General features: G+C 37.4%; 9 protein-coding genes, 4 long non-coding RNA genes and 1 pseudogene across 18 annotated transcripts in view; 8 read left to right on the top strand and 6 right to left on the bottom strand.

Moving 5' to 3' along the window:
- The window catches only part of LOC127951156 (actin-related protein 2/3 complex subunit 1A-like), a 4,305-nt gene extending 1,071 nt beyond the window's left edge, over window positions 1–3,234 (bottom strand). The window contains exons 1-7 of one of the 2 annotated variants that reach the window (XM_052548843.1): window positions 3,120–3,234; window positions 2,613–2,693; window positions 2,126–2,230; window positions 1,402–1,624; window positions 1,150–1,257; window positions 860–1,066; window positions 560–635 (exon numbers count right to left, since the gene is read on the bottom strand). In XM_052548843.1, the coding sequence (XP_052404803.1) occupies window positions 560–635; window positions 860–1,066; window positions 1,150–1,257; window positions 1,402–1,624; window positions 2,126–2,230; window positions 2,613–2,676 (783 nt within the window). In that variant the 5' untranslated portion in view covers window positions 2,677–2,693; window positions 3,120–3,234. Of the gene's footprint in view, window positions 1–559; window positions 636–859; window positions 1,067–1,149; window positions 1,258–1,401; window positions 1,625–2,125; window positions 2,231–2,612; window positions 2,704–3,119 lie in introns of both variants that reach the window. The other variant, XM_052548835.1, reaches the window with a different exon arrangement.
- A 1,110-nt stretch (window positions 3,235–4,344) lies between these two features.
- LOC127951148 (cAMP-dependent protein kinase type I-alpha regulatory subunit) lies at window positions 4,345–11,300 on the top strand. The gene is made up of 11 exons (XM_052548824.1): window positions 4,345–4,496; window positions 6,130–6,318; window positions 6,430–6,597; window positions 6,747–6,838; window positions 6,932–6,993; window positions 7,078–7,124; window positions 7,221–7,379; window positions 7,534–7,594; window positions 7,729–7,850; window positions 8,044–8,125; window positions 8,298–11,300. Exons 2-11 carry the CDS (start codon window positions 6,145–6,147, stop codon window positions 8,468–8,470), a joined length of 1,140 nt encoding a protein of 379 aa, XP_052404784.1. The 5' UTR covers window positions 4,345–4,496; window positions 6,130–6,144; the 3' UTR covers window positions 8,471–11,300.
- Window positions 11,301–11,885: 585 nt separating this feature from the next.
- On the top strand, window positions 11,886–16,575 carry LOC127951139 (ras-related C3 botulinum toxin substrate 3-like). The gene is made up of 6 exons (XM_052548816.1): window positions 11,886–12,111; window positions 13,668–13,739; window positions 13,830–13,947; window positions 14,781–14,843; window positions 14,951–15,110; window positions 15,389–16,575. The coding sequence occupies exons 1-6, from the start codon at window positions 12,077–12,079 to the stop codon at window positions 15,517–15,519; spliced, it is 579 nt and encodes a 192-aa protein (XP_052404776.1). The 5' UTR covers window positions 11,886–12,076; the 3' UTR covers window positions 15,520–16,575.
- Window positions 16,576–17,110: 535 nt separating this feature from the next.
- On the top strand, window positions 17,111–24,534 carry LOC127951125 (COP9 signalosome complex subunit 1). 2 transcript variants are annotated; one of them, XM_052548796.1, is made up of 15 exons: window positions 17,530–17,592; window positions 18,287–18,490; window positions 18,709–18,801; window positions 19,598–19,779; window positions 19,916–20,080; window positions 20,171–20,306; window positions 20,546–20,623; window positions 20,717–20,777; window positions 21,050–21,135; window positions 21,258–21,352; window positions 21,468–21,573; window positions 21,706–21,786; window positions 22,207–22,344; window positions 22,622–22,756; window positions 24,107–24,534. In XM_052548796.1, the coding sequence occupies exons 1-15, from the start codon at window positions 17,545–17,547 to the stop codon at window positions 24,179–24,181; spliced, it is 1,683 nt and encodes a 560-aa protein (XP_052404756.1). In that variant the 5' UTR covers window positions 17,530–17,544; the 3' UTR covers window positions 24,182–24,534. The 2 variants fall into 2 exon arrangements, with proteins under 2 accessions (XP_052404763.1, XP_052404756.1); XM_052548803.1 differs by lacking the exons at window positions 17,530–17,592; window positions 18,287–18,490 and adding an exon at window positions 17,111–17,294.
- A 602-nt stretch (window positions 24,535–25,136) lies between these two features.
- On the bottom strand, window positions 25,137–28,458 carry LOC127942994 (tRNA-dihydrouridine(16/17) synthase [NAD(P)(+)]-like; annotated as a pseudogene).
- A 3,912-nt stretch (window positions 28,459–32,370) lies between these two features.
- LOC127951118 (casein kinase I) lies at window positions 32,371–61,045 on the top strand. Its single transcript, XM_052548788.1, has 9 exons — window positions 32,371–32,867; window positions 46,699–46,809; window positions 51,159–51,307; window positions 51,642–51,870; window positions 52,061–52,231; window positions 52,681–52,829; window positions 53,181–53,352; window positions 54,041–54,153; window positions 59,024–61,045. Exons 1-9 carry the CDS (start codon window positions 32,792–32,794, stop codon window positions 59,072–59,074), a joined length of 1,221 nt encoding a protein of 406 aa, XP_052404748.1. The 5' UTR covers window positions 32,371–32,791; the 3' UTR covers window positions 59,075–61,045.
- A 719-nt stretch (window positions 61,046–61,764) lies between these two features.
- Window positions 61,765–67,601, bottom strand: slc16a3a (solute carrier family 16 member 3a). 3 transcript variants are annotated; one of them, XM_052548777.1, is made up of 6 exons: window positions 67,322–67,601; window positions 66,679–66,781; window positions 65,484–65,720; window positions 65,056–65,199; window positions 64,184–64,972; window positions 61,765–64,018 (listed from the first exon to the last, which is right to left on the bottom strand). In XM_052548777.1, exons 3-6 carry the CDS (start codon window positions 65,704–65,706, stop codon window positions 63,666–63,668), a joined length of 1,509 nt encoding a protein of 502 aa, XP_052404737.1. In that variant the 5' UTR covers window positions 65,707–65,720; window positions 66,679–66,781; window positions 67,322–67,601; the 3' UTR covers window positions 61,765–63,665. The 3 variants fall into 3 exon arrangements, with proteins under 3 accessions (XP_052404737.1, XP_052404720.1, XP_052404729.1); XM_052548760.1 differs by having other exon boundaries at window positions 66,679–67,601; XM_052548769.1 differs by lacking the exon at window positions 66,679–66,781 and having other exon boundaries at window positions 67,322–67,600.
- A 1,277-nt stretch (window positions 67,602–68,878) lies between these two features.
- LOC127951096 (uncharacterized) lies at window positions 68,879–70,945 on the top strand. Its single transcript, XR_008152587.1, has 4 exons — window positions 68,879–69,100; window positions 69,819–70,018; window positions 70,108–70,206; window positions 70,500–70,945. It is a non-coding gene; the product is annotated as an uncharacterized LOC127951096 (long non-coding RNA).
- A 2,351-nt stretch (window positions 70,946–73,296) lies between these two features.
- Window positions 73,297–78,371, bottom strand: scpep1 (serine carboxypeptidase 1). The gene is made up of 13 exons (XM_052548740.1): window positions 78,193–78,371; window positions 76,949–77,088; window positions 76,675–76,764; window positions 76,295–76,450; window positions 76,140–76,214; window positions 75,859–75,931; window positions 75,628–75,665; window positions 75,191–75,319; window positions 74,971–75,061; window positions 74,772–74,885; window positions 74,553–74,690; window positions 73,943–74,106; window positions 73,297–73,731 (listed from the first exon to the last, which is right to left on the bottom strand). The coding sequence occupies exons 1-13, from the start codon at window positions 78,251–78,253 to the stop codon at window positions 73,669–73,671; spliced, it is 1,332 nt and encodes a 443-aa protein (XP_052404700.1). The 5' UTR covers window positions 78,254–78,371; the 3' UTR covers window positions 73,297–73,668.
- Window positions 78,372–78,439: 68 nt separating this feature from the next.
- On the top strand, window positions 78,440–82,886 carry coil (coilin p80). The gene is made up of 7 exons (XM_052548727.1): window positions 78,440–78,760; window positions 78,852–79,887; window positions 80,390–80,479; window positions 80,585–80,632; window positions 80,712–80,781; window positions 80,932–81,020; window positions 82,676–82,886. The coding sequence occupies exons 1-7, from the start codon at window positions 78,510–78,512 to the stop codon at window positions 82,733–82,735; spliced, it is 1,644 nt and encodes a 547-aa protein (XP_052404687.1). The 5' UTR covers window positions 78,440–78,509; the 3' UTR covers window positions 82,736–82,886.
- A 974-nt stretch (window positions 82,887–83,860) lies between these two features.
- Window positions 83,861–136,414, top strand: LOC127951056 (rab11 family-interacting protein 4A-like). Of its 2 annotated transcripts, XM_052548681.1 has the most exons (15): window positions 83,861–84,159; window positions 89,031–89,118; window positions 91,293–91,378; window positions 121,153–121,367; window positions 121,490–121,657; window positions 123,269–123,403; window positions 126,997–127,032; window positions 127,482–127,581; window positions 127,731–127,834; window positions 128,333–128,473; window positions 128,578–128,659; window positions 130,298–130,435; window positions 130,525–130,680; window positions 131,319–131,462; window positions 133,524–136,414. In XM_052548681.1, exons 1-15 carry the CDS (start codon window positions 84,007–84,009, stop codon window positions 133,638–133,640), a joined length of 1,863 nt encoding a protein of 620 aa, XP_052404641.1. In that variant the 5' UTR covers window positions 83,861–84,006; the 3' UTR covers window positions 133,641–136,414. The 2 variants fall into 2 exon arrangements, with proteins under 2 accessions (XP_052404641.1, XP_052404651.1); XM_052548691.1 differs by lacking the exons at window positions 83,861–84,159; window positions 89,031–89,118; window positions 91,293–91,378 and adding an exon at window positions 105,293–105,671.
- LOC127951066 (uncharacterized) lies at window positions 105,695–114,425 on the top strand. The gene is made up of 4 exons (XR_008152582.1): window positions 105,695–111,932; window positions 112,020–112,107; window positions 112,779–112,880; window positions 113,806–114,425. It is a non-coding gene; the product is annotated as an uncharacterized LOC127951066 (long non-coding RNA).
- LOC127951079 (uncharacterized) lies at window positions 116,386–116,993 on the bottom strand. The gene is made up of 2 exons (XR_008152585.1): window positions 116,886–116,993; window positions 116,386–116,765 (listed from the first exon to the last, which is right to left on the bottom strand). It is a non-coding gene; the product is annotated as an uncharacterized LOC127951079 (long non-coding RNA).
- On the bottom strand, window positions 117,573–120,073 carry LOC127951073 (uncharacterized). Its single transcript, XR_008152583.1, has 4 exons — window positions 119,744–120,073; window positions 119,570–119,657; window positions 118,796–118,898; window positions 117,573–117,912 (listed from the first exon to the last, which is right to left on the bottom strand). It is a non-coding gene; the product is annotated as an uncharacterized LOC127951073 (long non-coding RNA).
- Window positions 136,415–142,901: the final 6,487 nt, after the last annotated feature.

Below are 142,901 nucleotides of genomic sequence, written 5' to 3'. Positions count from 1 at the left end.
CCTTCATGTATTTAGGCTTGCAAAGGGACAGGAAAATTCCAGTAAAACTTTCAAAAGTTTCCAAAACAATCTCAGAAAATTTCCAAAACTTCTCTGAAAAGGTTTGTAAAGTTTCCTCCTTTTTGCAACCCGACATGTATTATATGTGTGTTTGATTCTGTGACAGTTGGAATAAAAAATAAATATGCCATCTGAAAAGTTGTGGGTGGTGGTCAGTTTGTGTGTAAATCTTGTTTTTGACCAGCGTTTTCCATTTTTTGTCATTCCTAGTGAAAAATCAGTAATATTCACTCAGTTCTCACCAAAGCTCTCAATATTATTTGGTAGATCATTAAATTGTTACGCTGCTAGGACAGCAAAGCACCAAGTGTATATATTTTGCATTTGTTAATAATAATCTAAAGTTTGAACTCGATGACAACATTTGAAAGCATATCTCACAGCAATGCTTCTTCTTACCCCCTTGAAGGTGTATTTGCATGTATAAATAGGCTGATAAACCATGAAGACAGAATTTTATATATCAGCATGGAGCTATAGGAGATGGGAAATTCCTTACTGCAGCTACAATCTCAGTCTCACTGACATACAGCACGCTCAGCAATGGAAGATGTCCTGTTGTCAGCTGAGTAACCCTGCAATGCACAAAATTCCATAATGTAGGCAGTCTAAAAGTGACTGGTAAAGGTCATACTCTGCATATTATTAATTTCACACAGCAAACTCCAGTGGTTTTTATGGATGCATGGAAATCAAGGATAAATTAAATGATTTGCAAATCATTCTCTTTGACTTTTGGTGTTATAAACAGAAATGCATAACTACAAAGCTCATTGTAATTTGTAAATGCTGGTATTACTCTTTTCCCTGTGTGGCATTTGCTACACTGATGGCGCTGTTGTGGCTAACCCAGGCCAGAGCATCACCAGATGGAGAAAAACAGACACTGTGCACCCAGCCACCGCACTCTTTATACTCCAGAAGCACCTCTCCAAAGGGCATTTTGGATCCCCAGGGTGTTGGCCCAGGCTTGTCCTCAATGTCCTTGATATATGCAGAAAAAATTCTATAGCAGTAAAAAAGATACCATGTTACTAATAATATGGTTTGAAAAGCAACATGGTGCAGAAATAGTCCGAATATTCAAACCTGCAGTGGAGGTCAGCAGAGCCGGCTGCCAGCAGTATGTTGTTGGGATGCCAGTCTAGACTCAGAACGGTGGAGTTAATGGGCTTCTTGATATGCTTACTCAGCCACCTATAGAGCCATTCATTAAGAGAGATTGCACAAGAGATGTAGCTATGTAAGAGATAATACATATGGTTGGTAATGTAAAATGTCTCTCAGTCAGTAGAGATATCAAAAAGTCAGGTTACAAGTTCAGATAAAAGCAAGTCTCACCAGTCATTTTCTTTTTCGAAATAGCACACTGAAATAAGTTTGGCCCCACTTCCAAGAGCAAACTTGTTCTCAAGAGGTGACCACTTGACACATGTGGCAGCTCGATTAATGCGAACCAGAACCAGTGTTGGCTTCCAAACCCCGTCCTTAAGCGTCCATACATAGGCATTCCTATCTGAGGCACATGTCACGATACGGTTGGACTCTGGGGCCCAATCAATCCCTACAAATTATAATCAACTGTTAGAGATGTTCATTTATTATTGGGAACTATATGTATTTTAAATATTATAATCCAGTGCTATAGAATGAGGTACATGTCGAACATCACGTGACCAAACCAGAAACCAGCCTTCAATGCATCATTTTTTCAGAGAAAGTGTTAACAGCAGTCAGAACTGATGCCAATATCTATGGATTCTTTGTGTAATCAGCTAACCTAGCAAGTTGTTGTTGTTGTTGTTTTTTTTATTACAAGCTTGCATTCAGATCCACCTCCGTTCAATCATTGATGGGGGATTGAACCTGTTTCGTTCAGATGTATGTCAAAATACTGTCACTACTTCTTTCACTGTGATTAAATTCCAGTTAGTATAACTCACATGCAAACTTGCTCTGTTTAGTTAATGACTTTCACTGGTTCACTGAGATAATATTTGTTTTATGGGTCAGTCTCACAGTATCAGTGGATTAATGACTAATGTGGCAGCTATCCTCATCTTACCTGTGATTCTGCCGCTGTGTTCTGTCAGTTCATGAATCTTAGTCCATTCCTTTCCTTGCTTTTGGTAAATGTGCACAACATTGCTGTTGGGGCTTATTGCGATTTCTAATTAAATAAAATAATAAAACAACTTAGGACTATATATATATATATATATATATATATATATATATATATATATATATATATCAAGTTAAAAATTTAAATAATATTATTACTTTAATGTTTTATGCACATAAAATAAACCTGAAAAACTGTTCAATAGGAATCTCTGGTAAACAAAAAGCCATGTATGAAGCAGCAACATTACAGTAATTTCATAGCAAACTGAGGATTCATATGAAGAAGTGCAGCTTTTCTCCCAGTGACGATCTGATATTCCTCTGAGTAGATTATAATGGATGAAAATGGAACTGCAGGCAGCAACATTAGGAGCCTGAAGGGATGTAATTTATATTGAAATGCAGCTCAACTAGTTTGCTCTTACGTGTCCGGTCTTTGTTCCAGGCATGACAGGACAGAGGCTCCAATCCAAAGCTATAGAGGGACATGTTTCAGCAGAGAGACCCTGGAATGCACTGCAGAAGTTAGGAAGTGTATGCAATCATGAAAATGAATGTGAGTACAAAAGGAAGACAGAGTGTTGTTAGCTTGGAGTTCTCCACCCAAATCTTCTTGATTGTCAATTTTCTAATTGTTATAATTTCCCCTGGGTGAGCCTAGTAAGTTTCATTTTTATTCACATGATACATTATTACTACAGTCACAATTTCCAAGATATGGAATCATTACTGAAACACAACATCTCTAGAATTACAAATGAATTAAATACATTTTTACAAACATGTTTAAAGTGTTACAAAAGAGCAATTTTATTTGATCCAATTCTTACTAGTTAAGTTACAGTACACTGGAATGATTGAGCAGTGATTCAACATTTGTACAGTAAACAACAAACCTACTTGATTATAGGGAAAATTAACTATGCCCTCACCTTTATCTCTTCCTCTCTTTTGTTAGATTGTAATATGTCCTATATCCTTGTGCTGGAGAGCTTTTGGAAGGTTATGTTCGTGGACTCTGTGCAGTCGACACGAATGAGGTTGAGCAATTAGTAGTGCTTGTAGGAAAGGCTGCAGAGGCAGCAGGGAGGAGATGAGAGGGGTGTGTCTTTGTATTCTGATATAGGCACCTGGCCTGTACAGTCTTGTGATAATGGGTTATATTAAAAAAATATAGAAATGATTTAATATAGAGATTAAATATAGAAATTATTTATTTATTTTTGTATCCCAAACAATAGAAGTTAATTAGAAGTCCCAAACAAAACGAGGTAACCAATATTTTTTGTGTTTCACAGAAGAAAGAAAGTCATGCAGGTTTGGAACGATTCCATTATCGGAGATATGTTGGTGTTCCTGATGAAGTATTAGATTTGTTGAAGTAAAGAATGCAATTTCAGTGTTGGTAATGACCACCTGATTGTATAAGGATAACACTAGCCTTGGATTTAACCATTAACATTTTCAGCTGTCATTAGATCCAAAGTAAACAATACTAGTATTTTGTATTTCAGTGTCATGGCAGGAGGACTGTAAAATATGATTAAAATACAGGGCTGGAACAATCAATAGATGCATCGGGATTCGTGGATCTAATCTCAGAATTTCCGAATGCATCACAATTCTCTCTCATATCGATTCTGAGCTCAGATTTTAACAGCAGATGACGCTCTATGTTAGTTATTAACTTTCACAGCAGATGGCGCTCTAGGTTAGTTTTTAACCCCATAACTCGAAGAAGAACACTGACAATATACTAAGTTGCACCTCAGAATGCTTTTGTGATGCAAGATTAATGTAAACAGCCCACTGCAAACACCCTTGAAGTACGCTTCAACCTTTTTGAACTTTATGAATCATTATTTTATAGAAGGTTCAAGTGGTGTGTGTATAGAATTGGAAGCAAGCAGACTGTGTGTGTCTGTTTCTAAAGCTCGCAGTGCCATCTGCTGTTAAAAACTAGGCTCAGGCTCGATTCGAGAGAGAAACTCGGAAAATCTCAGAATCGTTCCAGAATCATTTCTTGATTTGATGCATCGATTTATTGTCCCAGTCCTAAGCGCATGTGACGCAGAATTAAATAAACTAGCTTTTCTGATAACCTCGATCTCCTCTAAATAGAAAAACAAGCCCTTGCCCTTTAAGGTTGTCAGGAGTAACGGGCTTCCCAGATCGAGGCGCATTGACGTCAATCGTTGTTTGTGATTGGTCATAACCTTTTCCGGTGAGCCATCCATCCGTCCGAGGACTGTGAGAAAGACAGTGTAAACGGAGTAAAACTCGTACACAAACTCATCTAAGCGACTCGGGTATGAATACTTAATAGTAGAAGTCTTCGCTGTAACGTTTGTTGATGTCGTTGATTGAGCTGACCTTGTTTTAGAGATGTTAGTGTAATGCCGTCGACTTCCGTTGTTGTGATAATGTAGTTTGCAAGATGGCGTATTTTGCTGCTTGACAGAATTGGTTACAGAAAACACAGAGCAGGAAAAGGCTGAAGGATTACGCTGCTTAACGTTTAAACGCGTGTGTTTACAATCTCTTGCGTTTTCTGCTCTAAAATAATGTTAGGTTCAAATGATTAGCGTTGAAGTGAGAAATGCCTGTGGTGATGCGTCCTGCCAATATTATCAGCTCAGGGGCCCCGTCAGGGGCCACAGTATGCTTGTCAAAATGCAACTCTGTTTAAAATAATATTTCTTGAGAGAATTTTCTATGCTCATTAGCTTAGTCACCGACTGATTTAGTAGATATGTAACTTGCTCGCAATATAAGAGCCACGTTAGCTGTTGAACTTGTTGCAATTTGGCAACACGTTGTTTTGCAAGCACTATATACATTTCTTGGTGCTTTGTTTTTTGTACGATATTTACGAGGTCACGCGAAGATTCTCACAGTCATGGAAGACCTGGGAATATAATGTTTCATCGAATTTACTTAAAAAAAATTTTTAGGCCAGGACAAGTATTGGAAATGAAGAACACCTTAAAAAAAATTATATTTGTATAATATAAACATTTGTATGTGCTTAGTAAAGTTGGAATTTTATCAGTTTTAAAACCTCTTTCTTATATATTTTTAGTCAATATCCTGTAATGGTAGATGGACTGTTCAATTGTATTCATTTGTAAAAAAAAAATGTGGTACTGATTTAATTTCAGACATTTATATATTGTCATTGTAAGATTCAAAGAAATGTAGGAAGTGATTTTAATTTTAACCATAAGAACATACATGTGATCATAAGTGGTTTGTTTATTTTTTTTTTTTTTTTAGAAATAGTTTTTAAAAAACCACTGAAGTGCTAATATAATAATCTCAAAGCTGAAAGAAATGCATTACTTAATTTAATGATTTCCATAAGATGGGTCTGAAAGTTTCAACACATTTTTGTGGTATTGTGGTATAATTTTTTTATTTAAAGTCCACATGTAATCAAAGTTGACCCTATTTACTCAGTGCATTAGTCTTGTGCTGAAGTTAATTTGAGTGCAAGCTAATCCCCAGAAAATGGTATGTCTTCATAGACTTTAGTCAACATATGAGAACCAGCTTCTCCTCTGGAATGATGTTTCTTCTCAGCTGACGTCTGTTTGACGCATAAGCAAAACATCTGCTCTCTTTCAACGGTCAGTCGACTGCCAGCTAGAGATGGCCCCCTGCCTCAATAGTCCATTTCACGTTGAATGTCACATTTCTGTGCAAATAGTCAGTAAAACATTTTTTTTTTAAGTTGTGACATTTGCCAAGTATGGTAACACATACTCGGAATTGGTGCTCTGCATTTAATCCGTCCAAGTGCACACACACACAGCAGTGAGAAGTGAACACAAACCAAAAAGATGTTGTTTAAAGATGTTTCGGTCTCATTTTTGATGAAGGACGACTGTATTTGCTCCAGATCCGTTGGGTTTCATGAGCTGATGTGAATTGCATGTGCAGGGTCAACAGGTCACCATGGCGTCCAGCAGTACGAGCAGTGAAGAAGAGAGGAGTTTGCGGGAATGTGAGCGCTACGTGCAGAAGCACAACATCCAGCAGCTGCTGAAGGACTGCATTGTGCATCTGTGCACTAACAGGCCTGAAAGACCCATGGCTTTCCTCCGAGAGTACTTCGAGAGGCTTGAGAAGGTCAGTCGTTTTTCAAGGGAAACTGCATGCTCTTCGACTCGGTTTCCTTTAGAAATATTCTTTACTCTTGAAAAGTACATTTCAGTGCCATAATTTGTTTGTGTGTATCAGGAGGAAGCTAAACAATTCGTCAGCCAGCAGAAGTCCAGCTCTCGCTCAGACTCCCGTGAAGATGAGGTTTCTCCTCCCATGAACCCTGTGGTTAAGGGCCGACGGCGCCGCGGTGCCATCAGTGCAGAGGTCTACACCGAGGAAGATGCAGCGTCTTATGTCAGAAAGGTAACTTTTTTTAATTTAATTTTTTCACCAGAAATCTGTATTTGCCTTCGTATCTCATTCTTTAAGAATTTCCATGTCAATAATATTATTCTACTTTCAGTACATTTGCTGTTTACCTTAGAAAAGAGAGCTTTTGCTGTTTTCCACAGGTTATTCCTAAAGACTATAAAACCATGGCTGCTCTTGCCAAAGCCATTGAAAAGAATGTGCTTTTTGCTCACCTTGATGACAATGAAAGAAGGTGACACATTTTGAGGTTTTGATAACTAGATTGAAATATTCAGTGTAACTTATATCGTCTTTCATTTATTTGAAACGATTTTAATCTCCACAGTGACATATTTGACGCCATGTTCTCAGTCACCTACATCGCAGGAGAGACCGTCATTCAACAAGGTAAGGCTTTCTTTTTAGGAGAAGCTGAATGTGTAAAAATAGGGAAAAAATAATTTGACTAATGCATCTTATTTTTCCTTTCAGGGGATGAGGGGGACAATTTTTATGTTATTGACCAAGGTGAAATGGATGTAAGTGCAATGCTTTCAAATGAGCGATGAATCAGGATGTAATATAATAATGCATACATGTGAATGGTAATGACCAATCTGTTGTTTTGTTTACAGGTGTACGTCAACAATGAGTGGGTGACCAGTATTGGAGAGGGGGGCAGTTTTGGGGAGCTGGCTTTGATCTATGGGACTCCCAGAGCAGCCACTGTCCGAGCAAAGACCAACGTCAAGCTGTGGGGAATCGACCGGGACAGCTACAGGAGAATACTCATGGTTAGGAAACTACTTCACTGATTCTTTTAAACTGCCATTATCATACAACAATCTTTTATCTATTATACATTTTTGTGTATGTATATATTTTTCTTTTTTGGGGTAGTGTTTTTTTCCCCTCTCCTGCTTAATCTTGTTTTCCATCCATGCTTAGGGAAGTACTCTGAGAAAGAGAAAAATGTATGAGGAATTCCTTAGCAAGGTCTCCATTTTGGGTGAGTTTGATGGATTTCCTTTTACGTGTGTATATGTATGTATGTATATATATATATATATATATAAACAAAAAAAAGTCAGCAGTCATTTATTATATATGTGTAATGATAACATTCTAACCTTCTGTGAGCAGAGTCTTTGGATAAATGGGAACGGTTGACAGTTGCCGATGCCCTCGAGACGGTCCAGTTTGAAGATGGCCAGAAGATTGTTGTGCAGGGTCAACCAGGAGATGAATTTTTCATTATCCTTGAGGTAAATCTCCTTGTTAAATCTATCCATTTTTTTTCTACACTGTGACAACTTTTTGTGTTCATTAGAGCCATGTGGTTTTGTAAACTTCCAACTTCACCAGAAATGTAAACAAGGGTGAAATTGTTGTCGAAAGTGTAGCCTCGGAGAGGCGTCATGGAAGAACAGATGTATTGATTCTGCCTTGTGTCCTCAGGGTTCGGCAGCAGTCCTGCAGCGGCGGTCGGAGAATGAAGAATTTGTAGAGGTTGGAAGACTAGCACCATCTGACTACTTCGGTAAATACGATTTTCTATACTACTTTTCTCTGGAAAATTGCCAATGCCGCATATGTTTAAACATATTCCAGAAATCCCATTGCTAATGTAATTACATATTGATTCCATGGACATGTTTGTTTTGTTTCTCTTATGGCTCTTTTCTGATTTTCCTCCGTATGTGTTTCAACAGGTGAGATCGCGCTCCTCATGAACCGGCCTCGTGCTGCCACTGTGGTTGCTCGTGGCCCACTGAAGTGTGTAAAACTTGACCGTCCACGGTTCGAACGCGTGCTCGGTCCCTGCTCAGATATCCTGAAGCGAAACATTCAGCAGTACAACAGCTTCGTGTCTCTGTCGGTCTGAGGCGCACTTGGCTCTTTCCTCTATTGCAGGGTCCATTAATACAAATCTGCTTTATTTTCTTACTTTTCTTTATGCATTTTCCAACACCCAGGTGCCCATTCACTTCAGTGTTCTCTCTCTCTCTCTCTCTGTTTTTTTGATTCGTGCCGTACCCTGTCACGTCCGTATCCATCGTAGATTTACAATAAGGCCGGTTGTTATTTTTGCCTGAGAAACGAGCCAATCATTGTGCCACAGATGCCTGTTATGTGAACAGATGTTGAACTAACACAGTCTGTCGGGATTGTCTCTTTCCTCCAAAATTGCTTGCCGTTTCTGTATAACAGTGTTTTGAATGGAAGGAAATCATGTAGTCTATCTATTCAGTATATGATGATTAATCTTATTTGAGGCATCGAGTTTAAGATTCTGTTTTCCCTCGTTCATTTCAAGCATTTGAGTATAGGGAAGCCAAAGGCATAAATCCATGTGTGTTATGTTGTTTCATTGGGGGTACTGAAGTCAAAATGTCACTATGTTTATCATGGTGATCAGCTTTGTTCTTTTATTGTTATAGCTGCACATAATATAGTGTATGTAAATGATTATATATTATAAGTAAATGACCATAACCATATTTTTTGCACAGTTTGATATCTATATATACACGTATATATATAAAAACACTTTGTATGCACCTGCTGTTATTCATTGTGGCATTTGATCCCATTTCATTAGGCTTTTTCATTCTCTGTTGGACGTTTTGTTCAATCTTCATCCTTCATGCTACACACAGGCTTGCACTGGACTCTTATGTAGAGCACACCAGGATTAGTCAAATCTCCTTTTAAACTTAATTTTTCATTTTCTCCTTTTTGAAATGCCACCTGCTGCAAATGCTTTTATTTGTTTGTTTCACAAAAAGGTGATGTTATCTTTTATTCAACATTGTGCTTCTTGCAGATACAAGTACAGAAAAAGTTACATTTGTTTGCTTTGTTTAATTGTTAAGAAGAGTTACTGAAATGTAATGGTTAATGAAATCTGACAGAGTATGTGAGGATCCTCCTTGACAGGAAGTGACTACTTGGTGACCTCTTTGGCCGGCTGAGATCCCATTAGGTTTTCTTTCTCCATGAGAGTGTATGTGAACTGCTTTAAAATCCCAAATGTCTTTTTGCCCACTTTTTAAATTTAAATGTAAATTTTAAACTGAAATAATTTGGTAAATTAACAGGGCAGGGCTAAGAAAAATAGTTTCCCAATGATCAGTGTCCTTTTTTGATTGAGATTTAGATTATTGTCCTTCGTTAAATCAAAGTCTTATAATAGGGACAGTATTTACCGCGTGTGTTGAGTTAGTGGTGACTGTATGCCATGAGGGTTGGGATCCATCAGATGTTTGGAATAGATTTGCGATCCAACACTGCCACCACCTTGTGCTTTTACCAGATATTGTTCTTAGGGTTATCTGAGCTGTGTTGTATGATTTTACTGGGTGGTACAATAGTGTTAACAGTTGCTGAAGGTAGATTTGATTTAATTGTCACACAGAGATAATCTTGTATTATTTGAAAACAGTCGATGTGAATTTTAAATCAGTGTATTTTGTTGTTTTCCACACATCTCGTGTTTTGTGGTTCTACAGATATCCAGCTCCTTTATACTGCAGACTCATGTTATTGAAAGCAAATTTAGGTTTTAAAAAAGTGCCTGATTTGTTTACTATCATACTGGATAGCCAACAGAGTTTTCATTTTTTTCCTTCCGACTCTATTCAAAAAATATTGTCAGCATGTTATCTGTATTAATTGTCAACTACAGTTTGTTTCATAGGTATATCCGGATACCCTTAGCAGTGTAATTAAGAGTTTATTTAACTGAACTGTCCCAAAATTGCAATTTTAATTAAAGAAAGATGCAATATTTGACTTTGTCCTACTGACCACATGAAAGAATTGCTTTCTTTTTACCCTCTGTATTGATTTAAGAGCAGAAGATGCTCATTCACTGAACTGGATTAAAGTTTCCGAATCAGTCAAGTCTTGGTGCTTTAGCTTTAAAAACACAGTTTGCACCATTAATGAGATGTGAAGTTTCAAATAGCCTTTTGATGAACTGTTCCACTGTCCTTCCACTGAGTGGGTAATGCCTTATGATGGTATTGAATAAATAAACATGTTGAAATTATTTACATAGTCCTTAATGTAAACTGACATCCTTTGATAGGCATACAATTGCTGAATTGTGTACTTATTGCTCATACATGCATTGCTTTATTCATTAACTTTATTTGGCAGTGCAGAATGGACACAGTGAAAGATAAATCTTTTCACAAATTTTCTGTCAAATTCATAATTTAACCGTTCTTGTAATTCTCTCCCTTTTAGGAATCGATTTAGTGATTGGTTCCACCCCAGTTAAATTTTTTGCTTACTTTTATTATAATTTAACAACTTCAGGCCCTGTTTCTTTGAAGAGCATTCATTGATGCACTGGAAACGTGTTTGTATTACCACCCTCAACCTTATTTATTTCATTTTTTTCTGTAGCTTGCTTTTCATTCCCTGTTTGTGACTGCCAATGGTGTTTTCTTCTGATGTTTTCAGTAAATTGTGTTCTAGTATGGACAGAGGAGTTGATATATTTGCTCAAAGCTTTGCTGTTCTACCATACTTTAGTTGGCTAAGCCCTCAGCACAGAGAGATATAAAATGTCATAGGAACATTTTTCTATTATTCTTTTTCTATAACTGTGTACGGTTTGATTTCATTGGATGTGCTCAAGTTGTAAACCTTTGGTATAGGTTGTCCCAATGGCAGGTCAAGCAATAAAATGATTAATTCTTGAATATGTGAGCGTCTTGTGTTTCCTGTACTGTTTTCATACATCAAAAGTATTTCTATCAAGCACTATGGATTCAAATTTTAACACTACTTACTACCCCGAATGAATGATTTGTGTATTATGTATTTTGACATAAAATACTTTTAATTTATCAAACATAAATCCTGCTGAAATCTGTGTGCTGGCCCCATGGATCATTCCCACTTTTAAATATAAAATAATTTTATAAGAGGCTAATAATATATATATATATATATAATATATAAAGGATTATTCATTTTATCCAGTTCCAGGGAGTTGACCTTTCCCAAAACATTTTTGGTCATGTTAATTAATGGCATTTTTCCAGAGATTTATTTATCATTTTGCCCCACCCAATACAACAACTGTCATTTCAACTGGCAGCGGAATGACATCTGTTCTTTTAACACTATAGTTCCGGCCACTACTTGTGGTTTCTTGAAATAGGCCCATGTCAACCTTTTTTACACGTATTTTTGATTACAACGTTCAGTGTTGACCTCTTTATCTATTAAATTAATACTATTTTCACAGGCGCCTCCTTCTATGAAATGGCATGTAGACTCACGAGACCTCCGAAAGCGTCCGAACCTCGTGCTCGTCTTTTTCCGGCAGAATCGTGAAATAGCCCGACTGCCACCGACAGCTGCTGCTGCTGCAGCTGAATAGCAATTGTACCAGCCCACAGACACCTTAACATCACATTTCAGGACATTTCTTCAGATTCCTCTCTCGTCTGATACTACCCGTGCTCTGCAAATGCAAGCCATTAAGTGTGTTGTTGTCGGCGACGGGTAAGATGTTGAGGAATAAATGCTAAAATTGCTTATTTTTGTGCGGGGGTTTCTTTTAGGGAAAGGCAATTGTTGCGAGAAAGGGGCTGTGGGAGTGGGGATTGTGGTTCGGCTCGGCGGATGAGTGAGATCTGCTGAGACAGAATTGAGGTTTTTATAATTATTAAACATACGACTGTGTTATTCTCCGAGACAGCTCAGTTGTTTTCATTATGGTTTTAAATTATATTGTAATGAGCATAGGCTCGTGGCGATGGCGGTTTTGTTACATTTTGCTTAGGCGTACGATTTGCATTTGTTCATTTTTAGATGAATCTGTTTCGCTTTAAAGTATTGTGGCAGTGATAAGATGTAAAGCATGCAAATATTAAACGGATCTCGTGCAGTGTTAGTGCACGGAGGAATGGCTATGTGATGATGTCATGTTTTCACACCTACACAGAGCTCTGCTGGAAATGATCGTAAAGCTTCTGAGCACGAACTTTATCCTTAACCTTTTCATAATCCATTCTTTTGATATCAGAGAGCAGCAGAAAATAAAACAGGCCTAATTCCATCTAAAATTCTTAATATGGTATTTTCCCCAACGATGATGGACATGGACACAAATAGTTGCATTGTGATTGGTATGAATTTGGCAGATGTCAACTTTCATTTGTTTTCATTCAATATTAACATTCAAACTGGTTATTTTTAACATTTAAATGTCACACAAACACCATTTAACATCAGTTTGTTATTTTTATTTTTCTGTAAATAATCACTAGATAGGCTAATTATTAGACTAAAATAAGTAGAATGTAATATGTACTATGCCATTTTAACAGTAATAATACTAATAGGCCTATTATTTTAGCTTACAATACATGTCAAACATTTCTGTAAATTCTGAAATTTTTTGAAGTATATATATATATATATATATATATATATATATATATATATATATATATATATAAAATTAAAAAATATTAAATTAATATAGTTTGTTTTAGACCTTGGAGAATTAATATTAGCTGTTTTGTTGATGCAATTAATCAAGTAACCATTGAAGGTTTATCCCCTGTCTCATGATACACGCGTTCTGTCATTTGACATGTGAAACTGCATTTCACAGCCTACTGATCTAATGTCAGGGATACAAACTCAGGCTTCTAAGCCCTCGAACATACTTGCTATTTTTACTTTTCTTGTTCTGTTTTTACCCATTTTATTATCAGACTTCCTCACACTTAAAGTCCTTTTCCTAGTTGTTTTTCTTGATTTCACCCCACCACTGCATTTCCTGTCTACGCTCTTTACTCCTCTTTCTATGTAAGTGAATGCAGTGTGTGTTTTTCGTGACAAGAAGCTGTCACCCTGTATTCAGTCGTTATCCAGTGGGGCAGTTCTTTTGAGAACAGAACTGTGAATTAGTGGCTGCCAGTGTGCCATCGAGCCTAAGAGTGAATGTAATGCCTGGATGACTAACTACAGGCCTTTCTGCCTTCTTTCCACAATTGTTTCCTTGCTGTGCCATGTATGTGCAGTCACAATTAGCATCTTTTGTATTTCAGTGCCGTGGGTAAGACATGCCTGCTCATCAGCTACACCACTAATGCCTTCCCAGGAGAGTATATTCCCACAGTGTGAGTACAGTTTGATACTTTGAAAAGGGAATTATTATGTGTGTATGTGCGGCCAATGTGTTTCCTGAAAAATCTGTGTGTGACCCTCAGATTTGACAACTACTCTGCCAATGTTATGGTGGATGGCAAACCTGTTAACTTAGGTCTCTGGGATACAGCAGGACAGGAGGACTACGATCGCCTTAGACCACTCTCCTATCCCCAAACAGTACGTAAATATCTCTGTTTTAGGCTCTGTAATGCAGAGTTATCATAAATAATCATCTACTTAAGCTAAGAGTAGTCAACGTTCTTTGTTTTTGGTAAAAAAAATTGTTTTACAGTTTTCTTTTAACAGTGTTTTTTTGTTTAGTCAAGATGCTGAATATTTCTTTTGCTCATTACTAAGACTCCATTAATAATCATTTGTGCATTCATGCACAGGCTGTTCTTTGCTTTGTAAATTATAACCAATAATTAATTTAGGTTTGGAGTTGGATCTTTAATTACTTGAATTATACTACCTTTCCTCTGTCCCTCATTATGAAAATATACATTACCCTTCAAAGGTTTGGGGTCAGTAAGATTTGTTTAAATACTTTGATTCAGCAATGACACATTAAACTGATCAAAAGTCAATAATGTCATTTGTAATGTTACAAAGCATTTCTATTTCAAATAAATGCTGTTCTTTACTTATTATTCATTAAAGAATTCCGAAAAAATGTATCACTCAACAAATTCAGCTTTGCGGTCACAGGAATAAATTACATTTAAAAATATATTGAAATTGAAACCGTTATTTTACACTGTAATAATATATCTCAATATGCCTGTTTTTACTGTATTTTTGATCAAATAAATGCAGCCTTGGTATGCATAAAGAGCTTCCTTCAATAAATCATACAGATTCATTTCTTCAAATGATAAATTATTTAAAACTGTTAAAAGTAAAAGAAATGATGTGTCAGTTTTCTGATAACCTCAGCATTATAGGATGCATCATATGATCAGAAATTGATAATGGATGACATAGATTTTTTTTGCCTTTGCTTTCTACAGGATGTGTTTTTAATTTGCTTCTCTCTTGTGAGCCCTGCTTCCTTTGAGAATTTAAGAGCAAAGGTTAGTATCCACCAAAAGAAAAAAAAGGAATCTTTTAACATTTGGATCCCTTAAAAAGATCCACAGTGTATTAGGGTGCCTTGTGTTAACCAGATTTCTCTTTGTAGTGGTACCCTGAGGTTCGCCATCACTGTCCAAACACCCCCATCATACTTGTGGGCACTAAACTTGATCTGCGAGATGACAAAGACACGATTGAACGCCTGCGGGATAAGAAACTAGCTCCCATCACTTATCCGCAGGGTCTTGCTATGGCTAGAGAGATTGGTAAGAACTTTTTCCTGGTTATATGGTATTTTTCCTTTTTTTTAAAAGCCACCTATGTTGGATCAAAATTGCTAGTAAGGTACTAAGTACTAAGAAATGGCAAGTAATAGAGTGAATTAAACATTTTGAAGAACAAAACTTACTTAAATATACTTTATTTACATTTAAAAATCATTTTCATTTTTTTAAAATGTTTTCAGTTTGCTGTGATAGTGTTTCTGTATTGCAGTGGGGCATTGTATCATGTTTAGTTCTCATTGAAATCTTTGGCTTTGTAGGTGCTGTGAAATATCTGGAGTGCTCTGCTCTTACACAGCGGGGTTTAAAAACCGTGTTTGATGAGGCCATCCGTGCTGTTTTATGTCCTCCACCTGTAAAGAAAAGGGGCAAGAAGTGTACTGTATTTTGAGGAACACCGCAACTCATTTCTTCATTGATATGCCATGTAAAGAGCAGGCTCTTGCTCTTCAGCTCTGCTGTTAGCAACAGATAAAATTCAACTTGTGAGGTGCAGAGACATGCATTTCCATAGTGTGTCTGATGTAACAGATTTATCAACATAAATATGCCAGATTTGCTTTGTTTTTAGTCAACTTTGCCTTAAATTGTTGGTTTATTGTGAAAAGTTATTGGAAGAGAATGACATAAGGCCATGGCATCAGGATGAATAATTAGTTACTGAAGAACAAGCATAGCCAACTGTAAGGTACTTTGCTCTGTTTCAGCAAGTGTTACATTTTTCAGAGCTTATTGTGTGAAAATTGTGGTTATTCATATTTTATCTGCACACTATTTTCTCTTTTGGGATCTGTGAATGTGTGTGAAGATTCTGTAAATAGATAAATAAATAGAATAGCGTTTGCGACTTAAATGTGTGGCATAGCCAAATCTCTCACTTGAGGGGTTTTAAGTATTTTACTTTCAGATTTACTGCCTGTTCAACATTTCATACTGTACCTGTGTTTTAATGTGACTACTGTATGTGATGATTTGTTAAACAATAACAGAAATATTTGTTTGCCTATAAAATACTATTAGATACTATAAACAAAAATAATACTGTATAAAATATGCTGTAATCACAATTGGCTGTAATGTTTAATGGACTACATACTGCAACTTAAAATGGAGTAGATTGTACTTCTTGTTTTTTTTTAATGCTATACATATGTTTGAAACATGATGAAATGTGCCATTACTGATTTTTGTGCAGGGCTAACAAATTGTAAGTGTTCAGATGATTCTTTGAAATTTTCTTTTACCTTTTAGTGACCAGTATTTAAATTTTAAAGAGGTAAAAATGTGTGTAATTGTGCCAATTGAGCATTATGTTTTATTAGTATGCATTAGCGTCAGGCATTTTTGTTTTTATTGAACTATTGAATGAATATGAAACCAATGGCACATACATGCATCGCAGTTTCAGTTCTTGCTCAAAAATAAAGCCGTATTAGTGTGACATTGATGTGAAGGTATGGTTTTGGCTTTTATGTGGTCTTTTATTCATTTGATAAGTAACGGCAGGATAATGTACAGCCATTATTTATTACATACAGGGATAGTACATTTTTTAGATAATTTTTAAAAATATATATATTGTTGGTTCCAGCAACTTAACTATTATTACGTTTGCATTTCATACTCACCAAAATTGGTTTAAATACAATTCACTAAAAATCAAAGAAAAAAAAATCTAATTAGTACCAAAGATAGCACATCATATTTTAAACATTTTAAATAGCAGTCATAACAGTATTATTGTATGGCCAAAACACATCGCAAAAATAAAATGAATACGAAAAGATACGATAAATAGAACCATTTAACACATATTTTCAAGTCAGAAACCCAAACAATAAAGAGGGTGGACAGAATTCATACAATGTTAAAGAAATTAAGGAACAAACATGGATATAAAATCAGCCGCTCATTTTGAATAGGACTTTTAAATGTGTTTTCTTTTGTAATAATGCTTCAAGCCAGGGCCCATCTTATGGCCTCCAACCTGCAAATGTAGTACCCGCATGATGACAGTGCTCGCGAGTGGCGAAGTGTCAAGGTAGTGACGTCTCCGCGCTGCAAGACGTCGACCACGCGCACTCTCATGCCCCGGATGTGTTTGTGTGCTCTGTTTCTGCAGAGGAGGAGGAGATGCCACTACCCGTGCAGGTCTTCAACTTTCAGGTAAATTAGAGGCTTTCAATGCCTTTTCACCATCTTACACGAATCGAGAGTAGGTAGAAGAATCACACCGAGCTGAAGTGCCTCTGTTTTCAGTGTTAATTCCTCCCCTGTCGCAGCCGTTGAGGGCTGTTAGCTTGTCTAGCATGAGCTCGTGAGTCACAGCGGCCCTCGGGACGCGACAGGCACCTCTCAAGTTTAGCTGCAGCGTGCCTCTATCCGTCCGAAGAGCGAACCCGATGTGTTTTTGACAATGAATACATCCGACAGAGCTGTTTTGGTTTACACCGAAAGCGGTCCAGTAGGTTTTCTCACGGTTGTTTGTGAAACACTCGGGTAGAAACTTTCTTTAACCGGCTAAGTGTATTTAGCAAGCTATCTCGTTAGCAAGCTGTGTGTTTTGTATCAGCCAGTGTGCTTGAAATTCAGGTTGTTTCTCAAAACGTAGAAGATTGCCTGGCTAGAGCGTATTTGATTCATCATTCAGGTGCTCCACAACTTTATATGATGCTTTAAAATACTGTCTAGGTAGGCAGTTCACTAGGTTTTGAGACACAGCCTCCATCATTTGCTTACAGAGATTAATAAAGAGCACTGAATATTTGAATTTAAGCCTGATCTAGTTCACTTGACCAAAATGATTCATCACTGTGGAGCTGCTCCTATTTTATTGAGCAGTATTTAAATTGTATAAACCCTAGACACATTCAGTTATATTAGACTGTCATTTATGAAACAATGTGGTTAATCAAGAATCTGTTATTAGTAAGATCCCTCTCAATGTCTTTTGTGGTTACGAACCTGCATCACAATTACTTGTCTCTGGCACTTTTTCCATCGAATGAATATCTTTAAATCCTTGCTTTTAAAATAGAAACATTCTTCCCCATTTGTTTGGTTTGTACTTATGTGTTCAGTTCAACAAATTTGACCTGTTGTTGTCTCGGAGCTGCTGCCGCCCCAATGTGATTTTATAAGCATTCGCCTTCTTGCAGGAGCGTTTTCAGTCAGGTCAGCAGGATGCTGAAAGGCAGGTTCAGGGCAGGATCAGGGAAAGCTTGATTTTGCCAGTGAGATCAACCTCGTCCTCTAGGCTAGAGCTGAACTTCAACGGTCAAAGAAGCGTGTCTGATCTGTTCATGGATTTTACTGCTGGATTCAATGTGTTCAGCTCAAGCTCCTCATCATACTCACTGGAGGTAACCACACAATGAAGGCAAATGTGAGGATGTGAGGCCATCTGAAAGCCTCAGAGCCGATACTCAGTGTTGTGATATGTTTTTCTTTCTACACAAGATTGGTTTTGGTGGTAAGGATATTGGTTTCTTAAAAATGTCCAAATGTTTTGTTGGTCGTGTACACTTCAATACTGTCCTCTAGTGTCGAGTGTTAAACGTGTTGTTTCCTGTGTTGACAGGGGTCTGTAGAGCCCATGCAGATAGATGCTGACCCTCAGGAAGACCAGCAGAATGCGCCTGACACCAACTATGTTGTGGAAAACCCCACATTGGTATGTATCATTGTATACAATCTTGTACTTGCTTTAAGTTGTTGGCTTTTATAAATCATTAACTCCTTATTTGAAAATTATGCCGCATCTAATTACATATATATATATATATATATGAAAATTATGCCGCATCTAATTACATATATATATATATATATATATATATATATATATATATATATATATATATATATAATTTATTTATTTATTTTTGGATTGTTTGAAAAAAAAAAAGTACTTTTTGGTAGAGATTCTGGCCAATAACCAGTAAATGGCAGATATTATATTATTAAAATAATTAAGTAATAAAAATAAAAACATACATAGTTTTAAATTCTTTAAATGAGATTCACGCTTTAAATTATTAGTGTCATTAAATATTTACCTCATCATTATTTTAATATATTATTGTAGTATATATTAATATTTAAAATATCTTTTGTGTATTTTCACATTTAATGTGAATGTTGGTTTAAGTTTTTATAATTTTGTTATGTGCTTTTGTATTTTTTATTCCTTTAATTTTTTTATATTTCCATATCTATCCATTAAACATTTTATTTTATTTCCTTTTTTTTTTCTTTTTTTTCCATTTAATACTATTTTATCAGAGCTTTATTTAAATTAACATAAGTTTTAGTTTCAGGAATAACACTGCTTTACCTTTGCCTTTATCTAATGCTCATTTAATCGAAGTATAAAAAATGTCATTATCATATTGTTTGCTGATCAATATTGTGCTGTTATGACGTCACTACTTTTTGTTGGACTCTTGATTTATTTATTTTTGCTACAGGATCTAGAGCAGTATGCCTCCAGTTACAGTGGGCTGATGAGGATCGAGAGGCTGCAGTTTATCGCAGACCACTGCCCCCAGCTACGAGTGGAAGCACTGAAGATGGCCCTGTCCTTTGTCCAAAGAACCTTTAATGTTGACGTCTACGAAGAAATCCATCGCAAACTCACTGAAGCTACAAGGCAATTCACTTTAATTTCTTTTTTTTACAACCTAACATGGTTTCCTCATGGAACCTAACAATGTTTCCTCATGGAAACATTACATGTATGACTTTGATTAAAGGTTGTACTAAAAGCTTAATAATTGTCAACACAGGGATGTGCAAGGTGTCCCAGATGCGGTACCGGAGGGGGCAGTTGAACCCCCTCCTCTCGACACAGCCTGGGCAGAATCCACCAGGAAAAAAGCCCTGCTCAAACTGGAGAAGCTGGACACTGACCTCAAGAACTACAAGGGAAACTCCATCAAAGAAAGCATAAGGTGAGGCCGCACTGAATTTCTCTGTTTTTATTGTCTGTGATTCTGTGCCTTGGGTTTTATTTGTTTTGTTTTACATCTGCATGGGTTCAGGAGGGGTCATGATGACCTTGGAGATCACTACCTTGACTGTGGTGACCTCAGCAATGCCCTGAAATGCTACTCCCGAGCCAGAGACTACTGCACTAGCGCCAAACATGTCATCAACATGTGTCTTAATGTAATCAAGGTAACCAAGGCTTGTTGTTTTCCCTGACCATCAACCGATGTCTAATGATGATACCATATTCATGAAAGAGTATATTGTATTTTTTTTCCCCTTAAAGCTTAATTTCATGCTTAAAATCTCAAAATCCAGCCTGCATATAGCAGAATTTTCTTTTATTGTTATAAATATTTTTGTTGCCATTGCTTAAAAATTCAGGCAGTCTCTAATAACTCATTCAAAACAACCTGAATATTTTATAGGTTAGCGTTTACCTCCAAAACTGGTCCCATGTACTTAGTTATGTCAGCAAGGCGGAATCCACTCCAGAGATAGCAGAGGTAGGATCAACCTTTCTTTCTGCTTACATAGCCGAGAGATTTCAAAAGAGAGTGAATCTACAATTAAGATTTTTGTATATCTCTGCAATCTAGCAACGAGGAGAGAGAGATAGTCAAAACCAAGCTGTTCTAACCAAACTGAAATGTGCTGCAGGCAAGTACACTATTTGTATTTCATGTATGTTAAGTGTATTTGTCTTTAAAATGTAGATGCATACAGTCATTATTTTAGTATGTTTTTACCATGTGTTTACAATCATATTGATATATATATGTGTGTGTGTGTGTGTGAGAGAGATTTGCTTTACTGTATCTTTATAGTAGTGACAATTTTTAGTCAATTCCTGTGATTTGGACAATGTGTCATGTAAAAATGGTTTTGACCTTTCTTGTGATTTTGATATGATCTCTCTCTCATGACAATAGGATTAGCAGAGCTTGCTTCAAGAAAGTACAAACCGGCTGCCAAGTGCTTCCTGCAAGCCTCCTTTGACCACTGCGACTTCCCTGAGGTAGGTATCATTTTCAGCCTTGTTCTAATGCCACACCAGATATTTCTAATAATATTGTTAACGATAAATAAGATGCAGTGTTTTCCTACATGGTGCAATGAGATGCTCTATTTGCTCTTTAGCTACTTTCCCCCAGTAATGTAGCAGTGTACGGGGGGCTGTGTGCCCTGGCTACATTTGACAGACAGGAACTGCAGCGAAATGTCATCTCAAGCAGGTGAACTTTTTCACTTTCAAACTAGGTGTCTTAACACGAGGTAGATCATTAATGTGGTTACATGTGGATAAAATCGAATGGATTTAATTTTACTCGCCCTTTGTTTGTTTTTTAGCTCCTTTAAATTATTTTTAGAGTTGGAACCACAAGTCCGTGATATTATCTTCAAGTTTTACGAGTCAAAGTATGCATCTTGTCTGAAAATGCTGGATGAAATAAAGGTAAGTTTACTGATGTGTGTTCAGTTGCTAGGTCTTGATTTAGCAATTTCAGACACTGATTCTTTCTGTTGTCATTTTGGTTGAAACTGTGATTCAAGTGTTTCATTCATAGTGTTTATTTTTTTATTATAGGATAATCTCCTCCTAGACATGTATCTGGCTCCTCATGTAAGAACACTGTACACACAAATCAGGAACAGAGCCCTCATACAGGTACGTAAAGGGATATTTGGGTTTGGTCTATGAACTTTATTTAGTTGCCAAACCATGACTTCAATTTACCGGTAATCTGATTTTAAATGAATAGGTCATCCAAAAATGACAATTGTATGTGTAAATGGTGACAGATTTGTAATTTTTGGATGAACTATCCCTTTAAATATGTAGAATTCACAAAAGCTATGTTCAATATCTGCTCAAAACTGGAAGTATATATCTGCGAAACATATTGACACATGCACATGATCAATGAACATGGTCACCTGTTTTTGAGCCTTGCTTGACATAGTTGTATTGAAATGGAATGTTGAAAGTGTAATGACCATGAGATAATATTGGCTCCTAATGTTTTAGCGTAGTTGCATTTACATGACCAATTGATTAACTTTTGTCTTTTTTGTTCCCCACGGGCAGTACTTTAGCCCCTATGTGTCAGCAGACATGAACAAAATGGCCGTGGCCTTCAATACCACGGTGGCAGCTCTGGAGGATGAACTGACCCAGCTGATCCTGGAGGGCCTGATCAATGGCCGTATCGACTCCCACAGCAAGGCAGGGCTGCGCTCGCTCTCATTTGTCACCCTCAAACTTCTTTTCCTGGAACAATGTTCCATTTTCTTGTTGCTAAGCTAAAATACTTTAGCTGATTTTTGTAACAATGCCTTGAATTATATTTATAATCCACGTGAGCTCCTTACCTTGAATAACCCACACCATGTTGCCTTTTTGGCTAAAACCAGGAACTCTAGAAACAGCATTTGGTCAAGATTATGCTTTAAAATGCATGAAAACCTGCGTTTCACCAGTGAAATGAAAACTGTGTTTGTAGATCCTGTATGCCAGGGATGTGGATCAGAGAAGCACAACCTTTGAGAAGTCTTTACAGATGGGCAAAGAGTTCCAGAGACGAGCAAAAGCCATGATCTTGCGGGCAGCTGTGCTTCGTAATCAGATACACGTCAAGGTAACAGGGTCCCCAGGGTAACGTGTCCTCGCTCTGCTTTGCTCTTCACTTCACCATCACCTGACCATCTCCTTCCCTTCAGCATGAGTGTCTCAGAGCTTAAGTCCATGTCAAAGTACTGCATTTATTAACAGTTACACGTCCGAGGATGCGTCATTAACATTGTGATGCTGTGAGATGAAGCGGAATCTTGTTATTGAAATGACTCTTATAAATGAGTATTACTGCACTTATAAGCAAACTGCATGTGAGTTTTGTTGTACTAAGTGAATGTTAAATGAATATTCTGGGTTCGTTTTAGGTTAATCTCAATTATCAGCAAAAAATCTGGGTCACGGTGAGGCACTTACAATAGAAATGAACAGGGCCTGTCCAAAAATGTTAAAGTACTTGCTGTTTTAGCAGTATAACCAAAAGAAGTAGATAATGTATCTGTGTGAAATTAGATTTCAGTTCAAAAGTTTGGGGTCAGTAAGAAGATAATGCTGTTCTATTGAACTTTCTATTCACCAAAGAATCCTGAAAAAAATTTATCACTAAAATATAAAGCGTCACAACTGTATTCAACATTAATAATAGGAAATGTTTCTTGAGCATCAAATCAGCTTATCTGATTGCTGATTTGCAGCATATATGATTTCTGAAATATCAAGTTACACTGAAGACTGCAGTAATGATGCTGAAAATTCAGCTTTAACCATCACAGGAATAAATTATTAAATAAAAGTTGTAAGTTGTAATAATATTTGACAGTATTACTATTTTTACTGTAGTTTTGATCAAATAAATGCAGCCTTAATGATCATTAGAGACTTCTTTTAAAAACATTTAATCATGCTTAACCAACCCAAACTTTTGAATTGTAGCATTTATAACAATTTTGTTGCCAGTACAGCATAACATAAACACTAAAATGATGAGATCAACTTTATAGCTGAAATAATAAACTTTTTTTTTAATTGGAAGAGTCAATGTCAGAGCTTTTATGCTTTGGATTTCTGCTATTTAAATTGGTCCTATTTCCGTCCATTGTAAGTGCCTCACCAGTTTTTTTTTTTTTTAGCAACATTATGACACAAATGCTGTTGATCTTGTAAATATTTTCAAATCAGTCCAATAGATTATTGCAGTTAGGCAATCAACTAGATGCAAGTTCCTTTATATATGGAAAACCTGTAAGGTCTCTGAGATCTTGTGAAGTTCTGTTCTCAAAAAAAGAGCTGTTAGAATTGAAAAATGGAAATGCTTGTTATACCTCTAGCATCCATCAGTCATTCAAGTACACCAGCATAAGTCTGTTTTTCCTGCTCTATAAGTGATGCTTCTTACCGATTCCTCATTTTTTTGCAGTCCCCTCCAAGAGAAGGCAGTCAAGGGGAGCTCACACCTGCAAACAGCCAAACACGAATGAGCACCAACATGTGAAGACTCGACCAGATGCGTCTCCTAGGAAAGTACACGGGGCTACTGCCGCATCTTAGGCCCCTGTTTAGAAATCAGTTATTTCCCTGCTGAAGAGAAAAAAAATCACAATCTAAAGACTTTATTTAAGTTGGCAAGAAGATATATGTTGTCTGTATTAAAGACAAGCACACCCTGTTGCTCAAATGAAAAGGAAAAAAAAAAGATAAAAAGCGAAATGCGGCAATTAAGGTGTACTGGCCTGTTGTTCTTTGTAAAGGATGCACTTTCCTCTGTATCTTGTGACAAACCTTGATTACACATTGAGAAACCTCATCACAAAACATGCTTTTAAAATAAACATACATTCAAAAAGAGGCTTCAATCCAGAAAGTTTTTTTTCTGTTTCTAGTGTTGCAGCTGGAAATGCTACACTGATTCGAACACTCTTCAGAGCGATTTAATAACACTTACTTATTTCTCTGTTGTGTTGTGTTCTACAGTTAAGTAAGAATGTTACACCAGTGAATTATCATAAGCTGGTCAGTGACATTAAACAATGGTAGACTACTTGAATAAACTATACCTAGTAACAAATGCTATTTTTAACACTTCAAAATTTATGCAAAATTTCCTAAATGTAAGGTGTGGAAAATAAACATGTTGGTTTATAATAATAAGAAAATGTCACTATATTGAACCAAAGTTGTATTGGAGTTGGCTCAAAGAATGGCAATGACAAAGGCAATAGTCATTGAAATAAGGGTAAGGTACACTGAACTATATATGACTTATAGATCAGAAGTACGGTATCTGAATCAGACATGTCAGTATGAGTGTGTGAAGTAGTCACAATGATCATACAGGAAGAGTAAAAGTAAATTTTTGTACATGTTCAATATATATATATATATATATATATATATATATATATATATATATATATATATATATATATATATATATATATAAAAAATGCATTTAAAGTCAAAGGGGTTTGATTATGGTTGCAACATACAAATCTGCCATATCTTTAATTTTGGAAGACAATAAATATAGTAAAAATGCAGTTCACATGTTTGAGTGAAGATGTCCATCAGTGCATTTCCACAGAGTGTCCCGAGATAAAAGTCCAGCTCCTCTATCTCAAGTGAGCAGGTAGCAGTACAGGTTTGTGCAATAAGAGCGGCTGATTAATATCCCACATTCCCAGTATTTATCAAAATATAGACAAAGTAAAAGAAACACTGGACTTTTCTATGTCTGTTTCTTTGCATGTTCAGTTCATTTGGTGTGATATGGATCCAAATCGCATATCAACAGTGAAAAAACTATTTTGGCCACAAATGCAGTCTTGTACTTCCAATTCAGTGCAGCAAAGGTAAAGTGACAAATCATTTCATTGTGTCTTCAGATGTCACGGCTGCCCATATCCAGCGCACATCTGCTTTACAATGGATCATGGAGTGCAGTGGAGACTGTCTGACTGTTGGGCTTCCCATTGCACTGATTCAAAGCCTTGGTTTTGAATCTCAATCCATGGCCTATAACCCAACAATGCATGGAGAGCAAACGGTTAGTCTTGTAGAAGTTGCAGTAGGACATTACTAGATACATGCTGATAAGGAGGGGGAAATATTTCTTTTATCACCTGCTGATTTGGTACATTTGCCCACTTACAAAGAAATAAAGGGGCTGTCATTTTTATGGTAAATTTATTTTAATGGCTAGAGACAGAATTACCAACCAAAAAAGCTAGACAAGCACATTATATAAAGTTTAGAGATTGATTTGTATTTCAGTGAGTGAAATAAGTATTCGATTCCTAAGCAAAATATGACTTATTACTTGGTGCAGAAAAATCAGCAGGGGATCAAATAAACATTTTCCCCACTGCAATTTTAACAATTTTTACAAGTTAATGTAACTTTCACTCAGGCTCTTTAACTAAATATTAGGCTCGATAAAACTTTTTAGCAAATTAAATCCTAATGCCCCATTCTTTACAATATTAAATCACTAAACATCTCCAAACTAACTTTGCAGCTTGTGAAGCTCAAGTCGCTTTGCGGTTCATACAGCTGAAACAGCTGGTTGACACACTAACCAGGACAATCAGCCACTTGAACACACACTTGTTTCCCAAAACTTTTGAACGGTAGTGTATTTAATGAACTCTCTTAATTCATTAAGAGTTTAAAATCTCATGCAACATTGAAATATCAGTGTCAAGCATCAAATGTGAATGAACATACGCGTGGTGCCACAGTTTGGAGATGTGAGCGCGGACAGACTACAGGGTGGGTGTTTCTCCAGGTACTCCTCAGCCATCTCCCACACAGGTGCACTACAGCCTTCAAACAGGGCAGGTTTGTGGAGATTCCCTACTGTGAAAGTAATGTGTTCATATATTTATATCATGATGTTACCTGCACTCATGACACCTTGTACTCCAGTCTCCTCCATGCAGCGCTGAACATCCCCTCAGGTGCTGGATGTTTCCATTGGCGAAAACGGGAATGTTTACAGCCTCCCTACACAAGTACAATAAAGGTACACCATCAGGACAAAACACTAAGAAAAGTGGAAGCCAGTTGCAAGAGTTGTATCTCTTACCGTACAGCTTTGATGTGCTTCCAACTTGCAATGTCCGTCAAAGCCCCCTTTTGATCTTCAGTTCTCCCATGAACTGTGAGGAGCTGTAGAAAGTGTTAAAGATACCAAAGCATCAGTAACTGGTTCAAGAATATATGAATCCCATTAGACTGAGATTTGAAGTAATGTAGTGGTTACAGCTTTTATAACAAACATTTACAGATCAGTTCCAGGATGAAGAGACCCAAGCCTCACTCCTGAAAAAGCTGCTTAGTCCCAGGACACTCCATGTGCACTTTAGATAAAAGTATCTGCTTTAATGGGAAGCAATGGGAACGCTTTACCTGGCATCCAGCCTTTTCCAGCACGGGCACGGCAAGTTTTTCATCAGCCAGTTTAACTGTAAACGACAGCACCTGAATAAGACACATTATCTACATGGTTCACATCTGCACTGAGCTATTAAAATAAGACAACTTACTCATTTTCTCAAGAAGGTCCCACTCATCTTGAAGAAACACCATAATGGCCTAGGAGAAAATTTAGTATATAAACTCATGATCCGTACTTCTTTTCAAATTTTATTTTACATTAACCACCAGTAGGACAGAACACAAATGTTTCGGCTGAAAGCCTTCTTCAGTGTGTTCAAGGAGAGAATTTAAAAACGAGCCGTGCCATAGAAACTGGGGCGCATTTTGCTACACTTTTAGATTTCATTGAACAATTGAAGCAAATATTTATAGTTCCAAATGTCAGACGTTAAAAAACTGCTGCTTAAAGGTTTGGTGTCAATAAGACTTTTTCAATGTTTTTCTAAGAAGTCTCTTATGCTCTATGAGGGTGTATTTATTAAATAAAAAATACAATTAAAACAGCAATACTGTGAAATATTATTACAATTTAAAATAAATATATTATTTTATTTCTCTGATGGCAAAGCTGAATTTTCAGCATCATTACTCCAATCTTCAGTGTCACATGATTCTTCAGAAATCATTTTAAAATGCTTATTTGATGCTCCAGAAACATTTCTTACAATTATCAATGTTGCCAACAGTTGTGCGGTTTATGTTCATTGGAATAGTGTTACATTTAATGTTACATTTCGTTCAGGATTCTTTAAGGAATGGAGTTCAGCTGACCAAAGATCATTTGAAATAGAAATCAGCAATCTTGCTGGAAAACAAAACAAAACGATTCTTTTGAATGGTGGTTTATTTCTCACATACAACAGAAAAGACGTGTCAGCTGGGTTTTGGTACCTGGTTTTGCAATCATCTGTGGGCAGCCCAAGTTCAGGATGGCATCGCAATAATCCTGGGCAAGTAGAGCAGCCTGGATAAACACCTCAGGATCATTGGCACAGAACTGTATGGAGATAGTAAATAACTCACTGTCTCTGGGGAATGGTGAGTGTGCGTGCTTGTGTTGACTGATGCCAAAGAGGACGGAGAGACCCACCTGTGCGATGAGGGGTCGGTCCTCCTGGTTGACCTCGTTATACAGGTTCTCCCGACGGTAGTTGGCATCCCTGACGACGAACACATGAGCGTGCAGCATCGGTGTGTAGCAGAGCTCTGCGCATGTCTTCGGCTCAGCAGCCTCCACGCGAGCTCGCTCTGGTCCAACCATGGGCGCGACCACGTAGCGCGCACCCTTCAGAGAGTGCTCCTCCAGAACTCGAACCCACTGGGTTTCGTCATGCTGCCTACATAGGATGAAATCACAATGACTACATTAAATCATAAATTCACAGTTATGGATACTATTTGCTTGTTAACTTAAATTAGCACAGCACCTAGATGAACTGTACACCCTTAAATTCACTTTAAACGTTAGTTTGATTTGCAGTTCTCGTGTATCTGTCAAAGGCTAAACATTTTGGAAACGTGTTTCAGCAAAAGAAACACATTGACATAACTTATATGTTAACTAGGAGATGCCATTAGCTGTCATTCTTTTAAATCAGTTTGAACCGAGACGAGACCAAGCACTTGCAGTAGCTCAAGATCCAGCCACAGACAGCAGGTCTGGATGCGGCATAGACAGTAAAAGAATGCGGCACATGAACTGTTGTGTGTGTCGCGGTGAAACACATCCGCGAGGAAACAATAAACCTATTGATTTATTCCGGGGAGTTATGACAACATGTTACACCGTATGGAATAAGTAGCTGAATGGGTTGTAAATTATGTTTGTATTAAAATGTAAAAATCAGTAATGTCGTCTTTATAATGTGTATATTCTTTGTATACGATCGTGTTCCTATACGCAAACACCCACGTTTGGGCCAGGCCAGTCGAAAGAAATTCATTAAGGCAATCTGGAATATAGAATCTTAAAAACCCTTTCTCTTTCAAATATTTACAGATTAGGTGAAATAATATTTTAACGTCCGTACTATAATTGACCACTAGATGTCAGTGTCCACCTAATCATTTTGTAGGGATGCGCTCCGTTATGTTCAGATATTTCTTTAACTTTTAGATATTATTATCTTTACCATTCACGATTAGTTATTCAAAATATACAGGATGTTTAGAAGACTTAAGAAGATAAATAAGACAACGTTTCAATAAAGGTAAAAAAAAACATTTTTTTTTTTTGTAAGGCAAATAAATACACAGACACAGGCACGCGCGTGGTTTCACGATTACGCTCCATAGACATAATGGTTATACTGTTCAAAATCTATTTTCTATCATCTCCTTGCTGACCCCCCCCCCCCCCCCCCCCCAAAAAAAAAATGCTAAAACCAGCCTAAACTGGTCGGTTGGCCTTAACTGGTTTAAGCTGGAAGTAGCTGGATTTAGCTGGTTTCCCAGTCTAACCAGCAAAGGAAGTGGCCAAAGCCCCTCTAAAACCAGCCTGCTGACCAGCTAAGACCTGCTTAGGCTTAATCCAGCTACTTCCAGCTTAAACCAGTTAAGGCCAACCGACCAGTTTAGGCTGGTTTTAGCGGGTTTTTTTTGTTTGTTTGTTATTTATCATCGGGTAACCCTGAACCTACCCCTCACACAAAGCAGCTGATATTTTTAGATTTTCAAAAAGCTTTATTCTGTTTGATTTAAAAGCTTGTTTCCTCCTGGGGACCAAAAATGTCCCCGTAAGGACGAAGATTTTGGAAATTGCCATCTTTGTGACCGTGAGGACATTTGTCTACATAATGTAGGTTATAACTGAACCACACAAGCAAAAGCACACACCCACACACACACACACACACACACACACTTATTTGCTAGTTTTACTCTTCATTTAACAAAAATATTGTACCTTTGCTACTTTTTGGCCCACTAAACATGCTATGATGTACATGCTATGTATAGTGTAGGATAAAAGGCCACTTGGATGTAATATTAATAAAAATATTATTGAATGGCAAAATATTCAGAAGTAGCCATGAAAAACATTTCTTTGTACTCATCAGTGTTCAATTGATTTTTATTTTTCTAATATACTTCATTTTTATGATATATGGTCTTTCGATCAGTTGTATTGTAATCAATCTATATGTATTGCTGAATAAATCATATTGAGTTGAATACATCATTACATTAGGAAGCATTTAGAGATGTGTTGTTTTTATGGTTATTATATATTAATATAATGCCTGTGATATGTTATCTTGACACTTCACTTTATTAATAATAGAATCAACAGGCATGCAATTGTTTCCTCATGTTTCAGGACATTTGTATTGACACAGCACTGGTGAAAACTATTTTGTCAACTCTTTGTTGTGAATGCATCTGTTTTCCTCTGTTTAGATCTTATAAAGTGTTATTTATCACTGCACTAATGCAGTGTGTTGAAGCTAGAGCTCTTTTAGAAATCTGGTAGGGCTGTTAAAGTGGGCGTTCACAGTGTTTCCTGGCGCATTGCTCTCAACGTGACTGAGCACATGCAAGGGAAAGCTGAGTAATTAAGTCACGTGACTCTCACCTATACAGCCTCAGGCATTGGCTCTGCTCTGACCAATCATGGTCCACTGAATACAACATCAGCTCCTGTGGGCGTTATAATTTAAATAAAATGTATTTGCGATTCTTATCAGCAGCCAATTAGTCATTATCTACACAAGTTCCTGTAACTATTGCCTCTTTCCACTTCCTTATAGGCTTCATATTGATATGAGTAAATCATCTGCTTTATGTTATTGTTTACCTTTTAAGCTGCTATTTTCAATTTGAAGAATCAAGTAAAGTTGTGAATATGATCAATCTGCAAGACTGTATGTTTTTCTTTGATGTTTTAGTCTATGGCCTTTTACAACTACTTGTTTCTCTGCATAACTTTCAGAATAATTTTTCCATAATGCTTTGCTTGTGAATATTAGAACATTTGGAATTGAGGTAATATTTATGATGATTAGAAATTGTTTTTTTTTAATATTAACAATGCAGGTGCTCATATTCAGAGCTGCTGTATGAAGTAAGTCTACTGTAATAAACAAATAAATGATATAAACCACTTTAATCCCAATCAATATTAATTTTACAATTGTTTCCAGTAGGGCAAGTTGCATAAACAAAGTCACCATGTTAAGACTGTGTCTTAAGATTTAGTTTGAATAACTAGAAGTTAACGAAGTGGTTATCAGTCTTACTTTTCAGATTCAAATTAAATAAGTTTATGTTTTTATGTAACTGACTTTAAAAAACGATGAGTAATCTTGCAAAAAAAAAAAAAAAAAAAAAAAATTAGGTGACTAACTTTTAAGACTAGTCTAAGACCAATGCAACCGGTCACTGGAACTACTGTACACCTATTACCTCTATCCTAAGTCTATTTTAATTGATTACATGAAGAGAGATAAGCTGTCAGTTGTGTGTTTAACATAAGTTTCAACTTCACAAACTGGTTTCGCTAGTTATCTACCTGAAACATTATGATGAACACACCCAATAAACACCCGCAGATGTAAACTTGGTAATTTTCAGTATCGAAAGTAGGCTACAATAGAGAAACACATTTATAAATCTAGTCCAGCAATGACATATCACCTGACTTACATAAATACATACACTGCCGTTCAAAAGTTTGGGTCAGTAATGTTTTATATATTTATTCTTTGAAAGAAATGAATGAATCACCATAGAATGGTTTCTGAAGGATCATGTGACACTGAAGACTGAAGTAATGATGCTGAAAATTCAGCTTTGACTCACACAACATAAATTATATTAAAAGTATATTCAAATAGAAAACCATTATTTTAGATGGTAATAATATTTTACAATATTACGTTTTTCTGTATTTTTTGTCAAATAAATACAGCCACGATGAACATAAGAGAGTTCTTTAAAACACATAAAAACGTAACGTTACTTTATTGATCTCAAACGTTTGAACAGCAGTACAATGTTTATTTATACACATTGATTTAACGTACATCCCTGTACATTGTCCAGACTTATTAATGGGAATATCGCTAATAAAACACTTATCAAAGTTTAATAAAAAAATCATATATTCATATATATATTCATATATCAGTGGAACTACGGTTATGCATTTATCACTAAATAATCCCAGCAGACGGTTTGTTGTCTCAACCGAAGATTTTCCATTGGGCCGTTGTTGCTAGAGGAAGTGACGTCACTACAGCCCGCTGATGGAGTGTCTGTTGAAGCAGATACACACAGAGAGTAAACGGCAGTTTCAGGGCCAGTGGAGCTAGAAGGGAGTCCTTTGCAAAATCCGCCTTCATCCTTTTTTAAACAGACTTTTTTCAGAGTAAAAATTACTAGAGCATAAAGTTCGCACTTTCATCTTTTTAATAAGCCTAATATTTTGATATTTCCCGATTCGGAATGTTAGAAAACGACTGGTGAAAATTGGGTAAAGCTACTGTGAAGGGGATTAGCAAGCTAGCAGGCTGTCTAAAGGGATTCTGCCTGGGACAGAAGGAAGAATAGACGGACAACAAAGAACGGATTTTCGTTTTGTTTTTAAACACTCCGAACATATACAATTTAAATCACTCCCGTTGAAGCTAGCTTTATCGCTAGCTTTGTTATTTAGCCATTTATCATGGAATTGAGAGTAGGAAACCGATACAGACTGGGAAGGAAAATCGGCTCTGGATCCTTTGGTGACATTTACTTGGGTAAGCAATTGTTCACTGTGCTTTTTGTATTTTTTGAGAGAGTCGGTATTATCTGTCAGTTTAATAAAAGTGCACATAATATGTTGTTTTGAAACGTCCAATGGGTTCCTGGTGTCCCAAAGTCAGCTGCTATTGAAAGTCCTCTTCAGTATTGCTCGAAAACCAGAAGAAAAAAAAACACTAACCAGCGCTATTTTGATAACTAACCAGTTGGTTTAATACGTGGAGATTACTTTCAACAGACATTAAGCCGGTGTTTCTATATAAATCAATATTGTTATCAATGTTACGTGATATCAAGCCTTTTCTTGAGTGGAACTAAATAATCAGGCAGTCCAGTCTAACCAGTTATGCTTTATGTACTATATATTATTAGAAATGTTGTTCTCTACAAAACTGCTGTGTATTAGCATAATACTAGGACTATGAAACAAACACTGAAGAGAAAAAGTCCTAGATTAGTTAAAACGTAATTCAGCTTTGCCATTCCTAAATGCACTGGTTCTGTATTGTTTGCTGCTCTGTCATCTACATTTGAATGTGTCATTATGTTCATAATTTGTTTCAAGTATGTGTAGGAGTCTCAAATTTGAAACTATTATTTGTAGTTAGTTTCTATGTCCTGGCATGTCCTGTCCAAGACTTACGAGTTTAGTCTGTATTTTGTGGGTTAAACATCTAATATTTTCAGTCAGTTTGTTCTTTTTTGACTTCGCAACACTCTTGTGTGTACAATTTTTTTGTTATATCACTGATTTGGCAGGTCTGACAATAAAATGACTAACGGAAGAGGAAATGAAATAGTTTGTCACAAGTAAACACGCACATACAGCCTTAGTATTGCAAACTGTCTGTAGCGTGTGTGATCAGATACTTGCAACTTCTGAGTTGTTTCTGCATGTTATTAGAGGTCTTTAATTATAAGACCTTTTTAGAAAAGGGCTGTTATGCTCAACTTGAAGAACTTGGCAAGTCCCCTTCGCGTGCAAGTTTCAGCTTAACTTCTACAGGGTCTTGTGAAAAGAAATGATGTAATATTTGCTTTCGTCATTGGTTTTTGGAAGCCTGAGGCAACTGGTATTGTTGTTGGCAGCTGCCTTTAATGTACCTTTCTCATAAGTTCTTACCACAATAAAGTTAAGAACTGCCAGTTATTATGTATATGGTCCTAGGCTTAGTACCAGTTGCTTTTGAAGCAATTGGGATGCATATGGTTCCTTGTGGTTTTATGAGCTTTGTGCTCTTGCTCAACTCCTTCGTTTTAGTTTTGCAGTTGGGGTTGTATGCAGTGATCTCATTGCTGGCCAAAGTTGTTTATTGTGATCTGTTGTCTGCAGTACTCTGGTGGAGAAATACTCCACGCCTCCTCTCTGTACTTCTCTCCAGAAACAGCTTAAAAAACAACCACTGGTTCCAAGGCAAGATCCTAAATTTGAATAAGTAGCCCAGTATGATCTTGCAAAATTACCCAAACCTTTTTTTTTTAGTGCAGAAGTCCATTAAAATTTGCAGACAAAGTAGGAAGTAGAAGATCAGCTGTTTTTTGTGTGGCTGTTAACATAAAAACTTTGTTTTTGTTAGGATTCATGCCTCGACTGTGCACTATAAGTTAAGGTTACACATCTTATACATGTCTCTGTAGCATTAATGGTCAACAGTACAATCCGAATGTATGAATTACCAAGTGCCTAAAAGTTATGCAACAGTGGTGATTCAACTTGTGTAGTGGAAACAACCGTGTTCATCTACTCACTAAGGGGCTTATGTAAAGACTCCCAATATCCCCATACCTGGGGAGGCAGAGCCTGACAAACTCCAGCTGGGGCTGAAGGAGGCCAGACTGACCTGATCAACAACACATGCTCTCTCTACCAAGCCTCTTAAAAAGTACAGCACTGGCCTGCCTACGTGAACCAGAGAAGAGGAAATGCTCTCAGAGCTCTCATGAAAACATGGGGCTGTCTTGTGGTTTGTTAAATCATGTAGCCAAGAGTTTTTTAAGTGGCACAGTGGTACATTGTGTTTCCATTGTCTTCAGTAAATAACAACTTATGGGTTATTGGGACTGTATCAGAATTTTTCTATCAAGATTTTATTTTTTTTAAACAATGGTCAATGTTGCATATTGTATAATATGGAAATTGAGCATGTACACTTATCATTCAAAGTTTAGCAGGTTTCAAGAAACGTGTATTCAGCAATGATACATTCAATTGATATATATGACTGACATTTATAATGTTACAAAAATAAATAAATGTATTTTTTTATCTCTCTATTTCTCAAAGAAGCTTAAAAAGTTTCCACAAAATATTAAGCATCATGACTGTTTACAAAATTGATAATAAGAAACTTGTTGAGCAGCAAATCAGCATATTTGAATGATTTCTGGAGGATCACGTGACACTGGAGACTGGTGTAAAGATGCTGAAAATTCAGATGTGCCATCAGTTTTTACTGTAATTTTTTTTTATCAAATAAAATTCAGCTATGAAGAGCATAAGAGACTTTGAGAGAGAGAAAATTTAGTTTTGCTGTCATTTAACATCTTAAAGGCACAATTTGTAAGATATAGTGTTATATATTTTGTCCAGCTGATTACTAACAATATCTCTGTTTTCAACTACTTATAAATTGAGAAATCTCCCATTCTAAACAGTGACACGGGGCAGTGAAGGCACCTGTCAATGACGATAGTTACCCTTTGTTACCGCCTTTACTGACGTAGAAACCACATGACAACAGTATCGTGGACAAATGCAGAAGTAGTGTCTAGTGTCCAGCAAACCACTTGCTTGCTTCAAGCAGTTCCTTATTTACTTCTTGCACATTTTATGGTGGATTGTGTTACTTATTTATGGAACATAAGTACTGTTTACCATCTGCCACTAGTTCTGTCAACAAGGACAGTTCCCGTAAACTTGTTTTACTCAACAGGTGAGTTGTTTTGATCGTATGTTTACGGAAAATGTATGCTATTATAAAGATCAACAAGATTAGTATTATGGGGCGACAAACGCGGGGCATCGTGTCTCTAGACCCGAGCGAGGACGCGGCTGATCCATAGTCTGATCGTGTCTTTGCATTAAATTTGTATATAATCTACTCACGCAAATCATTGAACTCTCGTTTGAAAATTATGACATCTAGCACATTTATTTTAACCTCATCCGTTAAATCCATGATTTATATTTCCGTCTGATTGAGTAGAACACAACAAATCCCATCATCCCACGCTCCTCCTTAGCATCATCAAACCATGCGATTGTTATTGTTTTGGTAGTGCGCCCTCTCGTGGCAGGTCCTACAACCTGTACCTTTAAGTGATTTATTGTAATTTTGGTATTTTATTTTTAGTTTATTTAGACAATAGTATAGAATGAAATAATTAACTTATCGGAATTGGTCCAAATTTGTTTACTAGGTTTTCAACCCTGTAGAACTCCACATGCTGTTTGATAGATCTGATTGTTGTTTAACACTCTTTGCTGATTAATCTGTTGATTGCTGAAAAGGGTCTGCTATAAATATATAGTACAAGATGGAAATCACTGACACTTCATGTTTGTTTTGACACAAGACCCTTCAGATGCGGATGTAAAACTTTAAAACATCGACAACTAAACCTGTATACAGTATACAACAGTGGATGTTTACAAATTGATATAGTAATTCATTTGTTGACTAGATGCTGCATTAATGGAGAAAGAACAGCAGTAAATTTTCCATCAAGTATGAGAGGACATGAACATTAGTTTTATCTCAAGCGATTAAAGCAATGTTACAAGCGTTTGTCTTTCTGTGGCTCTAATAAAGTCCATACAAAGAGCATAGTATACATCATGGTTTCTCTTTCCTTTTCCTCGTTGGGTTTTCTTTTCTTTTTTCCTTTTTTTTTTAAACCCTGAACTTCAAACTCATCCTTGCCACTTTGTTAATTTTTGAAGTAACCTTTTGCCTGGTTTGTGATTTAATTAGTTTTGGACCGCCACTTGAACTGAATGAAACATGTCTGGTGTGTGTGTGTGTGTGCGCAGTACTTGAGATTGTCCTAGACGTGGTGCTGTGCTTTTACCCAGTGTGTGACTAACATATTGTTATTTTGATTGACTAATCGTCACGTTCAAGTATAAAGCAAATAAAGTGAGATAAAATATCCATATGTATCTAATTTCAATGCTATGGATGTTGTGTAGATATTAAAGATGACCGTATTCAATCTAGACTGTTGAAATGGTATAGACCTGTTCACACCAAGAGCTGTAACTATAAAGATAATGATATTAGCGTCCACACCAGCGAACGATATCGTCTGTTTATTCTAAGCGCCTGCGCGTCTGCCTCTTTAAATTCTCTGGCTCGTTACAGCAGAATGGATTATGATTGGATGCCATTAATGGTTTTATCGTTCGTCAGCTGGAAAAAATCATTCTGAAAGTGATTCCAATGATATAATTTCTCTGTGCCTTTATTATTATAGCTGTGGTGTGGACTGCTATTCTTTAATATTGAGAACGATTTTTAGAACAAAATCTTTATCGTTATCTTTATAGTAATCGTGCTTGGTGAGAAGGGGCCTTATTTATCACATGAAGATTAATGAAAGCTTTATTATTTTCTTGTTAGAGTGTGTTAATTTCAACATTTACTAAAATATTTTTACATTTTAAAGTTGCTTCAGTTAATATTAATGATCTATCAAGGATCAACACATAATATTAATATTTGTATTCATTTACAAAGTATGGTTCAAGTAGTTTTTTTTCTTTTTTCTTTTTTTAACAAAGAGTAAAGCACTATTCTAGCTTTCATTAATTATCCATTTAAAAAAAAACTCAGTTTATTAATTTGTATCGGTCTGATGGGTCCAACCTAGCTATCGGTATCAGTAAATCCACTATCATTCGACCTCTAGTTGTCATAAATCTCTTCTTTACCAGAGATGCTTATTTTGCAGATCTCTCTCACTAATGAATTAAATCTCAACAGTGTACTGCAAGTATCCATCTGTCTCTACAATGCACAAACCAACAAGCTTGCGGTCATGCAAAATGAATTTGAGCATATGCACATGAATACGATGAGTGCAACCAATTTGTTCTGCAGACAGGCTCAAGTTGAAGCCTCAATCCCTCTGGAGGGCCCTGGGCCTGGTGTGCGGGATGGGGGTTAAGAAATATGCCAGCTGCCTTGACTTTTATTGATCTCCAAGATTACATCATGGAAGGCTTCCCTGGGAAATTATTGCACTTTTATCTTCTAGGGAAAAAAGGAGGATGAAATGAAAGGGAAAAGGGAAGGCACAAGTGCTCAAAACTATGATTGATAGTCATTGACTGGATAGTCACTAAGGGCGTTAAAGGCATCCGCGTCATTCGCTGTTGAACCATGTGCATGTAGACAGCTGTGTTAAGGATGGGCTTCTGTAGTGTTAACTGATGTATTGTGTGGATGTGTCTGAACATGTTCCCTGTGCTGTCAGTATAGGGGAAGAAGAACATTCTCTCTGCTGAATGTGCCCAGGCAAATCAAATTCCACTGTACATATCTTCGCAGTCTTTGATATTCACCAGTAGTGGTGCAACATGTTCATAGCGGCATAAAAAGGTTATCAAAGGGATATTTTGAAGTGAAATGCTTAATATAAAGCATACCATTCACCCTAGGCTTGATTGTGTCAAATAAAACAAGCATTTTTTTTAATAGTAATTATGTACTAGGTTTGCATGGGCCTAGCTTGGGTTTTGCTTGTTTTGATTAGCCTGATCAGGTGTCGAAGCAGTACGTTTTTAATTTAAACATGAGATGCAGTGGGATGGGGAGAAACTCAACATAAAGTCTCAAGATATGTTTTTGAAAAAAATTGAACCCACCTTAATTTTACATGGCTTTTTCTAAACATGCGGGTCTGTTGTGCGAGACGCTAGAGCAACGGTGACAGAATATATCCCTCTCTAGAAAATGTGTGAAATATGCATTCTGTGTGAATGGCTTGGTTTCAGTTTTGACGTAAACAAGATCCTCTCCACATTCTCTTTCTGCAATATTTTGAATGAACATCGCAGCTGTGCTGCCTAGTGTTGGGCGATATGGTTATTTTTCAAATCGTCATATTGTCAGCCCGTGAGATCGACGATACACAATATTATCGTGCCTGGGTGGAGCAAGAGAGAGACTCTTTGTTCCTGTCATAGCATAACTATTTGGTGTTTTAAACTGCGCAGGTGCATGTAGAGATGGGTACCGAAACCCGGTATTAAAATGGCCCCGGGGCTAAATTATGAAAGACCGTAGTATCAGTAAGATCTGATGGTATCGGTTCTGCTTTCGGTACTGGAGGGGGGAAAAAAATATGTACTATGTATTTTTGCTTAATGTTATCGTGCACATTTTATCTCACCAAACATTTCTAATGTGCGATCATATAAAGACGTTTGTCTGTGAGATCTGCGAGATCTCTCATGCGCGCCGCGCTCGTTGTGGTGTGTGTGACTGACAGACAGTCTCACACACACACCACAACGAGCGCGGCGCACGCACATAACAGTATGAAAACTCATGCTTAATAATAAAGAGTGATGATGCCGAAGAGATTTGATTAATACTGTTATCGTGCACATTTTATCTTACCAAATATTTCTAATGTGCGATCATATTAAGACGTTTGTCTGTGAAATCTGTGAGAGCTCTCATGTGCGCCTCGGAGGCTGTCTGTCAGTCTCACACACACACACAACACGAGCGCGGTGCACACATGCGCGCTCAAGTTCGTCATTTCAAATGGAAGCAACGCGCACACGGTGCGACGAGCTCGTTCTCTCCAGGTGCGTTTACACCGCATCGAGTTAAAAACATCTCAACTTTTCAGAATGCTTCAAGCGCACCGCGAGTCATGTAACTTCCTCACCTTTTCCATAACAACGTTGAAAGCTTAGTCAAGATGAAGGAACAGCTGATCATAGCTGTATGTGGATTTTTAAAGTAATTTAGTAGTAGAGCTACTGTAAGCAGTTTTTAGTGCTGCAAATCCATTTATCCATTGCTGAAATTTCCGCGTTTTCATGAAGAGAGCAGGTCATGGTTGCTTAGCAATGGCAGACTCCTCAGGAACGCAGGTGCCCGAAGGCTTTGGGGGAAAAATCAAAAAGCGGCGTGCCTAGCGTTTTCCACGCATTTTTAGATGCGATATGTGAACGGCCACTTACAGTACAAAAATTCCTGCTTAATACAAAGAGTGACGATGGCAGAGACAGTAAAACGTTTCCAAAGTGTGGTTATACTTCAGACAACGCTGGTTGTCATAAGTGCAACAACATTTTTGCATGTAAGGGCAGAAACACAAGCAATCTGTCAAAGCATCTTTCAAAAGTGCATTATGTGCAGACAGAGAAATGCAAAGTTTTCGACTGCCTAAACACAACACAAAGTTACACAGTAACACAAAACAAAGTACCGATAAGAATACCGTTAAAGTACCGGACCGTTAAGCAGTATCGGTAAGAGTAGTAATACCATTTAAACCTTAACGATACCCATCCCTAGGTGCAGGAGAGAGAGCCTATGGAATCACCAATAATCGAACAAATATATCAATCAATCAATCACCTTTATTTATATAGCACTTTAAACAAAACACAACATTCATTTGGATAAATGTCTCAATAATGCAAAATGATAGTTAATGATAGTTCATCATTGAATTCAGTGATGTCATCTCTGTTCAGTTAAATAGTGTCTGTGCATTTATTTGCAATCAAGTCAATGATATCGCTGTAGATGAAGTCACCCCAACTAAGCAAGCCAGAGGCGACAGCGGCAAGGAACCGAAACTCCATCGGTGACCGAATGGAGAAAAAAACCTTGGGAGAAACCAGGCTCAGTTGGGTGGCCAGTTCTCCTCTGACCAGACGAAACCAGTAGTTCATACTAGTATACTTTCAAACATACTGATAAACTTATGTTAAATATAAAAATACTGTATTTAAAACAGCTAGTTCATATATAGTTGGACGCAACTGTCATATCACGTGTCCTGTGACAATAAGTCCTGCTGGAATTATCAGTCTAAATGTTTTGTAAAGTCCGTAAAAGGTGAAAATTAATAGTAGATTTCATTTAAAGTCCAGCAGTTAAACACTAATATTGGGCATAAATGAACACATTAAATATAAATTATTTTAAAACGGGTAAGTTCATATGTTTGGAGTAAGTTTAATTGAACTGATGCATCAGTCATACAGCGCTCTGTACCGCGCGCTTTATGACGAGACTGACGCACTGCCACAAAAACAAGAGATGCATTCTAATGTAACTGTGGCAATAAACTCAGTTAATGAGGGCTTGTTTAAGATATTGCACATATATAGGCCGTTCAGATTACTTGTTAAAGTGCAATGAAATACCTTATGTCTGCAGACGATGTACGTCTGTTTGTGGATGAAGACTTTGTAACGGCCAAAACTATATATTTTGCATGCGTCACATTATAGTGCGGTGTGCATGAAAATAATAACAAGGCGGCAGAGCGAACTTTCATCCATAGTGGTTCTCACATAGTCCTTCTATGTCATCACCACATAGTGTGTGTTATAAGTTAAGTGATCAGTCTTTAAGAGGAGGACTACGTGAGAACCACTATGGATAAGTTCGCTCTGCCGACTTGTTATTTTGTCTTTAATTTGTAACGCCAAGAAAGAGTTAATCTCTCATGTTTGAGTAGAGCGCGATGCCGTGTAGCAGCCATTAAATGTGTGGGACACCAACTCCATTTCTTTTTCATTTCATGGATTTCATGAGTTATCTGAGTCAAAGCGGACCACTTCAACGACTACAGGCTCTAATCCTCCTCCGCTCGCTCGCGCGTGCGGTGTGTGCATGCACGCGTGTGTGACTGTGTGTGTGTGTGTGTGTGTGTGTGTGTGTGTGAAATGCGGTGATGAAGTGAAATAGCTGGGCAGTTTGATAGCCGAATAATAATAAGCAGCCTAATAAAAAATAATAGTTGTTATTATCGACAGAGAAATCTGCTTATGTCGATATCTCTGACTATCTTCGATACACGATACAATCGTCTATGGGCACAACCCTAGTGCTGCCATCTAGTTGCTTCAACTGTATAGGTTAACAAAAACATAATTTAATGACACTTATATTGATCATATCGTTAGATATATCGCCCAGCCCTAATTGTCAACGCATCTTGTGCACCACTGATAAAGGCCAAAGTATAATTTGACCATTCGCATCCCCATTGACTCTCTCTGCCAATGTATTGGTGAAATTAATAGTTGGATGTGCCAGAACTTTCTTCAGTTAAACAAGGAAAAAATTAAATGATAAAAATGTTATTGCATTTGGAAACAAAGATGAAGTTTTCAAGGTTAATGCATACCTTGACTCTAGGGGTCTAACAACTAAAAATCAAGTCAGGAATCTTGGTGTGATTCTGGAGACAGACCTTAGCTTCAGTAGTCATGTCAAAGCAGTAACTAATTCGGCATACTATCATCTAAAAAACATGAGAATTAGATGTTTTGTTTCCAGTCAAGACTTGGAGAAACTAGTTCATGCCTTTTATCATCAGCAGGGTGGACCATTGTAGTGGGCTCCTCACCAGCCTTCCCCAAAAGACAATTAGACAGCTGCAGCTCATCCAGAACGCTGCTGCCAGGATTCTGACTAGAACCAGAAAATCTGAGCTTATCACACCAGTACTCAGGTCCTTACACTGGCTTCCAGTTACATTTAGGATTGGTTTTAAAGTACTTTTACTCGTCTATAAATCACTCAATGACCTAGGACCGAAATATATTACAGATATGATCACTGAATATAAACCTAACAGACCACTCAGATCATTAGGATCGAGTCACCAAGGGTTCACACAAAACAAGGGGAGTCCTCCTCTAGTTACTATAGCCCCTTTCACACTGCACGTCGGACCCGCAATATTCCCGTAACATTGCCTGGTCGCCTTCTGTGTGAAAGCAACCACGTCCGGAATTGATTACCGAATCGAACCCAGGTCGGGGACATAGTAACATTGCGGTAATCGATCCGGAACGAGCGCTGTGTGAACAAAAGCCAGATCTAATTCCGTATCGAAGTGATGACGCGCGTTATCACGCGACTCTTTTATCGACTGTTTTGAAGGAAGATCAACATTCGCAAAGAAAACATATGTGCAAACTGTAATGAAGCAGAGATCAGTTAGTTCCTCACTTTCCGCGCTGACGCAGAGATCGTTTGCTTGCTTCAGTTAAAGTATAATGTGCCAAGCGTTGTCGACGCATACATTACACGTCACGCGCTGATGTCACGTGTCGTTACGGGATCTTCAAGGGTTGTGTGTGAAAGCACGCACATATACCGGGTCATCACTGGCAGTGTGAAAGTGCCAAATATAGCGACCAGGGAACAATTACTGGAACACTTTACCCCTGTATTTGCCGGAATGGCAGTGTGAAAGGGGCTTTAGCCGCCCGCAGCTGGAATCAGCTTCCAGAAGAGATCAGATGTGCTAAAACACTAGTCACATTTAAATCTAGACTCAAAACCCATCTGTTTAGCTGTGCATTTATTGAATGAGCACTGTGCGATGCCCAAACTGATTGCACCGTATTTTACGTATTCACTGTGTTTTATGTAAAATAATTGTTTTAAATTCATTTTAAATAAGTAAATTTTTAAATAATTTCCAAAGTTTTAAAAATGCTTGTTTTTATTTTTGTATTATTTTTCTTCATGACTATTTAACTTTATTTTATTAAGCACTTTGAATTACTATTGTGTATGAAATGTGCTATATAAACAAACTTTCCTTATAATTTATTAAATCATCATAAAATGAAAACTTTGAAAAACCTTATATTTTCTTAATGCAGGTTTCAAAAATGTAATAAAAATGTTATGATTCGATCTTCCAGTGAAGCAACAGACGTCTGTCTGATGTATGCTAGACATCTCCAATCATTTAGCTCCACCAGTCCACCCCTACAAAAAAGTGTAACTCCCAAAATCCAATCATCAGCCAATGCATCAACTTACTGCTTTACATTTTTTCATTTTAATACTCCAATACACTCGGATGCCACATTATGAAAGAAAAGGTCTGTTGCTATTCCACTTTCACCACAACTTCCCAAATGTTTTAAATGTTATGGTATATCATGCATGAGTGTGCATAAACAGACTTACAATGTAAATGTAAATAGTTTTTTGTTTTCATTATGATCTTGTCTTTTGTTATCATCTTTTCCCAATTCTTGCCATGTTAATGACTTAATGTATTTTGTGCCAGTTCCATTTTACTCTGTGTGCTCTTCTTGAATGTAAGGATGCATACGAAGAAGCCCTTACATGTCTGAGTGGTTTTGCATATAGATCCTTGCTTTTGTTTTGCAAGGTGAATAGATATGCTTTTATTCTCTCTTAGGTGAGAATATAGCATGTCTAGTAGGTTCATTTTCACTGATTCCATGATTATGATCATGTTTCATAATTGTGGAACAAAACACTTCTGATTTCATAAGAGGTGGTCAGGTTGCCTATAATATGCATTGTAAAGCCCATATTAGAAGCATTGAAATTGACACCTGTTTTGTCTCTATATTCTGCTTTATTCAGAAGAATTTTCTCAACATACTGTACATTCTGCAAAAAGAGGAAATCTGTTCATCTACAGATTTGTATTAAAATGACCTAATTATCAAAGTATTGGACTTGCAGAGCATTTGGCACATTACTATTTTTTGATAGTGTCTCTATGTAGATTTTGGCTGTGAGAGCTATTGTTCTTTCATGCATTTTATTGACCTACCATGTATATTTGATCATCTGTAATGTGTAACTTCATTAAGCTGATTGTGTTGTGCAGCTCATGCATTAGCAGCTTTGGCCAGTACATTTTATTTTCAGGAGCAGTGTTGAAGAGCACTATAGTATTGACTCTTACTCTTTTACGTGGCAGTACACACAGGGTTGGTTTAAGGTTTCAGGGACTGTGGGGAAACCACTATAGCTGTGATTGAAAAGGGTCACGATCACCAGAGTCGTATTGTGTGGCCCCATCTAAGCAGTTTGCTTGGTTAGCTTGCTTGTCTTTTTCCACGAGCCATGACAGGTAATGGCTTTGTTGAGTGTGTCCTGTGAAGCTGGTATTACTTTTGGCTCTTGGAGTGTCTTTTCAAATTGGAAATAGATCATGGTAATTCAGGAAGAGCAGTGGCTGGAAATATATATACATGATATGTGTATGGATGAGTTTCAACTGGAGAGTACGGGATCCAGCTCCAATGTGGCATGGTCCTGCCATGAAACTTTAACATTGTAAAAAATTAAAAGTTGCACATCCAAAATTGAAACCGTATTTAATGAGTTCTCGAGAAATGTCCTAGCGCAGGCACTGACAGGATCTGATGTGTGCAGTATTTGCACTACTTGCATTGTGTTTTCGCACTTGAAAAGTTGTTAGTTGTAGTTTCTGCCTGTACTCTTGATTCTTTTTGTATCATGTGATATGCTTGCTGTAAAATAATTTCTTGGTATCAATGTATTAAAGGTTAGCTATTGTGACATTGCAGTTGTTCCTACCATTCTGATAAATGTCACTCTGCTGCCAAAAATGATCTATTAGGTTGTATGATTTATGTGATCATTGTTACCTTATTAACTTTATGATTCATGTCACATGTCACTGCATGTCTTCGTAGATGAGCGTTACATGTCATTGTCACTTTGTCTATTTTGGAGGAGTATAGTCTAGGTATAGGTTGCTTAGTCATGCAGTTGGATAATTATTATTTTTTCTCTCTTAACGTTTTTTTTTTTGGGATATTTTGGGATACTATTACTTGATAAAGTCATAAGCATTTCATTCGAATGTGTGTAAATGTTGCAGCTCATATTCAATTACACTGCAGCCTGTGCAATTTGATAATTGCCCCATATTGTGATTATCAATTGTATTTAAATTTGTTTTCATCTGTTTTATTATACAACATAGTACAATTCATGTGAGTCAGTTTACCCAGATGATATTTGTTGCTTTAGTGTAGACCACCTGTATCTGCATTTCCCGTGGAAAAGGGGCATATGACAGTTTATTACAGAGTAAGAATGGTCCACAGTCTAGAGGCCTGAAGAGCAGTACTGGGTTCAGGTAGCACATTAGTTTCTGGCCTCTGAGTAAGGGAGGGAGGCAAGTTCACTGTGTGTGTGTGTGTGTGTGTTTAATTTTTTATACCAACTCGTTCATCCTGCCTTTCATGTCACATCCCTCAGGCATAACATTCACACAGCCTAGTTCTTGGGAATGCCACAGTGTAGTTTCATTGGGTGTCTGTTACAGCAGATGACTGTGTATGATTTTCAGCATCCTCTGCTCAGGATGTGGAGTTGAGGCAGATGGTGGGCCGGAAAAGAGGTGGTATAGCAGTGCGCGTAGATAATTGTGCCCACTCCCTCATGCTGGAAAACTGCCTGTGTGAGTCAACCTTAGATATGTAGAATTTTTTATCAAAGTGGGCCTGCAAATTTCATTATTTATTTTTTGGTTATATTTAATTGTGTCCCAATGACTCATAATGCACTGGAAGCTAAAGCGTATTTGGACACTGCAAAGCCTCTCTAGCTGAGTGGATTTAATGTTCTCATGCTCATGTATGCGTATATTATACGTCACAGGTACATGAGCAGATATTTATTAAAGCTCCTTGCTTTAGATATATCAGGTCATTTGGTTGTTGCTTCATCCACTATCAATCTTTCGCTTTTCTCTTTGGTTATGTATTGTGTAATTGACTTCTATCTCCCTTCTTTTCTGGTTTTTCAGGCACAGACATCTCAGTGGGGGAAGAAGTAGCCATCAAGCTAGAATGTGTGAAAACAAAGCACCCACAGCTGCACATCGAGAGCAAGATCTACAAGATGATGCAAGGAGGCGGTACGTGTTTCCACGCTCCTCGTGGTCTCCATCCGGCTTCTCCATTAATACAGAACTATGAGTCACACATACACACCTCACACTGCTGCCACATGCATAAGAGCATGTACACTTGATCTTTTGTAGAAACTTCAAACTAAATATGTTAATATTAACAGTTAGGTTTTGTTATTTACCTTATTTTTTTTTTTTTTTTTTTTTTTTTATGTAAACAGAATTTTACTTTGTATTGAAAGGCCGTTTGATGGAGTACATTTTTAATCATATTATGAAATGGTAGAAGCAGAGCTCAACATTAGAGAAATCTTTTGGTGAATAAGTATAAATTTTGTTTAAAAAAAAATACAATCTTACTCACCCCAAATTTTTGAATCTTCATAAAGGAAATTTATGAAATTTATAATTTTTTGCTGGGGCCAGTGCAAATTTTTTAAACGCAAACTACTAGATATTATTCTTGCTGATACCTGGTTAGTAATATTAGCCTGTAAAAGCCTCTATGAATGATGACCATTTTATGTTGGCTTAGTGTAGTTCTTTTGTTTAGTAAGCGCGTTCTCTGAAGGTAAGGCGTGGTCCACAGGATCTCTGTTTCTTAGATGATGTTACAGAATACTGTAGCAACAGTGGGCGGCAAACCAATCGTGACCAGTTCCCCCTCGCGTCATCAGTCAGTGAGTCAACACATCCTTCTCCAATGAGAGTGGCATTATCAGATCTCAAACTCTACTCACAGCGTTCTGTCAGCACCATGAATTGTCTTCTAATTGGCCTTGCATGGATGTTAAGGAAGCAGGCAATTTGTGTCTTCAGCATTGTTTGCATCATATTGTCCTGTAAAATCAGGTTTTTGTTGAAATTTTGGTTCTGTTGTAATGTATGGTGATGGTTTATGAATATACATGAGGTGCCTGAAGGATGCGTCGCCCCACTGGCCCCAGCTGCTTTTTTTCTAGATAGATGTATGATAGTCCTGTCGGAGGTATTTCATGTGGCCAGCAGCGAAAGTGTCTTCTAAGGCGTTCGCTTTCAAACATGCTCTTTAGTCTATCTGCTCGCTCCCAGCATGACTGAGCATGCATGACGTTTGCTCTGATGCGGCCAAACTTTGCTTTGGTATCCATGCCATGACAGACTGACATTCTGAGTGAGCCTCCCTCTCAGCACTTGTGTTCTCTATGATCACATGGACCCTGGGCCAGATGGTGCATGCGGAGAGGACTGGGTTTGGGGGGGGGAGGGGCCGGTCCTGTACATTAGAGGTTTACACACGAGGGGATTTTCAAACCTCTCCCATCCAACTCCCACAAAAAAAGAAAATAAATCATGTGCCGTCCCAATCCCACAAAAAAAAAAAAATAGGGGAATATCCAGTCCCGTCCCAAACCCAGAAGAATGACTCCCATTCCTGTGTTGTTGTTTTTTTACCCTGAATCTGTCAGTTACAGTAAAAATAGAGTAAAGATCACAACATGCCCACTTTAGTTTAATAAATCCCAAATGTAAGTTTTTGTTTTTATTGAACTGATAGACAGCTCAAAAAATGCAGTGTAAATTGCACACATTAAACTTCACGTAAATCATCCATGCTAACACACACACTAAATATATTTATCATACATGGAGTTTCACATGACTGAGACAGCAGAAAGCGCATCCTGTTTGCTTTATTTTACAGAACTGCATTGTTATTCTAGGTGCACGCAAATAAACATCAAATCTTTACGTGTTCGAAAGATTTATTACTTTTATCTCCATGACCAAAAATCATGGAGTATTTTAAGAGTGAGCGCACCGGCGCTACCATCTGCCCTACTGTGATTGCACTGCTGTTCAGCTTCCAAACAGACACTTGAACAGAGCACATTTCTGTAGGTTAACATTAGATTGTGCAGTCATGTAAAGTTGTTACTACATACATCTTTCAGATGAAAAGCCATATTTGAGGTTGATGAATGATAGGTGTTCTGTATTACCACACAGACCAGCCGTTAACAATCTGTCTGTCATGGACTGTGTACGTCATTCACTTAACCAGCCACACCAAAGCAAACAGGAGGAGAGAATAAAGAGACAGGGCAACTAGAATTGAGTTCAAAATTATAATACACAGTTTATGGTTTATTTATATAAAAGGTATATTTGTGTATAAAGTTTGGTAAAGTGTTACAATTTCTGGTTCGCCCACTCCTGTTGAAATATTTTCCTGTCCCGTCACTATCACATGATTAATTGTGATTTTGTTTCCAATCCCACGGGATTCCCAAAAAAAGTACTCTACTGTACATTCCATCTCCTAACTGCGTGTCTTGCACCACTTGCAGCCTTATTTAGCACAGCATGAACAAGCATGCACACTGATGACTTTACATAAAGAAAGGTGAGGGTATATACATTCATTTTGGAGGTATAAAGTAAACCTTTAATATATTTTTTTTTATGTTATTTCTGCATGTTTTACCATATATGGAGAAGCACAAGGCTTGGGATTCTTCTATTTTAATTTTCTATTAGTATAGACTGTCAGAGCTGTCCTGATTTGAGAATGGAAAGGCGTGCTGGACGGCTCAGGCCAGGAGATATATTTAACCTCCTGAGTTTGCACGGGAATAGCTGACCTGGAGGATGTTTTCTGGAAAGTGCTGAACAGCAAAAGCTGGTTGCAGTTGAAGGCAGTGACCAGGCTCAGGGTGCACACAACCGTAGACATGATGACAGAAGCTGCCGAGAGATCTCTAACCTGCCAGAACGCTTCCTCTCCTCAGTAATCCTGGAAAAAAACCATAAGACCTTAGTTTTGCCTAGAATTTGTGTCTAGGAGAGTGGCATTAAAAAAAAGTAAACAAAAAATGTCATTTATACTGTTAAATATTGTATTTGAATATTCTTGACTTTTTTTATTTCAAGGTTTCCACAGACATTCCATAGACACAATTATAACGGTGTACTAAGCAATGGTTTTTGGCTTTCTGTTCTTTAAGCACTCTCCCTCGAGGAATTTTAAAGGAAGCATATGTTTCAAGATCATTTGGCTATTAGATAAGCTCTCTTCTCGGCTCATTCGGTACAGCTGCGCTTACCTGCGGTCGTGAAAGCAGTGATGGACAGCTGGTTTCCTCAGTTGACTGCTGTTTGTACTTCATGTGATTTCTCATTGTGGTGGTGATATTGTGATAACTCAGTTTTATTGAGCCATTTGATCAAAGTATTTCCAAACTTGGCAGAGCAGACAATATTCTACTATCAATGTTGTTAACACGATCTAAAGTGCCACCCAGTGCATTAAGTTATAACTGATTTTTAGTTTGCATACTTAGGATTTATTATGGATTCCCTGCATTTACGGCCAGCAAAAAAGCCACGATTAGTTCATCGCAGGTGGCCTGTCTATAAAACATGGCCAGCACTTGTATTCAAACACACAAAGACCGAACACAAAGACCAATCAGGGTAGCACACCACACACTAAAAAAATGCAATCAACATTAACAGAAAAATGTAAACACCCTAATATACATTACTCAAAAATAAGGAGAACCAAAACTTTTATAATAACTTCTGACTAATAACGTTTACCTGCAGAAACCATAAAGTATTGATTAACAGATTTTACTGTAGCTTTTTACAGCATTTATTTTTAAGTTACTTTAAACATTTTACATTTGTAACATGCATTTTTACAGTTACTTATGTAAATTACCCAAATTGATAAGGGTTCATTCTAACCTCATGCACTGATCATTTGAATTTGATGTCACTTCTGAAAATTATCTGGTAGCTATAATTGAATCACATGAAAGAGGCTTCTTTGCTTAACTGGAGGATTATGTGTATTCAACGTCAGTTGTATCAGTACAAATTCAAATTATATTATAATATTGTGACAGTTGCCTTTTTGGTTCACGTGTGGCTGAATGGTGAGAGTGGGCAGGAAAGTGATCTAATTGGGTTATCAACTGTCTTTCCCTGACAGCCTATATCTTTTCGCGTATCATTTCAAGGTCATTCTAGAGATGCTTTATGGCTGATGAATTAGAAGCCTTTCAGAGGGCGACCAACCAGGGCTGCTGGTTTACTTAAGCTGAAGCTCTGCTTGGGTTTTATTACATTACTGTCCTACTGAAAAAAAAAAACGGCTCCCAACCCCCCACCTATTATGTTGTAGGTCACCTTCAGTTTCTGTCTGTCAGACCTTCAAAGATACAAATGCGTTTTCACAAAACTTTCCCCTCTAATCAGTATTTTTAACTTTCAGTATCCTTTTGGTTGGCAAACATTTCTTTCAGAAACTGCATTCCCTTCTAGAAAAAAAAAATCTTCTCTACTAATGGTAATTGTTTCTTTTACAGTGGGTATCCCCACAATCAAATGGTGTGGAGCAGAGGGAGATTACAATGTGATGGTAATGGAGCTGCTGGGACCCAGTTTGGAAGATCTCTTCAACTTCTGTTCTCGCAAGTTCAGTCTAAAGACTGTTCTCCTGCTGGCTGACCAGATGGTAAGGCTTGTAGACATGATCCCTGTAACCTTTGTCCACTCCACCCTACCCTTCTCTTGTTATAGGACATCCAAAACGGGATAATAACTCCAGGAAGTGGTGTTCTGGGGACATGACCAGCTTTACTGTCATCCTTTCAGCTGTTTTACTTACTCAGCCATTGTTCTTTTTCACTTTGTTTGACTGGGTATTAAGTGCCAAGATGTGCATGTGAAAGGACTGCTTGTTCAGCAGTTGACATACCCTGGTTGCTTTATTTGAATTGGTGTGTTAGGATTGCATGGAGTGTCTCTGTCAAACGACAGGCTGAACCTGTCCTCTGTTCTGTCCTCAGATCAGCCGCATTGAATACATACACTCCAAGAACTTCATCCACAGAGATGTCAAGCCTGACAACTTCCTTATGGGCCTGGGGAAGAAGGGCAACCTTGTTTACATCATTGACTTTGGCCTGGCCAAGAAGTACAGAGATGCTCGCACCCACCAGCACATCCCTTATCGCGAGAACAAAAACTTGACTGGCACTGCTCGCTACGCTTCCATCAACACCCACTTGGGAATAGGTACCCTGACTTATAATAATAATAATAATAATAATAATAATAATATTAATAATATTACAATAATAAAACCTCCTGTATTTTCAGACCTGACCTGTCATCACCCTTACATTTATGTTTAAGCTACTACACCTGTTATAGTCTGGACACCGTAATGGCATGCAGTGTTTATCGTCTGTGTTTTCTTTCACAGAGCAATCCAGACGAGATGACTTGGAGTCTCTTGGCTATGTGCTCATGTACTTCAACCTGGGCTCACTGCCATGGCAGGGTCTGAAGGCTGCCACAAAGAGACAGAAGTATGAGCGAATCAGCGAGAAGAAAATGTCCACTCCTATTGAAGTCCTGTGTAAAGGATACCCATGTAAGCTTCTGTTTATACATAGAAGTTTTTTTTTTAAGGAGCCAATAGGCTTAAACTACATTATAATCACACGGACGGTCATGCTTACTAGTTGGAGGCCGACATTGGACAGTTTAATCATAATAAAGGTTTTATTTTTTTACTTTCTATTCATCAAAGAATCCTGAAAGCATAATAGTGATTTCTGAAGGATCATGCGACACTGAAGACTGGAGTAATGATGCTGAAAATTCAGCTTTGTAATAATATTTAAATATTAGTTTTATTTTTTTATGTTTTTGACCAAATAAATGCAGTCTTAGTGAGCATAAAACTTATTTTAAAGCCATGAAAAAAATCTTATCAACTCTAAACTTTTGAACAGTTGTGTAGAAGACTTCAAATATGACCAAACTGACTGAAAGCCTCAAAACATACATTGAATTTAATTTGCCTTTTGTTTGTTTCAGCGGAGTTTGCCACATACCTCAACTTTTGCCGCTCCCTTCGCTTTGACGACAAGCCAGACTATTCTTACCTGAGACAGCTCTTCAGGAACCTTTTCCACAGACAAGGCTTTTCATACGACTACGTGTTTGACTGGAATATGCTCAAATTTGTGAGTGTCATATGAGGTGTCTTTGCATGCATGCTGTTTCTTACATTTTTGTTGCTTTTTAAGGTGGTCTTTTGAAGGCTTAAAGGATTAGTTGACTTCCAGAATAAAAATGTCCTGATAATTTACTCGCCCCTATGTCATCCAAGATGTTCATGTCATTCTTTCTTCAGTCGAAAAGAAATTAAGTTTTTTTTAGGAAAACATTCCAGGATTTTTCTCAAAAACCTTAATTTCATTTCAACCAAAGAAAGAAAGACATGAACATCTTGGATGAAATGGGGGGTAAAATTCTTTATTCTGGAAATGAACTTATCTTTTAATTCTTCAATTATAATGTGGTGTTCTTTTCAGGGTGCAAACAGAGCAGCAGAAGATCCGGAGAGAGAGCGGAGGGATCGAGAGGAAAGATTGCGACATGGACGAAATCCTGCGGCCCGTGGCATGATGCCTTCCAGCTCAGGTAGACCCAGAGGAACACAAGAAGTAGCACCTCCCGCACCCCTCACGCCAACCTCACACACAGGTAAGACGTCCACTGCTGCCTGTTAGTGCTCGTTTTTAACTCAAGTAAAATCAGACAACACGTTTATGTTGCAAACATCTGAAGATTTTTTTTTGTTTTTACATAAGGATTATTTATATTTGCAAGATACACAAGGGTTTTCTTTTCAGTGCTTCGGATCAAGGCTGATTTGTATTCATCAGCTATTTTTTTTTTTTCTGCCATCTGTTGACGTCTTAGCTGACAGGAAGTGGTTAAATGGTTGCAAACTACTATGCTCAGCAGGATGCTTGCTAGACATGACTTAAATTTACTAGCATTTGCTAGTTTTAAGTGTGTTTTCACACACATTTCTACAAAAAAAGACACTTAAACCGTGACCCTGTACTGTTCTTGTTAGCAGCCTAGAAGAGTATGGCCTCAAGGAGTTGAGCACAAAGACTCATAAACCCATCATGTGTCACCTCTACCGGAGTCATAGTAAACTTCAGTTTCTTTAATTCAAATAACGTTTGTTCTCTCTAGAGCTCAAAGTTAAATGTAGTGTTTGCAGTTCGGTGTAATTACTTGGTGGTTCAGACGTTGGAAAACAGAAGGATTTTTGTTTAGGTGGACATGGCCCAATTTGTGGTGTCAGTGTCCGGTTTTTCCATTTTCCATGCTTTAGATGACACGTGTCTTCCTTCCTTCCTTTCTTTCTTTTTGCCAGGAATGGAGCGAGAGAGGAAGGTCAGTATGAGATTGCACCGCGGAGCCCCTGTCAACATTTCCTCCTCTGATCTGACTGGCCGACAGGACACCTCACGCATGTCCACATCCCAGGTACTAAATTCATAAGATGAAATACATTTTTGCTCATTGGTGCCTGTGTTTTTGGCAGCATTGACTGTCTCAGCCCCAGCTCCACTGCTCCTATATGACCCTTTTTTATTTCCAGTCCACAAAATGGATTACTTTGGTTAGAAAACCTTTATAAACAAACTCCTCCACAATTGCTTTCCAGCAGAGAGACAAAGGAAAAAATGATCGAGAGTGACAGCCATGAAAGAGTGCTCAGATGGAGCTTGTGTCTGCTGTGGCCTGGCATGATATGGAGCCGCTGTCATGGTTTACAGGGCTGTTAGCATGCCATTATAAAAGCACTCTGCTCTGAGAGGTGTTCTTGGCCTATACATGCTGCATAGCTTATCTATAAATTGGTGTTCAGCGGTGAAATGTGCTGTATGTGAGCAGATGTAGAAGACGAACAATAAAAGTAAATAACCTAGGCTGCATTTCTCAAAAACATTGTAAAAAATGCAACTCAGGTCATTTTACTTTGGTTAATAACTTAGTGGGATTTGAAGAATAAAAAACTAAGAAAGGTTTCTTCATTCCATTTGTACTCGATTTTATTATCATAGTTTTTTTGGGCTCAAGAATAAGGATTTAATTTTTTTTCTTAATCGTTTATTATTATTATTATTATATATTTATTTTTTTAATAAATACTTAATTATTTCTGAGTTTTTGTTTTCAGTTATACATGTAACATTTTTAATGACAAAAAGTATAAAACAAACTAAGTATTTTTGCTATAAATGCAGCACAAAACAATGTTTTTTAGACCGATTTAAATAGCTCCTTTAAGATTAGCACTAATCACTCTGTTTATATCGCTTGTCAGCCAGCTAAGTCACATTGCATTGCTGATATTTACATTAGTTGAATTTGCAAGCGACATTGTTGATCACAGAACTCAACATCATTTATCCAAGGATCCTTGAAACGCTAGCTAGGGCTGTGAAAAAAATCAAATGCGATTTTCATGCACATCTCCTCAGTAAAGGCGCTCCTGTAATTAGAAGTATTATATCCAGCACGTGCGTTCAGATCAGGGTTGCCAGGTTTTCACAACAAATCCTGGCCAGTTGCTTCTCAAAACGAGACCAAAACTTCTAATTAAAGGAGCGTCTTTACTGATGAGATGTGCATGAAAATCGCATTCAATTTTTTGCACAGCCCTAACGCTAGCATTGGTCCTTCCTTATTGTTGGACTCTGTATTGTGTAAACACTATCACATATTTTGGATCTTATTTGTGTAGAGTTCTTTTCAGAACATGTCACATTCTTGAAATGCTGCCTAGAGTCATAATTCTTTCTAGAGAGTCTGGTGATTTGAAGATTTGCTGTTAATGCTTCTGTTCAGTTCTGCATTTTTTGAGGTGTTTAGAATATTGTAGTATTTTTTTTTTATCACAATTGAATGTTTCCCCCTCCACCCACCCACCCACCCACTTCAGAATAGCATTCCATATGATCACCACAGCAAGTAGATGTTCGCCATGTTCTGGTATGAGAGACAGCATTGGGTGAGTGACAGTTGGGTGTATTTTTTTTTTGCTTTGACTACCTCCACTTTCCTCTAAGTAATAGGTGTCCCCAGTCCCACGTCACTGCTGTACAGCACATCATGTATACAGAATGAAGACTTCACCACTTCATTCCCAACTGTAATTCAGATGAAGCTGTCAGATGTTTAGGAAAGGCTCTTGAAGTGTTTAATTGAAAAGCAATATGGTGTTATTCAAACAGAGCGCCACAGTTGGGCTCCAGATGTAAAATAAAACATAAATTTTCTCCATAGAGGAAACAGAAATCTGCCATTAGCTTTTAGATTCTCTTGTGAATACCAAAAGAATGATATGCAAACATTGTTGGCGCTCAATTTCAAATTATGTTCCGAACACACAGAAGTGCAGTGATCAAACAGCACTGCATTTGTTTGGTACACATGCATGCTCAACCAGAAGACCCATATCGGAAAGTTTTTGGTAAGAATAATTTTTTTATGTCGGTGGAGAAAATCAATGGGAAAATAGTTATGGAAACCACCAGTATTCATAGTCTGGGATACTTGCATACTTTATTCCACTTCATCCTGGTTAGCAGTTTATGACCTCCCACCCCACTCTAAAGACTCCGATGGTATTTTTAATCTTTGCAGAGAAAGTCATTCATAACACCACATGATGTGGCTTTTGTTTATTTTTTTACCATCTGTCACAAACGTCATAAATCAGCCTGCTCAGGATCACCATGTACTCATAGATGTATTTAGAGAACCTAATAGTTGACAAGTTTAATCTAGTGTTGGAGAGCCAATTCAAAATCAGTTGCTGAAGCAGAAAGGAAGCACAAATGCCTTGCAGCAGAGCATTCATGATTGTGTTCTGTGCAGCGCCCTCTGCTTGTGAGTGTATCTACACTCTACTGTGATGTATCCATAACCTCTAGTTGCCTGGGTGTGGATGTCTCTCTCTGTTTTACTCTTTTTAACCCCCAGTGCTTGGTTTTGGTTTCCTCTGGCATGCAGTGTGACCACCCAGACTGTGCTCCTGTGCCCACTTAATCACTGCAGCTTTACACTTACAAGCCGTTTTGCTTTCAGTTGTTTGTGTAAAACTGCTGCTTATGACCTCAGTTTACAGAAAACCAGTGTTAACTTCTTTATTGTTTCTGCCCTGAATGAATAGTTTACTGGTAGTCTCAGTTGGGCTGAACGGCTCACCTCTACAGCTCTTTTGTTCCCTCTGTAACGTCAGATGGATTCACCCCCACCCTTTCGAGCAGCCGTCACGTGATTGGCCCTAGAGTCCTCGTGGGCCCCCTGCACTGCCCTGCCTTTGACGGAGGATCATGAAAAATTGACCCCCACCTAGCAATTAATCACCTCATCTGAAGGTGCAAAACACAATTAGCTGTCGCCATCCATTGTTTTTCTCCCCTTTGTGTTTGGTTTTATAAACCTTGTTCCCAACTCCCCTTCTATTTGCCCTCTGCTGTGGCAGGCCATGGGGGAGCTCAGAGGACAGCCCTAGGACCACCTAAAATATTTAGCACTCAAACAATGCTGGCACAAACTGTTACCGCCCTGTAAGAACTAGTGATGCACCAAAAATATTCAGCCAAAAAAGTAATTTTCAGGGTTTTTTTTTTTAATCATTTGACTGAATTGTTTAATTTGAATTGTTCAATCAGTGTTTCAACTGTTAAAAGACATCAGTAGAACAGCTTTTAATAATGTAGTAATGTAAAAAATGTCCCAATCTCACATTAACCTCCTTAACCAGCAATTACATTTTCATAGCTCATTAGTTAGCTAGAAAAAAAAAATATATAACGTGATATAAAAATTGCCCAATGTGCTATTTAAATGTTTACCTGTAACTCAGTTTTAAGAACTCAATAGTATTATTTATTAAACTTGATTGATCAATTGATTATTAAATAAACATTATTTGAGGTTTTGGGCTAAATTGAAACTCTAATTTCGATACCAGTGTTTCGGTGTAAAAAAAAAAAAAAATTCATTTTGGTGCATTATTAGTAAGAACTGTATATTTTTGGAGAAGTTGACCTAGGCTGATAACAACCTCTTATCTTAAGGGCACAAAGCTAAAATCCATGATGACGCTTATGGCATGACATCATGAATTTGAAAATGGTGATTCTAAGAACTGAATTGACTGTTTACACCTGGTATTAAGATCTGTCTTGGTTGATCCAGAAAACGTGTATATATAAATGCACTTTTGTTTCACTCGGAAATCGTACAGAACCAGCTATGTTTTTAGACCGGTGAATAGGCGGTCGTTTGAGTTTGCAATAACGATGGATTAGTGTTTAAATATGTGATGTGGTCACATTTTCGACCACCTGGTAATGTTTTGTGTGATCGGATCACAAAATGGATTGGATCTTTCCTTATTTACACCTGTTTTAAGTGCAATCTACTTGTGACAGGATCACCCGAGACTGCCGATCTTTATACCAGATATAAAAGAGTTTTCTTTGAACATTCCCATGACAGTCAAACTGAGATGACTCATGGGAATAGGGGAAACAACGGCTATGTTCACACAGCAGAATAATACGGTTGTCAGTCCCGTTTGGAGTGTTGAATATGATTCATTAATCACACTTCATTTAAAAAGAAAGTGACGTTAATGTACTGTAACCAATCTTAAATATGAGCAATCATGAATATATAGTGAAATGAGCATAATCACAAAATATTTAACAGTATTACTTTTTTTTTTTTTTTTATAATTGCAGTCTTGAGACAACTTTTATAAACATTTTTTAAAAAATCGTCCCCACCCCAATCCTTTCAACAGTGATTCAATATGATTCAATTTCAGTAAGTGTTTATTTATTATCACTATTTGTTGCTGTGGTTACAGTCATTATGAAATGAGTTAGTGAAGTAATTTGGTGACGTCCATAGACATCATCTAATCTGCTCCCATCTTTTTGAAGTCACACCTACAGTTGTCACTCCAAAATACTGACTGCTTGAACGTAGCCAAACTGAAATTACTGTTAAGGCTCACTCACACTGCACTTACAGACATTGACAAACAGCAACAGACACATTCATTGGGATTTGTCTGATCATGTGTTCCTCCTGGCACTGGACAGTGCTTGTGTTTGCCAATGGAACATGTTGATACAGCGTTTGTCGGGTCTATGAGTGTCTCATAAGAGACATACTGGTCAGCTGTCACCGTTGGTCTGTCTCTATCAGTGCAGTGTGAATTGCATTTGACAAAAACTCAGGAAACAACTGAGGTTCTCTCAGCAACAGTTTGCATTAATATCATGTGGCATTCAGAAACTGATGTGTCTGTTTCTCCTCCCCGCTCCAGGCTCTTTCTCGCGTCACCCCAAGTGGCCTGCAGTCTGCCGTACCTCGATGAGACCCTCCACACGCCTCCAGAGCAGACCAACCATGGCCCTGCTCTGCACTAGGACTTCTCCAGCAGCCTCTAACCATGTGAAATCAACCTCAGCAAATCAAATTGAAACAAGAGACTTCATTTTCAACTTCCTCTCAAAGCATCTAAACACCTGAGAGTTATGCAGATTCGAGAGATGGACATATTTTCGTTTTCTTTTCTTTTTTTTTTTTCCTGACACACACACACCAAAAAAAACACAAAAATGTCCTTACCTACACTACTCCAAGACACCTGGGCACATCAGTTGTGCTTGTTAACATAACTTTTTGCCAGACAATCGCTGGCGAGTTGGGAGGGACGGGTGGGTGACTGATTTTAGCCCTGTGACACACTCCAGAAAGAGAGGGCTGTCCAGGGGCTAAGCCATGTACAACGGCTCTGATTGTGTGAATCTCCCTCTCCTGTTGCAAAAAATTTACTTTTACACAGCTTGGAATGCAGCTGTACTGAGAGCCATTGACATTCTGCCTACCATAATCTTTTCTTTTTGTTTATGTTCAACAGAGATTAAATTGATTTCACACTGGCTGCAGTTATTTCTCTTTTTGATAGTTTAACAGCATTAAGCTTAACGAAATGTGCAGAATTCGAACGTTTGAAAGCCTGTTTGTTCACGTGGCAGGATGAAGGCTCTGTCCTTTTAATGTCGTTTTGTAGTTTATTATGTGGAAGGCCGGGCGGAGAAATATAAAGCAAAAGTTTGAGTAGTCAAACCCACAATGCCACATTCACACCTTTTTAGATCATTTTTAGTTTCGTCGCACCCATCAACCTGGCCCTCTTTATCAACTCGTGTTTTTTTGCTCATTGATTTTATTGCATTCCCTTATGCTTTTCTTTTATTTCTTGAAAGCTGTGAATTGCCTGTATTGTAGAGTTGTTGATGTTATTAGTGTTGCTTTCTGTTTCTTTTTACCCCCTTAACAAGTCTTAGTGCTTTTACAGGAATGCAGGCACACATGGTTGAGTCAAGACTGTTGGACAATGTCACTGAAAGACATTTATATCAGTTTAAGAAGTCTAATAATGAGAAAAGGGCTTCGTTTTTCTGACCTGAGGGTATAAACATAAAAAACTTGGGGCATATGTTGAGACAAGTTGGGCACATTTTCTTTTAACATTTGAGTTTGGATTTGGAAATGGATGTCCTGAGCCCAGCTCGTCTCATTGAGAATACACCAGCCATCATTTAAGCCATGCCTGATTTATTTTTCTTTTTCTTTTGACTGATACTTTTAACAATTGAGATGCAAGTTTTTGTTTTTCTTCAACTTTATTTACTGAGTATTACCAGTGCTTTTAGTACTACTTTTCCCTTGTTTCAGAAGTGTGGTTCCTTGACTTACTGGTGCTATAAGTCACAGGACGTGGAAGGCGAGCTGCCTGTCCGTATCATTCAGCATAGTAGAGTAGGCTCTTTCTGTAGTCGTGGGGCGGGGTAGTGGTGAAACTCTTCAATTCTGTTGTCATGTATATAGGATGTTTCTAGTGATGGCAAGTACCATTTTTCATAGCCACTGTCTGTCTGTCTGTCTGTGTGTGTGTGTGTGTGTGTGTGTGTATTGTGAGTATGGGGAAAAGGCTAGTGCTTAGAGAGGTGCGAGGGATTTGTTCCATTCTAGATTTGATAAGTTAGTAATTCTTTCTCTCCACTGGTGGTCTCACAGAAACAGCCGCTCCAGTACTGGTGTTGTTTAAATGTAGGCACAAGTACACTTTGTGGGGGATCGAGCTATTATGGATTTCTCTATTTCATTTTCTGGTTCATTCTACACACGACTGCTTGGCCAGTCCTTCTGCATCACACTGTGCTGTATCAGGTGGAATTATGGAAATCTTCTTTCCCTGGAAGATTTTTTTTCCCTCATTTGTATTGCCACTGTATTTGTGTATTTTAAAACGTGTAAATAAATTAATAAGTACTTGTAAGTTGTGTTTTTCCCCACCCATTTTCCTTTCTCCACATAAAAGATGTTTCTTGAAAATATAGTAACACGAAACAAACTCATAAGACTTTTGTTGTTATGAGGCTGTATAAAGATGACACCCGCTGTATAAAGGTCCTAAATCATGTAATTTTTTTAGAAAGCACAACTTCAGATCTATTTTATGAAGTTTGTCCTCTGGATTTTAGTTTTTTCTTTTCTTGAAGACGTTTCGTCGGCTGAGCAGTCCGTTGAACACACTGTACTTCTAGCACTCGCATTCTCGTTATTTTCATTCGAGGCAAAAATTAAGTATATCGCTTCACTACCAGAAACACAAATCAATATGAAACATGACTGATTAAAAGACCGTTCCACTTAAAATTTGGCGCTTCAAAATTGTCGTCATAAGACTATTTTGTAAAAATAATCGATGAGAACCGAGTTGGGCGAAGTCTTAAAAAATAGCAATATTTAGTGATGAAGTCGGAAAATACGCATATTTAAATATATATATTGATTTGAATTGAAATCAAGAGATTTCTACTCCTTCATTAAAACATTAATATATAAGGGCAAGTAAATTACCAAATTTCCATTTCTGGGTTAACGAGTGCAGCTGCAGTTCACTTTAGAAATGATAGAGGTCACTATTTGAACACCTTTTAGTAATAAAAAAAAAAAAAATCAGTTTGTGAAAGACAGCTGTTGTGTGTTCAACAATTATTGAGCAGAATTAGTTTTATTTTCTCAACAGACAGAGACGAAGCCATTATCAAATGATACAGTTAATCTGAAAACAAAGTAAATAATGCAAATATTTCCCAGGCTGATTCAGACAGGCACAATCGAAGGGCAGTGTGACTAATTCTGGGTTTACAGGGTCTAACTTTCTCATAGGTGCACTTCTAACATATGTATTAACGTACAAATCTTTGACATGGCAAGTGTCTTAACCAGCAGTAGAGCTGTCTCCTCCTGATTCTGGTATAAAATTAAAACTAATGCTCCCGGGCAGTGCTGTCAAACTTCAGTCCTATCACACTGAAACAGTGGGACACAGTGCATGCTTATCTGCCAGCACTGTTTCCTAATAAAGCTTCTGCAGGTTCACCACAAAATCAATTGCATTTAAGCACTTATCATTTGGTCTTTAATATGGTTTTGCATTTGGTGCATTTCAATAAAATAATAGATTATTTGTTGCAATTAAACTAGGTTTATTAAACATTGAGTAGGAAAAAAAGATAAATGCAAATATTGCTGAATGACTCTTCATATGAAGTCATAAATACAGAGATACCTGCTCTCTACTTCACTATGCTATGACAATCCCAGCACAAGTCTTTGAGAAATGCACACCAGTGTCTAAACAAAAAAAGAAATTCACAGTACAATTAGTACTAATACAGTTCTATTGACAATGAGGCATACCTATACCGAAGAGTATATCCTGAATTGGGCAGTAGGTGGCAGGTGTCAATCCAGCAGGATTACAGTAGCTGTCTATGGGGAATGTTCTAATGATACTGAAGAGTATTACAGTACTGATCTTTATGCAGGAAATCGTGGCATTTTCAGAAGTCTACTAAAGCCAGTGGACCACATTGCTCACAACGCACAAAACAAAGCATTTTACATAGTGTATGAGGGTCTGTAAACAGGGACACAAACTGTTACAAAGCATTTGAACAGAAGGTGCATTTTGAGTGAGAAGTGGAAACTCCTGAGAGATCTGCTGATATATTTGCTGATATCTATGAATGTGAGCATACTCACACCTTCAGTTCCTGTGATAGCTATCTCTGCTTTACTTGTGTGATGTGTTGTTTACTTTGCACTTAGTTAAAGGATCTGTAACAACATTAAACTTTTCAGACTTTAGGCATGCCTCCCCTTTCTCTGGGATAACCATTCTGACCCAGCAATATATTTTAAGCAAACCAAAATTAGCATATGTTGCTTTTTGTCACCTGAGCTGGGCTTTCGTATTTTTAATGACAAAAAAAGTAACTGCAAAGGCCCAAAGTGTCTTTAATAAGTCTCAAGCTGAAGGAAGTGACTCTGTCTCTGTACTTCACTCCTAATTTCTCTCAACACAGGGACAGGAGAATAAATGAGAAAATAGTAACTTGCGTTAACTATTTGAATAAATAACTCCGATATTTTCTTGTAAATTTAAAAGTCATGCGTTACTTTACTACTTGAAAAAAGTAATCTGATTACATGACTGGTGTTACTTGTAATGCTGTCTAGGACTTTCACAGAGATCGGTGTGACATCTCAAGACAATGATTTCAGTGAGTAGGATCATTTTCTCCATACAATTCCATGACAAAAATCCCTTACAGCACCTTTGACCTCGTTAATGTTGGTTTAGGTCAAAGAAATTTCTGTGGTTTTGAGCTACAGATGTATTAAGAGTGGCCCATCCAAATCTCTCTGTGTGTGGATGTGCAAATGTGATTTTGAACGGCATGAGTGCAGTGTAGGTCTCTATTATTGATTAAATATTCATCTGTCAGTAAGTAGCACACACATTGGACTACAGAGTGACACACATAACACCGCAGTTCTCCAATCTCCTCTAGTCTTTCTGACCAATTCTTAAGCAGTAATGTCTATCAGAGTTTGGTTTCTGGACTACAGGGGATGTTCTTATCCTGCTCATCTTTATCTTTAAGAAACGCTTCCACTTCTGTCGAATCCTCCATAACATTCTCGGCTCTCAGGTCACCCGAATCCTCCAGCTTCTCTGAGTTTCCATTGGCCGTGTGTGTCTCCTGTACGGGGAGCGTACTGGAGTGATTCTCTGCCTCCACTGTTTCTCCATTCTCTATTGCAGTCTCTGGCGCCTCAGGTTTCTTTTTTATGAACAGTAGGTTGCATATTGCCAACACTAAAGCTGACAACACAACCTCAATCCCAGCCAGCAGGAAAACAAACATGTACTTCTTAGTGGCGTCCAAAAGGCGACCTTGACAAAGCGAGAACAAGGATTTCAACAACATGGCCAGTCAAACCATTCAAAATCTAAATTCACACATGAAGTAACATGTAAGATTCTTTATTTCTCAACCTACTTTAGTGTGAGAGGAAGCTATCCAACAGTAATAGTTTAAAAAGAAATGTAAACACTCACCAGCAGATGGAGGCCCAACCAGCACAGCAATAGCTTCAAGCAGGAGAACTAAACCAATGGCGCTTGAGAACTTCTCTGTACCCACAACAGCCATGAGAACCTCGAACTGCAGTGCTCCCACCATGCCATAAGAGATGCCAAAAAAGATGCAGAACACCACCAGAGAGGCGTAGTCTTTAGACAGGGAGCCCACCAGGTCTGTGGTGCCATTGAATATGAGAGCAAAGCTGAAGAGGTAGACGCAGCGAGGGCGAACCCATTGGAGTCCTGCGATGATGCCACACGTGGGCCGTGCGAACATGTCAACAAAACCCAGAATGGTAAGCAGGAGGGCAGATTTCGTGTCCTCGTTTCCCAGCTCTTTGGCATAGCTCACCACAAACACTGGGGGCACGAACAAACCGAGCACCATAATGGAGGCAGCGACTGTATAAATGACAAAGCCCGGGTCTCTGAAAACACTGAAGTCCAGCAGCTTGGGCTTGGGCTTTGCTTGCATGTTACCATCATCTGGTGTGTTTTCAGTCCCAGGGGTCTCTGACTTCTTTGGTGGGACCAAAGGCCTCATTAAAGCCCCACAGGCACAGCAGTTCAGAAGCATCCCTCCCAAGATGAGGAAGCCCCCTCTCCAGCCATATTCATACTGAAGGACCTGCCCCAAAGGGGACAGACAACACAGAGCCACTGGACTCCCAGCAGCGGCCAGGCCATTAGCCAGCGGCCGCTTCTCACTGAAATATCGATTCAACATAATGAGTGAAGGCTGGAAGTTCAGGGCCAGTCCAAGACCTGGAATTAGAAGATAGAAATCTATACATGTCCCTGGATAGACATCAGTCCTTCAGTAAAAGAGAAAATGATGGCTAAGGTACCTGTAATAACTCCTGTACACAAGTAAATGTGGATGATGCTTGTGGCAAATGATGCCAAGACCATTCCCAACGATGCAAAGAGACCGCCCACCAACATCACTGGACGGCATCCATATCGATTCACTAAAATACTGCATAAAGGCCCTGCCAAGAGTAATTATACGTACATATTATATTAACTATCTGAATCCGGTTTTAACTAATTAGAAAACATTAATTTGAAGGGAATGTTATTCTGTAATTATTTACTCCAGTGCTGCGGACCCTATTGACATTTGTCACTTGGACAAAAACAGTTGAGACGTTCTGTTCCCATGAAATACAGAAAGTCATAAATATTTGTAACAACATGAGGGTGAGTAAATTATGACAGTATTTAAATTTTTTGGGTGGTGAACTCTGCTTTTAAGACTTGGTGGTGAACATACCAGTGCCATAAAGCATAGCCAATAGGATGGAGGAGATCCAGGCTGTGTCACTGTAGCCCACCCCAAACTCTCTAATGAGCTCCTTGAAGAAAACACTGACAGCCTTTGGAAAAGCGTAGGAGAAACCTGTGATGATGAAGCACCCAAAGAGCACAGCCCAACCCCAGCCACCATCAGGGGCCTTCACTCCACTACCTCCGTCATCCAGTGCCACTCCACCCATGATGCTCTACTGCTCTGTGGAGAGATGAGACACACACGTGTATTCAGGGGAATATAAAAAGTTGTAGTATATGCAGGTGAATTATTTTGCCTTCAGGACCTTGATACAATGAGCCACATTTAGTCAAATAACATTTGAGTTAGAGGTCAACAACGGCAGGTGTAATAAAACATTTTAATGATAATAAAATGTCCAGGTTATATATGTACACCAAAATCATAATGAAATGCTTCACTGTAGTGTACAATCATATCAACATGCAAAAATGGTTATGGTCCTAAAACAGGCTTTAATTTCTGAGTGTCAGTCTACAACAGAAAGAGAATTTAGAGAGATTGCTCCTATGATTTTTATCACATTGTATGATTGTCATAGAAATAAATTATAAAAGGTATATGTAATTAGAATGTTTTATAGTTTTTATCCCTTTGATGAGTGAGAAATGTCTGAGTGATACATAACATAATTTGGTAATGAAATGGAAGCTATTCAATTAAATTCAAATTTATTTGTATAGCACTTTTTACAATACATTGTTTAAAAGCAGCTTTACAGAAAATGCACGTGTCTACATTACAAAGCAGACGTGCATGTGTCCAAGTACTGTAATGTTCATTTCACAAACGAACAGTTCAAGATAACAGAATCATTCAGTTAGCTAACATGAATTAGTTTTTAGACAGAAGCGCCCATTAAAGCGATTATTACAAGTGTGATCATAATGATTACAACAAAGAGACATTTTGGCAGCTGTGCATGTCGATTCCAGTCGGCGTCATCTGGGATACTCGCAGGGGTCAGCATCATCTCTTCAAAGGTGTTGGGTCGTCTGAAATCTATGTTTAAGATGGTATATGTTGTGTAGGAAATGGTACATTTTGGGGAAATGAACATGTCAGCACATCCAGGCTACTAATCATTCACAAATATCCTCCATCAACTTTAATTGACTTAACGTCTATCTGAACTCACCTTTATTTGTCCCTAAATGCCCTTTCGCATCGCGTACAACTTGTTTTGACTGCCTGTCAGACGCGCAATATGCGCACTTTTACGCGGTTCGATACTGGCCTTTCTGTAAAAACAAGCCTCTGTTAACAACGCAATCTTCAATCCGATTAATCTAGTATAATACTATTATTTAAAATATCGGCTGCTTGTTCTCAAGCCTTCCGTAATTCTTCCGTATCTCCAAGTCACCTACATGGGGAATATACGGTGAGGGATGCTGCATGGATTCGGGACAGGCTCATGCGCAGTCCACATTTATCAATGTGAAACAAGGTTATTTACTTAAGTTCATAAATAGCCACTGTATCATTTTCCATGCACGATGTCTACATCTATAAGAGCATTTTTGTGATTAGAGGCTTTTTTGGCAACTAATGTCAATTATTAATAATCAACAATAACATGCAGATTTAAAATCGCAGCTAGTCAGCTCAACTTCTTTACATCAAAATGACATTTAAACTCGGTCCTAAGATCTGTGCAAATATTTATATTCTTCTTGAGATGCTAATTAACGCCATTTTGGCAAAACAGCATGTTTATCTAAATCATCTAATTGCCATAATATGCTGCAGGGATATAAACTAACTGTAATGGTACTTACTAAAAATATGATGCACAGTCACTGTCACCTTCAAATTTCAGTTGTGTTCACCGGAACACGCTTCTAGCAGCACGTATGACATTATAGACGTCGCTAAGTAAAAAAGAAAACCCCGACTGGCTGGCTCTGTGGACTGGGTCCTAAAGTCTGCTGCTCACATCGTGTTTTCATTTCCACCGAAGCGTGCGTGCGATGGAAGCATTTCTTTCTGTTTTTGTGCTGCTGTGTAAAAATAACCTGGCTAGTTCTGAGGTCCAGCAATTGTTAAATATTAAAGTTGCAGAACAGAAAATAGCCTGGAGAGGGGAAACTGGAAACTTCAAACTGGAATGTTATTTCAAATATGCCAAATACCTGTGAAAAAGTGCACAAGTTAATGGAAGAGCTAATGCATATCCATCTCAAATAATCAGAGAAGTCATATACTGAGGTAAATTCATGTATAGATAGTAACATGTAAAGGCATCGCAGTTTATTGACTCGGGCCTCAATAGGTATTTTTGTTGATCTTTAATTTCAATGTCAGAAATAAAGCATTTATGGTCTCTATATAGCCTGCTCCACTGTACCTTTTCACTGCAGAACATTGCATTTTGTTACTTTGTTTTGAGCTTTCTGGCAGGAACCGGACTGGCTTCTGAAATAACCAGAGGATTGATCTGTGCTGTGGTGTAACACAATCATTTAATCACAAACACACAGATCTAATGTGGGTCATCAATACATTAAGCCCAACACATCCACATTGGCTGTCGTGACTGAGTTTCCAGGCTTGACCAAACCATGCAAAGCTGTTCGGTGCACATTTTGCATATTCCATTAGAATTTAAAATGAAATATTTTCTGCATAAATATGTCTTAAATATATAATGGATTTTCTTGAATCACAGTGTAAACAAACTTAATGACTTATTACGGAAGTATAACAATGCAAAGGGAAAAAGGAAAAAAATGACAGGAAATGATTGGGGATGACTTGACACGTTCAAGTCGAGTTCCTGTTAGTGAGCTGATCTACATGTTGGTAGTTTCTCTTTTTGAATACTTGCAGAATGTCTATGTAAGTTACCTCAAGTAAAATAAATGGATATATATTTAATGCAAGTGCTTAAACATTAGATATTAGATCATATTATTGATTTATGTATACCAGATTAATTTAAAAACAATATACATAAATGTTATCTCATGGAGCTTTTTACTGCATTAAAGTCTGTATCTCGGTAACTGTTAATGAAAATTAAACTTTCAGATTTCCATGGCATCCATAGTATCTGTTACGCCTAATAAAAACACTGATTCAGACTGCAGGCCCGCATGAAAGAAGAAGAAAAACACAAGAGGATCATTGTGCTGGGAACAAATGGACAATCATTAGGCTACACACAAAGAGAAAAGATAGGCCTAGGAGAGGTGTTCTAGAGACTTTCTTAATGAAGACAAAAAAGGACAAAGACAGTGAATTATTTATGAATTTATATATTTTAGCTCCTCTCAAATTTAGATTTGGTTATTTGAATACTTATTCTAGATGGAAACTGGAGGCCTCACATAATTCCAGCAGGGGTTCAGATAAAAAATCGGCAGCTGGCAGCAGGAAGTGGCTGCCATTGACAGCCGGAAGGCAGTAACTGACAGCCGGAAGGCAGTAACTGTCAGCCGGATGGTAGGCGGGACCTGCCATTCGGTGGGAGCCAATCAGTATCGACCAACGTGGGCGCAACCAATCAGATATAACTGCACCCAAACGCTTCAGTAATGGTTGCGATTGATCAAACGGTAAGTTCAGAAATTGGTCATCGGAGTAATTAATGTTTTTTTGCGTTGTTAGTTTGATTTTAATTGGTATCTTGGTGAACGACTTGGTAGACTTGGTGTCTACTTTGGTTTAATTGTTAAATGAAATCTAATTAGTGGTAGCAACGTTGTTTGTGTACCTTGTTAGGGGCCTACCATTAACTTCAAATTACGTTTGACGTACCATTAAATATTAACGTTTGTTAGCGTGTTAACAGTCTATTGAATAATATAAAAGAATGTTGTTTGACTGGAATGATAGAAGATACATTTGCAACACTAACCATATATTTTTGCATGTTAAGTCTTTCAGGAGATTGTGTGATATACATTAACTTAAGAGTTCTTAAAATAAGTTTTTTTTTTTTTTTTTGCATTATTGAGGTGTGTTTTCTCTAATACTATGCATGTGCAGAACTGTTCTGTGTACCAGTTGAAGACAATTATTATTATTTTTTTATTGTTATCTATACAAAATATAATGGACCGGTTCATAATTCCTTATAACTTTTAGGTCTAGTTTCACAGACAGGGCTTGGATTAAGCCAGGATTAGGCTGTAGTTAAATTTAGAACATTGAAGTAGCTTTTGTAAACATGCATTTAGAAAGAAAAAAAAAACACATTACTGATGTGCATCTTGAGACAAAACCATGGCACTGACACCTTTTATTTTTTATTTTTTTTGTAATACCCAATAGTTGCCAGATGCTGTCCTGTTGAAAATTCTTCTTTACGTGATCCTGGAGGAGGGGTGATGCTACATTACTAAGTCCGTCTTTGGTTTGTTCCAAATTCAGAAGTCTGCTGTACTGTATACAGACTCCTTTCGAAAGAGGGCACAATCCAGCTGGCTTGACTGAGTATCTTCTTTTACAGATTTGATTAGAGGTTTAAAAAGGTGCCATAACATTACATTTCTCAGTTGCCATGTCTGAATGTTTATCTTTGTAATAATGCTGTTTTCATGCTCCTCATCTCAATATACAGGTGGAACAAAATGGAGAACAAGTCTAAGCCATGTCAGGAATTCAACAAAATGTACACCCTGCAGACACTGCGACGAGGTTTACAACAACTGCTTACCAGGTGTGCAAATTATGCATGAAAATGTAATCACTGCTCTGTACATGATGACAAGATGCAATGGGAATAATCATTAATATGGCTGTGCATGCATGTCTACTGTTAATAAAGCAATTTAGGTATTAAAGTCACCATTTTCTTATGAATAGTAAAATGCAGCAGCTAGAGTTCTTCCTAGAATCAGGAAGTATGACTGGATTAGCCCAGTTCTGTAAACCCTGTACTGGCTCCCTATCAAACATCGTATAGATATTAACATCTTCAATTATATTAATCTGTTTCTTTCTTATTCGAAGGTCACTGCAGTCACCCGGATCCAGTACGTATCCAGACCAGATGGTGGATCGCACCTAGAAAGGACCTCTACAGCCCTGAAAGACAGCGGAGACCAGGACAACTAGAGCCCCAGATACAGATCCCCTGTAAAGACCTTGTTTTTTCTCCATTTTGTCACCGGTGGAGTTTTGGTTCCTTGTCGCCCCTGGCTTGCTTTGTTGTGGTCACTTCATTTACAGTGATATCATTGACATGATTGCAAATGATTCCACAGATACTATTTAAACTGAACCGAGCTCAAGGATGACATCACTGAACTGAATGATAAACTGCCTTTTAAACTGACTACAAACTGAGTTTACTAATGTCCTTCTGCATTATTGACTGACACACTATTTTCCTATTTAATACTGTAAAGTTGCTTTGCTTTGAGCTGTATTATTAAAAGCACTATATAAATAAACAATGCTTGACTTGACCATGTTGCAAGAGGAAAATGAGGGGAGATGCACATCCACCCTGGGTTTTACAGTGATTGGTGCAAGATGCTGGAGAAGTAACTCTGTATACCTCATCAGTTCTGATCTAAGAGTCTTGAAAATACCTCCGGATTGTTGTTAGTGATTCTGATTGATATTTTAGTCTGCTTGCTTACTGGATATATTTTATACGGTTTACATTGTAAAGCACTGACTTTGACAACTTACTAACCCAGTTACAAATTTAACAGCTACTTTATACTATATATATATATATATATAGTTGTTTCTTGAAATACTACAAATATAACCGCAAATTATGATTTTAAATAAAGGTCTCTGAGAGACTTCTCTCTTTTCAGTCATTTGTGTATATAGCCTATAATAAATATACAACATAAACCCAGTAAGTGCCACTCTCGTATATAAATATAAATTGTTTTATTCCACACAAACAATGATACATGCATAAACATTCAGCTGGAAATTAACGTTTAGCAAAATGATCTTATTTCTTTGTTTATATTTGATCAATATTTTAAATCAAATAATATACAATACTGACCTTTTATACTTATTTAAAAAAGTATTGAACATAATCATAAGTGTATATAATTATTTATTTGTTCTTGTTGCCGCCGGCAGCCTCCTCCAATTTCCGGGTATTAGCGACAGCTGCCATCCGGTTTTATTGGCAGCCACTTCCTGCTGCCAGTGACAGCCACTTCCTGCTGACAGCTGCCGATTTTTCGCTGAACCCCCTCTCCATAATACCACAAATAACCCTGCAGAAAAACATAGTGATGCCATACATACCGACTGTTCACCAGGGCTCACCCCAGTTTTCAAAATCATGGTTGATTAATATGCAAGTAACTGGTTATTTATTTTTATATATCCGTGAATCATTATATTAATTGTTAGTTCATATAAGATGGCTTGAAGTAACTGACTGAATGACTTTCCACGAGTGCTTTAGATAAACACGAAATATGTTCTGATGTAAAACGGGTAGTTTCATTATATTCCATCTGGGGAAAGCAGTTACTTGTCAGTCGCTAATCATTTTAAAGCTCTATACGGCCCTCTAGTGAAGCTTTAGAGCAACACCTTCACGCAGGATAACGCACTTCTGGAAACTGCTGAAATTGTTATTGGAAAGTGTTTCTACAAAAGAGAAAGATAATACGACATCACGCAAGCGAAGGATAACCAGTTGGTTGAGCAGTTTGCACTGAAGTGTGGTCGGTGGTCTTTGAATGGCTGGACTACCAGGTGATACCTTCTGTATTTAAGAATGAAACAATGATTTATTAAAGATGACTTTTAACAGTACTTTTAGAGATTTATTTTAGTTGACTTTACAGTGTGTGAGCATTATATGACAGCAAAGGTAGTTGAAAATGCACAGATGAAGGGAAGCAGCACGATCACCGATCTCAGTAAATTATAAAACTAGCTACTTTTTTTTTTGCTCTGTAAGATAATTTTTTTATCTGTGTGAAAGAAGTCTCTTGCTCACCAAAGCTGCATTTATTTAATCAGAAATACAGTAAAAGAGAAATAATGCTAAATATTATTACTATTTAAAATTAAATGTATAATTGTCTTTACTGTCAATTTTGAGCTATGCAGCCTCGTTATAAAGTTGCCTATAAAGTTGGTAGTTGCTAAATGGTCTGTTTAAAAAAAAAATTCCACAGCTGTTGGATTCCGAGAGTCTTCAAGCACCCCTGCAGTCTGTTGAGGGCTTCTGCGTGAATGGTGTGTGGTGTGGTGTGGCACGCGGGCTCTCTCAAGGGAGACGGACACACACATAAGGTACTTTTGAATGTCACATTATGCTGGCAATATCCCCATAATATATAATTTATTATGGTAAAAGCCATTTTAAATACTATTGTGCGAGGACCATAGTGGGCTGTTTCTTGTATTAGATTTCACATATATTCTTCAGCTTTCTAGGTTCATAATGTAACATTTATACATAAATGGCATGCAAACCTCATGAAAATATTGATGTACCTTTTTCAAAACTGTAACATTTTAACCAAAGTCTCTAAGTCTCTTCATAAAATTCTTGGTTTAGGCATTTGTGTGAAAACAAGAAAGGAGATGATCCTGGTTTTCTATCTTCTGGACTTGCAGATTCAATTCAATTCAACTTTATTTGTATAGCGCTTTTTACAATACAAATCATTGCAAAGCAATTTTAAAGAAAATTACATTTCTACAATATTTAGTAGTAGTTTATCAGTGGTGACTGTCAGTTTATGTGCAAAACTCAAATTTTCGGGAGAATGTATACAAGACGTAGTCAGCCAGACGATTAACACTATAAACAGCAATTATTATAGGATACAATCACACTTATAGCAATATTTGGTAGTTCAGTATGTGGTTCCAGGGTTAGCATCATCTGAGGTTCTCTGAGATTTGCAGATCCATTATTTGTGTTGGAAATAAATGGCAATGTTAAACAACTTAAAAACACATGTAGATTTCAGGCAACAGTTCAAACTGTATTAAAAAATATTACTTTATTTTTTGCAGACATTGAAATTTTACAAGACACAGGCATTAAAAAAAAAAACATCACATTGAGATCTCAACCACAAGATTAAAAGAGTCAGATTTTGGTAACAGTTTTAAGGGTTGATTGTCTAAAAGTGGTTAGCAAGCCAGGCCAGTTCTTTTCTGAATAAGATCCTCACTCCTGCTGAGTCACCATCTTCAACATCCGCAGAGCCATTGGTCCCTGGTCAGATGGGATCTGTGATGATGTAATGGATAGAAACGGTCACATACACTCATGAAGACTAAAAATAAATACTTAGAAATGCATTTTCCCTTCAGAAAAAGGAAGTTAAACCACCATAGCTTCTGCCATGCTAAAACTACCTACATAAGACAACAATGAGTATGATATTTGACTAACATTAAAATTACTTTAACAAGAGCAAAAAAAAATAAATACTGTGTACCATATGCCCAGCTTTTAGGATCCAGTAGAAGGCAAAGTTCTTGTAGGCCTTATAGAAAGCTCCAGTCTGGCTCTCGGTTTGCGGGTCTTCCAGTGCAGTCCATTTCATTTTGTTGAAGTATTGGAGTCCGTCCCATTTCAGCTGTTTCACCCACAACTCCTGACCTGCTCACAAATAAACACAAATCAATCATTGCACTGCAGTGCAGAAACACTATCTTGACAACACCCAATCATAATGGTTTTCCTAAATAGGATTATAAAAAGCGTATTTACTTACAAGTCACAACTTATTAACATTCGACCCTGGTGATCTGAGCACAAGTGGTCAGCTGCGGCACGTTACTAATTACACCTGGCATTTAAAGGCATTGTGGATGACCACTTGCGATCAGATTTAATGGACAGGATGGTCTCTGGTTTCATGACTGCATAAATCAGTGTATAGCAAGTAGACAGACTTGATTTGTTGTCTGGGACATATTAGCTTTGGCACTACAGATGATAAATGGTGACACAACTACCAAGTGTAAATGGCCCCAGCGCTAGTCTAAAATGTGTTTGTCAAGAGTTGCCATTCTGAAATGTTTCCTAATGGTTGTCGTCCTCACCCACTGTGTCCACAATAAGATCCAGCTGGCCGTTGTAGACTGTGACATTGGCCCCTACAGCCAAAAGCTGATCTACAATGTCCACCACAGGCTTCATGAAATCTCCTGCCATGCTGACAAACACTGCCTCAGCTTGTCCTGAAGAAACAGAAGAACACTTGTAAGAATCATTATTTTGTGTAAACAAATACCTCTGTAAATCATAAAAAGTATAATGACCTCCCCATGTGACATTCTTTGGTATGACATCAAGCTTCTGTCTGATCGGCCCGTTCATCAACTCTGAAAGGGACTGACGGTGCAACGGGCGAATGTGGCGACGCTTCAGTGAGGCTGTAAAAATAAAAAGCGACAAAATGATGACCAGAACATTTTCATTTCTGTAACAAACAAAGCTGTGCAATGTTGAGTTTCTCACAGAGAAATCCATTGGTTTGATCTGAACTGGTCTTCACCATCTCATCAGAGTTTTGAGTGAGGATGTTATAGAAGTTCACGTTATTTGTGTTCTGTAACAGAATAAAGTGAGTAACTTAACGAAGTGATTAACACAATATGTTAGATCTAATTTCTTTAAATAAACAATGCATTAAGGCCTCAACTTGACTGTATTCTTAAGCTACTGGTGCTCAACTCACCTGTTCCACTACGTTCTCTGTGATGGACCACATGTCAGTGGCTTTTCGGTACTGTCCCTGTTTTACTGCCTCCAGCACCGCATTTGCTGCTTTAGTCACCTCCTGCAGTCCATTGTCATCCAACAGAGACTACAGCACATACACACATCAGCTGCATTAAACCCTCTGATCAACAGGTGTCTGATGTGTCACAACAAATCTGTATCATGGTTTCCACAAATGTTTTTAACACCACAACAGTTTTCAACATCAATAATAAGAAATGTCTGATTTCTGAAGGATCATGTGACACTGAAAACTGGAGTAATAACGGCTGAAAATACAGCTTTGCATCAAAGGAACTTTTGATTGTCAGTGCATTGTTGTTTTGATCATGCTAATGCAATCATGCTAATTTCTCTGAATGGAGAGAGGAGGTATTATGATGAATTACTCACTGTGCTGTAAAGATAAGGACCCCAAGTCATGACCGAGTCTGCATTAAAACAGAATAAACAATCAGATCTGTTGAGTGCCTGACCTGTATCATAATTCTTTACACCTGGTTTATAAAGTCACGCAAGTCAGGACTAAGCATGATGAATGTGCATAATGATTAGTAAACTGCGATATGAAAACTTAAAAATCCATAAGAAAGACAAATATATCTGTAAATCTCATTTTCAGACCTATAGGAGAGATCCAGGAGTCTCCCAAAGCCACCCCAGCAAAGTTGCATTTTATTGAACCCGCTTGAACTGCCTAAAGAGAGAGGAAATTAATATACAGTGCAGATTATTTATTTGATCTGAGGTGTGGTCAGTAAATAGAAATTAGTATTCCAAACTGATGCCAGATTTACTTTCGCCGGAGTAGGAACTACATTACTAGGCATTACGTTTTTTTTAGTGTTGTGTTGCTACAGAATTTCCTCTCATGAAGACTAAATTGAGAACAATTATATCAGTACCTTTGTGAGTTCAAGGGAAATAGCTGCTGCCATTTTGCCTCCATAAGACTCAGAAAATATAAAGAAGGGAATACTCTGTTGGGGAGAAAAACATTTGAGATACTATGTGAAAGGTATATTAAGTTCAATCTGGTAGGCATTTTTGTTTTGCTTACTTGAAACTCTGTCTTTAGAGAGAAAAAGCTCTTGAGGAGGACCATCATGTCTGATGCCACCATCGCAACGTCCTTGGCGAGGGCATCTTCAGTGTCTGTGTAACTGTATCCGGTGCCCACTGGGTTATCCACAAATAGAACACTGGCAGCACGCACCTGCAGACAGTGCATGGACACCGAGATTTTGGGGTGAATAATAAAATACCCTCAATAATAAATTCACAAATTCCTAAATGTTGTATATAACAGGTATATTAAAAAGTTATATATATATAGAAACAATAAATCAAAACAGACAATAAAATATTCCATATTTCCCAAAATAAATTACTCAATCAATACTGCGGATATGAAAGTCAAGAAAATATTACTTTACATACCCAAGATGTTCCTCTTGGCTTAAGGTCTCTATCAAGTGGTCCAATTTCCTCAAAATTGCCAAATCCACAGCTAGATCCCCCAGGACCTCCCTAAAATAAACAGGAACACGAGCAACCTTAGATGTACTTCAGAAAAGAGAGGGGAAAATCAGGATGGACAAACAGAAAACAGTATAAAAGCTATGTAAATTCTAATTCTACAAAGCTTCCAATGAGATTATGTTTTGGAGAATGTTATGGAGAAGATAGATGACTGGTCAATTAAGTGACAAACCTGCAGCCACATAACCAGAGGCAGATCTTTATAACTGGCGCTGGAGCTATTGGCGTAGTACAGCCACCAGAACATATGAGCTCCTTCACGGACATCTACATATCCCCATGACTCTTTGGCTTGAACTGGAACACAGCTACCTGTTTTTTTAAAAAGGAGAACAAATTTTTAGGGTGCAAATGGAGCCGGATCCGGCACTTTTCATTCTGGTACTTTCTGAACGCATGCATCCATTATCAGCTCAACAACACAAACTGTTTGCATACAGTTTAATTACAGCCAAGAAGCTACTACTGTTGTTATGGAACAGAAAGGAGGCCCTACGGTCCAATTATGGGCTTGGAGAGATGATTTCTACTTTACGTTTGGAATGAATTAGATACTTTTTAAAGGACAATTACAAAAAAAAATCTTGATGTAAACCCTACGGACTAATGCATCAATTGTGCAATGTTTTAATATCTCTTTTTCATACTGTACAATTTCATGTAAACAGGTCTGTAAGGGATGGTTTGTCTCTCTTTTCAAAATTTTAGTATTAAAATCACATGTAAAAGAGAAGAAATATGTAAAATTGTATATCAATCTTCAAAATCCTTGTCTTTCATTCAAACTCTTGAGGAAAATTGACATTATATTCTTTCAAACTTGAAGATTAAGCAAAACTATATCATACAGTATATATTAGTAGAACATAACATAGTAACAGTTTAAGGTTCATTCTGGGTCGAGCATGACGAAAAAGTAATATGTTGTGGTGCATATTCAATTCACGTTTTTTTTTTTTTATTGAGAACCAAACCTTTTCTACGAGTACAACCGAAAATGGCAGGTTTAGGAATATTAAACCGTTGCATAGTTGGTATTTATTTACCTCAAGTTTTTTTTTTACTTTTATATCAGTGTTTTAGATATTGTTTCTATTGTTTTTGAGTCAATAAAACGAACCGACTCAAATGAACCATTCGTTCTTCACGGTGTTAACGGAACCCGTTTAGGAAACAATTCGGTTCCCTTATTATTTTAACTCGGTTCTCGGTTCACAACCTTAATCTGGCTCGATTAACAGGAGAAACAATTGATATCTTTCGCTTTCTGTCTAAAGTTACAAAACATATATTTTCTCATGTTGCAGTTACACTCCTAACACCTATAAAAAGTGTGACTGAGCCTGAAAAGTCACACGAAACATTAATCCCTACAAATACCCAAAGAATGACATTCAGCACATAAATTCTCCATACCTTTATAAAAGCTCACAGTAAACAGCAGCAGAGCCAGAATGCCGATCCACGAGCGCTCCATTATTATCGCTATCGCTCTCTCATATGGGCTGTGTTTGGACCCCGGCTTTAGATACTTAAAACACACTCCTCTGAACAATGTGATTCGAGGAACAGCACTGTATCATATTACTTCAGTCAGCTGACGAACAAGGAAGTACACTCTAGCTTTTCTCTTCCACACCAATAGAGAGCAGCAGAGTGCGGGACAGCTCGACTGAAGCCCCAGTTTAAAACAGTGAGCGCCTCCATCGTCCACATGACAATACAGCGCAGGCATGGCCACCTCCAGTCTCAACTCTATCAGGGTCAGATTGTACTTTGATTATCCTCCTCCTGCGACGCCTGAATGTCGGATGTGTTGGTTGCTGGTGGACTTAAACAAATGCCGGGTTGTTGCAGATCTCTCCAGCATCATAAAAGAAAAGCTCGGCTACAGCCGTAGGACTATTTTAGACTTGTTTATTGAGGATTGCTACCTGCCTTCCACAGAAAGTGTTTATATCGTACGTGATAATGACGGTATAAGGTAAGAACCGTGTTTATTATGATATGGTGAACGTTTATGCTTGAAATGAGTTTGATATTGATAAGTGCTTATTTATCATGCCTATTGACAGGGTGAAGGTATCCAGTCCTGGTTATATTAATGGAGAAGAGGCTTACCAGAGCTCTGAAGCACAAAACTCAAAGACCAAGAAAAGAGGGAGAGAGGATGAGACGCAGATCTGTGAAGGTCTAACTAAAAAAAAGAAGCATGCAGATGCGCAAATCAATAACTCTGCTCCAGTAGAAGATGCCAAGAAAAAGAAGAAGAAGAAGAAGAAAGCGGTGAAAGAGTCATCCACCAAACCTGCCACCCCTCAAAAGAACGTTGAAACCCCCTCTTCTACTAAAAACAACAGAGAAAGCACTTTTGCTGTCCCTGCCAGTGACAAAACGACTCGTACAAAGACTCGCCAACCAACGTCAAGTTCTTCGGACAGCAGCGAGGACGAGTCTCACAATAAGGCTCCTCCACCAAAACCTAAACCCAAGCAGAAAGACTCCGCCAAAAAGCCACGGAAGGAAAGCACATCGTCGGATTCGTCGTCTTCAGATGACACAGAGAAAACCAAAAGCAACATTCCTGCACCGCCACTTCCTGTTACTCCTAAACTGTCTAGCACAACCTCAAAACGTCCGCTTCAGACCCCACAACGTAGAGAGAGCCCCACTGATTCCTCCTCTTCTTCCTCATCGTCACCCACTCAAGACAAACCTACAGCTAAAAAATCACAAGTAGCTACTCCGCCCTCCTCAACTACGATTCAGTCCGTCTCATCTTCTGTGTCTCAAAAGCCCCAGGATGAGGCACAGAGCTCAGACTCGGACGCCAGTGAAATAGAGCTTGTGATTAAGAAGCCAAACCTGCACGGAATGGGATTGAGAATTGCTGGAGTAAGCCCTGGTGTTAGTGAGGCAGGAGGCAGGGACCGAGGAAACACAAGAGGCCAGGAGAGAGGCAGAGGTCGAGGAGCGAACCGAGGCAGTGGGAGAGGAGGTTTTGGTAGGGCCAGGGGCACACCGTGGAAACAAGACTTTCATTTCAGCTATGAAAATGGCGAGCGGCAGAAACAGAACGATTCTCTGACTAACGAAAGCTTTATTCTGCAGGTGAGATGAATGTGAAGAATTTTTGCAGAAGAACTGCAAGAGAAATGGCCTCTAAATCTAAAGTTTTCAACCAGTGGATAAGACATAAGACTTTCTTGATATTTGTTTGCTTATCAGGTCATTGTATAATGTTAATCAGTGTTTTTTGTTTACATAAAAAGCTAGATGTTCTCAGTAATTAAAAAAAAAATATAATATAAATTGTTTATTAATTTAATAAAAAGAAATTATAACATGAAACACTGATTCAAATCTAGCTTTTTATGCTGGTCAGTAAAGGTTGAAAACCCTTGCTCTTGATAAAACATTTTCATAATTTCTGTCATGCGTCCAGACCTGGACAACATTTTCATCTGATAGGTCTTAGTTTTATGCTTTTCTTGCTATCGTTTTTTAAGTAATTTGTATTTATTTATTAATAATATTTATTATAAATAAAAAAAAATATTTTTGATTGTTCACTTGAATCACTAACCATAAAGTTCATGTTGTTTTCTTGTAGAATCCACCTGAAATAGCTCCCAAACGGGACTATGCAGCTCTACCCTTGCTGGCAGCTCCTCCTGCAGTGGGCCAGAAAATTGCCTTTAAGGTACAATGTGATATGATGAATGATAATAGATACTCCTCAGGTTTTATATATATTAGTTTTCCAAGGTTCAGTGACCACATTTCATGGATCTCTCCTGTTTTAAAGCTTTTGGAGCTGACCGAGAACTACACTCCGGAGGTGTCTGATTATAAAGTAAGCCATTATACACTTCTTTAATATAAATTGTGTTGTGTGCATGTTGTGTTAAAATCAGTGTGCTCTTGTTATTTAGGAAGGGAAGATTATTGCATTCAATCCCCAAACCAAAGTGATGGAGCTTGAACTTTTCTCTCAACCTCAAGGTACCACCAAAACATTTTTTTGTTTTTGTTTTTTTATATAGCCACTGTTTCGGTTATATAAATTTGACACCTGGAGGTGCAGGTGCTTTATTGCACACTATATTGGACTCTTCTTTCTGCAGCGATACTTTATTTTATTGTGTCTTTTAGCTCCAGCTGAGCCTGGCAAGTTTGACCTGGTGTATCAGAACTCTGATGGTTCTGAGAGAGTGGAGTATGCCGTCACACATGGTTCACAGGTACTTCATGTTCTCTTACAGAAATAATCATCCAGAAATGACATTTTTCTTAAAATGTACTCACCCTCGGGTCATTCAAGATGTAAATGTGTTTATTTCTTCATTCCATGACACATATTTGGAGAAATTCAGCATTACATCATTTTCTCACCAACGGATCCACTTTAGTTAATGGGTGCTGAAAATATTACAGTAATCCACACGACTCCAGTCAATCGGTTAATCTTTTCTGAAGCAACAAGCTGTTTGTAAGAGAAACAAATCCATCAGACATTTTCAACTTCAAATTGCAGCTTCAAGCTAAAATATTAGTTTTCTATCAATATTGTGTCTCCAGTGAAAGTCTCTTGTGAATCAGGAGAGAAATATGCATAGATCAAGCATGGTTTTCAAGCAAAAACACTTCAGAGTAGTTCTAGTTTTTACTGGAGAAAAGCATCATTATTGATTATAGATTCATATTTTGGACAAAAGGGATTGTTTTAAACACGTAATGATTGTTTTGTATAAAACAAACATCTTTTTCTCTTTTTTTTTTGCTGATGGACTGGATTCATGTGGATTACTTTTGGATTATTGTGAAGTTTTTCTCAGCTGTTTGGAGTCTCATTTTGACCGCACACATTCACTGCAGAGGATCCAGTGGTGCGCAAATGATGGAATGCTACAGTTAGGGCTGTGCAAACAATCAAATGTGATTTGCATGCTCCTCTTGTCAGTAAAGGCACTCCTGTGATTAGTAGTATATCTCCAGCACGTGCGTTCAGATCAGGATTGCCAGGTTTTCAAAAGAAAACCTGCCCAATTACTTCTCAAAACTGTTCCAGTGACAAAACAAACTCCTCTACATCTTGGAAGGCCTGAGGGTTGAGTGCATTGTTATGAATTTAAATTTTTGGTTGAACTATTCCTTTAAATGCTACATAATAAAACAAATTTTTAGTTGAATTATTCCTACATAAATAAATGCTACATAAAACGCATCAAGTTCACATCCACATCACATGGATTTTAGAATGGCTGTAACATTAAATTGACCAATCAGAATTCAGGGACAGATCTATCTATTAATTAACTTTCTTTTACTATGGATTGGAAATACATATGAACTGCTCTAGGGTCCTACTTAGCAAAGGCAAATGTACTTTGTGGCATTAAGTGTGTATGTTACTAATATGAGTTATAAAACACATACAGCACACTAACAAGATTACATTTTGCCACTACCTTTGTTGGTGGGGAGGTGTTTTAGATATCACCAAGACAGTGGTAATCATGTATTAAAATGTCTTGCAGTGAGAAGAATGTTTGTGACTAATTAGCACCATGACTAATGTCATATTTTAAATTCAGATTAAGGATCATAATTACAAAACTTGCTAGGGATTTGCACTTGACACAAGTTTCAAAGGGATCTAAAATTGTGTACTCCACGTTGAACACGTGCAGTGTCCTAACAGTGCTGTTGCAAGGACTGTATGGCAAAGCTCTAAACCCTCTTTTGTAGTTTGGATTGTAACCCCGTCCCCCAATCCAACACGAATGTTGCTTTCTGATTATCCCTTTTAATTGTTGAAGTGAAAAAGGGCAGCTCTTTGTACAAGTGTATGCTGTGGTAGGCTAAAACAAGTCTTTCTCTGATGTCTTTCCTGCAGCTGACTGAGCGCTGGGATTCTCTTCTGGAGCCCCGACTCATTGTGGAGAATGTTGGATGATGGTCATACAAAACTTGTTACCTGAGCCAGACCTATACGGACAGCCTTTTTATTTTAAAGCTGTTTTGTTGAAACAGCTCATTTCCATACAATTGTATTAACTTTTTTTATTTTATTCCCAATGTCAGTTAAATAAATAGATTGTTTTTTATATGGGAGTACGGGTGATTGATTTATCATCAGTGTCTGTTTATACATTGAGTTCAAATAGCCAACATTATTGTTGAACATAAAAGAAGATATTTTGAAGGTCGCTGGTAATCAAACAGTTGGTGGTTGCCAGTGACTTCTATAGTAGAGGAAAAAATACTATGGAAGTCAATGGCAATCATCAACTGTTTGATTACCAGCAATCTTCAAAATATCTTCTTTTATGTTCAACATAAGAAAGCAGATCATACAGGTTTGGAACAACACGAGGGTGAGCAAATGATGACAAAAAAAGGTTTTTACTTCAACTTCTTAAAGGGAATTTTTTACTAACTAGAGGGAGATATTTTGCTGTTAGTACAAAGCGCATAATATTTTTTACATGTTGTGTGATTATCACTTGTCAGCATTTGCACTTAAATAAATAAATTTGCACTGTAAATAAATGATTTTTGTTGCTTTTGATTAGCAAATGTAGTGAAAGATGCGTGTGTAAGTTATCTACGTAACTAATAAAACAACTACTGTGCAGGAGCGTTTTCTTTTAGGATCATCTTTAGAAAATAAAAGTAAAGTTTGTTATACACTGAGGAAATGGTTTTATAGTTTTCTTACGTTTCATATGAGATGCTTGATAGGAATAATAATCAAACAAATGTACGACTTTTTTTTAGATTTAAGTATTCAATCCACTAGAAAGTGGAATTCTGTTGAGCCGCCTAATAAATAAAATTAAGAATAATATTCTGAACTGATATTCGCCCAGCAGTTCTTACACCCTGAGCAAAAAGAACAGGAACATACATATTTGATAATCTAGTCACTTTATCTTTTGTTTTAAATGTGCTAAGCCCAAAATGTTGTCAAATACCCAATCTATGAGTTTCGTTGACACTTGTGTCAGTTGCATGAACTAATCAGAGCGAGCTCAAGACATCCGCGTCATCCGTGACGTCAAACCCAAGCCAGCGCTCATCCCGGCGCGCGCGACCCCCGCAGGCGCAGATGGTTTCTTCCAGCTGAACTGAAGTGATGCTGCTGATGCCAGATCGCTGAGGACGAGACGATGGCGAGCGCGCTCACAACAGCCCAGTGTCTCTAATACAGAGCATCTAACAGCGATGGACGACAGTGTCCTCCCCGACCAACAACAGCTGCTGGTGTTCCTGAAGAAGCTCAAAGAAGTGTTCGACGTGTGCGACGAGGATGCGGACGGTTATATTCGTGTTGAGCACTTCGTGGACCTCGGTCTACAGTTCGGCCAAGGAGACGAAGTAAGAATCTCTCTTCATATAATCGTTCACTCATTTCCGTGATTCTGTGACGTTTGTCTTAATTACTGCAGAGCACTTTTGTATCTTACCCTCAAATCTCTGGGATTAAGTTTATTCAAATTTGTGCAAACAGGTTGGTTTATCCACGTAGATTATTTTCTGTAATTTGCCTCGGACGTTAATGATGCTATAGTTTTATGTAGGCTCTTAGCAGTTTAATTATTGCTCTTCTGCCAAGTAACCAAGACAACTGTCTCCTCACTCTCCTTCATCAGCTGTGATGTCATCAGGCTTCACTTACAGATTCTACAGTTCATGATATATATATATATATATATATATATATATATATATATATATAGGCAATATATATCACAATATTAATTGCACAATAGCCCAGTTAAAATTAGAAAACGGATAAGGTTAGTTGACTATTATGATAGTGGACAGGACATGCAAAATGTACTTAACATGAAAGTAAAGTTTGTTCTGTTTATTATTCAAAGAATTCAGCAATCTATTTAATGGACAATGTAATTGTATGTTTGTTGCAAAATGGGATGGTGCACTTGTGTAAACAAGGCCTTGGAGAATTCATATCATTGCTGAAAGCCATTTCAGCATGCCAAATAATAGGAATGGATTATTAATTTTTCAGAGAAGAGAAGAGTGAATACCAGATGATGAGTTTGTGTCTTTTGGTTGAAAGTGTGGTTTATTGCATTAACCCAGAAGCTCACTGAACAACACATAGCTTGTGCCTGTGGACTCTTTAATCACTGAAACAGACTTATTAATGAACGCAGTAGAACTGTTTAAAGTGGCAACATAATGGAAACATGATGAAAAGAGCCTTCATTTCAGTTAAAGCAGTCTGCTGTTTAAGATAAGGATGTATTGCAGGTTATTGTAGAATTTGTTGGTTACATAGACAAAGAGATCTGGATTTACCAGGGTCATATTTAGATTGAGATTTTGGTGCACTCAGTGACCGTATCTGATACAAATTATAGTCATTTTTCTGAACTGTGTGGTGCTCAACCATGTACAGCCATTTTTGGTCGACGCTTGGTTTTTAATTCAGCTGATTAAGATGTTTAATTGGCTTCCTTTACACATTCAATTTAATCCATAATGAATTGTGGTGCCTCAAGGCTCTTTGACATTTAAATTGAGTCTCTATGGTCCCAGTGGACGGCAGTAATGGAAAAACTAAAAAAGCAACCTGCCTCAGTTTGCTTTTTCAGGAAATCTTGATATTGTGCACTGCTTATTTGGCCATAGGTTCATTTACTGCACGTCTGGATTATTAATGTGATTATTAAGCACATGGATTATCTCATTTGATTTGAGAAATAAATCCCGTGCCAGCTCACTGAGCTGTCACAGTATGTTTTTATAGCGTGTTAGGTCGGACTCTTTTACCTTCTAAACATGTATGCACAAATAGGTGATTTTATCTGATTGATAGTTTACTCCTTAAAAGATGTCCTTCTAAACCTTACAGATTCAAAACAAACCAAAATCATTACCACTGCACTGGACAAATACACAATGTATAGCTGTATGTAACCACTTCTCAATTAAAGTAGATGAGCATTATAACGTGAAACTGTGCAAGGTATATAATTTCAAATATTTTAAATGTTAGTTTTAGGGGTGCGATCGTTATGCGCATCTCGTTAGTAAAGCCGGTTCTCTAATCAGTGGTTAATTCCATCAGGTGTGTAATTTCACATAGAGCAGCTGCTACTACACGGAGCCGCAAATCCAAATTGGAGCATCTTCTCAGTTAACAACGGCTCCGTGTAGTAACAGCTGCTCTATGTGAAATCACGCACCTGATGGAATTAACCGCTGATTAGAGAACCAGCTTTACTGACCAGATGCGCATTAATTATCGGCCGATCGTGATCGGAGCACCCCTAGTTAGTTTAAAACATTGTTTGAATTTTTTTGTTTTTAAACATTTTGTAAATGTTTTATGTTATGTACATGATGATTTTAAAGTGGTTTGTGTTATAAAAAAAAAGCATTAACCATGTAACTGGATCTATATTTCGCAGTAGAATACAATTGAATATGCCAGAATAATAAAAATCCTATGAAAAGAGCAATGAAAAAATGGCTGTGAAATAGTGCTTTTATCATTAGCAAATGTTTTTGTGCCAGGCTGTACCAGTTGCAGTGATACAGCTGAGTGCTTTGTACAGAAGGAAGTGATGTAAGTGCACGAGTGTGTGAGTGTGAGGTACAGTCACAGATGACTGGTCTCTCTGTGTGCTGCTAGTTACAGATTCTGACCCACAGTTGTGTGGAGCAGTTCATGATATCAGCTTGAAGGTTTGTGATGACCGTCTCTTAGTCTTAGCAGGGCTTCTCACCAATCCTTCCCCCATTTCTTTTCTGTAATCCATCATTTATATTGATTTTAGGGCAATATCTCTAAATGTCATCACTTTATATCCATCCCTTCTTCCATTTTCATTATATTACATTCACTATTATCTCAGACCCTTTCCTTTTCCTCTTAGGGGTCACCTTTTTTCTTCATCCTCCATCTAGTCTTCACCTTCATTCCTTATTCCTGTCTCTCTCTCTCGCCTCTCCCCTCCCCTTCTCCATCTCCTCCTCCAGTCGGTTTTCTGATGCCGTATGAGGTTGCTGTGATTGGTATGCGTGAAGAGCGCAAGGATGTTTCAGTGCAGAACGTGTGGTGAACATGTGTGTCTGTACTCTCCATCCTCTCTGCACTGGAGCGGCCCTGAAAAGCGTATGCTAACACTGAGCTCTTGATACCACGCTCATTAACAACAGGGACCCTGACCGAACACACAGTGATGAGATGTGAGGGTCAGCTGCAAACTTTCTAGGCTCAAACATAGCAGAATGCAAAATTGGAAATGAAAATGTTGCTTAATGCTTCGTGTGTGTGTGTGTGTGTGTGTGTGTGTGACTGACTGTGAGGATGAAGATTGATGAAAGACTTTTGCTTGACCAGTGACTTCAAAGAAACAAAGACGACGTGGACTGGTGTGAATTTTTAATTTCTGCGAATGTAACCAGTTTTTAGTTATGCAAACTGAACACAACTGCATTAAAGTACATCTTTAAATTTCATCCAAAAATGGACATTATCATTGGTTACTCACCCTTTTTCGAAATGCAAATGAAGATATTTTTTAATGAAAACTTCAGAACTTTGAGCTGTTTAATGCAAGTGTTTATATGTGAATTAAAACCTAAATTAAATCTGTTCGTTATATAAAGTGATCGTGTTTCTTCAGAACGAAGACAATTTTTAATGTTTTTGCTCTGATTTAGTGAAATCACTAAATAAAACAACCAAATGCATCACGTTTCTGCACATTCATTGAAATGAAGATATGCAGATATTTTTCTTGGATAATTTATAGTATATGTTAGCAGGTTTTAAGTTCTGTAATATTTGTATATTTATCTATACTTTATACACGAATATGCACAATTTTAGGGTCGTTTAAAATTAAAAAAGTTTTTTAAAGAAGTTTTTTATGCTCACCAAGGCTGTATTTATTGGATCAAAAATGCAGTAAAAACAGTAATATTGTCACATATTATTGTAATTTTAAAAAACTGTTTTCTTTTCTAGAAATCGAATGTAATGTAAATTGTAAATATTTTAAAAATGTAATTTATTTCTGTGATGATAAAGCTGAATTTACAGTTATCTTTATAGCATCACATGATCCCTCCGAAATAATCCTAACATGCTGATTTGCTGCACAAGTAACATTTTTTATCAAAACATTTGTGCTGCTTAATATTTTTGTGAGAACTTTTTTTTCAGAATTCTTTGAATAGCTATATAAATCTATTTATTTTAAAGTAAACATTTTGTAGCATTATACAAGTGACATTATACATGTCACTTTTGTTTCCTTTAATGCATCCTGCTGACTAAAAGTATACAAAAAATAACCTGCTAGTGAACATGTAAATAGCATTCTTCCACATTTTTCTCTGAATTCTTTCTCTCTTTGCCTGAGCTGAGGTAGAAGAGACATTTGGGGCAAGTGATTTATTTAGCCCACATGTGTTCCTCTTTCCTGGTGTGTGCATGCACCATCACAGAGATGCATTACCCGCTTTCATGGCTGCTGTGTTTCAGCTCTCTGTCCTATTGCTATTGCACTAAACGCCTCTGTTTCTGTAGCAGTGTGCTGAATCATTCTAGCAGCTATGACAGAAGGACTGCAAGACTGAGAACTTGTCAAGAACACTTCTTCTCTTCTTGTAGGGAGAATATATTTAGAAAGGAGCTGTGTGTGAAGTGGGAATCACAGTTCTGATGATTTCTGTCTTACCATGGAATGTTTTCTCATAAACATGTCTGGCAGCCCCTAAGGGCAACCTTCCCATAGGAAAGAAAAATAACTAATGAGAGATCTCATTAAACATGGCAAAGAACTCCATTAAGTCTCCTAAGCCATGAAAAAGCAACCTCTGAGCAATACAGAATTCACTGTTTTTAGAAAAACAGATACAGCTATGCTTGACCAAGGTGTTTTGAAGGCAAATCGTCTATGAGTTGAGTAAGCGAGTCTTGCCACATCATGTCAGCAGTATGTTGGGATCAGTCTTTTTCACTTTGACAGCTGTCCATCATTGTTACCACAGAGTTGCTGACAGCGGTGACATGTACTGACGGCACCTGTTCTAGTGCTTCATCAGTGGGAGGTGAAGCTGACCACTGATAACATGCACATTCCCTCCCTCATTTATTTATAGTAAGGTACTGAACTGAACTTGTGATCATCCTCCTTATCAAGGAGACTTTGTGTTAACCAGTCTCACTAATGTCATCTTTTTTTCTTTTCTTTTTTTTTTAGGTGAAGAAGTTTGCCAAGCACCTGGATCCTAATGCTCATGGCAGAATTAACTTCAGAGATTTCTGTCATGGAGTGTTTGCAAGCAAAGGTAAGAGGACGGTTCCCTTCCCTTCATACCAATAAATACCATTTATGAATCTGCTTGCATTAGATCAAAGGGATTCTAAGAACATCAGCGTAAAAGTCTCTGAAATTTGACTACAAAATGTACTATTTAAAATAGCTTAGCTATGCACTACAAAAATACTGTCATATTCTTTTGTCAAAAAAATTATTTTATTGTAAATTAAATGTGTATACCTTACCCCAGGTTTCACAGACAGGGATTCAGGAAAAGAACACCAGGTGGTTCATGAGATGAGGAAAAGATAGGAATGAATTAAAATAAATCATTTAAAAATACGTAACAATGTAATATAATCTGAATAATTTATTTGTTTAACTGAATTTAATTTTATCATTAACCAACATCAGAGAACCATGAACGTGCAAATGTGTTTTTAAATATTAAAATATTAACCTAAAATCTTTGGGAATACCTCAAATAAATGTTTTGGTTTGGCTGTTGAAAAAGTTTGGGAATCCCTGAAAGCTTCTGCAAATAAAAGCTTAGTTACTACACACTATGTTTCTTTAGTCAGACACTTTCCAAAATGTGAATTAAAAAGAGCATGTTGTACATCATTCCAGAAATGTATGCAATTTTATCTACAGACTAGTATTATTGCTCTATTTTGTTGATCAGAAGAACCCAAAGGCAGATAATGGCCCACAGCTTTTTAGCAATGATTGTGCATGGACTTCTGTATCTGGTGAAAATCTTGAATTGTAAGGGATAATGAATAGCCTGAGTGAGCAGAATCTGATTAGAGATCCCTGCTTCACCACAGAACACTCTTGATCTGTTTAATTGAAAAGAACCACATTCAAACAACAAATTACCAGCATTTCTGGGTATGCCTTTAATTAACCATTTATCAGATTGAAACATTTTCTCATATAACGACAGCATAGTAATTAACTTGTTAGCGTGGATTGTGCTTCTCAGTTAAAAGATGGGGGGGGGGGGTGATTCCTGATTATAGCATCAAGCATCACCATGGGATTCACAGACAAAGTAACTGTGTAATCATGGTTCAGAAATCGAATTTCACATTATTTATAGCTGTTTTAAGGCACTTACTACCTTTTCTAGCTCTTCCCTATTTCACTGTCAGTAAGAGCGCAGTAAACAGGGTTACTTTTGTCAGCCGGGAATACATACGCTGCCTGGCAGACTTATGAAGCAGAGATCTGCCAGCTGAATAGACAGGGCACCAGCTGGCACGGGGACCCGGGTAGGACATCTGTGTGCCAGTGCTCTATGTAAGCGGCCGAAGAGGGAGACCTAGGCAGGCCTAATGGGCTCCAGGCCCAAAGACATTGTCCTCCTGTGTCCTGTGTTTAATGAGCCCCAGTGGTCTTCCCACTCACTCATTCCCTAATGAACCCCCCAATTCCTGATCCCTGCCACGCACACCAAGTCTAGTAAGCCGAAGTCTATGTTTGTCCTTCCGAGGTCCCAAAGGAGACCGCATTGTTGTGTGTTGTGCAGGATTGTTGCCACTGTTTCGCCATTGGTCTGTCTTTGCTCTGCTAAAACAGTCATATTGTGCATGGCTTTATATATTTATGCATTGCCCACAATATGTTCCCATTTGGGACATTCCTGGAGCCAGGACGAGCTGTTGCCCACTTAAGATGTCACCGAGCACTGAGCCTGCACTACACTTCATGCTATGTGACTATAAATGGATCAGAGTCCTGGGCTGCCCTTCACTGTGCCTCTCAGTGTGTTATTTATTCATGAGATTTTACTTAACTTGTCATAATCCTGCAAATATATTTGAGAAATAATATAGCCATGTATTTAAGAGAATGGTTCCCCTTTGCAACATGATATTGATAGTGTTGAACTTTAGTTTTGATCAAAATGTGGATCTTGACAATTATTTTTTGGCTCTCATAAGAGCAAAGAATCTCTAAATTTTACAGTGGGTGAAGTTCAATAATTCAAGCCTGGTTTGAGAAAACACAAGATGTCGTCAAGCAAAAAATTTAAAGTGACAGAAGCTGATTTATACATACAGAACAACAGTCGTAGTGTCTGAATATGCTGCAGAATAGTCATGGAATTTGATAATAGCTGGGCATGATCTCTTTCATGTTTATGTTTTTGAGATGTGTCTTGACAGGACTAATATTTTTCTTTTTGTGATTTAGGCTGTGATGAGATCCTAAAAACGGCACTTGGGACCCCCAGCATCAGTGCACAGCCTTACCAGACGGACAATGGCTACTACTATCAGGTGGGCAGATTTCTGAGTAGTTTTTTTCTTTTCCACATGACATGTGCAATTATACCTGCTTTGGCCAACACTAAAAAGTCCTGCTCAGCAGAAAACACTTCTTGTTTATCATTGCATCCCATTGAATTAACAGCCATTGACCATATTATTAAGGATCTCCGAGTTACTAGAACTCTAAAGTTGGCTTTGGAGATGACTGTGGTTGAAAATTTTGGTTTGTGTGTTAGCACAGAGAAAGGCTTTTTTCAGTGGAAATTGCTTCAGTAATATAGAAGAAAGTGTTTTTGACCTATGCCCTGTTTATGACATGAAGCATGAATTGTAGCACTGATTTGGCTATGGCTGACTTGAACCAGGTTCATATATTTGTTGTATAGGTTTTGACTCACTTTACTGGGAGTTCATGCACTCCTGCTCCTTCTGTTTTCGTTGGCAGTGTGTCTAGATGCATTAGGACACGTGACAGGGAGAGTATCTATAGTTATCCAATATAACATGGAACGACCATCCAGATTCGGTGCTTTGCTTTTGTGAACTTGATAAATGAGAGTAAGTGGAGCCAGAATGCATCCCTAGCATATCAGCTCTCACTCACATATAAACAACAATCCATACTGCCACTGTTTCACAGTCTGCTGCTTGAGTTACAGTTGAAGCCTTGTAAAACATTAACCTGACACCGGATGTTTTAATGGCTGCTGTCAACATGCTGTATATGCCTCAATGGAGCTGTCAGTCAAACAGCTGGAGTGGAGGGGATTCCTGACATCCACAGACGCTTGCTGTACACAAAGACATTTAGATTTATTATGATGCAGTTAATCACACACTTTGTTTTTATCAAAATCCGAATGCATGTCTACTGGCTGTGAGGTCATCTTTATGTCTGTGTACTCCTAAAGCTAGTTAAAATGCTTTTTGAGCAGAAATGTGCAAATAAGATGTAGTTTTAGTCTTTTTCTTCTTGGAGAATGCACCAAAAATATTAAAGGGAATATATAAAAAAATATATATGTGCAGCAGTAAAACAAGACTGAGACCGTTTCATCCCACTGAAGTATTAATACCAGAATTTATTGCTGGTAAGCAGTCAACAAGCAAAACTATAACTGTGGCAGTGTCGTTGTATTAAAAAAAAAATGTATCCATGTTAGAAGATATAAGGATTTCGTTGGACTTTGATATAAAACTTTACTTGCTCTTTTTAATGAACAAACATTTAAATTGTGTAGTAACACCTAGTCTTGAAAACATTTTCATTGTTATTAGTAAATTTATAGATTTCCTCATTCTAGTTTTCTAATATTAGAACGAAAGAGGTTATTGCAACAGCGTCTCATCATCGCTAGGTGGCAGTGTTTGGAAAGAAAACATGAATTTAGCTATAACAGACATAGAAAAGGCTTTTAAAAGAAATGCAGTAGCACTTTGCAGATAGTGTTATATGCAGTGGCGGCTCCAGACAATTTTGATTGGGGGGGCAATGGGGGGTCCTGGTCTTTTCAAGGGGGGTCTCATGAAAACCAACAAAAAATACAGTGGACATGGCTAATAACTGCTTATTACTGCTACTCAACAACAAAAACACCTTTGCAATGTAAACAAATGACAGGCTACATTTGTTATTCATATCCTTCACACTTCACTTTCATGTCAGGTATATTATACATTTTTATTGACATTGATATTTTAACATTTATTTCCAGATAGATATTATTGAGTTTACAGGCTAAAGTGGTCTTGCTGTTGTAAACACTGTTGCTATTGTAGAAAAAATATTTGCATCACATTTAAATTATAATTATATTTTAATTCATTTCTGAATTGTTTTTATTTTTATAATGATAATTCAGAGAATGAGAAAATCTGAATAAGCCTTACCAGTGTTGTGATAATTATTTTTACATGTTAAAAATAAATAAGTACTGTAATATAATAAAAGTTTATTCAAATAACATAAAAAAGACCAGACCCCTCGATGCATGTGAAACTTTTCTCCCTCAAACAACACGCTAGTGTTACTTCTACACTACAGGCTATGCACAGCAATATAAACAACGTATCTGCATGTTCTCACATCACATCGTTCTTGTAAAATAATAATAAGTAAATAAACATCAAAATCACTTCGCTGAGAATGAAACAACACTTACCAGCTGCCACGATGTTGAAAATATCCTCTAGCAATTAAAAAATGCGCGTGCAGCATGAGGAATCTTCCCGGTTGGATGAGGTCGTAGTCAGGTGAACGGTCATCATGTTGGTCATTTTATTTACGGCTAAATTATTATTAATAAATTGTACTAATATTATGATTGGGCATGGGCAGGCATTCACAAAAGTTTATGTTATTACAAAAAAAATTCGAGGAAATTTTGCTTTTGACAAAAGGGCACTTAAGGGGCAAAGGAGCAGGTGCTCAAATGAACCGGTTCTTTCGGACAATTCGATCAAATAAACCAGTTGAGAAAAAAAATGGTTCACCGGTTCTTTTGCGCTCGATGTAATGCCGTCATTGGCGATGATTGCCCTTCATTCAAGCCTTTATCACGCGCTTATAACATTAGCACAGAATCAGTTCAGAATCAATCACCAAAAGAATCAGTTCGGTTCAGATGCGCTCTGTGTCAGTCTGCTTCACGCTGAATCACGCATGCGCAGTTATCATCAGCTCATCGGTTCTCGAATCGGACACGTCCGACAGAAACGGTTCTCGGTTCAGTGTATGAATAAATGTCGAAATAATTATTATTTATTATTGTTCTGCGTAGTTTGAAGAGAAACATTTTTGGATCTTTATCCCGAATATATATTTTTTTTAATCAGGAAGAGGCTGGGGGGTCAAATGGGGGGTCAAGGCATTTTTTGACAGGGTCTTGAGACCCCGCAAGACCCCCCCTGGCGCCGCCGGTGGTTATATGTGCATGTGAAAAGCAAATATTAGAATTTAGCTCACAAATGGAATTATGCAGATGTATTGCTTAACATATGGCATACTGATCCAATATCATTGGTATTATAAGCTGGATCATGTGGATATTAAACACTGAAACTGAGGCAGCAACAGCAGCAGTATTGAACAGACCTCTACAGTCTTCACACTAGGAATGTAGTGATGAGCTTATAGCATATTGTCATTTATATACTACTTACATAGTGACACCAGTATGAAAACATGAAAGAGAAAAAACCGCTAGAGATAAAGAGAGAAACATTAACAAATCTAGAAGTGTATAGCTCAATGTGGGACTGCTGTGATGTGAGGATGTGCAAATGAAGTCGTTTTCTGCATTGCTCTTTGCTCTTTCTCTGCTCTGCTGCAAACGGTTCTATTAACACTTCAAATAAACACTGGACTGAAGCTCCATGCATTGATCTTCTGCAGGGCACCTTTTTTCTCTCCCTCTCCCTCTTTCCAAAAACAAAAAGTATTCAAATGTTAATTTTCTCTGACGGTTAACAGGACATAAGATAGAATGTCTGTGAATTGTACTAATGTATTTGTAGTAATATATATATTTTTAAATGTATATTTCTATCACAGAATTTCATATGCGTTTAATGTCATGGACATATTTTGAACCAGTTTTGAACTGAACCAGAATGCAATTAAGATGCCGTTTGCCTGATATTGGGTGATTTCTGTGTCCTCACTGGTCAGGTAGCACAGTCTTCGCAGGTTTTTCCTGATCACAGCTGTGTTGTGAGATTGCTGTCACAAAGGGATCCTGCCATACTAACACGTCAATGTTGTGTAAATGCATGTCTTAAGAGTGTGTGTGCGTTTTGTTGTATGGATCATTGTGTGTCCACAGCATGTTTTCGAGATTAAGGTTACAGACAGCTGATCAGATTGACTAAGCATGTCACCTCTTGTGGAACAGGACCTGCTTGACAGCAGTTAATGGCTTACGTGGCCTGTTAATGCTACTTATGTGAATACTATATCCTTCACTGACACACAAACATACTCTTCGCTGACACTTTTTAAAAAACTGTGGAAAAATATGTTGCTTGTGGTAAAAATGACGGCACAAAAGTACAGTCAAATTTTGTGTAAAATGTATATAGTACATATTGAAATCATGTAAGGATGTATGAATTGATTTCATTGTGTGTATTATCCAAAGTTTAAAGTAAATAAAATATTTTAAGATTAAAAAATGGTTACAGTTACCAAGAAACTTTTAATGTGATCTTCATATATATAAAAAGAAAATGTATTATGTCTTATTTATTTATTTATATTTAATCACCTAAGACAAAAAAAGTTCCTATTGTTGAGGAAACCGTCATCCTCATTCATGAACTGTGATTAGCTTCATATATATATATATATATATATATATATATATATATATAATATATATATATATATATATATATATGTATATGTATGTATGTATGTGTGTGTGTGTGTGTGTGTGTGTGTGTGTGTGTGTATTGTTTTCGGTACAGATCACTCGTGATTGGAGTTTGAACTCTGAGATGTTTCTTCTGAGTGACTGCTGCTGAATGATAGTTAAGTCAGAGCTCTTATGAGCTTGTCACATTGATTACACTGATGGATAACCACAGAGAGAGAGAGAGAGAGAGAGAGAGAGAGAGAGAGAGCAGTAGAAAAGCATGTGCTGAGGTGGTTGTCCCTTGTGGTTGTCTTTTTACTAGAGCTTTTTGCCTCTAATATCAGTGTCTGCACACAATGTCTTGTCATTTTATATAACTGTAAATGAAGGTGACTCTTTGGTTGGCCTGAGCTGAATCTGTAGAGAAGAGACTTTACTGCTGGTAATTGAGAGACTGAATGTCCTTGGCTGTCATTGTGAGACTGGGTTGTCAGAGAGATTGGTTTCAGTGGTGGAGAGAGCAGAAAAATGCTTCAGACACACATCTGTCTCTGTGGTGTATTCATCGGTATCTCGGGTCACACCAACCCTAGTGTACATCAAGAGATTTCAAATAATGGATGATACAGTAAGTACTAAAGATTCAATGCTGGTACTTTTGTTCTTATGATTTATTATATCCATTCAAAAGTGGGGTTGGTAAGATATGTGAAATGTTTTTATAAGAAGCCTCTTATGCTCACCAAAGCTTCAATGGTTTGATAAAAAAAATATAGTAAAGACAGTTTAAAATCACTGTTTTTAATTGTAATATCTGTAATATATTTGTTGCAATTGATCTATGCCCAAATTAATTATGCTATTAATATTTCTGTGGAAACTGAAATCAGGATTATTTGATGTACAGAAAGTTTAAAAGAAATAGAAATCTGTTACAAATGTCTCTTCTTTCAATTGTTTGTCAGTTATGTGCATCTTTGCTGAAAAAAGATTAATATTTTTGAAAGAAAGCCTTACTGACCCCATTGGGGGTATCATCAGCAGCGTTGAAATGTGCTCTCATCTGCACATCTCCATAAAAGATCTGTATCTGCTCAGAATACAATGAATACAGATGGTACTATGAAGCAGGTGGAGATTGAAGCTGTTGGTGTTTCAAACACAGACATGTGTTGAAATGAGTTGCACGACGACAGTGCCACAGCTCTCCCTTCATCAGAAGCACCGCAGCACTGCTCTGAACATTGAATTTCACAGGCCAGCGCCTGCTACTGTGAGCCTAAAGGAGAGAAGAAGGTTAAGAAGAGATATATATGGACGAATAGATGTTTTTGTAGCCATAATTGCTTGGTAATGGGTTTTGATAAATGCCTTTGTCTTAAAGATCTTTCATTTATCAGTGTATTAGTCGGCAAGACTTAAAGGTTAGTTTGTCCAAAAAAGAAAATAACCCTCATGTTGTACCAAACATGTAATACAAACTTTCATCTGTGGAACACAAAAGAAGATATTTTGAAATATGTTTTCCTTACTCTTTGGAGTGTTTCAGGGTGTTTGTGCATAGATGAGATCCCTAAAGCTGCAAAGACTAAAGTCTCAAGCCCAAAGAGATATTCTTTATAAAAATTAAGACTCGTTCACGCCCTCCTAAAATGCCTTGTTTAAACACCCCCCCACATCTACGTCACGATATGAGAAGATGCATAACACCGAACAAATGTTCTCGCAAAGAAAGAAGGAGTTACTTTGATTCTCGCTGTTGCCGCTGGCGCCATGTCGTGGAGACACGGTTTCATTGTGAAAGCAAAAATACTTTGTTTGGTCTTCCAAAAGAGGACACAGCTAGAAATCAGTGGTTAAGTTGTATCTACAACACTGTTCCAGAACAGTTCATCTCAAATATTCAGATGTGTGCAGGACACTTTATGTACGACTGTATCATGATCCTGAGAGAGAAGACTACAAGGCTGGCACTTCTGACTCACAGTCTGTAAGTACGTTTATTTATGCAAAGGATTTGCCACTGATGATTCAAGCATGACTTTTGAACAGTGTAGCTTAGCACTTGTTGTTTGTCAAGTCTCAGATCACAAATGCAGACATGGTTTTATGTTTACTTGGTGCGATGCAATGCATAAGAAGACAGTATAAGTCATTATATACAGTAATTATGTCTGCACTGGATGTCTCATTTGTAATGTTTTTTTTTTTGTTATTGTTTTGTAATCACAATGCACTGAATAGCTGGCCAATCAGAGCACACTTCTCTATTCAGACTGATGATCTTAAAGGAGGGGCATATAGGAGATGTTATTTTATGAAGCATCATATGACTCATTGAAAGTCAACGTTCTTCGAAATATCTTTTTCCACAGAACTACATGTTTGATATTAAAATATGAAAGTGTTGGCAAAAACAAAACAAAAAAGATGATCTAGACCAGGGCTCTGAACTGGTTCATGGAACGAAAACCGGAAATGAACGAAATTTTGACTGGAACAGAACCAGAAACAGAAAGGAAATCAAAATGTATAGTTCCAAACTGAATCGAAAATTTGAAATGGCCATTAACCGGTTAATAACATTATTTTATCGTTCCATTTAATATTTGAAATTTGCTGTAAATAATCACGACTTCCAGAAGTACTGTCTATGAAAATGTGCTGCTGAAGCCAATGAGTGAAATGTCCACTCAGCTCTGAACTCCTCATAGGCAAGTCTCAATGGCAATGCACCGCCTTCAGGGCCAGATTAAGACCAAATTAGGCCTAATTTTTCTCTGCGTTGGTGCATGTGCATTTGACATTCAAGCGACAGCATGCTTAGCCTTTCCTGCCCAACTGAGGACTGCAGCTCTCCTTTGATTATTCCCAACTTTGAGAAGCTCTGCTCACCGGAGGCACTGGACACCATCATGCACAGATAGATGCGCAACCCAATTTCGCCATTTGGAAACGTCTGAGAAAGATTCAGCAATGACAAAAGCTCGTACAAGCTCTGCTGATTCGTTCACAGTCACCGGTTTCTGAGTGCGCATGAATGCAGCAAACTGTTTCAGCTAACTTTGACCGATTAATAATCAGTTAAACGGTTAAAAAAGTATTTTATTTATTTTCAGTAAATTATCAAAATATTTAAAAGGTTTGCTGGTTAAAATATTAATTCGTTTTTTAGAAGAAAAAAAATAGAAATTCAGAAATAGACATAATGCAGACACAAAAAATGTAGGCTGTTTTTATAATCATTTGTTATTCAAATACATCGCGAATACGGAAACATTTGGGTTTGTGTCGAATGAGAGACCCAACGTTAGTTTCAGTTTCGTTTTAGCCTAAATTAATTACGGTTTTGGTTTGTCTTTAATTTTGCTATAGCTTCTTATTTTTGTAATTCTTGTTCTTTTCTAAATACTGTTAATTGAAATGGTTTGTTGTGGAGGGATGGGAACTAAAATAGCCTAGCGGAGCTTCTCAAATTTACTGGAAGCTGAACAGTTTTCATTTGCTATATTAACCTCAAAATAATTCTTAGAATGAAATTTGGAGTCCGACTTTTGGACGCATATACAGCGTAACTTATTACACAGTACCTATTATTCTGTTTTTTGTTAACCGATGCTTCTTAACTGATTATTAACCAAAATCTAGAGAAGATGATGCCTTTAGCGGCTGTGACTAAGTGTTAGATCTCTATTTTTTCCTTTTCTTTTTAGTGAAGAAAACGCTATACTTTATTATTATTATAATAATTATTATTATTATTATTGTTGTTGTTGTTAACCAAATTATAGGCAAAGAATATTGTTTCTAAAAAAAATAACATCATTAACCAGTATTTCTTCCACCCAAACCGGTTTCGGAACAGTAATTATATCAGAGGAACGCAGGAACCGAAACGTTAACATATCGATTCTGCTCGGAGTGAACCGATTGAATTTCTTTTTTTGTTTTCAAGCCCTGATCTAGATTGTCAGTACTGCCTGTGCAGAGAGAGAATGTATATCATATGTGTGCCAAATGAAAGGAAATTAAAAAAGTTATTGGCAGGACTGTCAGTACAGCTGACATTGTAATTTTGTCCAGGGTCATTACAAAGGCAACCCATAATTGAGTGATGCTGTACAGTACTACTACCCACTGAGTCCAATCACTGCCATCAGCATGCCACTGGGCCACGTTTATCATGTTCTCTCCTCTCCTCTCCTCTCTGTCTGGGTTGGTGTGAGCAGCCAGGTTCTGAGTGTATGCACTGTCACAACTAATTTAATTTCATATGAAAAAGTATAAGTACGTTTGAATGTTTTTGAAATAGTTTTAATTTGCTTTTATTTTAGTTTTAGTAATTTTAGTTAAGACCAGAAAACCAGCTTTGGCTGATTAAGAAAAACAACAAAACCCAAAACAAATTGTGACCTGCATTGCAAATTAACAACTATCTAGTGTAGTCTGGGTTGTTTTCTCTTGTACCTTGTGTAGTTTTAATGCACGATTACATGGTAAGTTGCATTTCTTTATATTTAGCATTGTTTTGTGTGCTATCAATACAGACCTGTGACTTTTGGCTCATGTGGTCTGATTAGAGAATGGACTGTTTCAGTCCCCTTTCTTATTCTCTTTCCCTCTTTTCTCCTTGTCTTTCCTCACATTCCAGAAGTCCTCTTAATACCAGCTGTCAGTCACAATAATGGAGAGAAAGAGTAAAGAGAAGGTTAGAAGAGATAAAAGCCGTGCTCATAAGCACACAGAGAATGAGACGTCACTCTCTAAATTAAACCATTCCAAGTGATTTATGCACCAAGTACACCTAAGCAAGTACACAATGCGCTGGAAACCCCTAGAACATCCTGAGACTAAGAAACACTCAGTACACCTTAACCAAACCACATAGTAACTCTTTGGCCACTACCTAGAACATGCTAGCATCCGGATAACAGACGTCTAAAATCACTCAGTACACCCAATCAACCACATAGCAGACGTCTAAAAAACCCTCAGAACATCTTAGCGATAGGTGTGTGTGATATTTATAGTCTACAATAATACTGTAATTATTTTAACAATGTACAAGCGGACATTGAGTATGTCACGAACTTTGCAAGCCTATTAGAATGCAGATAGAGTGCCCCTATAATTTAAGTTATGAAAAGTAATATCACACAAGCAAGAGTGCTGTTTTCCTGAATATTAGCATGTGAGAGCGATTGCAGATGTTGTATTGATTTTATATAACAGTTAAAAAACAAGAAGTTAACACCGTGTGAGCTACTTTGTTTCACCAGTGAAAATAGTTTCAAACAAAGTTGGAGCAGAATTATTTTTTTGCATCTCAGAGCAACACTGTGGTGTTTTGTTCCTGAATAAATCTCTTTTTGAAAATCATTTGAGTCAGTGATTCAATGACCCATTTATAAAGACAGTGGCTTGCTTCATTTCTAACAGAATCAGCCATTTTGAACAAATCATATGAATGAATAATATAACCAATCACTCGTTAAGACTTGCCTCCATCTACTGGCAGTTTTAGTGCCATGTTTATTTGTCCATATTCTCAACGCCCACAGACTGTTGGCTGAACGTCTGATACATATGGCACACACAATTGGAAACGCTTCAGGAGTTTTGAGTTCCTCATCTGATTTGTTGAATTATACAGGATTTCTGAGAGAGGTCTGTGTCAATTTCTTTAACGCTCTGCCTGAAAACAAAGACACCATGATGCCGAACCTCCTCATGTTAGAAGAAGGCTGGCTTGTTTACAACTGTGATGACGAGTGCTTATCAGGATCAACTAAATGCTGGATTTCAAAAGTGTGTGAAATATATAAAGTTTGCGGCATAGACTCTTTTAAAACCCATCCAAGGGTTTACACACCGGTCTGTTATTGTGGGGATATTTCCACACCTCTAAACATGACACAACACAAAACAAAACATGACTGGCTGCTTTACCTGTCAGTCTTATAGCCTCTTGAGCAGAAGTTGGCCATTCAAAGCGACCAAGGTTCCCAGACCTTCTGTCGTCAGTCTGAAGGTCTTGGCTGGGTGAGACTAATCTATCCATGCCAGGCCTGTACCAGCAAAAAAAAACACACACTCATCTAAATATTTTTTAATTATCATTATTGAAAAAAATCCCAAAATGTATTTAGGTATATCGTTTTTCAGTATCATACATCCCTATGTAGCGACAGCATAGTTATTCCCTGGCAACTATTTAGAACATCCTAGCAACCAGACAGCAGACATCTTAGTATGCTTTACAACCACATAAGCTGCGTCTAATTTCGGAGGCAGTGTCCTCCGAATGTCGCATGTGCCAATACTGGGTTGTCACGATTATGAGATTTGGCCGACGATTAATTGTAAAAAATAGTTAGGGTTATTGCGATTAATTGTCTAATTTAGGGCTTTGGTGATTATGCTGATTATCACGATTAACTGTCTGTTTTTAATTGCTTTCATTATATAATTGTGATTAATTTAAGGGTTCAGTAAATATCTATGATGTTATTTTTTAATCTTTGAGTTATTATTTTGCAGTGTAAGACCAATACCAATACCAATCCAACACCGATGCTATTTTTTTTCCTACATCACTTCAGAGTATCAATACTGTGTTTGTGGAACTAATGGTCACTCTTTTATTTAAACCCTTTGTTAAACAATCCACTAAATACTCACTTCCTCATTACAGAGAAAATCTACAAATGAACAAAAATATATAAGCTACGGAATTAAACTAGCTGACTGTATAAGTATTAGCAGCAAAAATCTTTAAAAACATTTTGGTGCACATTATACAATTTAAACGTTTATTCTGTTAACTATTTCTATTCTTATAAAATACATGCATGAAAATAAGATAGAAATCGTGAGGAAAAGCTTCTAATTATCTTTCTGTGTGCGCAAAACTTTGATAATGTGAAACGCTTCAAACAAAGTGGCGCAAAGCTCTTATGCACATCTGTGGTGCAGAATGATGTGTTTGAAGCAACATAAGTCACAGCTTGCTGGTACAAACAAAGAGAAGAGAAATGAGATGTCAATGAATCCTCAGACCTTTATCTACACATCAAGTATTGTAATGGGAATGTATCATCTTGGAGAGAGAGGTTTACCATGCTGACTGTCATAACTTAACGGGATTTGCTGTTTGAATGCTGAGCGGAAAATAACTGACTGCTGCAGCAGAAGGAAGATCAATTTCTGTAAATTAAATTTAACAATGTAAATATAATTCTATCTCTAACATTAAGATACGAAATGGCTTCAGGCGATGTAGGCTATACCATGCATGAAAATCAAATCTGAAATAACCGCGGTTAGATCAAATAATCACGATTACACAGTTATTTTATTATCATGACAGGCCTATTTGTCGGCCACAAAAACAAGAGTCAGTTTGATACTTTTCTTAAATGAGACAATATTTCATTGCACAGTATTTTTAAAACCAGCAATCCGGGTAAAACAGTCCAAACATGTCTGAAATAGAACAGCTTTGGCTGTGTAAACAGCATCAGGAGCCGAGCAGCAGTTGGTGATAGAACTGTGTGAACATCTGTTTATCGGCAGCCAACACCCTCCTGATATAACAGCATCCTCTCTCATGTTTCCACCCAGCCTCTCTTTCTTCTGGCTTTTCAACTGCTCAGAATGTGTCTAAGATCATGTGTAATGTTTTTTAAGATGGTTTGAAAAGATGTTCATAGAAAGAGTAGCATGTGTGAGGTAAGAGGGTCCGGTTCGAGCTGCTGGACTGAAACTAACCGTCGCTGCTGCTGCTGCACTGAGCTCATGGGAATCATGGGAAAGTGGGGCATCACTGATACACCGTGCAGAGGAGGAACGGAGGAGGATTGCTTTTTCTTTTGTTCTCTCTCTTCCTCACATACCTGCATAAACATCCTACTCAAGCCTCACAAATAACCTTGTGGGCAGCACGCTAACATATAGCACCATTGCACTTCAGATGTACTGAGTTCAAGTCCTGGCTCGTGGACCTTTCTTGACCCTGCCCCCCCCCCTCTCTCCCACTTTCCAAAAATAAATCTGTAAAAAAAAACTGACACATGCAGAGCACAGCATATGTGAGACTTTTCTCTTGCACCTATAGAAGTGTGAATGTACATGTGTAAATGTTCCCCATCGATTAGATTTGCCTCTAGCTCATTGCTGCTGTGAATTTCTGAGAAGTGTTAATTAAGGAAGCGCTTAAGATGTTCCATAAATCCACTTTGGATTTCACTTTGAACGATTTAACCCTATAACCTTTAGATTAACATTATTTTTTAACTCCTAAAACCCCTTTAAAGTGAAATGTGATCAAAATTAAGCCCAGGGTTCACTTTCATTTTTGATGTTTTAAAATTTAGGTTCATTTTACTTTATCTATTTCAAGTGGTTGGATTTGGGGTTTTATCTATTTGCACATTTTGAAGTCTGTATGAAGGGAAAGGGCAACAGGCTAATTGGAAAAACATGCTTATATACCTACATTTTTGCAAGCATCCAAAAATGTACCTGTGTGTATAATTGAAATAACTGAAATGAACATTAATTAAGTGTCAATAAAAACAACAACAACTTTTCATACACATTATGATTGTGGGGCAGATTACTGATTAATAAAGACTTATTTTCAGTTCCTTGCACAATAGTCTGATAAGACCTCCAAAAACTTTTACCATATACATGATTTTTAAGCTGATATATTTTGATGATTACATCACATAACTTGCTTTTTAATGTAATAAACTTGATAAAAAAGCTCTCCTGGTACAGCACTGCACTTAGAAAGTCCTGTGTTATGATAAACGAGCTTATAAAGTAAGCTGAAATGGCATAGTTGCTATAGGAAATATGTTTTAACACAATATTATTGGTTTAGGGTTGGGTTTATTATACGAGGTACATTATTTTCAAAAGCAGTAGAGCATTAACCTTTTAGCGCCACTTGCCAGATACAGTAGTCAAGTGAATTTGAAGTGAATCAAAACCTTTTATCGAAGTTGTCTTAAAACCAAAACAATACCCATTCTTGTCTTTGAACTTTTACGATCCACTTCAAATTTGACTACTGTATTTAATTTCTGAACTGCTGTTATATAACAACCAACATTAAATGTTGCCAGATTCATCCGTTTTGGACAACATTTCTTATATGCTATTTTGTAGTAAATTAATAAGAATTTATAGTATTTTTGTTGATATAGTAAACATTTTTGCCATCCATATGAGGGATTTTCAATGTTTGTTTTGTTTTTGGTCATAAGGATATTTTTTTTTGCAAGCCACCACATGATCATCTCCCTATTGATATTTTGATTTATCTGTATCTTATTTATCTATTTGCGTTATTTATCATGGTACTTAGACGAGGAGATGGTTAATTAGCCGTAATTGTGCATATTATCCAGCACAGCTAAGGTTAGGCTTAAGATAGCTGTGTGTGTTGCGAGGGCGCACACTCACGCTCCTCTCTTTCACAGCTGTGGGACGGCTCAGCTGAATAGTTTCCTAGCAACAACCTAGAGAACGAGGCAGAGAGAGAGAGGGAATGTGACAGGCCAGAGTAGGGGAGGTGATTTGCTGGGAGGAGTGGCCAAAAGCCCAACAACTGTTGCCAGATCGGTAGCGTCTCTGTCCGTATGTGTTCATGTGTGGCTGCATGATCCGTTGGTGCAGGTCGGAGCCAATGTATGTGTATGTGTGACGAGGACAGAGCCAGTTTGGAGAAGAGGTGGCTATAGGTGGAGATACCCGTAGCCATTAGCTGAGGTTTGACAGGACTGGACACTGATATTTCACCTGTTTAGACTGTGGTGAGGGTGGGGATCCTGGAGGGAGACGGGGACACCAAGTCTTGGGCGTCCTCAGCCGATGAGGGCTTAACCAGCACGGGTGGAGAGGATGGAGGTGATGGATCTTCATTACTGAGCGGCGGGGTAAGAGGATGAGATGAGAAAACTCGCATGTGTGAACGTTTGCTGCAGCCAAGTAAAGTCCATTGTTCCTGCTCTTCCTCTCATGTTCTTCTCTAAACCGCTTTCCTAGTAGTCAATGTAGATGCGCTGTAATAATCATCTTCTCTCAACAGGGATGCTGAGAAGCTCTAGTACATAAGAATTTCATCTCTTTGACACCCAGTGGCACTTTAAAGCATTAAAGCTTAATGAAATGACAACATATTAAGAAATCTTTGCATTCAAGTGCAAGATATGAAGGCTCTGTGTGTGGTGGAATTCACAACCAGTCTGTGTGTTACCCAAACGCTACACCTGCCTTTGAATGACAAGAGAGCCAGCCTGGGTTGTGTGGTAATCTGTTGGAGGGGAGAGGGGTCATGCTATTGAAATGCTAATCAGACAGTGAGTGTTTGGACTGCTTGTGTGTGTTTGGACTGTGTGTTGATGCGTTTTTGGCGGTGCGTGTGTGTGTTCATGTCTGCCTTCGTCTACTGAACAACCACTGGTGACCCCATTGTTTCTGTTTTCCGTTTACTCTGTTTCTTAAATGCCAGACTGGTGAAAAAAGCTGTTTGTGGTGATAGAAACGCCTCTATTTTGCACCTCAAATGAGACTAATGGTGAATAAAAACTAGCAGACTGATTGTTGTTGTAAGTGGACATGCTTGTAAACTTAAACAGTTAATTCTGTGTCTCCTGGGAGCAGGGCTAATGGTGTGCGCTGGCAGTTGTAGTGGAGTTGGGGGTTGTCGCAGGGGAGGGACCATGGAGTTTTGAATACGGCTGATAGTTAGAAGGGGCTATGGGAACATGAAAGGGGAGGTTGAGTGTGCTGGTTTGGGAAGCCTCTCTGATGGTTAATGACCACCTGCTGGTAGTGCCACATCCATATTGTGTTTGTATGAATGTGTGTGTATCTTAATGTTGCAGTAACGTTATTCTTCTGGCAATGGACAATTTAGAAAGGGCAAGGAACAATAGGGATAGACGTCCATTAAAATTCCTTCCCTGGTGCTTGCCTTTACTCTTGTGATTTATTTTGCCACAGAGGCTAAATACAAGGCCCTGTTCCCTCACTATGGAAGACATTTAGTCATAAGCCATAAACACGGCATATGGGTGGTTGAAATAACATTGTTTAAATTAAGCATAAATGTATCATATAATGCATTAGTATATTGGATGACAGTACCTGCCCTGTCTAGGATTTTAATAATTGTCAGTAATATTATTACAAATTAAAATAGCTGTTTTCTAATTGAATATATTTTAAAATGTAATTTATTTCTATGGTGGCAAAGCTGAATTTCATTACTCCAGTCTTCAGTGTCACATGATCCTGCAGAAATCAGTCTAAGGGGGCTTTCACACTGGAAGTTTAGTGCGGAACGGGGCACAGTTCGCATGAAAAATCGCTAATGTGAACGCTGTCATCGGACCCTGGTGCGCACTGGGGTACCGAACCCAAGACTACTTGGAGAAGGTGGTCTGAGTTAGGTTGCTCCTGAACTGTGGTGCGGTTCGCGTAAATGTGCAAGCAACACGGACTCGGGTGCGCACTTGTTCAGGAAGTAAATTATCCCGCGCATGCGTAACACTGTCAATATCATTGTTTCCTCAACACACGAGACCCGAGGTAGATTTTACACACTCCTAAACGTCAAAATTAAAATCAAATAATGAAAATAATTAAAAGTAATTATTATACTGTGCATAACAGCACCAAAATAACAAAAAAATTACAAATATGTTTAGTCGCGTTGTGTTTTATTAGTTAAACGAATGCAAATCTTCCACCAAGAAAAACTGTTCCTAGCAAGAGTACAGCGCCAAATTCAGTTACCCGGAGGAGTCTGTGTTATCAGCTTTCACCGGTTGTTATCGAGGGATACATACCTCTGAATGTCGGGACTGACCAATCAGAATCAAGTAAAGGTAGTTTTAGATTGTAGAACTTTTCTTCTAACTTTTGCGTGCTTTAATGTCATCCACCCTTAGTCAGTACAAGCTGATCCTGTATACAAAGGTACTGTTCTTAAGTCAATCCAGTTCTCTTGTCTTCTGCATTAAAGATTAGTCAGCTGGTCTGACAGCTTGAGATATCGATCCGTTATGAAATGCTGTATCAGGCTTGGTTATTATTGCATGGGGGGCAGAGAATCTGTGCATGACTAAGGCCACTATATGCACCACCATAACTCATGGATGTTATAATGGAAAGCCCAGCAAAAGGTATAATTCAGTGTTATAGTTGGGACAAAAGGTTGACTGCAGTTTGGACACTCTGAAACCCAATAATGTGGTGCATCCAGACTATTGCTCTTGAGATCTCTGCCAAGGGAGAGGGGTGGATGAATACTTTGTTACTGACCCTTTAAAGTCAGTGGTACACTTTTATGATTGAGCCCAGATCTTAGATCAACTTAACTAAGAACCATATTTCCACTCGTCTTGACATGTCTTGCTTTCAAAGGGACGCCTACACATGCTGTGGTATAATACGGTAATTTGCTTAGCCAAGAGCCCCTGCGGTACTGATTGTGTAACTGCAGCTCTAGTTGGCCTTTCTGTGCGTTTGTTTGGTTACCATTTTCAAGGTTAATAAAGAGTTGAAAGGTGTTTTGCATTGCATTGACACTGTCCAGAGAAGGGCCACCGACAGTTTTAGAGCCCCGAGAGCTGGATTATGACTCATGGCTCCTGGTAAATCCACACTGTCTTTTGTCTGCTGACTCTGTAGGCAGCGAGATGGCTAGCTATCCAGCTGCATTTCCACTGAGATCTCAAACAAAACCAGCCAAGCGCACCTGATACAGAAAATGAGCAGCCAGCTTGAATGTCCCCCGCAATGTTTCTGTTGTCACTAGTGTGTTATACTATATATAACGGTGTTATACTTTAGTGGACTAAAGTGTTTGATCTTAGCTATAGCAGGTTAACAGGTTCAATAGGGTCATTAGCCAAAACTAGCATTTAGCAAAAACATTAATGTTAAAGTTAAGGCCATTTCAAAATATAGTGTTTAAACTCTATCTCGTACATATAGTTTTGAGGTAGATGCTAAATAGATTTGAGATGTAGGGTGGTCCAAAATCTTTGTTTGGATTGGTTTGTTACATGAAAAATCTCCAAAAAGAGCAGCTAGGACTGTGTGTGTCAGGGATTGCTGTTGTCATGAGAAATTTGAGAGGTTTTTCTGTCATGTTTATGTGCACACTTGACATTTCTTGTGAGCCGCACTTGAAAAGGCTGTGAACATGATGGTGCTTTGGGTGCTAGCCAGAATTGAATGTTGTGTTTGTTTGTGTGGGTTGCTCTCATCTTAAATGTCAGATCTGTAAAGAAGTGCTGTTCTTCTACAGATTTTTTGAGAAAAATCAAACCACATCTAAACATTAGTAAAAAAAAGAAAAAAATACTTGCTCTGCTTTCACAGAGGGAAATCGAATAATGGAGGAGCATTCCTAAATCACTCATCTCCTCCTGGACTTCACAGACAAAACTTCTCTATTATTTATAGATCAGAGAGCTTTGGGACATGTTGTACATTTGAATGTTTTCAGGCATGCTCTGAGACAAAGAAATAGTGTTACATCAAATACGTTTAATCCACTACCATTCAAAAATTTGGGGTTCGAGATTAGATTTATTTAATCAAGAATACAGAAAGCATTTTTTATTGTGAATATATTATTACAACTTAAAACAACAGATTTTTATTTGAATATATTTTAAAGTGTAATTTATTTCTGTGACGATAAAGCAGAATTTTCAGCAGCCATTGTTCCAGTCTTCAGCGTTAAAATGATCCTTCATTCAATCATTCTGATATGCTCATTTTCTGCTCAAGAAACATTTCTTATTTTTATAAATGGTGAAAGCATTTTTGTGGAAACTGATACTTTTTTCAGATTTCTACGATGAAAGGAAAGTTCAAGAGAACTGTGTTGATTTGAAGTAGAAATCTTTTGTAGCATTGTCTTTTCTTCGACTTTTAATATTTGTAATTCATCCTTGCTGAATAAAAGTAATTATTTCTTTAAAAAATAAACTTTTGAATAGTAATGTGCTTTCTGACCACTTCATTTAATCCACTCGCTTGATGAGAGAACTTTCTTTATTGGACTGTCCCTTTAAGCCAAGTAATAAAAGGTTATTGCTGTTGTCCAATAATGACACATAAAAGTGTGCTTGATTACACAATAACCATTGACAGATTCCCACTTATACAGCAGCCGTGATTGGGCATCACTATGTGTTTGAATCAATACCTGGCTGCATATTCAGAGCAGAGTCACTGGCTTTTTAATAATAAGCCCACTGTAAGCAATGTGGACACATTGGTGGGTGTATTTTAGCTCTTAACATCCCAGATATTGGATTTTAGCTGTGTTTAAGCTACGATGCAACTTAGTCTGTACTCAGCAATAATGCAGGAAACACTGGAGGCATGGGGGATCAGCAGTACTGCAGCATGACTGTATCTGTCCGTCATGTTAACCTTAAACATCAGTAAAGAGCTAAGTCTGCAAACTGGCCCTGCTATGATTTTCAACAGTAAATCGAAACATCATCTGTAATTATTAGTCATACTCAATTTTAAAACAACTGCATTAAAGTGAAGCTTCCCTTCAATTGTATTTATTTCAAAGAAAATGTGTATTTATAATATATATAATTCACAAATCATGCTTACTGTAAGTTAATCAGTCACATAAAATCAAATCACTTCACTGTCACTACACCATGGACACAGAGTAATGGTGAGTGAAAAGATAATAGCAATTTCTTATCCGCTTTCATCAGTGAAATACATATGAGTAAATGTGATATATGGAGTTTTTGGTTTATAATATGATGTGGAGTATTTTGTGTATTCATGCATGCCTAACATTTAAATCAGTCTGTCAGTAGTACAGTGTTAATAATGAATGTTAAGTCTAGACATTCCAGACAGTTCTGTCGAAGTGGGTGGGGGAGATTCAGGTCGGGATGGACCAAAAGTGGTCTTAGTTTCCAGCTAATTTATCTGGGGTCTCACTGCAGGAGACCCCTGCAACCCATCTTACATTACTGCAGTCAGAGTGTATCTGATAGGGCTGCATTCATCAGTCGCTGCTCTGCAGGGGGGACCTCTGTCAAAGCTTTACATTAGCAGTGTACAGATATATCAGTCATCAGTAATCTGCTCTTATCTCCAAAGATGCAGACATGTGGGAAGAATCAAAGTTTTACTCAGATTTGCGACTAGACCTGTGATGTTTAATCCTGCGGCCGGCCTTTACATTTCCTTTCCGTCCCAGATCAGACCAGAATATATTTTTCTTTTTTTAGGCTTTACCTCTAGCCATTTTTAATAAATGCACAAGATTAGTTTAAACACACTGCAGATTTTAGTAATCAGGATAAGTTGTAAATAAAGATTATTGGAGTATGTTGGACAAGAAAATACCCTTAGTCATTTTAGTTCAACATGTTGTGCTTAATTCTGAGTCACTGCTTTGTAAAAGTTACTAGCAATTTCTGTGAGATTCCTGCTCCAGTTTTTTATTTTTTAGTGTATGTCTCCTTTCCTAAATCTACCATGTGGTGCGAGCGGAGAAGTGAGCAAAAAAAATTACATGTGACCTACAAAGGAAGGGGAGGGGCTCGCTGAGGTGTGAATGTGAGAGGGGTCACTACACACTAGCACACTGCTGTACTCACCGAGATACACTCTGATAGTATTGAGTACAGAAAAAGACAAACCTAAAATAGGGAAGAGGGGAAAATATGGTTTAGCATAAAGCGCAAGGGATCAAAGCAACACAGTCTCACTCTCTACTCGTCAAATGTCTGACGCATGGTCAAGTGATCTGGCGTCACTTTTTTGACGCACTGGGTATACCTTTGGCGTTATTTTTCAACGTGCAGGTTAGTCCGATAGACTTCTATAGAACTCAGTAGCGTTTATATTTGACGTCTTGGTTCAGCACACCGCAACTACACTGAATAAATAAAAATAAATAATAGGCTACAAAAATATATATATATATATGACAGAGATCGTTTTTATCTGGCCCTCCAACTTGTTTTTGAGGTTTAAATATTCTCGCAATCTGATATTAGAGTGATCTCTGTGCCAAAGCTTAGCGCGTTCATCAGTGGTGAGTTTAACAACACTCAACTGCAGGTAAAACAGCACTCAGCGGTGAGTTTGACCAAAGCAACACTCAACTGCAGGGAAAACGGCATAAAAAGGTGAGTTTAACAACGCTCCAATGCGCGTGCAAGTAAGCAGTTTAACCGTTTTCTTACACACCATTCTCGCTTATCGCTTATTCATAGTTCATCATCTCTATGAAATCACGTTCAAGAAGTCTCATTCAGCACACATCGCGATACTTGCCATCAGTTTCCATGTGCCACAGGGTCGGTGAGTAGATATAATTACGCTCTTTTAATGCCTGTTATAAAATTTATTCTGTCTTTATTAATCAGATTAGCACCATATTGTTTACTCGCTGTATTATATCAGTCATCCGCGGCTGTCTTTGAGTTTCATTGCGTTTAACTAAGTGAACACACCTGCTAACTAGTGTGATTAAACCCTGTCGGTCACGTGACGTGCCATAGACTTTCAATATATTCATTTCATGTCAAAGATGTAAATTTGTAGTAAAATCATGGTAACCACGGCATGTACAATAGCAACAAATTAAATTTGAAGTTGAAACCCAGGAACGGGACATTTACCATGTTTTTACCTCAGTAACTGTAGTTCTACTATGGTATATTAATAATCAATACAACAATAAAATAATCATCAAACTAACTTTGGTTGTACAACTGTAATTGTCGTTTTTGATGTGCTTTTATATTACAGATATCACACATTTACTGTACCATGCTTTTGATACATTTTTATGTAAATCCAAAAAAAGTAAATGAATGAAAGGACACATTTTTCCCTTCCTGCAGTTCATTCATATCAGTTTATATTTTAAATATTTTGCTCACAAAACATTATTAAAATTCTGTTTATAATTCTATTTTATTCTACCCCTCCCCCTTTCTTATTTTTATTATTATGTATTTTTTTTTTAGCTGAAAAGATGTAAAGGAAGCAGTCATCCCTGTGGTTTTGTGGAGAGGTTTTCCTTCAGAAATGGAGAAGACTGAAAGCTGAGGAGGCAGACATTTGCAGCAGTAAGTCTGTGTTGGTTTTACCTTTTTATCAAACTGCTGTTATAAATTGCACAGCATTTGTTGTTTCTTAAACTTTTGCACTGTCCAAATACCCACACTTGCCATCTTTGCACTTGACCAATCGATTATTTATTTGACGTATTTCCTATGTTTAGGCCAAGTGTTCGAGTGAGCATGGTGACCACAAGTGTGTGTCGAGCTTTTCATGACCTGATGACAGTGGTTCCCAATCCTGATCCTGGAGAACCCAGCACTGCACGGTTTTGGCGTCTCTCTTATCTCACAAACACACTTTTGAGGTCTTGGAGTCTTCACTGATGAGCTGATGAGTTGAATCAGGTGTGTTTGATCAGGGAGACATCTCAAATGTGCAGTGTTGGGCTTCTCCAGGACCAGGATTGGGAGCCACTGCCTTACGGGACACACTTAAGTGTTTACAGAGATTTTTTTTTTTTTTTTTTGATTATTATTCAACTTTGCATTTTAAAAGAAATTCTAATTCTCTTTTCATTAGTCCCTATTACAGAGGACAATTAAATTTTTGGGGCTTCTAATTAAGTGAAAAAAAAGCAGTTGCAAATGATGTACAAAATAAATATACTTTTCTGTACACCAAGAAAACATGCAACACTTTGTTTTACTTCCAAATTATTCTCAGTATCTAATTATTATTATTATTATTATTAATAATAATATTTCACATACATTGGAAAGGTTTCCGTGAGCAGATCAATTACACTACTGATAACATTCCTTTAAGCATGTAATATATTTTTTTATAATTCATATGAATATAGCTTGCTATTATTGACTAGCTTTTAATAATAGATGCATTTAATATATAATTATACAGCATCTTTACAGAGGCTGGTTTTATGGTCTAAAAGTAGCATGTAATAATATTTCCTTCCTTTCTGTCTTTCAGGATTGTTCGCAGATAATGATGTTCTTCTCGATCATGCACAAGGACTCACCTCTTTAACTCTTTATCTTCCCAACACACACAGAAATGCTCCCTTTATCAGTGTTTAGACTTTGCAGTGCAGTTTTGTTTTAGTTCTAAGCTTATAATGAATACATTGTGACCTTCCAGCAACCCATATATTGTATACAGAACCAGTGATCAAAACAATGGTTGAAAATAGTATTTTTATATTGATAAAGCATTGTGTTCTCTTTTTCAAGCTTCATACAGTAAACTTTACTTCTGGTGCTTTTATCATAAAAAAACAAACATCAGTTCTCATCAGGAGTTTTCGTAAAGGACGTATTCATGCACAGCCATCCCCTAGTTCCAGTCATGAAGTGAATGATGTTATTGTCAGTTTTATTTCTGCAATTTTATGTAGCAGGTGTTTGTTTTCCTGAACGTTATCTTTCTTCCATTGTTCGGACAATCAGTGTTTATTTGATGCTGTGCTGATGGAGGTTTATAGATGATATTGCACACTTGACATGCATGTCTTCATGGTCTTTATTTTCTGAGTTTGAAACAGTGTGTTGTATCACTTTTTGGTCAAATAAATTCTTCAGTGTTCTCTGAAAGACTATCTGTATTTACTTTTTTTTTAAATAAAAGTATTTGCAAAGAATTTTTATTCTTCATAGTGGCAAAAACAACTTATTGACAGAGGATGCAGTGCAGTTATATGGGCAATTTGTCTTTGAATCAGTTTTTTTAACTCTGTTTTTATTGCTAGAGTTCAATTGGTAAAGAATGGCAAATCACAGAAAAACTAAAGTGAATAATTTTTATAGATTTAAAACAAAACAACATGCAATTTAAATGTTACAAGCTAATCATTTGATTAGAAAATGCACCTGTCTTTGAAAAAAAAAAAAAAAGATTTAATGAGAGGAATCGGTTCGATAGAACTGCGAATGCTGGCCATGTGCTCATCAATATTGCCCAATTTTTGTCAAGCTGAAAACAATAATTAGCGCATTTGCATTATTGTTGGAGGAAGGTGTAGACGTTAATAAAACACAATCTAATAGGTAGCAAATGTTATTGATTGTTAACCAATCTATCCCTTCAGCCGAAAAACGAAAGTCATCGGTCATAAATGGATAAGGAAGCGTGACGCCGCTGCTCAGCTTTGATATCATTGGCTGTCAATGTCCCTTGTCATCGCAGGGTTGTCTGTGGTTGGACTATCCTTTAACCCATACTAAACAGCGCATCGTGTTACAGAAGAACGTTTTGCTACTATTATCACATTAGTAATATATTAAGTCAACAATTAAGGGTTGCTATGTTGAGGAAAATTACCTCTTTAGCGAGATCCTAACCCTAACCCTAATCATAACTTCGATGAACTACAAAAAACAGCCCCTAGTTTCGCCTTTCCATATATAGAACGACGGAGGCTTGTGGGTAATGTAGTTTAAATCGTTTTATTGACGAAATGAAATAAATAATATATTTAATGGAAAACTGGATATATGAATAGTTTCATTGTGTAAACCTCTATGATATAATTGAAAGACAGAGTGAAATTTGGTATTTTAGAGGGAGCAATATTTAAAATGGCTTTATGAAACATTTCCATTTATTTCTGAAAACTGTGCCCGACATTATTTTATCAGCATAGCATAAGTAAAAATTCTTCTGGTTTTCTCTTTGATTCATTAATTGGACTCTGATTTACAGCCATTTCAAATGTACAGTTTTTGGCTCTTCCGGGGGGTGCTACTGGGCCCCTGGGGGTAGAAGGGCAGTAAAACCTACATGTATGTATTCTCCTCATAATGGACAACAAACTGAGCTGAGTCACATTTATATCTGACAGTTTTCATAGACTAACCTTTTCTTATTCTTATGTCATGAGCAGTAAAGCTTTTGACAGGACATGGTGAGGCCATCTGATGAAACATGGCAAAATTAGAAAGAAATGATTTAATAATAAAAATTATAGATTATTTATTTTATTTTTGAAGTTAACAGTAATAAATATAATGGATAAACCTGCAACAACATGCCATTATCTATTCCCCACTGTTAAGCAGTAATCAAGGACAATTTATACACATTGTGATACTTCACTTTTCCACAAGGAATAATTCATGGAGTACTCAGAATACTATATATATTAACTAATTAGCAACAATCAGTGTAAAAATGTCCTCCTCATCCCCTTATCTGGGTCCTCAGATGCTGAACATCAGTAATGTGCATGCTCTTGGATTTAATGCAGTACAAGATCCATGTTGATCATTCCTGCTACATTCTCAGTTATCCCTCAAGTGTTTGTAACTATAAAGTAAATGGCTTTTCAAAATAATTCATCTAGTAAATCCCTTTATATAGATATATAGGCATATTTGTGATTAAATATATACAATAATAACTTTCTGGTGTATTGTTGTTCCAGATGTCATTAATGTTTAAGCAAAAAATAATCCTGGTAATTAATATTTAGTTTTTCAAGTGTAGAATAAACCCATAGTAGCCTACAGCATCTAGTAAAATTATGAATTTACCAAGAATTTTCAACACACAATATTCACCATATTAATTTTATTGAAGCATAGACTATGAAGTTGATAAAGTAGCTTCAAGACAAACACAATTCAAGGAAAATAATAAAGGATCAAAAATTCATTAATATCATAAATTAATCAGTTCACACAGATGAGTGATGAAATGTCCTTAAAAGTAAAAATAATCCATCCAGTCAACTGTGATACAGATCATGTGATGCATATAAGACATGTGATACTGTTCCAGAAAATAATGATTCCCATCATCACATCTAAACTGGTTTCATCTCCCCATCGTGATCTTCTTCTCTCGTGTCTGGAAACTGTTTGTGGTTGATATCCAGCACTGATGTGGTGTAGCTTCTCTCAGCCAGAGGATCTCTCAGTCCTAAGATCCCAGACCTGGTCAAAGTGAAACAAACAATACAGATTAAGTTGTTTAATTGACAGAGAGCTCAGTTTATGTTCTGTGTGATTTTAGCAGGGTGAGCAACTATGACCCTTGTAGTACTGTACACTTACCATTCTTCAAGCTGTTTTGAGACCTTTTGAGAAGGTTTTTCTCTGAAGACAATTTACCACATCCTCTTCTTTCAGTCCTTTCAAGAGCATCACTTGGTCAAAACCCCTCGTTTGGCTGATGAGATCATCTGTACAAATTAAAATACTGCAATAAAAATTTCATTCTGCAAGAATTAAGGCAAAGGACTTGCTCATGAGACACCCCTTAGCATGTGACAGAATTTTTTGCCTCTATAATTCATCTATTGTTGCAGTAAATGTGTCTTTTTTCCCTCTCTAATTTATCTTCAAAGTTCCTGACTTCTCTCACAAATGTGTTTTAGTGTAAGGCCTGGCTTCAAACCAATCAACTATCAATCCACAATTTATAATACAACATTTATGAAACAATGAAATAATGTAAACCACTTACATAAAACTTGTATTCTTTTATTTAAGACAAACAGTTGGTGTTTTTTTTTTTTTTTTTTTTTACTTAAAGTTTAAAAATATTCCAGTCACACTTTGCCTACATGATTTAATTGTAATAGCTGTAAATAATTTTTTTTTTTATTAAGAATAAAAACATAGAAAGAATAAATTACGGCTGAGATGAACAGTCCTGTGAGATAAAATCATAAAGTGCTGTAACACATAACACAGCATTGCACAGCATTGCTTCAACACACACATACCAGAGGACTTCTGTCTTTGTTTGGGCTCAAGATGGCCGTCTTCATTCCTCATCCTGAGCAAATCATTTCCTTGGTCTTCCTTCTCTTCTGAAAAACAAGATAATCTTACTCTGTGTGCAATTAACATTGCTCATTAAACATATAATTAAGTTAATTTAAAATAAGATTCAGACCAGAGCATTTGATGAGTAAATGTTGATTCAAAAATATTTTAAACAAATGTACCTGGGAAGAGCTGATCATGGCAAGATTCGCTGAGACTCAGTAACAGCTCTTTTAGATTTTAGGAAGGTTTGTGAGGGTTGGCTCTTAAAAGAGCTGTTGAGCTTGAACAGCATTATCTGCAAACAATCCTGTAAGACAGAAAGAAAGAAAAATATTACTACATTACATGCATCTTATACATTACTGTGCGTATGTGTGTGTGTAATTATACAGCTATATTCATATATATATAAAAAAAAAATATTACAAGCTAACAGGACTGTTATCAGTAGTGCGCAAGTCTTAATAATGCCAAAGCGCAGTGCCCTTAATGAACACTAAACCCACATTATCTCCAATACCGCTCCGGAGCTCTATACCAGGCTTAGTGTATCCCATCATGCATCAATTTTTGGAATAAATTGTGAGACCTTTTGTCGAGTTCTCACAAGGGGTCACGGAAACCTTTACAATGTATGTAAAATATTATTAATAATAATAATAATAATAATAATAATAATTAGATATTGAAAATAATTTTTCAATTAATTTATTTTAAAATGCAAAGTTGAATGATCAAACTAAAAATCTCTGTAAACACTTAAGTGTGTCCCATAAGGCAGTGGCTCCCAATCCTGGTCCTGGAGAAGCCCAACACTGCACATTTAAGATGTCTCCCTGATCAAACACACCTGATTCAACTCATCAGCTCATCAGTGAAGACTCCAAGACCTCAAAAGTGTGTTTGTGAGATAAGAGAGACGCCAAAACCGTGCAGTGCTGGGGTTCTCCAGGATCAGGAACGGGAACCACTGTCATCAGGTCATGAAAAGCTCGACACACACTTGTGGTCACCATGCTCACTCGAACACTTGGCCTAAACATAGGAAATACGTCAAATAAATAATCGATTGGTCAAGTGCAAAGATGGTAAGTGTGGGTATTTGGACAGTGCAAAAGTTTAAGAAACAACAAATGCTGTGCAATTTATAACAGCAGTTTGATAAAAAGGTAAAACCAACACAGACTTACTGCTGCAAATGTCTGCCTCCGCAGCTTTTTGTCTTCTCCATTTCTGAAGGAAAACCTCTCCACAAACACCACAGGGATGACTGCTTCCTTTACATCTTTTCAGCTAAAAAAAAAATACATAATAATAAAAATAAGAAAGGGGGAGGGGTAGAATAAAATAGAATTATAAACAGAATTTTAATAATGTTTTGTGAGCAAAATATTTAAAATATAAACTGATATGAATGAACTGCAGGAAGGGAAAAATGTTTCCTTTTATTTATTTACTTTTTTTGGATTTACATAAAAAGGTATCAAAAGCATGATACAGTAAATGTGTGATATCTGTAATATAAAAGCACATCAAAAACGACCATTACAGTTGTACAACCAAAGTTAGTTTGATGATTATTGTATTGTTGTATTGGTTATTAATATACCATAGTAGAACTACAGTTACTGTGGCAAAAACATGGAAAATGTCCCGTTCCTGGGTTTTAACTTCAAATTTAATTTGTTGCTATTGTACATGCCGTGGTTACCATGATTTTACTACAAATTTACATCTTTGACATGAAATGAATATATTGAAAGTCTATGGCACGTCACGTGACCGACAGGGTTTAATCACACTAGTTAGCAGGTGTGTTCACTTAGTTAAACGCAATGAAACTCAAAGACAGCCGCGGATGACTGATATAATACAGCGAGTAAACAATATGGTGCTAATCTGATTAATAAAGACAGAATAAATTTTATAACAGGCATTAAAAGAGCGTAATTATATCTACTCACCGACCCTGTGGCACATGGAAACTGATGGCAAGTATCGCGATGTGTGCTGAATGAGACTTCTTGAACGTGATTTCATAGAGATGATGAACTATGAATAAGCGATAAGCGAAATTGGTTGTAAGAAAACGGTTAAACTGCTTACTTGCACGCGCCTTGGAGCGTTGTTAAACTCACCTTTTATGTCGTTTTCCCTGCAGTTGAGCGTTGCTTTGGTCAAACTCACCGCTGAGTGCTGTTTTACCTGCAGTTGAGTGTTGTTAAACTCACCACTGATGAACGCGCTAAGCTTTGGCACAGAGATCACTTTGATATCAGATTGCGAGAATATTTAAACCCTTAAAAACAAGTTGGAGGGCCAGATAAAAACGATCTCTGTCATATATAATTTTTTTTGTAGCCTATTATTTATTTTTATTTATTCAGTGTAGTTGCGGTGTGCTGAACCAAGACGTCAAATTTAAACGCTGCTGAGTTCCATAGAAGTCTATTGGACTAACCTGCACGTTGAAAAATAACGCCAAAGGTATACCCAGTGCGTCAAAAAAGTGACGCCAGATCACTTGACCATGCGTCAGACATTTGACGAGTAGAGAGTGAGACTGTGTTGATCAAAGAAGAGCAGAGCAGCTGCTTATAAGATTCTTGTGCTAATCAAGCAGTAGTAATGTTGAGAGTGTAGGAAAGATCTCTATCAGCATTAGATGTATTAGGGACCATAAGTCAATAATTTATTTAAATATTGAACTGCCTTGCATTTATTTTTAAGAAATTTACTTTTTTATTTTTTAAGAAAGAATTACTATTTTAACCAACAAAAAATGGTTTGAAGTCAGTTAATTACATTTTTTGTTGTAGTTTGTCAGTTGGAAATATCAGTTTACATTTCCATACAATCATTTTGTCATTAATTATAATAATCATTGTTAAAAAAACAATGAGCCACTGGGCAACATCAGCTGATTCCCATTGTCCCCCTGCCATTGAGATGTGACATGCATTTTAATTAAGTAAATTAATATTTTGAACTGTACTTGTTGTAGGACAGAATGGATATAAAAAAAAAAAAAAGATCAGACCTTGTGAGAGAGAGCAGTGAGAGTACGGTGTAAATTATTGGTATAAATTAAATGGGGAATATTTATATCTTATTTCATTATGAGAGCACCATGAGAGCACGTTTTGTTTTTTGAGACTGGATGTCTCTTCAATGCAGCCTAAGTCCTCATCCTTTTCTTCTTCTTATTAAACTTACTATATGTTAATCAACTGAAATGTTTCACACCAGTTCAACATGATGATCTTTATGTATGAAATATGATAAAGCCAGAAATATTTACAGTATGTCCTTGGTGTCACTTCTGGGGTTAATGGGCAAAGTTTCCATAACCTTTGACCCATTATCTTTTCTGTCCCCCTGAGAGAGGTTTTCTTATTTCAGAAAGTTCTTATTTCACCTCAGTAAGTCCTGTGTATGAAGAGACCACACAGTGAGTCAGGGTAATCTGTTCTAGTTTTAATCTTGCATTTGCATTGGATTTTGAGCAATATGACTTTTTTATGTTTTCTGTGATATCTATTTTCAGCACGGGGAGGGGAGTCTGGGACCCCCGATCATTGTGTGCACGCGACCGTACCCAGAGTGCCAGCTGTATTCTGATGAGGAAGGAATGGTCGGACGGGACATGCAGGAGGCAGACATGGACAGTGCAGGAGACAGCGGGGCAGGGTCTGAATCTTCTGAAGGAGGACGTCCTGATGAGAAAGAAGGACTGACTGGACTCTTTCTACGTGGAAACAGGTCAGCATCATGGGTGATTAGGTTTTTGTTGTTGTTGTTTTCACATTTTTTGAGCTTAAGAACTAATCAACAGTCAGGATGAGTACATAAAGCGAGACCTGCGACCTGTCTCTTTGGTGTAGCTGTGGTCAGATGGTGTCGTCAGCAGCAGCTTCAGTGATCTCAGTGGAGGAGCAGTTTGAGGACTATGGAGAGGGAGAAGATGTGGACTTCACTCCCAGCAGCCCCATCCCTGATGATGACACACGTACCAATGGTTTCTCTGACTTGGGCTCGTCTCTGCCCTCCAGGTTAACTAACTCACTTTAGTACACACCTCTCCCCTAAAATACTGACATATAGTGTTATTCTGTATGATCGGTTTCATTTGATTGCATGAATGAATAAGGGAGAAAAGCATGAAACCAGGAAAAAAATCCAAGCCAAAACAAATAGAAAGAAATAAGAAATAAATAGTTTTGAATAATTATTATTTTCATGGCAATTAAAGAAATCCTTACCCCAAACATATGCATTATGGTAATAATAATTTGGGTGTGCTTAAAATGTTATTGGGGTATCAATGCAAAAAAATAAATAATAATAATAATCTTTCCACATTTTCAAATGTTAATTAATATATGTTTTAGGTAAAAATATGGCATAGATATATTTTCATGAGAGCCACTAAGAATATTAATAATGCATAGTATATTTCTGGCACAAATACGCTCTCTTGCATTAATGCTTTTGGCAGCCATTAATCATCTCAATGTTAAACATAAAACCACAACAGCCAATAATTATGAAATAGTTTTGGCATGCAGTGGGAGTTTTGCATTGTTAAGGCTGGTTCACACGGCAGGATAATTGGGCCGATTTTAGCCCCGATTCAGCCCTTCCGACAATCTTAGGATGCTCCGATTATCGTAAAATAATCTGATCAAATATTCCTGCCGTGTGTGGTGTGTTAAGACTAATCTCCTCTGCTCGGAAGAATGTCGGGACCGCTCCGATCTCAAATCGGGGATATCCAACATGTTGGATTTATTTTGCCCGATTTCTTCTCGTGTGTGGTGTCCCCCGAGGACAAACAATCACGCAGCCTGTGGACTGTGGCGTGTAGCCAATCAGAAAGCGAGGTGACGAGGCAGTGATAGTACCGGGAAACAAAATCAAAACAGCCGGCGTATATAATATAACAAATACAAATAAAGTCGATGGGCATAACTACATCCACAACTGCAGTCCACCAGAGTACATGGAAACTAATATATGAACGTTTATTTCAACGGTTATTAATCTGTGTAGTACGTAACAACATTTCTATGAGATAAAACAACAACTTATCTCCATATCATGATATAGCAAGTATAGTCCATGCTCGCGTCGTCTCCACCTCTTTGACCATCGCCTTTTCTTATTTTTCTTATGTTTTTTTTCCCGTTAAAAACAAAGCACAAACTATGGCCACTGCATCCTCTTCGTCCGCCATGATTGTTTACTCTAAAGTCACGTTTGATCTCGAGGGATTTTGCGAGATTTCCCGTCTGACCTGGGAATGCTCGGGAGTCAAATCGGTTCGTGTGTGATGTGTTGATATTGCCGTGTGGCTGCACACCACACACGGAGCGACCAAAACTGTTAGACCCGTGATTTTTTATCGCCGTGTGTGGGGTCTCTCAGGTTTGGAAAATCTGCCGACAATTTTAAAATCGTCCCGTGTGAACCAGGCCTTAGCTGTTCTCATTTGTTCTGTGTGATTCTGATTGAATCAAACTAAATCAGTAACATGTCATTAAAAATGATATTCCAACTGTCAAATTTTAAATATCTTACTTTACTATATTATTAAATATATTGAGCAAGTAAACTGAATGCTTCTAGTGGCAGTATTGATCATCACTTGATGGTGTTTGCAGTGCTGGTCAGACCCCTCAGAAGATCAGGCATCTGTACAACAGTGAGCTTCTGGATGTTTACTGCTCTCAGTGTTGCAAGAAAGTCAACCTGCTCAATGACCTAGAGGCCAGACTCAAGAACCTCAAAGCTAACAGGTAAGAGTGACAGAGTGGGAAATTAGCATATTGCTATGATAATCTAATAGATTGCAACAGGGATGATGTACAGTATTTTTGTAGTCCCACGCGGATGTTAGCATAACACCGTTTCCATCAGCAAAAAGCTTTTAGGACTTTCCATTGGCTTTTGGATTAATGCAAAAAAAAAAAAAGCAGCTCTGTGACCAACAAAAGTTTTTGATTCTTACATGTTTTTTCACTAAAATAATCTGCACAAATGAACTAAACTTTTATGAAGCCTAAATATGGTCACAAAAGTAAAAAGCTGAAGTTAGGCTTTAGATGAACTACACCTCGGTTGCATGTCTTCACCATAACAATGATTACGCAAACTTTTAGTATTAACTTAAAATCTCAGTTTGCAAGAGCGAAAAGTCACGCCCCATTCACAAGGGGTGTCAGCGTTAACGCTTGATGGAGGACATTTCTGAAGCTTTGTACTGACACAACCGCCATAGTGACAAGACAGCCAATCAAGTTAGTTTTCTGGTGTTTCATGAACGGGATTGGCTAGTGTCTGCGCTAGGGTATTTGCATAAAATGATATGCCTTAAAAGTAAATGAGAGGTGTTGACGCCGACGCCCTGTGTGAATGGGGTGTTTGAAGACACAACTGTGGAAACGGACTAGTGAATTGATGAGTTTTCCTGTTAGCCATTATGACCTCTAATGTCTGCGACAACCTCTAATCCCAGCTAGCGACTTGTTAGCAACAGCCTTTTTGAAGACACATAAAAGCTTAAAAAAATCAAAAAGGGCGGGTATTACTGATGTAGTTTATGTAGTATAATAAAATAACCACAGACCTTATTTCAGACAATTAACAAAAAAACATAAAATAAATAGAATGATGGAACGTGCAGTTCAAAGATACTGCCTCATTGCTGCAGTACTCGGTAAGCATAAAAATACACGAATCACACAAATATTGGGTAAACAATTTCTGAATGCACCCAGCTCTTATTTGATTTTTTGTTGTTGTTGAGTATTGATAGATATACACATGTATTTATTTATATTTGTCTTGCCTCTTTCGCCATCTTGGATTCATTTATTTAATTTAACTGATGCAGTGCATATTAATAATGAACTAGAAATATATTTATGTAGTGATGTTTTTTTTTTCTTCTGCAGCCATTTTATGCTCAAGTATGATTATCTAGCATCCTCTCTTTCCTAAATCAGTGGTTAAATGTCCATGATTCAGTCTGAATGCTGTCTTTAGTGCCCTTAACTTTGCAGCATCAATAGTTCATATTAACTGGCATAGCACTGCACTTCTGAGAGGATTCTTTGTCTCAGTTCACTCTAGGTAAAGCTAGATATATCTTTATGAGTCTCTTTAATCACCCCGGTCTGTCTGAAGCTTTACCGGGAGACGGGTTTCATCAGAGGAGCCGTTACCATGGCAACAATATTCCAGTCAGTCAAGGGTTTACTAATCTTTGTGAATGTTATCAGACAGTGAGGAAAAACTGAGCCCCTCAAGAAAAGCCTGGGGTGTTTAAGTGGGTGTGTGTGGTGGAATTTGATGAAAACTGCTGGAATTATACTTTTATTATTATGTGGACACCTAACAAATTTGGCACTTCAGGAGCATGACACTGCAATCTCTCATCTGTAACAAGATTTAAAGCATCATGGGATCATGAGGTTTCCACCTCTGCTGCTGACACACGAGACATTATACTGCAGACAGAGATCTTCTCTCTTAAAACCTAGTGAGCTGCCTCACAACATACTTCCTACTGTAGATAGACAGCTGCCTTCTAAGACAGCATCATGACCGTCAATGGGACAACAGCACAGGAGTTAGTTCAGAAGTATAGAGACAGCACACAAATACGGAAAAGACACAACTGACTTTAATAGAATGTGACCATATCTGCCCAGTTTTTCAGCGTCCTTATATTTCAGCGTCCTTATATAATATTTTTCCTATTCATTTGCCCCATAGGAATTTTTAAAAAGTCTTTGTTTAAGAGGTATAAGGTATAAACCAATATAGCTAACTATGAGGAGAATCACAACGTTATAAAGTTTGATTTAAAAGTATAAAAAAATGGCTACTGTACGAAACTGTACATAACAGCTTTAGTGAGGAAAAAAGCTACAATCCCATGAAGCATTGCAAATGATTTAATCAAAGTAAAATGGTAAAGAAATATAAAACTGTTGATTTAAAGTTTATATAGTGCGGCCCGATGGCTTCAGCAAAACCATATACCATTGATTAACAACCTCGTAGATCAGAGTAGGTCTATTGAGAGGTTTATGAAGGTTTATAAGTTATCATTCAAAATCAGTTCTGCTTTAGAGAAAATGAATGGGATTTTAACTCCCAGAACCCAACTGTTGCACTCTGTTGAGTTTGAGGTTAGCATCATGCTAATAATACTGAACTGTTTTTATTTATACCTTCAGAACTGAATGAAATATATGTATTTTTAGCTACATACAGTACATTACTTCCTCTAATACACTAATTTTTTTTGATGTAGTTGTTTCTGGGATTGCCTAATCATTTTTTTTTATAAATTATAATGAAGCAAGGTATTTTAGGGGGCAGCATAAACAAGTGGCTACCTTTTGGAACTGAACAAGAGTTGCTGTTTAATAAGAGCGGTGTAATTTCCTTTTTCTCAGGCTGAATGGGTGTGAGGGGGAAGTGGGATCATGTGGCATTCTGTGGCCTTTGGCTATTAATCCTCTGGCATTTTTGTCCAAATCCTCCACTGCATGCTCTGCTGCAGTTAAAAGGCATTCATGCAAAACACGATCGGCACCAATATGAACTGCTCTATAGTGATCAGCAAACATTTGGTTTATTGTATTAATAAGTATTGTCTGTCTGTCTGTCTAGTACGGAGATCTGCTGTTGAATCACTGTTAAGTTTAAAAAACCATCAAAAGCCAACTCTAACAGGGTCCTGACAGGTCATGAAGAACTATGTGTGACTGTCCTTTTGTGGGAATGTGTGTGAGTGTTGTGAGTGTATTTGTCCTCATGTCCTTTGGTTTGCAGATTGTCTGGCTTCATCATTGTTGTTGTAGTTAAAAGTGTTTTGTCACTGCTGGGCTGGATATGAGGACAGGAGAGCTGTTTCTGCGAGCTGCTTTGAGTTCAGATCTGACTGATGTTATGAGAGAAGGGGTTTAAAGAGAGACAGAGGGTCACACAGTTATATAAACCCAGACAGTGGTTTATAATTAGAGTGCAGGTAGAGGTCCTCCAGAGCTGTCTGATTATCAGTGTAATCTCATGACCCAGGACAGTCCGACTGCAGTACATGATCTTGGCCACTTGGGGCAATAGTTAATTAATAATTATGCTCTAAAAAATCTGCTTAGTAGAATTGAATCAACAAAACATTGCAGTGGTTGCACTGCAAGACAGAAGGGTTGCACTGAGGAAGATCAATAAGAACCTGTCTATCTGTCAGTCAGTCAGTCAGTCAGTAAGTCATTAGATACACATTAAACTGGACTTTCTGCATGGCATTATATAATTTTTTTTTTTATGAATATTGTTTTCTAATACAGGGATCTTTTCCACTTTCTTTTTACAGCCCAAACAGGAAAATTTCCAGTACAGCATTTGGTCGGTAAGTCTCTCATCTTTGTTACTTTCACAAGATCTGTAGAATATGAGATTACAAAGCACTGGCTTCATACCCATTGCCTGACTTTGAACTAACTTTTTGACTGTTAAAAAATATAACATTAACATGAATGAATGAAACATGTATGAATGAAATTTGTCTGCCATGTGACTTAACCAGCGTCAGTTTTGTCACTCCACTGCCATTCATAAACCCTCTCCCATGGCCTCACGGGAGAGTAAAGTATCTTTAGCAGAAGAAATAAGTCAACTGGTCTACTTTCAAATACTGTCAATTCAGACATATGTACAACTCCTTCTGCATCCATTTTTTGCCTACTATATGGCAGTATTCGATTTCGGATGCCGAGTAAATCCCTTTTTGTTTAGAGAGGAGAATTATTAGTGACTTAAATTTGGTTTTCTAATTCTCTGTTTTTCTGTGTCCCACAGTCAGCTCTTCCACCACAGTAACTTCAGCAGCAGTCAGGGCAGCACAGAGGACCTGTTCAGAGACAGCATCGACTCCTGTGACGTTGACATCACTGAGAAGGTCCTGGAAACATGATAATGAGTCACTGAAGACCCTGTTTATGCATAAAATTCAAATATTGTTTTATACTATTATAATGCTGTTTTCCTGTGGATGTGATTCAGAAAACATTGTCTATAATGATGAACTCTCTTCCATTTCTACTGCAGGTGAGTTATTTGGAAAAGAAGATAACGGAGCTTGAGAATGACAGTCTGGCTAATGGAGATCTGAAATCCAAACTTAAACAGGAAAACACACAACTAGTTCATAGGTAAAGAGATCTGACTATAAGTTACAGACACAGCACTACACAGTATAAAGAGCATACTGATACATTTAATGTAATTATGTACAGATGTGATTTATTATTTATTACTTTGTTTGTAATTATAATTCTCTTCAAAAATGTTGAGGTCAATAAGACTTCTTTTTTTTTCGGAAAGAAATTAATGTTTTTATTTACCAAGAATTATTTTCATTGATCTAGAATCAGAGTTACGACATTTATAATGTTAGAAAAGTAATAAATGCTTTTATTTGCAATGACTGCAAAAATACAGCTTTACCATGAAATGAATATATTAGGCTTTAAAATATGTGAAATTAGAAAACGTTTCTTTTAAATTGTAATTATATTTCACAGTATTAATGTTTATACCCTAATACACTTTTATCACATAAATGCAGCCTTGGTGAGCATAAGAGACATATTCATATGAAGTATATGTTTTCTTATGTCTATATGTGTTTGTACATGTTAACCCATCAGGGTACATGAGCTGGAGGAGCAGATCAAAGATCAGGAGGCGCGTGCGGAGCAATGTTTAGAGGAAGAGCTGAAGAGACACAGAGAGGCCTACAGTAAGATGGAGAGAGACAAGAGTACTGAGATTGAACTGCTTAGTAACAGGTACCTAGTCTTCTATCAGAAAACTAAAAAAATCACATGTATATGAGTCGTGTGGAGTTTTCAAGACCTTAAAACACTTTATAATGACTGATTTCTGCCCATAGGGTCCAGCAGCTGGAAGAAGAGAACGCAGAGATGAAAGTGAATGTGTGCAGACTCAAGTCTCAAACTGAGAAACTGGACCAGGTCAGATATGCATCAAATCTTATGTTCATAAGTACAAATCCATTGACCATCACCGCAAGCACATGACCCACATCAGCTCATCAGGTTATGCGTCAAATGGTTTGTTTTACTTGCTATCTTGCACCATGCACTCACCGACACGTTCAGCAACCATTTTCACACCATCACTCCTGACCTCACTGAAGCATCTTTTGACACATTTCAGCAGGCAGAGAAATCCCTGGAGCTTGTCGGTGTTAACGGCACACTCTTTCATGTTGCTTGCATTAGCTAGTGTAATGAGTGTGAAAGCTTCTGCCTACATGACATTAGCAGCCCTATTTGACGCAGCGCTTGTGAGGCTTTGATCTCTGAGATGGAGTGAGCCATCGTCGAGCAACTGCACGACTTGATGCTGCAGCATTTCCCATAAAGCTAAAAAACTAGGTCACTGTCTGATATAGTTAAAAAATTAAAGGTCCTCTTGTGGACTAGGCTGGAAAATTCTTTTTTTTAGTTTCAGATCAGCTAAAGAAGCTGCATTTAAGGTGAAATTGTTGTCAGATTTTATTGCTGATTTGAAATGCAGTGAAACATTAAACACACAGGTGACACAAAGTTTTCACAATGCTTCTTTAAGTGGATGAGTCACACTTGTACGCCTATTGACTAGTTTTGCCTAAAAAAAAAAAAAACGCTGCATGATATCCAAAATGGCTGTTAAGTGAATTGACTTGTCTTTTGATTTTTTTTACTCACATTAAATCAAGCCAAATTTATTGGTACAGTGTTTTAAAAAAAAAAAATACAAATAGTTTCAAAGCAACTTCACCAGAAATAATAATAGTATCTCTTAAATGCTTTAATTGGTACTCGACTTCTGTCATTATTTACCCACCCTCATGTCATCCTAGATGCATTTGACTTTCTTTTTTCTGTGGAACACGTATTATGATTTTTAGAAAAATATTCCATCTCTGTTAGTGCATAAAATCCATGTGGATGGGACCCTCAAAGTTGACACACATTAAATCCAAACACTCTCAGAAATAAAGGACCAAAAACTGTGGTTTTTGAAGCATCGACTTCGAGGGTCCCATCCACTTGCATGACATGGAAATCTTATGGATTATTTTGCTAAAAATCTTTGTTTGTGTGTCATTGAAAAAAAAAAAAAAAGTTGTGTTCATTATGGATGACATTGGTGAGGAATTTTCATTTTTTGGGTGGTGTATCCCTTTAATGCTTTAACATAGAGCAGTTTAGGGCTAGGTGAAATGGCAATATACAAGAATGGTATGAATGATCCTCCGGATTAAGATCTGGCTGTATTATATTTATTATATTTTCTAGCAGATTTATCAGTGCCACAGTGCCTTGGGCACAAAACTGAGCATTCAGATGTAAGTGATCAAGAGATTTATATATTATCTAGCGCTCTAAGCAAAAGTAAACAGTTCTCAATATTAATGAAATTATAACCAGTTGTCAAAAAAGCTGATGCAAGTAAACATTTTCCAAATTCAATTAGCAGTCATTAAAGCGGTGATGTTGAGAAATATGTGGGTATGGCTTTATTTTAAATCATTAATGTCGCACTATAGAGACAAGTAGTTTAGACAGGATAACTATTTCCTCACTATGTATATTTGTGCACAGGAGAAGCAACGTATGACTGATAAACTGGAAGATACAAGCCTGCGTTTGAAGGATGAGATGGATCTGTACAGGAAAATTATGGATAAACTTTGGCAGAACAGACATGAGTTTCAGAAGGAGCGAGAGGCCATGCAAGAGGTAACACCGTGTCATTTTCATTGCAGATTACAATTATACACACACATAAAAATCTCCAGACCTCTCACAGAATTCACACATGCATGTAGCTGATTGAGGACCTACGGCGTGAACTGGAGCACCTCCAGCTCTTTAAACTGGAAACTGAGAAGCCCGGCCGTGGCCGTAACGCCGCAGGACTGTCCGAGTACAATGCCAAGACTCGAGAGATTGAACTGGAGCATGAAGTAAAACGGCTTAAGCAGGTACAGTGGAAAGATATGGCTTAATAACATTCTTATTGTGCTGTCTGTGATATGTCAGCTTACGATGATATTGCAAATCAGTCTGGTCCATGATTGTTTGTATGATACGTTGTATATTATACGGTTTCTGTGTATACTTTACAACTCTCAAGCGCCGTGAAGCACATGAAAGCATCACAAAAGTGGCTTATGCACTATATATATATATATATATATATATATATATATATATATATATATATATATATATATTAGATTTTAATATAAGGATATGTCTTATATAATTAGAAGAATTTATATGCATCAGAGAAATTTCTGTGACATTTCCAGGTGGGAAATCACACTTTTAAAATTCCCTCATATACAGTAAGCTGGTTTACCAATACCATGAGAATCCTTAAGAATGAAGAATTAAAATGAGAGTTTTTGAAAGAACCAATCAAAATAGGAAATATGTCTTGATTTTAGCTAAACCTGGTTTAGTCTTATTTTAAATCATATTAAGCTATATTGTGGTTCCCTTGGAAGTGTGCTGATTCCCCCAATGAGAACCACTGCTGTTTATTATATATATGCATACTGTATACTTCCTTGCATTGAGTATGAATTGCTCACTGATGTGTTTAATCATCTAACAGGAGAACCATAAACTCAGAGACCAGAATGATGATCTGAATGGACAAATTCTCAGCCTCAGCCTTTACGAGGCCAAAAACCTGTTCGCATGTCACACCAAGGCCCAGTCACTGGCAGCAGAGATAGACAATGCCTCCAGAGATGAGGTGAGAACAACATTCACAGTGTACAGAGACCTGCAGAGTCCTGAAGTTTTGCCTGGTCCCTTTGAGGGACTGCATATAAGTTCCCACTAGAAACCTGCGCAAGACCAATTTTTCCATCCCACTCCCCCTGCTCCCACAGAAATATGTATGATTTTGTCCTACTCCCGCCCGCAACATTCATGTTTTGTCAGTTAGTACAACCATGACATAGTTCTGTAACATCGAATAAGTTCCACAGCATCCCAGCATAAATGCTCACAATAAAATATTTGTTATTTAAGCATAATTAGCCTATTTTAACAGAAAAGCAAGCATGGGGTGCTGTGTGCATGGTTTGGCATGAATGCGAGCAAAGAGCTCCCTTTATAGACACTTAAAAGCTGACATCAGTTCATTGCAATCTCACAAAACTCTGTTATAACACAATGAATATATGCACAATGAATCTTTCAAAATGTTTACACGTTGTGTGTTATAATGAGAGGATTCGTTAGCACGCAATTTTCAGTGCTGCCTAAGAAATTTTAAGTGTTGAGTGGATTCTAATTTAAACACTTCTGATTGGCCATTGCGTTCCAATAATCAACAGTTATGTCCGTGTTTGGCTACACTGGTCTACGCTGCAAGCACGTGATATAAATAGAAACTCTGCATATGCTTGCTCCAGTTAATCATTATTATTTTATATTAGTTGTTCTTGTTGCTTGTATGCAATATTGAGTAACAATTTATTTGTTTTTAGATGATAAGAATGATTCTGTACCTTAAAGGGATAGTTGAAAATTCCCCCACGATTTACCCTAAACCCATCCAAGGTTTCTTCTTTCAGACAAATACAATCGGACTTACAGAGATTTTGCAGCAAAATAACACATGGCTTTGGGGGGGGGGGGGGGGGGGGGGTGAATAAAGGCATTCTGAAGTGAACCAATGCATTTTTTAAAGAAAAATACCCATATTTAAAACTTTAGAAACTGTAATCTTTAGTTTCCGCTAACTGTCACATTTTACGGATGACGTAGGACCTAGGCAAGGCAAGGCAAGTTTATTTATATAGCACATTTCGTGTTTTAGCACATCTCTACTGGAAGCTGATTCCAAGGAACAGCATAAGAATTAATCACACTCCATAAAATGAAATATGAAGTTTATTTATATAGCACATTTATCACAGCAAAGCTGACCAAAGTGCTGAACAAAGTCAAAGATAAACATAAAATAAAAAAACAGATGATACAGTAAAACAATAAAAAAAACATAGATAAAATCCAATTTAAAATGCCTGGGAATAAAGATATGTTTTCCACTTCATTTTAAAAGTTGTGATAGAAGGTGCAAGGTGAATGTCCAGTGGAAGTTGGTTCCAGAGATGGGGGGCAGCAATAGAAAAAGCCCTAACACCCTTCGTTTGAACGAGGGACAATTGAAAGAGCTCTAACAGAAGATCATAGAGATCTGGAGGATGAAACGTGAATAAGATGATCTGACAGAAAAGATGGGGCTTGACCATTAAGATTTTTTATTATGACAAAAGCAGTCATAAGATTTATACATCATCTATAAATAAGCTTTCCATTGGTGTGTAGTTTGTTAGGATTGGACAGTATTTGACCGAGATACAACGATTTGAAAATCTAGAATCTGAGGGTGAAGAAAAAATCTAAAATACTGAGAAAATCACCTTTAAAGTTGTCCAAATGAAGTCCTTATTACTAATCAATAATAACATTTTGATATGAAATGTCTTCATGGAACATGATCTTTACTTAATATCCTAATGATTTTTGGCATAAAAGAAAAATCTATAATTTTGACCCATACAATCTTTTTTTTTGGCTATTGCTAAAAATATACCCCAGTGACTTAAGACTGCTTTTGTGGTCCAGGGTCACATATTTGGTTTTCCTTAAGCCATACTTTGTGTAGTTTTAAAGATACTAAATGTTACAATACTAAACATTAGCATTTGTTCTAATCTAGAGGGACTTCCAAAATGTCCTTTTAGCTTTACATATCATCATTTTTTTGTCACTCATTTGGTCAATCTCTCCATCCTTCCAGCTTGTGGAGGCTTTGAAAGAACAAGAGGAGATCAACTTCCGTTTAAGGCAGTACATGGACAAGATCATCCTGGCTATCCTCGACCACAACCCCTCCATCTTAGAGATCAAGCAATAGGCTCCTGAGCTGAGAGCGGATAGAGGACTCCATTCAGGCCAGGGGTGTAAAATGCACCACCTCTGCCCCTTTACATCAAGTCATCATGTATTTACAGACAAGTAGCTGTCAAAATGATTGTGTCTCTCATGTGCTTGTCTCACACACGTGGGTCACGTTTCCATCACTGCTCATGTCATCACGCTGTGCGTTTAGGCTGTAGAAATGACAGAAACAAGTGATGAAACTGGAATCTAGAGTAGAAGTGTACCTTTGCTCTCAGTTATGTATAAATATATATACACACTACCTCTGAGTATGTACAACTCAGTGTTGTATTCTACACGACATGAACAAAAGAAGTAGAATTATATTAAATATCACACGATCACACCATACAGGAGAACTATACATGCACCCTATGGCATGTGAGGGTTTATTATTATTATTATTATTATTTGAACATTTAATCAGCCCTCAAGTATTTCTTTATAACGTGCTGTGTGCCTATGAAGTCTTAACAGTCCAGCACTGAATCAACAGACAGAGCAATAGAAAGACATGACTGTATAATAACTGTAATCAGCAGATTAGGGAACTTCTTTTGAATGTTCTCTGCCAACACACGCTGTTGTCTGCTGTGAAAATCATAATAAAATCATGCCATGCCATCCCAAGATGAGATACACTGCTGTTAACTGCTGATGCTCTCAGTTGGGCTGAAATATTGATATACAGCTTCTAACTATGGGTCTGTACTGACCATCAGCATCCACAAGTGAACACAGTACAGACGACACAGCTGTACAGTATAGTATATATACGTATAGAAAGAAAAGTCTATAGAATATGTGAAAAAGAAAGGTTTATTTTTCTTAGAAGTCCGAGTTTGGATGAAATAGTCCACTGAAGTTTCAAGGAAGAGCTGGATGTTATACATAATGAGTGAGAGGTAAATGATTATTATATAATAAAGTCATTTTTGTATAACAAGAAGTACAAAAGCCCCAAAACCATGACCATAATAAAGTCTGATATACCTATATATATATATATACCTATATATATATATATATATATATATATATATATGTATACGCACGCACACACACACACACACACACACACACACACACACACGTTTTTGTCAAAAGTGGGGACATCCCATAGGCATAATGGTTTTTATACTGTACAAACTGTATATTCTATCGCCCTTCACCAACCCTAACCCTCACAGGAAACTTTGTGCATTTTTACTTTCTTAAAAAAAAAACTCGTTCTGTATGATTTATAAGCATTTTGAAAAAATGGGGACATCGGTTATGTCCTCATAAGTCACCCTCTCCTTGTAATACCTGTGTCATACCCATGTCATTATTCAGAGTTGTGTCCTGATATGTCACAAAAACAAGAACACACACACACACACTATTCAGATAAATGCTGTTCTTTTGAACTTTCCTCAAAAAAAAAAAAAAAAACACATTCCACAAATAAAATATACAATATTTCTTGATCAGCAAATCATCATATTAGAATGATTTCTGAAGGTCATGTGACACTGGATCTCAATTACTGGAGTAATGACTGCTGAACCCTCAGCTTTACCTTCACAGGAATACATTTTTGATCAAATAACTGCAGCCTTGGTCAGAAAAAGACACTTCTTTCAAAAACATGAAAAAAAAAACGATAAAACAACTTTTTTTTTTTTTTTTTGATCTTGTCACCTGGTCAATAATATCTTGATATTGTACATCAGTGCTATGTGTAAAGGAAGCTGCACATTGAACTGTACATCCCATGAATGTATCACCACGCCACTCACATTATTCTGTATTTCCATTTTTCAGATTTAGCCAGTCAAATACGATGGGATTCAGTATTTTAAATTCTTGTGTAGTCTGGGAAAGGAGCCAAAACTGCTACATGCTCGACTGTCACAAACTAGTTTTGCTTTGTTGCACAAATTGTACTGAATCTATTTCTTTGCATGGTCTTAATCTCTCTCTGTTTCTGCCCTTTATTTGGAATGTAACAATGTTTCGGTTGTTTCAGTAACTATTATTCTGATTGGGTATAGAGGAGCCTTTATATCTTTCTGTTCTATTTGTGTTGTAGCATTTTTCACTCATTGTAAATGTTGTACAGAAACTAGTTAATATTTGTATCGATGTGTCACTCATCAACCTTAATCAATAAAGGAAAGGCAGTCTTTTATACAGTTTTATGAGAAATGGCAAGATGCACATGCAACTATGTAATGTATACATCATTTGTAACCGTTGAAATGAAGTGACATCACACCGTCCTCATCAGTGCTGATGTCACAGATGAGACTCGTTCTTCATTATCAATGTAAAGAAAAGACATTGGATCTCGAGCAGTCAGTGATTGCAATCTTCTGAAAAAAACCCACCCATATTAAAACCTTATTGTTTCATATAATTTAACACTTGGATGACCAAACCTAGACCCATTCCCAGTAACAGTGTCAGTTTTGCACATTTTAAAGAGTTGTGCTGTGTCTGTGTCCACTGTAACAGGTTCGACGTAACACCGTTTAATATGGGTCATGGTTTTCACAACCTTTTTTGTTGTTGTTATAGAAAAAGAAAAATACCTTTTTTTGTCCAGTGTGTGGGTATGTATTACTATTCCTCATTTAAATTTACACAAGTAGGAAAGGACTAATGAAAACCGCTTTCAGAAAATTCAATAACAGTTTAAGAGCCTCAAGAACTATGACAAATTTGAAATGCTAAATAAATGACTTGTTTTGGCATGACTTGAAATGACAAGAGTATTGACTTTTTTTGTCTTTTCCATCCGGTTTTAACACATGAACAGATCGTTTTTTATTTTCAAACAACGTTGCCTGATTCAGTTAGTACTAAACGTTACTTTGTCTTCATCTAGTGGACAAAGTCTGTAACATCAGAGGCCCAGACATCTGTCCCTTTCATTTAGGATGAATGTAAGAAATAATATAAATAAAAAAAAAAGTAATGCTGTGGATAATCAAAAGAAGTATATATACTCTTAATAATATACAAATAGCATGAGAGAGATTTATCTTTATTGTTAGAAACTGCTGAAAATTATACCATTTTAAGATGAGTAATTATTTATATCTCCCCTGATACTCAGCTGTGTTTTTGTTTGTTTTTGAATATTTCCAGATGGTTCTTTTATGTGTGTCACTCTGAAGGACATTACATCACAATAAAGGACAGACATGGTAGTTATTAATTTAAAGAGGAGAATTACATTAAATTATTTAACTATTATAATTATTTAACTTTGAACATGTCAAAAGAGAAAGTTTCATTTTGATACAAACAATATCAACATGTTTTTTTTTTAAACAAAACAAAATAATTTCCGTCAAAAAACTCTATTTATTTCTCAAAAATAAAAATAAAAATAAAATAACACAGCAGCTTTTATAAAAACAGGTACACAAAGCCCAAATAAACGTTTAACCATTTACTGCATTTAATATATATAGAATGTAACATTCTCTACAAGATTTTGTTTATTTTTTATTATTAGATAAAGTTTTTTTGGGTAACCTAAAATGGTTCTTGGAGTCTCTGCAATTTAATTTTTTTCGCAGTTTAAATTAATCCTGATTGAAAAGCTAAATTTTTTACTTTTATTATCCTTCATAATCTTAAAGTGGCACTTATTCTAGCTATGAAATATTTTACAAAAGCATATCATAGTCAAGTTTGTCCCAGAATACCAAACTACTGTCACCTTAATGTTGATACCTCAAAACATTTTCTGGAGTCTGAGATAGAAAACATATAAACCTACAACCGAGCACAATATCATGCTTGTTTAGTTAGAAATGACACTGTTTTACTGTGTTCTTGTGATTTAAATGTAACTCCCTGTGTTGAATTCAGGTGGGAAAGTCTAGATGGATGTCTGGCACTGCTCATCTGCAGATCTTACAGCTTTCACTCATAATGACGGAGGAGATTACATGAAATCTAACAAAAATATATTTTTGATTACAGGACTAAGATCTGTTATGAAAGTAGCCTGCTATACATATGTCACATTTATTCAATCTAGTTTACAGAAGCGTTCTTCAACTGTCTCTTGAATAATCCAGCAGGGGGTGCTACGGAGTTTTCTAAACATTTTAACCTACAGTACTATTGAATTGAAACCGATGAACTGAGACTGAGTTTTACTTCTATGTATGAAACAGAGAAATATTCATAACAACACAACTAATAAGTCCAATTAACCATTTTTTTTTTCTTTAGACGTTTTTAGTTTAATTAGTCAAAAGACAGTGCTGTTTTCCAACATCTCAATGTGTGTTCATGTCTCAGACCCTCAGAGCGCTATCATGGGCTTTTAATTGGAGCAGATAATAGTCACATGACAAGCTCACATCACATGAAGCTTATGTGTACAAGTCTTGTGATATCTGCACTTCACTTGGCGTTCCCAGCATAAAGTACGTGTATTCGAGGAAGATCCTCATTCTTCACATTACTGAGGCTCTGATAAGCCAGGCACCTCCCGCACAATTCTCATCATACACATCCAACAGGAATGTGCTCTTCAAAAATGACTTACATGTGTTTTATCACAGCTGTCCAAACAAAAAGCCTCCCAGACCCCTCTCCTGAATTCACTAAACGTCTCACTTGTCTCAGGTTTTGGGGGTTTTAAAGGGATATATTTAGAAAGTGAGGACTGAGATGGTTGCATAGCTAGAAAAGGATCTGTTGTTGTCATGAGGGTGAAAAACAATATCATTTCTTGTTATTATCAATGTTGAAACAGTTGTGCTGCTTAATATTATTGTACTTTTTTTACAGGGTTCTTTGATAAATAGAAAGTTCAAAAGATCAGAATTTATTTGAAATAGGATTTTTTTTAACATGATGTACAGTGACTTTACTGTCCCTTTTGATCAAATTTATGCATCCTTGGTGAAACTATTGATGTCTCTCACTATATATTTGAGAGTGAACTGAATATATATATATATATATATATATATATATATATATATATATATATATATATATATATATATATATATATATATATATATATATATATATATATATATATATAAACCTACCCTTTTTATCCTTACAGAATTTATTACATCTTAGATGTTAGCCTACTTCCAGGACTGAGCAAAATTGAGTTTGTGAAAATGAGTTTTTGATTATTTAACATTAGCATGTGTGGTCCAAGTGATCTCAGCAGAACTTTTTTTTATTCTTATTAAAGATAATGACATCACTTTTTTTTTCTTCCAACAATATGCAATAATGAAATGCTCCTACTGAGACCAGGAACATGCTTTAACAAAGTAAATTTTGAAGTTGACTTTAAGCTATTAGTTTCAAATGACCCGTCAGTGTTGCTGTAGCCCACAGCTGTTTCACTCCCACAGCAGACCTCAGAGTCTCTTCTGGCCTGTCATGATGTGTGCTACATTACCTCTCTGCTAGGGGAATGAAGCGCTTTATTTGGGCCAGGCGCGGCTGCTCCTCATGATTGAGCACTGCAAGGTGTGAATGACCTCCTTCTCACGTAAGGACGTAAGTGAGGAACCCAAAGTGCAGGGGTCTGTCCCACTTTCATGCTTTTTCTCGGATCTCCTTTTAGGATGGGCTATCTTGGACATTAGAGACTTCGAATCACAGCTGAGAGTTACGTACTTTATAGTCTTCTGGGATAGATAAACAGTGCTGACCTGATCCAACACTCATAAAGCATGCTATGGAACATTAATCAGATCCATAAGATCGGATAAGATCTGTTTAGATTGTTTAAATTATCCAAGATCAGATTTAGTCTTTATGATTCACCCCCCCCCCCCTCCCTTTTTTTTGTCAGTAACAAGCTGTTTGTTTCCCACTTTTCCATACAGCTGATACAAGTTTATTACTTGCCAGATGAATGGCAATTTAATTCCGACGAGAAGATTTAAAGGGATAGTTCACCCAAAAAAACAATAACGTCATAATTTACTCACCCTGTCAGTCCCAACTAGTGTTCTTTTAGTATAACTGAGATAATATTTTAGTTTTAATAATATTTTTAATTCGTTTCTATTTTTCTATTTTTTACATTTTCTTTTTAAAAATAAAAAAATGTTTAATCACTTTTGTTTTACTTTTTGTTAATTAAGCACATGAAGTTAATTGAACTTAATTAAAATGAGTATTTATTTAATGTTTATTTTATTTAAAACAAACACAACAACAACAAAAAAAGTGTTTCTGTTAAAATATAGTTTCAGTAAAATATAGTTACTCAGAATCAGAATGAGCTTTATTGCCAGGTATGTTTACACATACGAGGAATTTGTTTTCGTGACAGAAGCTCCGCAGTACAACAGAATGACAGCGACAGAACATAAAACACATAATAAAAGAATAAAAAATACAAATATGTAGACAGTGAATGACAATATACAAATGACAATTGTAGGCAGGTATATTACAAAGTGAAGTTATGTATGTACATATATATTGTGTGCAAAATTTAAGTGTATACTAAGTATGTGTGTTAGATAAATAAAGTGTGTGTGTATATAAATATAAAGTGTAGTGTGTTCGCCATTATTGTCAGCTGTTCATAAGATGGATTGCCTGAGGGAAGAAACTGGTCCTGTGTCTGGTCGTTCTAGTGCTCAGTGCTCTGTAGCGTCGACCAGATGGCAACAGTTCAAAGAGGGAGTGTGCTGGATGTGAGGGGTCCAGAGTGATTTTGACAGCCCTTTTTCTCACTCTGGATAAGTACAGTTCTTGAATAGATGGGAGAGTTGAACCGATGATTCGCTCAGCAGTCCGGACTACCCTCTGTAGTCTTCTGAGGTCAGATTTAGAAGCTGAGCTGAACCAGACAGTTACTGAAGTGCAGAGGATGGATTCAATGATGGTGGAGTAGAACTGTTTCAGCAGCTCCTGTGGCAGGTTTAACTTCCTCAGCTGGCGGAGAAAGTACAACCTCTGCTGGGCCTTTTTTACGATGGAGTCAATGTGAATGTCCCACTTCAGGTCCTGAGAGATGGTGGTTCCCAGGAACCTGAATGACTCCACTGCAGTCACAGTGCTGTTCATGATGGTGAGTGGGGGGAGTGCAGGGGGGTTTCTCCTGAAGTCCACGATCATCTCCACTGTTTTGAGCGTGTTAAGCTCCAGGTTGTTGAGACTGCACCAGACAGCCAGCTCTTTTACCTCCTGTCTGTAAGCAGACTCGTCACCGTCCTGAATGAGGCCGATGAGTGTGGTGTCATCTGCAAACTTCAGGAGCTTGACAGAGGGGTCCTTAGATGTGCAATCGTTGGTGTACAGGGAGAAGAGCAGTGGGGAGAGAACACAGCCCTGGGGAGCTCCGGTGCTGATTGTACGGGTGCTGGATGTGTATTTTCCCAGCCTCACTAGCTGCTGCCTGTCTGTCAGGAAGCTGTTGATCCACTGACAGACGGAGGTGGGCACAGAGAGCTGATTTAGTTTACGCAGGAGGAGGTTTGGGATGATCGTGTTGAAGGCCGAGCTGAAGTCCACAAACAGGATCCTCACATAAGTCTGTCTAGGTGTTGCAGAACATAATGCAGTCCAATGTTTACTGCATCGTCCACAGACCTGTTTGCTCTGTAGGCAAACTGAAGAGGATCCAGCAAGGGTCCAGTGATGTCCTTCAGGTGGGCCAGCACCAGTTTTTCAAATGACTTCATGACTACAGACGTTAGAGCCACAGGCCTGTAGTCATTTAGTCCTGTAATTTTGGGTTTCTTAGGGATGGGGATGATGGTGGAACGTTTGAGGCATGAAGGGACTTCGCACAGCTCCAGCGATCTGTTGAAGATCTGTGTGAAGATGGGGGCCAGCTGGTCAGCACAGGATTTCAGACAGGCTGGTGTAACACAATCTGGGCCTGGTGCTTTTTTCCTTTTCTGCTTCCGGAAGACCTGGCGCACCGCATCCTCGCTGATCTGAATTGCAGGTGTGGGGGAGAGGGGGGATGCAGGAGGTGTGAATGGTGAGAGTGCTTGATTGGAGAGGTGTTCAGGATGGATTTCAGGAGCTGTTAATGGTGCGAACGGTAGTTTGGAGAGGCATTCGGGGCTGGTTGCAGGAGTTGTGAAGGGTGTGAATGGTTGTGTGGGGAGGCGTTCAGGGCAGGTGATGGGTGTTCTTTCAAACCTGCAGTAAAACTCATTCAGATCGTCTGCCAGTCGTTGATTCTCTACAGTGCTGGGGGGTGGTGTCTTGTAATAGGTGATCTTCTTTAGACTTTTCCACACTGATGCGGAGTCGTTGGAAGTGAACTGAGTCCTTATTTTTTCAGAATAATTCCTCTTTGCCACTTTGATCTCCTTTTCCAATGTGTATTTAGCCTGTTTATACAAGACATTGTCCCCCTTCACGTAAGCATCTTCTTTGGCCTGACGGAGCTGTCTGAGTTTTGCAGTGAACCACGGTTTGTCATTATTGTAAATTAGTTGAGTCTTTGTAGGAATACACATATCCTCACAGAAACTGATATATGATGTTACGGTCTCTGTGAGTTCGTCCAGATCGGTGGCAGCAGCTTCAAAAACACTCCAATCAGTGAGGTCAAAACAAGATTGTAAATCCTGCTCTGCTTCATTAGTCCATCTTTTTACAGTCCTTGATACAGGTTTAGCTGATTTTAGTTTCTGCCTGTAGGACGGTATTAGATGAACCAGAAGGTGATCAGAACGTCCCAAAGCTGCTCGTGGAACAGAGTGAAATGCATCCTTTATTGTGGTGTAACAGTGATCCAATATATTACTGTCTCTGGTGGGACATGTAACATGCTGTCTGTATTTTGGCAGTTCACTGGAGAGATTGGCTTTATTAAAGTCCCCGAGAATGATTAAAACAGAGTCAGGGTGTTGTTGTTCTGTGTCTGTGATCTGATCAGCGAGTTTCTGTAAAGCTGAGCTCACATGCGCTTGAGGATGGATGTAAACACTGACCAGAATGAACGAGTGAAACTCCCGCGGCGAATAGAACGGCTTGCAGTTAATGAAGAGTGTTTCGAGATTTGAGCAGCACGTCTTCTTTAACACAGTTACATCTGTACACCACCGTTCATTGATGTAAAAGCATGTCCCGCCGCCGCGCGATTTCCCAGTAGATTCTGATTCACGATCCGCTCTAAACAGCTGAAATCCCGGCAGATGGAGCGCGCTGTCCGGTATGGTGTCATTCAGCCAGGTTTCCGTGAAACACAGAGCAGCAGAGTGTGTGAAATCCTTAT

Source organism: Carassius gibelio, chromosome A3 (assembly GCF_023724105.1).
Source record: "Carassius gibelio isolate Cgi1373 ecotype wild population from Czech Republic chromosome A3, carGib1.2-hapl.c, whole genome shotgun sequence".
Taxonomy (NCBI): domain Eukaryota; kingdom Metazoa; phylum Chordata; class Actinopteri; order Cypriniformes; family Cyprinidae; genus Carassius; species Carassius gibelio.
Note: the sequence above shows the minus strand (reverse complement) of the source record. Positions and strands in the feature narration are given on the sequence as shown.

Coding starts and splice junctions, on each gene's coding strand:
- scpep1 (XM_052548740.1), bottom strand. CDS start 78,253: ATGGAGCGCTCGTGGATCGGCATTCTGGCTCTGCTGCTGTTTACTGTG. Junction 77,089..78,192: donor TACTGTGAGCTTTTATAAAG/GTATGGAGAATT, acceptor TTAAAAAAACAG/GTAGCTGTGTTCCAGTTCAA. Junction 74,107..74,552: donor TCTTATTGTGGACACAGTGG/GTGAGGACGACA, acceptor ATTTGTGAGCAG/GTCAGGAGTTGTGGGTGAAA.
- LOC127951125 (XM_052548796.1), top strand. CDS start 17,545: ATGAATACATCCGACAGAGCTGTTTTGGTTTACACCGAAAGCGGTCCA. Junction 17,593..18,286: donor TTTACACCGAAAGCGGTCCA/GTAGGTTTTCTC, acceptor GCCTTCTTGCAG/GAGCGTTTTCAGTCAGGTCA. Junction 21,787..22,206: donor GGAACAGAGCCCTCATACAG/GTACGTAAAGGG, acceptor CCCCACGGGCAG/TACTTTAGCCCCTATGTGTC.
- LOC127951139 (XM_052548816.1), top strand. CDS start 12,077: ATGCAAGCCATTAAGTGTGTTGTTGTCGGCGACGG. Junction 12,112..13,667: donor TGTGTTGTTGTCGGCGACGG/GTAAGATGTTGA, acceptor TTTGTATTTCAG/TGCCGTGGGTAAGACATGCC. Junction 13,948..14,780: donor CACTCTCCTATCCCCAAACA/GTACGTAAATAT, acceptor TGCTTTCTACAG/GATGTGTTTTTAATTTGCTT.
- coil (XM_052548727.1), top strand. CDS start 78,510: ATGGCCACCTCCAGTCTCAACTCTATCAGGGTCAGATTGTACTTTGAT. Junction 78,761..78,851: donor CGTGATAATGACGGTATAAG/GTAAGAACCGTG, acceptor GCCTATTGACAG/GGTGAAGGTATCCAGTCCTG. Junction 80,633..80,711: donor CGGAGGTGTCTGATTATAAA/GTAAGCCATTAT, acceptor CTTGTTATTTAG/GAAGGGAAGATTATTGCATT.
- slc16a3a (XM_052548760.1), bottom strand. CDS start 65,706: ATGGGTGGAGTGGCACTGGATGACGGAGGTAGTGGAGTGAAGGCCCCT. Junction 65,200..65,483: donor GGCTATGCTTTATGGCACTG/GTATGTTCACCA, acceptor TACTCTTGGCAG/GGCCTTTATGCAGTATTTTA. Junction 64,973..65,055: donor GTGTACAGGAGTTATTACAG/GTACCTTAGCCA, acceptor TTCTAATTCCAG/GTCTTGGACTGGCCCTGAAC.
- LOC127951118 (XM_052548788.1), top strand. CDS start 32,792: ATGGAATTGAGAGTAGGAAACCGATACAGACTGGGAAGGAAAATCGGC. Junction 51,308..51,641: donor TCCTGCTGGCTGACCAGATG/GTAAGGCTTGTA, acceptor TTCTGTCCTCAG/ATCAGCCGCATTGAATACAT. Junction 53,353..54,040: donor CACGCCAACCTCACACACAG/GTAAGACGTCCA, acceptor TCTTTTTGCCAG/GAATGGAGCGAGAGAGGAAG.
- LOC127951148 (XM_052548824.1), top strand. CDS start 6,145: ATGGCGTCCAGCAGTACGAGCAGTGAAGAAGAGAGGAGTTTGCGGGAA. Junction 6,839..6,931: donor CTTGATGACAATGAAAGAAG/GTGACACATTTT, acceptor TAATCTCCACAG/TGACATATTTGACGCCATGT. Junction 8,126..8,297: donor AGCACCATCTGACTACTTCG/GTAAATACGATT, acceptor GTGTTTCAACAG/GTGAGATCGCGCTCCTCATG.
- LOC127951056 (XM_052548681.1), top strand. CDS start 84,007: ATGGACGACAGTGTCCTCCCCGACCAACAACAGCTGCTGGTGTTCCTG. Junction 127,835..128,332: donor AACACACAACTAGTTCATAG/GTAAAGAGATCT, acceptor TTAACCCATCAG/GGTACATGAGCTGGAGGAGC. Junction 130,681..131,318: donor AAGTAAAACGGCTTAAGCAG/GTACAGTGGAAA, acceptor ATCATCTAACAG/GAGAACCATAAACTCAGAGA.